At 42.7% G+C, this 144,179-nt stretch overlaps 1 protein-coding gene, 1 long non-coding RNA gene and 1 other non-coding gene across 3 annotated transcripts; 2 read left to right on the forward strand and 1 right to left on the reverse strand.

Annotated features, from left to right (window-relative positions):
• Positions 1-4,958: 4,958 nt before the first annotated feature.
• On the reverse strand, positions 4,959-8,993 carry LOC135111188 (mucin-6-like). Its single transcript, XM_064024270.1, has 14 exons — positions 8,893-8,993; positions 8,708-8,762; positions 8,445-8,621; positions 7,997-8,110; positions 7,669-7,904; positions 7,323-7,457; positions 6,953-7,123; positions 6,745-6,801; positions 6,554-6,662; positions 6,307-6,432; positions 6,034-6,174; positions 5,715-5,828; positions 5,375-5,611; positions 4,959-5,242 (listed from the first exon to the last, which is right to left on the reverse strand). The coding sequence occupies exons 1-13, from the start codon at positions 8,893-8,895 to the stop codon at positions 5,376-5,378; spliced, it is 1,674 nt and encodes a 557-aa protein (XP_063880340.1). The 5' UTR covers positions 8,896-8,993; the 3' UTR covers positions 4,959-5,242; position 5,375.
• Positions 8,994-9,883: 890 nt separating this feature from the next.
• On the forward strand, positions 9,884-78,143 carry LOC135111328 (uncharacterized). Its single transcript, XR_010273704.1, has 3 exons — positions 9,884-10,222; positions 53,283-53,422; positions 77,609-78,143. It is a non-coding gene; the product is annotated as an uncharacterized LOC135111328 (long non-coding RNA).
• Trnaw-cca (transfer RNA tryptophan (anticodon CCA)) lies at positions 23,799-23,870 on the forward strand. The gene has a single exon. It is a non-coding gene; the product is annotated as a tRNA-Trp (tRNA).
• Positions 78,144-144,179: the final 66,036 nt, after the last annotated feature.

Below are 144,179 nucleotides of genomic sequence, written 5' to 3' on the forward strand. Positions count from 1 at the left end.
GTTTCTTGATCAAAGAAACTTGAAATAAAGATAAAGCAAAGGTTTGTGAGACTCAGTGACTACATAATGAATTAGGAGATTAGTAAACGAACAGAAAAAAGTATAGCTGACTCACGAAAAAAAAAAAGAGATAGAAAGAGTAAAATAATCAAGGAGTTATTACTTAACGTTCCGACCAACTGACCAAATGACAGTCTAGCAAACGAACAAACAAGTCAACGAACGAACACACGTACTAGCCAGCCAACCAACCAACAAGCAAACAATCTGTCAACTGTTATTATCTAGAATACCGAATAATAGAAGAAATAACGTCAAAACTAAACAAAGAATGAACAGACAGCAAAGAATGGAGTATAGAAAACCAAAATGAAAACCGGCAAACAAAAACTCTTTTGTCCATTTTTCATTTGATTCATATCCAATCACACTTCCTCTTCCCACATAAAAAGTACTGCTGTAGTGAAAACCCGTAACAATATTTCCTTTATATATAAGAGTTTAGAAAAAATTACAAAACAGTAAAAGTCGTGTATCGCCATGAACATGAACACTCCTTTAAAATCTTTAGGTCGACTGTGGATTCCTTCTTTGGACCATTATTAAGAGTACGTGTGAAAAGCCTGAGAGAGATGGCACATGGAGCTTCAGAGAGAGAGAGAGAGAGAGAGAGAGAGAGAGAGGTGGTGGAAGGGAGAAGTAATTCTAGGCTCAGTCACTACGCAGGTGCCCATCGCTCGCTTGGGTCAATACCGCTTTCAGGTGAAGCCAAGCATAAAGTTTAGGAGTCGCCCCGGGAGTTAATGCCTTCATTTGAGTTGAAACAGCTTTGATTACTGCTGGACGCGAGACAGCCCATTTGATGCTCCTTGACGCGCTCACGGAACTTCGGGGAACACCGGATTTTGAACGAATCACATTTTTTGAGATCACACACAATTCTACAGCAAAAGGTATCTGTGACAAATCTGAAGGCCTCACACAAAGTTGCTGCAATCGGGTGAAGTAACTTATAGTAAAGTATTGTTTTCAATAAGGGCTTTCACACGTAACAATTGCATTTGCCTGGGCGAGTAACTCTCTCTGACAGTTGCTCGTTGGCGCAACCAGTTGCTACAACTCGGAGTTGCCTCCACACGAGGAGGGCATTGTTTCAGATACGAACTTTCACAGTGTGCCGCTACCTGGCGCCACTGTCCACAACTGCTCATTGTCACGCTGGGGTGATAACTGCTGCTCAAGGATTTGTAAAGGAAGGCTAGATTATTCTACGAGGGAAATATGAGAGGTGACACACGAAAAGAGAAAAGAAAATATTGCCATGAACCTACTGGATGATCAAGTGACCATTGCACTTTTGACATGCAAACCTTGTCTCTTTAATGGAATACGATGCATATGAATGTTCCTTTTTGCAATGCGTCTGTTCTTTGTGTCGCTATTACACAACTCAATTGCCGCTACGGTAACTGATGTACGCTTCGACTAGCTGTCACCAGTGAAAGTATTCGAACCCCACTTAATAACATGAATTGTTAACCTCCCACTCTGCGCGAAGATACAACTTATCAGAAGCCATGAGATTAATTTAGATCTGCCTTTTACTCTTCAGGATCTTCAGGTCAGCCTTTGTATTTGTTCATTTTAAGATACGATGCACATATTCACTCCGATGTACCACCACCACTGCCACCGCTACACTCCTCAGTCGCAAGTGTCATTACTAGCACACTGGCAATACTCGCAACTATTGGCACCTTTTCATAGACAGGCAGGCAAATAGTGGTAGCGAATGGGTGAGTGCAGGCATTCAAATTGATGGGTGATATGAGAGTCTGTACCGAGCAGCGACCTCGTTACCTGTTATACTAACCGGTAGAGTATTTTAAACAGGGCCGCGTGATGGCAATAGAGAACGACCTCCTGTATAATTGTGCCCCGCTAAGTCCATTATTGTGTCCATTTATAGGAGATGTGTAGGTCTCTCTTTCTCTCTCTCTCTCTCTCTCTCTCTCTCTCTCTCTCTCTCTCTCTCAGTGCTTGGCTCATTTATGAAAGTCGATAGGGAGGTTTAAAAGCTTATTAGACAATATTTTGGGGGGATCCGAGGATGATAGGTGGAAAAATATAAAACTTTCTTCTTCAAGGGACTCGCGTGTAGACCTGATGACTTCTTGCAGTTTCCTTTACTATTTTTTTTTACGTTTATGTACGAGTGAGACGGGCACGAGTCTGTTAATTCACCAAGTTACCCTAGCTGTCAAGTTATCGTGCGCACTCGTCAACGTACCCAAGAAAAAAGAGAGAATAAGTCACCAAAATAAATCCATTTAGTACACTCAACCAGTCTGTTAAATAATAAGAGAGAGAACAACACCAAAAATACTGAAGCCAAACTGAATAAACAAACACTGAAAGGTATTGGTTGGCAGCCTCCCTCGAAGTATACGGTAGAGAGCCAATCAGCAGCGTTGCCTGTATTTCTTGTTTTATTTGGCAAGTATTTCCCACCGCCATGGAATTGAGGCCCTTGCTGCTGGAGGTTCCTACACAGGCCGGCCAGAGGGCAGCACGTACACAGATGAAAAAATAGCACAGGGAAAAGGAAATTATATAAATGACATAATAACACATAGAATTCGAGTGAGAGAGAGAGAGAGAGAGAGAGAGAGAGAGAGAGAGAGAGAGAGAGAGAGAGAGAGAGAGAGAGAGAGAGAGAGAGAGAGAGAATTACATTATCTACAGAAAATATGATAATCTGGTATCAAAACACCCACATTCTCTCTCTCTCTCTCTCTCTCTCTCTCTCCGGATGATAAACAGACAGTGAGGGGAAGTGCAGATAAACAGACGATGCTCACACAAAAATAAAGAGACGCGCGCGTAGAGAAGGGTATACAAGTAAGAAAGAGGTCTAAATTATCTGACTCCCCTTACACAGAGAGAGAGAGAGAGAGAGAGAGAGAGAGAGAGAGAGAGAGAGAGAGAGAGAGGGAGGGGGGGGAAGAGGGAGGGCGCATGCAGGAAACACACAACTTGAACAAATCACTACCCTTCAAATGACTTAATTCCGTCGCTACACGTGAGCTCCCCTTTCCAGCACACACACACACACACACACACACACACACATTGTTGGTTAGTGAATAAAAAGCGAGTTTTCGTAGAGATGCAAAATATAAAATACAGAATGCAAGAAACGCACTATTAAAAGGGGGGAAAAAAAAACATATACACACATAAAGGAAGAGACGAAACATTATTTTTTTTTTCATTTTCCTTTTCTTTCACTTTTTTTTTTTTTTTCCATCTGGTGTATACATCCATTACTGGGCCCGCGCACCTCCCTTCCATGCTATTCCGGAGCCGAAAGCCTCTGCCCGAAGCGTCCAAGTCCATGGCCTTCCATCATAACCCGCGCCCCAGAGGGATCGAGGCAGACTGCACCGGCTCCACTCCATCCAGATATCATGACTTTTTTTGTGTCCTTTTCTTTCCCTTCTCTTCCGTCCCTCACTCTCGCAGTTCTATCGATGGACGGAATAGGAGACTGGAAAATATATACATTACATGAGTTGATGTTGGTAGGTGTACTCGTATGTATAGCAGAGGAGAGAGGGGGGGAGGGAAGACAGACAGACAAACAGACAGACACGGATAGGCAGATAGAAAAACCGACGGGTAGGCAGATAGATATATAACCATACAAACAGGAAAACAGACAGGTAACCTCCAAACAGGCAGACAAACAGTTAGATACGAAGGCAGAGAGTCAGGAGGAGAGAAAGGTAAACAAACAGACAAGGATCCGGGATGAGGAAAGAGCGAAATATAGCGAAGCCTCTCACATGACTTCTTAACCGTACGAGTCCACTCTGTTGGGCCGCGATCTGTTCCTGTTGTCATGAATATACAACTGTGGCCGAACCTCCCCAGTTAATTTTAATTTAATAAATAATATTCAATCCCGCAGGAAAAATCGTGGTATATATATATATATATATATATATATATATATATATATATATATATATATATATATATATATATATATATATATATATATATATATATAATTTTTTTTCAGTTTATAATGTTCTGGGCGGGTTCTGTTTTTACTTCAAATTGAATTATTAATGAGTTTAGGGCAAGTTTCCAACTCTGCACGGCTTCAAGGCAGTTATTTAATCTAATCAATGAGTTCGGGCCCTCGCGCATCAGAGCCTCCCCGGCGCTCCCTCACCCTCGCACGGCCAACCCAGGCAAAATAGCTTAAAGGATTGAAGGCTGAAGGTGGCGGCGGTCACATGATGGTTTCAAGCTTATAGGCATCCTCTTTGGCTTTTCCATGCAAGCAAGAACCGTACCCTTGGAATCCCCCCGCGCCACGTCATTGTGCTGTGGAAGACGTGCAGGAAATGGCCACTTCTTAAGGTACTAAGTGCCAAGCAACAAAAGACAAAGGTATGAAGAGAATGCCTATCCCGTCTGGTCCTAGCCAGCCTTTGAACCCATGACCTCTCAGTTGTGGGCCCCGCGCGTTAACCATTGCGCTGAAGGACACCAATGGTTGAGATCACGTTAAATACTGAAGCTCATCATCGTAAGTGTTAAGGTACTACTTTACCGGAGTTTGAAGAACATTTACTGAATTAATGAGACCAGTTCACATAGGAGGAAGTACATAACCTGAATGTCAAAAGTGTATCGGGTGACCAGAGGCAGGATAATAAGGGAACTGGTTTTGCAAAGGGATAGTTTATACGGTCTTTGTACCAGGAATGTTAATATTATTCGCCAAGGTAAATCTATGGAAAGTGAAGGAAGAGTCACCCAGCCTCATGTTACCCCAGCACCTAGCAACAACCAGTTCCCCGAAAATGTCATCGATTGGATTGGAAGCTTCAAAAGAGAACCATGAATTCGAATATATTCACTGGTAAAGTAAATTAATTAAATCCACTACTATTTTTATTAACAAACAATTGCTGAATATATGGCTGTTTACAGTATTTTCTCTATTTTCTGGAGGGAAAATCATAGTTTCACGTAGTTTATTTAATTTTGCATTCCTCGTAACTACCCGAAAGTCATCATGATCTCCAGTAAGGAGCACAAAAGTGGGTACGCTTAAAGCTTGCCGGTGGGTGCAATACCATTGGCTCTGTGTCATCTCGATACCTCTTGTCCTCTAGCTGGCCAACTCCCATAACGTCACAGAGGAGCCGAATGGAAGTCAAGGCTGCAGGAGACGTTTTTTGTATACAGTTAACACGCTCCAATATCTTTATTTTAATCGTAATGTAAAGGGCAGTATAAAACATCACGGCAAGTTCGTTTTCTAGTGTTGGACAAAATTTTGACTATCACTTACTTTACTGGATTGACTTGCAGATCTTCTCACACTCTTGCAAGGTTTGGAAGTTATTCTGGTTTCCTCCACAACCGCCATAGATGAAGTACTCGCACCGTCTCGTGGCGGCGTTAAAGTAATACCGCGGGAAGAACCCGTAGCAGTTGCCAGGCTCCATGGGCTGCAGGCACAGCGGAAGGGAAGTAGGGAATGTTGGCAAGGCGGTGATGGTAGGAGGCGGAGGGATCGTGGCAGGACCTGTTGGCGTTTTCTAGTAAATATATGTCCATAGAAAGGCTTCAGAAAATATCGTCATTAGCACACAAAGGCTGATGGTCAAGAAATTAACGCGCCCACTCACCACAGGGGTTGCGGCTGCATACGAATCCTCCCCTCACACAGTTGCACCAATTGCAGTCCACCTTCCACCGGGAACCGTCTTTGCACGCCTCTTGTTCCAGCGGATGAATGTGCCCTACAAGAAAGATTTGAAACTTTAAATTTTCATCCCAAGATTTACGATAAATATTAACAAAAAATATTTTCATTCAAAGTTCATAACCGTATGGAATTTTTTTTTTTTCTGTTCGGTATCATTTCCACTGAGTTTAGCAACTTTACCAACTGCAGTACAGATAGCTTTGTAAATCACATCACTCTCGCAACCACATGGTACTCGCCTTCAACACAGCCTATGCGAGTGCAGCGAGCAAACTGTCCATTATCTGCGCAATCACACCAGTTACACTCTTGCATCCATCGAGAGCCTGGCACACATATGCCCTGGGAGGGAGGCACGTCAGGCAGAGGCTTCCACTCTCCTGCGTTGAGAAAAATAAAATAAATAAATAAAAATACTTCGATAAAAATTAAACAAATTTCATTAACACCACCACATACTTTTATCCAAAAAAATTAAACAACGATTATCAAAATGACCCTCAGAGGCTCACCTGAAGTTTTGGCGAGAATGATCTTAGCATCCTGAGCTAAAATCTCCAACTCTCGCAGCCAGTTGTCTTGCGCCTCCTTCGTGGCTCCCCTCTGGCGCAGCTGGCACAAGTCAAACTGACACGCATCTAGGGATGAAATTAGGATCACTTATGTATGACGTAAAGCTGTGCATATAAAACTGTAACACTTGTGTCCTGTCAAGTCTCTGGTTTGGAAATTCTCGTTCTGGCCGCCTCGCCGCCTTACCGACGTAATGCCCCAGCTCCTCATCGGTTGCCAAAATCAAGTGCAGACGTCTGCTACAAATCGCCCGGAGTTCTTGTCGCTGTGCGGCATCTAGAGTGCACGGGTCTCCCTGTAGCAAGCAGAAGGATTAATGCTGGCAGCCACGCCAGCCAAAGATCTAACGTTAATTCAAATAACAAAGTTTTACTTACTGTCGTTTCCCTGTCGCAGCCACGGCAAATCTGGCAGTCGCGGCCTTGATCCGGAGTCTGGAAAGAGATTAGTGAAGTGACCGAACTGTTTATCGCCTCGTTCTTTTACTGCACTAAATAAATTTACACCACAAGTGAATTGTATAACTTTGAACTGAACTTAGTAACTCAAAAAAAGTTAATCTTCCTGACAAGGATTTTCGCTCACCCGCCATGACTCCGCGAAGGCCACGGGCCAGGGGTGCAGCGGGTGTTGCGTCAGGTCGCGCGACGTGAAGTCATCTTCCTTGTGGAAGTTGAAGCATCCACACAGACCATACAGAACGTTCACGTGTGACGGGTGTGCCCACACGTCCAAGCGGTGGCGGCAGTGCTGGATCTGGAGGAGGGAAAGAGGGGGAGGAGGGAAAGAGGGAGCGGTAACTGGCAGAATGGAGGGAGGAATTGCAGGTAACGGCGGGCGTACATTAAAGAAGGATGTAATTATTTTATTTAAGTCTTGGAAAAAAAATGCATTATACATAACCGATCTGTAGTAGAGACAACCATCATTATATTATTGTAATTTCGAAGTTTACCATAATCTTTGAGGAGCCAACCAGGAAGATACAGTCCCCGTCCCGCCAGACCAGGACCGGGTGCTTGCCGTGAGAGGAGAGCGCCTCGGTCACGCCCGTTGTCGGCACCACGAATTCATCGTTATTCACTAGAATCTGCAGTGACAGTCACTCATGATGGCGCATTATAGGATTACGCTCGAGTCACTTTGACAGACGAACTTTCTAGTTAACATAGTATACTCCTGTTCTTCAGTCCATTATGCTTCTTTAATTTTACTATTCAATGTCAAAGTAATACAATGTGGTAACTTGATGTTAAACTTCAGAAATACAAGACCTTCTACGAAACAAGGCTGGTACTCACCGTGAACGGGTTGTTGTGGCGCAAAGTGATTGCTGTGTATCGGTCATTCTTGAAGGTGGACACGTGCAGGCAGGAGGCACTGTTGTAACAATGGCGGAAGTCACTGAAGACACCGTAGTCAGGATAAAGACTATTTCCAGGCTGCGTCACGGTGTAATTACAAATACCGTGCCAGTCGTAGTAGTGACCATCAAGGGTGTGGATATGAGGGTCGTTGAACAGGTAGCAGTGCTTACCTGGTGGAGAAACATGGTAATTACAATTGTTCTATATGAAAAAGCGGCCCATCTCTAAATGAAGGAAATAGGAAAGCAGCAGCAGCACTCACAACACTCTGCAATCTCCTGAGAGGCAACCCACACTCCTCGCCTGCAGATTAGCGCCGCACAATGGGAAGTTAGTTCGGCTCCGTTAGGGTAGATCAACCCGTCAAACTCGCAGCCTGGAAGAGAAAGACTTTCACACACCACCATTACGTTGGCCCCACCGACAGCCTCGATATCAGGTGTTTGTTACTCGTCCCATATTGTCCTAAACACCAGGAGAATCTCATTTACAATACTTCAAGCGTGTTACTTTTAAACATCTGAAAAACAAAACGAAAATTAAGTTACGACAATAATAAAAATGAAATGAAATACTACCTAAACATCTTGGTTCCCTAATGGCTACTAGGGCGCTGCACGTGTAAGCACTATTATAATTAGGGCACCAGAGATTCACCGTCTATGCCCATCACCACCACCCCACCCAATTAAAGTACCCGGCTTACTCACAGCCTCTGTCACCAGGCTTGCCAATGTACCGCTCTCGGATGTCACCATCGTGGCAGGTCAAATAGAGGCAGCACGATGGTAAGGAGGCGACAGTCTGGCCGTGGTTAAAGCTAGACTTCCCATAACAGCAGCCTTCACGAGGGCGCTGCGCTACAACTGTTGTCGCCACCACTGCTCCTGTGGATACACGCCAAATTAAGTGGTGTGGAAGCTCTTCGTTCTTCAGATTATGTAATATTCCAGTTTCCCACGGCTCATCTCACCAATCGCCACAAGTAGACATGCGGTGCTGCTGTACATCCACGGCGCCTTTTGTTCCTGAGGATACAAAGCACATATTTCTAACACGTAGTTTGCTTCAATTACGTAGGTCATCAGTCAACAACCCAAACACTTCACGATGAATATAAAGCGAGTAATTTCCTCGTGACAAGACCCACTCCCTCACCATGACGTAGCCCCGTCCTGCTGACAATACTACGGTCCTCTTGCCTCAGCTCACCTCTGCTGGCTGGCGTTCTATCACCACAGCGACTCTAATATCAACTCGGTTTCGCTCATTCACTCATTCGCTGCCGTTCAGGGTCGTTCAGTCACACCCACATCGAGTCAGAATGCTGCCAGTGTTTTTTTTTTTTTTTTTTTTTTTTCAAAGTTAGTGCATCCTCTGCAATGTTTGCGTGCTACCTGCAAGTGACCAGTGAGAAATATTACATTCTGCAAGGAACACCGTATAATCTAGTCTGTCCTCGTCTTGCTAATTGCAATTTCCATTCTGAGTTAATAAACTGACGTCTACTTCAGAAAACTCAGAGGGTTTCTTTTTTCGTTTTGTTCCCTAAGCTTCGTCATTAACAAATATTTTCATTCGGTACAGAGTACGACGTAAAACTAGCACAAACGGTGGATTATGAAATAATGGTATATATGTTTTAGTACGGTTGAAGTGCATACGTATCCTTTCATAACTGAATGATCATGTAGAAGGTGAAGTACGAAGTGCGTCGCATACTCAAGACGTGGAGGAACATCTTTTGTTGAGGAGGTAGAAGTGAAACATGCACTATTTTCGTGTTCGTTGTAGTGTGAGAGGGACTGACGTTTAAAGTAAGAGCAAGTTGCTATTAGAAAGGAAGGAAGCGTATTCCTTTGTATTCGTTTTAAGTGGGAAGAGCAATAGGTGGGTGGGGCGACAGGGGGGAGGGGAGGGACGGGGGATGGTGGTCAAGTAGTGCCATGGCCATGATTTTCACTTCATCAATCGTGTCATTACAGCTCTTTGCACTTCACCACTAATGCTTGGAAATCTTACTTAGGGATACACAGATTTGTAATTATAATGAGAGTTAAATTAATATAACGCGGGAATAATTGAACGTATTCCTCCGCCATCAGAAAACGTGATGTCATGAGTGGCCCGCGCGGAGTGACGGGTGTGAGAAGGCCTCAAACTGTCAGAAGGCAAACTGTCAGTGCAGTTTACAATTTAAAAAGACAAGGCTCGTGTGCGTGTCGTGCGTGATGCGGCATTCCTGGAAATGGTGTTTGTGTGTGACCTTAGTAATGCAAGTGTAATCCGTGAACTTTGAGTGCAAGAGAACATACCCAGACAGAATATGAACTACGAGATGGTCATGTCACTCATGTGTTGGTAAAAGTGTATCAACTTGTCGTTCGCCCTGTCAGGGGTGTTTTCCTGGAGTGACGGTGTAGCCTAACGAAGAATGGAACATCGAAGCGAAAGGCAAACTACTGATGTAGTCCACCACAATCCACAGGTATGCAGGGGGTGTTGTGGAAGAGCCAATATATTTCATGTTACCAGAAACAATTAGAGGTTAGTTTTCTCGTGAAATTACTTGCCAGGAGTGTGTCAGTGATGCCCCTCACCACAGATCAGTTATTATTGACTCAGTTCTATTTACTAGCGATGAAATACTGTGCTTTCATAACGGAATTTTTATAAAAGATAATGAACATTACATACTTTGAATAATATTCCATGTTCCAAAGCAAACAAGCTCATTTCTCCTTTCCTGCTCCTGGCCGGTGTGCGTCCAACTCGGCCCATTGCAACTCTGCCATTCCCTATTACCAACACGGCCCACTTGATGAACCAACTCGTGCCATTTTGGAATACCAAGTCGGATTATCAGTTCGATTTAACAAACACCGATCACAACCAACCTATTCAGCTCATCTAAGGTATTATGCAACACACGCACTAGCATATTCATTCTATTCCACCTCCCTCCATCCTTCACCGCATCATTTCCGGTCTCTCCAACTTCCACTTTTACCTTCACCACCTCAAAGGCTTCATGCTTACACCAGCTCACAGCATAAACACGAAAATTGTATATGAATATGTCTTCATGATATTTTCAAATCTGAATAAGGCATTTTACCTCTAAGAATGAGACACAATTCCTGTTAAATTACCAAATTATACAGACATTTCCACATGTGAAGCTTTACATATTTTTCATAGATACAAATTTAAACGTTTAAAATTCATTTAAAGGTCGTGATTACCACTGATTAGATTGAGAGTCGAGGACAAAGTATATGGGAAGCACATGGTTCACATTAACACTGAAAGTTTGCGGGACAGTTCAGTGATGTGCGTCATAATTCCAGACAGCTTTTATATGTGACACGTTTTACACACACACACACACACACACACACACACACACACACACACACAGTGAGCCATGGGTTCGGTAATTATAAGGCAGACAGATAATGGTGTTTATATTATCAGTAATGAGAAGTGCCTGGCAACAAGCAAACAATTAGTGACTGCTGTAATACCAGTGGGAATGGCACGCCTGTCCAATAACCAACGCATTACCGTACATATTACCTCAATAAGCACCATGCAATAATTTTCCCGACTAGCATCGACGTCACGAAGCATGTTAGCCGCTTGCCCAACACCACGAGCAGTGCACCGCCGCGCCGGACGACACAGCACACCCCTCGAGGCACATCTGGGACGTTAAGTGATACCAGTGAAAGGAGAGTCTCAGAAGTCTCAAGAAATGTCTGTTATAATGTGACAAGGTCCAATATTCTGAAACAGTTCCATCCAGCACCTCCACTACTTTCAAAAGGCTTTAGGTTAAGTGACACTAGTTTTTAGGGATATTTTTACTATTCTAGTGACATATTAATCATGTTTTTTACATCATTAACTAGATAAAGATTCTTGAGAATTCTTGAGGCTAATCATCTCTGTGGCCTAGGAAAATAGTCGTGGTGAGAGAGCGAAGCCTTCCCTTATACTGGCGAAGGGACGAGGACGTAGAACCCTCCACAGGGAATATACCACTATGGAAAGTAGAGAAAAGACTGCCCTCGCGTCCTTTTGGTAATCTGTTTAAGGAGAACATACAGAAGTAAGTCGTTCAGTATATATTTTTACGACTGCCCGCCAGAGACTCCCTTGCCGTATTATTTTGATGTTTGATCGTGACTCGTGACAACAACGGCCTTTTATTATTGTGCTTACGTAAAGGGAGCGGACAAGGAGCCTAATGTCCCTCTAATATACATATTTATGCTCCTATGTCCATTAGTCATCCAAGTCCACAGAGTTGTCTATTCATCTCTTTAAAAGCTTCCCTCTTGACTCATCACTAACAACCTGAGTCTATTCCAGTCATCTGCCATCTTATCCATTAGTCAGTTTCTTCATACCTTGTAGAGTATGAGAGATGCCACGCTCGAGATGAACCAGTTAGGACACTAATTTCCAACTCTTCAGCCTCTCCTCCGTTCTAGTTTCTCGTATCCCGCGCGCGGTAACCGAGACTCCTCCTCCTCCTCCTCCCATCCCCTCTAACGCTGGTATTATATCACCACGCCGACTCTGGCAAGGTAACTTTACCAGCTGACGACACACGAACTCTGTATCACTAACACTGACCGATGTTCCCGCCTGTCGATTGGCTCAAACATTGGTGGTTTCTTTTCACACGTGTGGCAAGTTGGCTATATATGAATACCTACCAAAATCATCTGTTAGTTATAAGATACCGGGTTATTTGTACGCATACATCGGTACCTTATATACGATTATAGGTTTAGGTAAACATGAAACCAGTCTGCCGCACCATATGGAAAAGAAAACGAGAATACTTGGCGCCAATCAGCAGATGAAAGCATCAGTCAGTGGCAGTGTTACTAAGTTCGCGTCTCCTCAGTTAAATTGCGTTACCAGACTAAGCTTTTGTGTATAGCTCACCTGCTTCCCTACCTTTCCTCTCTGGCCCTCGACACCAGCCCACGTAGATACACAGTGGCTTGTTTGATAAATTTACCAACAGAAGAGTCACTGAAGTTGAGATGCGGGAGTTAGGATCAGAGTTGTCTAGGTGGCCATTAGGCATCAGGTGTGTGTGGGAAGCCCTTAGGGTTTGTAGTAAAGCTGTCGTCAGTGTCATTTATCGTGGGGTGGGTGGATGCTCGTTCCCACACGCTCACCTGTTGCTGTGCCCTGCTGTGACTGGTGGAGGCAGGAGCGTGGGTGGGATAATAGTAGTGATAGTAGTGAGGATGCTGTAGTGGCGGTGATTGTGAAAGATTATGATTATGGTTAAGTACCGATGTTAATTCTCTCTCTCTCTCTCTCTCTCTCTCTCTCTCTCTCTCTCTCTCTCTCTCTCTGCCTCGCATCTTGCAAATATGGAATTGGCCTTCGAACAGCAACAAGCTCTTAACTTTTCCAGCCAGCAAATTGTCGGTACATTTCACTAGAGTCGAGTTTTTTTGGTGAATCATTACAGATAATTTGCGCATTAGGCACGTTTAGAAAACTGTGAGGGCTAGGTTTTACAGCGGCGCGTTTTTTAATTAATCAGTGAATGGTGGTGTTATCACCCGCCAGTTAGTTGATCCGGATAAGCTGAGGCAGGTCCTGTTTGGCTATTTCCTGGCATATAAAGCCTTTCATTTGTCAGGGGATGAATGTTATCAAAACTGCTGTGCTCCCTCGTATTGAAAGTCTCGCTCTACTGTGCTTTGTTGTGCAGTGATGCTCTGTGCTACACTTCCCCAATTACGACAGCCGACACAGCCGCTCTCTGCCATATCCTGGACGTTGGTTATGTGAGTTTGACAATATTCTCTAGGTTTTTAAGAGGATTTCAGAGAGATTGCTACGTGTAGGCCTGATGGCGTCTTGCACCTTACCTTATTTTCTTCTCACTAAGTTTTAATTACGAGTTTGGTCCTGGCATTCTTTTCCAAACATTACCCGGTAGTGTATGACCTAGTTGTTGAGGCACCGAGCTCATCAATGTCCTCGAACGCTCATCTGTATGGTTTTTATATCTGCAAACGTTATATACAGTATCTTTACCGTCTCTAACCTTTATTTTCAGTAGGGGGTTTTATATTAGCGTTTTATATCCACTGTCCTTACCATCTCGAACTCCTTTTTTTTCTAGGGTTTTTATATATACAAGTGTTTTGAATTGGAAGTTTGTGTTTTGAATTGGAAGGTTGTGAGCCCTCGGCTCACAACCAAGAAGGCCCGGGTTCGAATCCCGGGCGCGACGAGGCAAATGGGCGAGCCTCTTAATGTGTAGCCACTGTTCACCTAGCAGCAAGTAGGTACGGGATGTAACCCGAGGGGTTGTGACCTTTCTGTCCCGGTGTACGGTGTGTCAGTGGTCTCAGTCCTACTTAAAGATCGGTCACTATGAGCTCTGAGCTCTTTCCGTAGGGGAACTGCTGGTGGGTGACCAGCAGACGACCGTTGGTGAATCACACACACACACACACACACACACTCATTAGTATGGATATTAGCGGGGGGAAGAAGATATTAAAGGGTCAGAAGTAGATAATTCATCTCTCCTAGCCCTCGTAGTACTCGTTCCTTAATATACGATTAGCTCACTGCATTTATGATTCGGGGAAGATTTCTTTATTTCCGGACTGTAATAGCAGCTGCAGATGGGGATACAGGATTAATAAACTAAAGTGCAAGTGAAACAATGTGAAATAAGGAACTAAGATGACTCGTTCAGTAATTGTCACCCAAAAAAAAACAGACTGAATTTTGGCTGCTATGACTTCTTAAGCTAATGAAGTGATCAAGTGTAACTTTAGACTACGATATCAAAATGCATCGAGTGCCGTAAATATTTCAGTGCCAGGAGCTGTATTTTTGTTCAGTAAATCCGTGTTGGGTTAAAATAAAGAAACGGGTGTCGTTAACAGTGAAGGAGGTAAAGAGAAACACGAGAATGACCGGAAAACCTTTGAGCACTGGTGACCTGACGTACGTAACACAGTGCCTTAAAACTTGTTGAAATTGAGTCCCTAACGATCATCACATTGACGCATAACAAACCCTGCTGTTCTTTGGCCTTGTAGTGGCTCAACATGATATCACGACAGGTTACAGATTTCTTCAGTGACTTTATCAATAAAAATAGATAATAGTCAACAATGGTTACGTGTACCGGGATGATCTTGTAATATATACCTGTGTATTTGATAGAGGAAAATTTATTATCGAATTACTGCATTGAATTACTACATTTCTGAGAGAGAGAGAGAGAGAGAGAGAGAGAGAGAGAGAGAGAGAGAGAGAGAGAGAGAGAGAGAGAGAGAGAGAGAGAGAGAGAGAGAGAGAGAGAGAGATGATAGACTGGCCATATGTTTGTGGAGATGCACACTTTGTTTATAGATGTACAGAATGGTATAAGCTGGTTTAAAATGTCCAGATATATATGGCAAAAACCAAATCTTTTCATGCATGACCCCTCGTAAAACAGACTTTGCTGTTAATCTAACCCGAGTCCTCCCAACAATTTAGTCAGATTAGCGAGGATTTGCTATATTTATGTTTGTCTGTCTGTCTGTACCTATCTATCTATCTGTTTCCGTCTCTCTCTCTCTCTCTCTCTCTCTCTCTCTCTCTCTCTCTCTCTCTCTCTCTCTCTCTCTCTCTCTCTCTCTCTCTCTCTCTCTCTCTCTCTCGTTATCTAAGTAACTACTTGAAAATAAGATATAAAATATAAGACGAGTATTGAGAGAGAGAGAGAGAGAGAGAGAGAGAGAGAGAGAGAGAGAGAGAGAGAGAGAGAGAGAGAGAGAGAGAGAGAGAGAGAGAGAAAGAGACATGCACACACAAGCACCGAGATCTGTCACTGAATTCTTACATTCCAACAAACAACAGAAACAAGATGAAAGTTACATTGCTACATGTACGTTCTGGACAGTTACACGAGAGATACGAGGTCACGCTGCTTGGTAACGTGCATGACCGTTGGCTACTGACGGTTCTTTCGCCTCCCATTAATAGTTGCAGCAACAGATCACGTCTTCCTACTCTGTCTTCTTGTCAGTGAGAACGGGTGTCGAGTGCTAAATAGACTTACTCTAGCCTAGCGATATAAAAAAAAAAAAAAAATGTAGAAAGTGGTGGCAGTGGTGGGATCTACTCTTCTAATGAATGAATCATCTTCGTCTTCACCTTCAGTCTGTTTCTATATGTGGTCGTAATTCTTAGCTAACCTTTTCTTGCATATCCTCTTTCCTCGGTCCCTTTTCCGGCATGTATTTTGCAATGTTTTTGTTCTGCTGGAACTTCTTCAAAACAATGAGTAACGGTTATAAAAGTGACATAACCACAATAGTGAAAAAAATGTTCTCTCCGCGTGGTGGTGAAGAACAAACTTACTTTAACCAGCTTATGTATCTCAGAAATTTATCATAACACGTATCTTGTGTCCTCTTATGTTATAATCATGTCTACCTTCTCTAAATCCATGAACCTTCTCTTCTCTCTCATTGAATGGGGATACGTTCATTTCCAGCGTTTGTTTCCCATGTACTCTATGTTTCCTCAGCAAATAGCCAAAGCAATCTCATTTCCCTACCTTTGTCCCCAAATAGGTGTGTCCCCCAAATTGAGGTCTGCGCATGATTGGCACGTGTTTGCTCTCTGTCAGATTAACATTTCTATGTGGCAGTGTATTATTCCCTGCCACAGAGAAATATTTTATGTAGCAGTTTATTATCTATTTTTTTTTATTTCATATTTTTTGGAAGAATCTACTCAGATATTAGAAACCGAGGAGCGTTGCTATGAATAATTGATTTCGGAATTCATTTGATAAATCTGTTTGGGTTTCATTTAACTTTCTCTCTCTCTCTCTCTCTCTCTCTCTCTCTCTCTCTCTCTCTCTCTCTCTCTCTCTCTCTCTCTCTCTCTCTCTCTCTCTCTCTCTCTCTCTCTCTCTCTCTCTCTCTCTCTCTCTCTCTCTCTCTCTCTCTCTCTCTCTCTCTCTCTCTCGTGTGTGTCTGTGTGCGTGTGTTTACCTATTAGGTTTTGTTTCTTGAGTTTTTACTTATTTGTATTTTTGCAGGATTAAATTGAGCTCGTTATGTGTGTGTGTGTGTGTGTGTGTGTGTGTGTGTGTGTGTGTTTGAATATGTAGTTGTATATATGAATACGCCTGCACATTAATAACTACACTATATTATGAAAAAAAAAACAGGAAATAAGTAAAATGTTGCAAATTTACTACAATGGAATATCAGCTAAAGTCCATAAAATGTGCTGGAAATGTGTAAATGTAAATGGATGCGACAGGTGAGCGCACGTGTGTTGGCTGCTGTTTTTATCCAGGTACGAGTATATGATTAGTTCTTTTTGGGGTGTGACTTTTTACTGTTGCGCTCGACGGCTTTGTTCAGCCACTCTGGCACGCGCGGGAAAACTGCCATTTGGATGAAGAGTAGATGAAATTATTGTTATTATCATTAGTGGTGGGAGTTGTAGTAGTAGTGGGGAGCCGACGATATTCCTTCAGTGTCCCCTCTCACTCAATGTAATCAAGTCAGTAAAGGCATCTAGGTCACCTCCCTCAGCTCCGAGTAAGTAATTAGACATTAATGAAGAGGAAAGTGAACGTGTAAGTCACTTTTTTTTTTGTATTTTCTTTTTTTGCGGTGGTAATTTTCTTCACCGTAAAGAGACATTTTTTTTTTTTTTTTTACTTTTTTGCCGTCCTCATTCTTGATTCTTATAATGGCGAGGTGCAGCACGCAGACTCTTTCACGTATTTCAGTATAATGTGGTAGAAGTTGTATATTGCATATGTAGGTCATTGTTGTTATTATATTGGAGTAATGATGTGTTAGAAGCCCCATTCCTCTCTCTCTCTCTCTCTCTCTCTCTCTCTCTCTCTCTCTCTCTCTCTCTCTCTCTCTCTCTCTCTCTCTCTCTCTCTCTCTCTCTCTCTCTCTCTCTCTCTCTCATATATTTCTATCCTTTTCTGTCTTCCTCTTATATTCTTCCATTGATCACATTCCTCCTCCTCCTCCTCCTCCTCCTCCTCCTCCTCCTCCTCCTCCTCCTCCTCCTCCTCCTCCTCCTCCGTGCTGATCTTGTGACGCGTGGCATGAGTGGTGTCCTCTTCCTCGCCATTCATTCGCTGCCTCAGAGGGAACGAGTCAAGGATTTATTTAATCAAAGGAAGTCATCAAGTGACGGTCCGAACTGACATTTTTGAGACGCACTCCTTTGATGTGGATTCTTCAGAAGTAAACCGGATTACTCCTTGAAATTTACGTGATATTCAGTAAAACTTGGTAATAACAGAACGGATATACTGCTGATTTTCCTGTGATCTGTCTCTTGGTTTGAATGACAACGTCCCCCTAAGTTTGGCTCCATTGCGTGCGGTGCCTTCGCTCTAATCCTAAAGTCATGATATAGAAAACGTACTTTACCTTCGTGACTGTTCTTTCCACCCTGAGCTACTTTATTCTCTACTGGACCTCGTCGTGTGCCCCGCTGATTCACATTCCAACGTAAGCACCCACGACTAGTATTTTCCATTATTAGTTCGGGTGGTGATGGTATTCTCTTACTTGTGTTCTTTATGTTATCTTGTCACGCGAGTACTTGAGCGTTATGAGTGACCTGCCTTCGTCGTGCTGTTATTTAGTTGCCTAATGATGTCTTCACTCCCTACTTACCGATATCAGTCTGCACGAGTTACTGTAATTCATGTATTAGAGCTTAGGTATTTTCTCCAGCGTAAAAATGAAAAAATGTACGTAATGTTTCACGTAACTTTAATGGCTAGCAGACCAAGAGGAATTGTAGTCAGGATAGCAGCTATTGTTAATTTTTTTTTCAGTTTCAGTCCTTGTTAGTTGTAATGTCGGCAAATCTCCAGCGGATCAAATCGTAGCATTGTTATAACTTTAAAATGCGTGGCACAAGTTGAGGTGAGCATGAACACAGGCAGGTCCTAATGATTAAAAGTTACTTCAGCTCTGTAAAGCTCCCTGATACGAGGCTGGAATCTGAACACAGGAGCGCCGGTGCACTGCGTCACGCGCGGCTCACACACTTTATAATGTGCGCGCAGTTACAGGTGTATTACGGGGATTCCATAGCGAGGAATGTCGAAATCATTGTTCAGTGGAAATGAGGTGGTTTGTCCTTGTGATATGTAGATATGCAGGTAAATGTGCAAGTAAATTTAGAATTGGACTCATCGCCTTCTGGTGGTCAAAACGTGTTTTCTCTCGTAAATGAAATCACGCACTTCATTTCTATATACGTACATAGTTATCGTGCCTTTTTTTTTTTTTTTAATATATTCTAACAAACTAGCAGCCCGTGACAATCTTCAAACTTATTCCCAAAGAAAATATAACAGGAACATAATCCACGTGATGCCTTTCAGTACGGTACACCAGAACACGAGTGAGTCTTGCAAGGAGGTTATCGACTCGCTGCACACAAACTGACGTCGTTCCTAACCTGTAGTATTTAGCGCTTTGTCCTCCCTCATCAGGACTATTTTCAAAGACCACAGAGGTGATTAGACGTATTTTCATGGGTATTTTCCCTATTGATGATGCAGAATCCTTATTAAATTCATGTAATCATGAAAACAACATTGAAAACCCCAATAACTTTCACTACAGCCTGTGAAAAGTAGTCGAGATAAGACGTCCAAGTGTTTGAGACCACAGACTCTTATTGCTGATAAAGAGAAAGGCTATTCAGTTCGAGACAGTAGAGTGCACCAGCCAGTAGCAGTACCAAGCTCTGGAAACCTCCTTAGGATCTCAGTGCCATCGAGATACGTAAAGCTTTTGTCAGGTGTATCTGTTCTTTTCACCAGGAAGTATTCTCACAATATAGACTTTGGTTTTACCCGACGCGACCATAAAACTTGGCCTCTTTGTGTGCCGCCACCGTTCCCTTCAGGAGTAAGTGTCTCTGCAATGATTACGGCGGCATTTGCAGGGGGTGTATCGGTGACATTAACATTGGCGGCAGATGCAAGGCGATAACTCGTCGTGGTAAGACTGTTCAGCTGACCCAGATCCTTGACTTCCTAGATCCTTAAAAATTCTATGCTATCAGATTATATTCAAGTATTTGAGTTATGATTATTGAAGCTTCAAGTTATTGTTTTCCGTTACGCACATTTCGGCCTCCGCTCAGACTCAGGCATCTGTCGAGGCTCCAGACGTGTGTCGCTTTCCAGACACTGTGGGTTTTTAAGGCATATTATGTTTCATTTAGCAGAGAGGAGTATCAACTTGCTATTCAGTCTCTCTCTCTCTCTCTCTCTCTCTCTCTCTCTCTCTCTCTCTCTCTCTCTCTCTCTCTCTCTCTCTCTCTCTCTCTCTCTCTCTTCTGCACTTCGAAATTCATTTTTTTTATTTAAATTAGCAAAGAAGACAGTATTCTTCCATTCACCTTTATAAATATTTCTTTGATTCCATCGTATCTCTTCTTTTATCGTCAAGTTTTCACGTCCATGCACATCTTCCATTATTCCAGTATTTTTCTATTTCATTTGGCACGAGAGCATGAGACTTGCCGACACTCCTGGCCATCATATTTCCTCCTCCCTCCGTTCAGCGTCATTGCCTTCACGCGCCTTTGAAATAAATAAATCTCTCTTTTTTAAGGAGGAGGAGCGTCAAGCGGATTCATGTCTTGCATCATTTTATATCCCGTTTCTCCCCGCTGATGATATTCTTTGTCGCGTCAATCATCGATATTATTACTTTTTCTTTCCCGCTCCCTTCAAATTAATGACTCTTCTTCATTTAATTTCGTTACAAGACATTTTTTTTTTTCCTCACTCCTCTCTTTCTTTCTCTCCCTTCAGTGCTTCTTTCTTTATCACTTACCCATCGTCTTCATTATTTCTCTTCTTTCTTTCTTCCTTTCTTCCTATTCGTCCCTCCCTCACTCCATCCATCCATCCTTTCTGCCTTCCCTCCTTCCTTCCTTCCTTCTCCCTCCACCACTCCCGTCCGTTCTCTTATCTCCATCATTATTCTTCTCCCTCTACTTTCTATTTTTCTCCCTCCTTTCCGACATTTTCCGCACGCACACACACACACACACACACACACACAAACACACACACACACAAACACACACACACACAGGAATTTGTAAGAAACAAATAACTTTGCTGGTGTGATGTTAAATGAGAATAAATCTATCAAGCTGTGTGTGTGTGTGTGTGTGTGTGTGTGTGTGTGTGTGTGTGACTATAAATCTATTCCTTAGCGTCTTAATGACATTTTTCTTTTTCTTATGTTTTCTTGTTATATTCTTTCCTCCTCCTCCTCCTCCTCCTCCTCCTCTTCCTCCTCCTCCTCCTCCTCTTTGTCTCTTTTCCTCCCCAACTTCCCGTACTGACAGCGCGCCCGCCTTTGTTCAAACCAATGTTTCACCAAAAATTTTCTTGCGCCCTCTCTCTCTCTCTCTCTCTCTCTCTCTCTCTCTCTCTCTCTCTCTCTCTCTCTCTCTCTCTCTCTCTCTCTCTCGACATTTTTAATTCCACATCTTCAACTTGTTTTCCTTCCTTCTTCACTTATAAATTTTCGTTTCTATTTTTGTCTTTCTTTTTTCTCTTCCTCCTCTTCCTCCTCCTTCTCATTATCGTCACCATTATCACCGACACCACCATCACCATTACTGACACGGCTATCTGTGACATACAACATAATAGTGTGCATATTCGAGCGAAATAAAAGGTAATATATTTCTCCCAGGGCCTTTATGAGGATCTTAGTTGGGAAAGACCTTTAGAAAATTAGCTGGGGGGGATCTTTCTACCTCCTAAGTTAACGCTTTGAGCTCTACGGCCTCTGAGTCTTAATGGGATGGTCTGTGTGAAGGGCAGGATATCATGATTTCGAAAGACACTCCTGATAGCAAAAGGAGAGAATGATTTCGTCGTTCAAACCTTTTCCTGTCTACAGTTTTATATCTCCATTCGTAGAATCGTCTGGAATCGCTCAAGTGTAGTGACAGATGAGTTTTTTTTAATTATGTATGAGGGACACTGGCTAAGGGCAACAAAAAAGTATCCCCCTCATACTCACACAGAAAACGGGCTACTGAGGTGTCGGTCCCAAAAGAAAGGTCAAAAGAACCATCTAAAAAGTGGAGGATAAGACTTAGTGTCGTCATTACTTAAATTCTTGAAGGGTTACAAAGACCTCGAGTAATAGGGAAGGAGAGTACAGTCATAGTCACTAGTCAAGCTACACGCAACATTCACTTCCACTCCGTTTGATGCTTCCTTTCAACCTGAAGTCCTTGATCTGTTAAGAATTAGCAGTCAGATTTTGTAAGAAGATTGTCAGCGGGGACTTAATCTCTCTCTCTCTCTCTCTCTCTCTGGTGTTATTCTCTCACTCGCTCCAAGTCACTGCCCACGGAAGTCAATTAGTGTAAGATTCAAGAAAATGGCAAAGCACAGTGGCAGTGAATATCAAAGGTTACTCTACTTCTAACCCAGAGTCTCTCCACTTCCACGTTCACCTCTTAGCATTGCCAGCGTGTGATAGTGTGAATCGCCAGCTGTGAACCCCCTGCTTCGACTCTAAACCGAAACAAATCTCGCCAAATCCTCCATCACCTTCCCTCTTCCTCGTACTGACTGGGGTGTGTGTCGGATACGAGTCGAAACAGGCGGGGCGGTTCACGGCAGGCGATTCACACATTGGCAACACTGAGTCATGAACGCGGAAACGGAGGGGACTGTACCTACAACAGCGTTACAAAAACATTTCAGGAAAGACGTGCGTTCATGCGTTTCAGTCTGTATTTTCTAGTAAAGACATTGTTGCTCAGGGGCTTGTTGCAGTAAAGTAGATTTAACGCAACACTCGGAATGCCTTGAACGCACAGCCACCAACACCGCGGCAGGAAGCACCGACATACCAGATGACTTGGGCTGGAATGTTTCTTCAAGGCGCGTTGTCGCTCAGAGGGAAAAAACAGCCTTGCGTGCACATCACTTGCGACAATACTATGATGGTTCATGATTCGCTTAGATGTTTATCGCTCAGTCGCTTACCCTGTGAAGTGGATATTTTGAAATTATGCATAGTTGTTCAAAGCCCAGCCAGCCAGAGATCTATTTCCACCTCTTCACGTTAACGAGAAATCGGTACCTGATATTACGATCATTTTAGTCTCCCCATAGATTTCATCATTTACGTGACTGGAAAACTTTCACTCAGTTAATATTTTACAATTTTACATAGTTGTTCAAAGCCCAGCCAGAGATCCCTTTCCTTCTCCACTTTACCGAGAAATCTTTACTTGATAATACATAACATTTTAGTCTCTCTTTAAGTTACCATATATCTCATTATTTACGCGAAAGAGAAGAAGGAAAGAAAAGAAACCTACTTTATATCCTTAAGACCTTCGATCACTTCGCTTCCGAGTTGCAGCGTCCCGGGTCACGTGTGAAGTCAGTTGTAAGACCTTCACTCTGCGTCGTATGTATTAGTAAGGCTTCCTTTGTGCTGTGGGGACAGTTTTCATTTATATATATATATGTTCTCAATAGATATGATGATGTCGCCACCATATCTGCCGGCAGTGTGCTGGGGGTAGTGGTCTTATAAAGGGCTGGGGAATTTTCTTTTGGAAGTAGAATAGTGCTCAGGTAAAGCTGGATATGTTATTGTAGTAAAAGACCTTATATGCTTTTGTTACGTTGCTCTTCATATTTCTATCGTACTCTTCTTCCTCCTCCTCCTCTTCCTTCTCGTCCTCCTCTTCCTCTTCCTCCTCCTCTTCCATTTTTTACCTCTCCTCTTCAGTCTTTTACTTATCTATCACCTTTTCTCCTCTCTCCTCGTCCACCTCCTGTCTGTTCCACTTCTCTCCTCTTTCCTCATCCTAATTTTTCATCCTCACCTTTCCTCTTGCCTCTTTTCAACGTTCTTTCCTCCTTGCTCTTCCTCACCCTAACCCTTTATCCCTATCTCTCCTCCTCTTGCCTCTTTCCTTCCTTCGCGGCTAATTCTCACACCGGCCCCGTGGCGCAATGGTAGCGCGTCTGACTCCAGATCAGAAGGCTGGGTGTTCGAGTCACTCCGGGGTCACATCGTCGGTGTCATGTTTTTATTTAGTCTTTGATGTCTTTTTAAGTTGAAGCTTGTCCTTTTCTCCCGCGGTTTAGTGCATGTGGCTACTGGAGTGTAGTTAATTGTCCGTTATGATGTATTTTCACAACCTGACTCAATAAACTCGATTCTAGTATAATCAATCATAGGAACAGTTTCCGTCGAAATATTTTTTTAAGTTTACCTGAGGGAGCGTAACGTTATTCGAGACCGTTTTTCATGACCTCCCCCTCTCTCCCCCATCCCCGCCCCTCCCCCAATGCTGCTCACCTCTCGCCTCGCCGCTGAGGTTGTTCTGCTAAAAAAAAGTAGGCAGGTTTGTGTTTTGCGTTTCCAATTTCCTAACCGAGCGTGTGATAAATTTTCTGCCGCTGCCCGGGAATGTTATTGGTTCTCATTTTACTAAACGTCTCCTATAAATTCTGCACGGTGATTCTAAAGTTGTGCCGAGGGTGCGGAGGTTTTTTATTTATTTATTGACGCGCCCTATATTCTCTCTCTCTCTCTCTCTCTCTCTCTCTTAGCGTGTGAAGTAGGTTGGACTAGGACAGAAAAACGGGAGAAAACACTGAAATTGTCACTCATAAAAATATATAACAGGAAAATTTTCTAGACAGTCATTGCGATCGTCACTGTATTGTCTTCACTGTCATAGATGTTTTTACCACGTTGCCGCTGTTGCTTTCCTACAAATAGCACTGATATTTGGGTCTTTTACTGTCAGTAGAAGAAGTGCCATCATTGTTATCGCTGTATATATCTCCATTCCTTGTCACCTCTATGCCATTTTGCCTTTTTATTGATTATCCACAAACGTCAATACTAACACCATCATAGTTTTCACCATCGCAACTTTAAGAATTAGTTACTTCATACGTTGCAGCGCCATCCGCAGCGGAGATTCTCATTTCTCATATATTTCCTTCGCTATGGGCGGTAAAAGCTAAATCTCGTATATATATTCTTACACAATGTCCCATGATAAGAAGGTTCAGCGGACATAAAGTTAAGCCGCAAATTACAAAGCTGATCCGAGCAGCACTTTGGGGTTTAGTCGGTGGAGTGTTGGAGTTGCGTTTATTTTGTTGAAACGGAACACGCAGGTAAGCTTATCATCTTTTCAGCCAATGGAAGGGTAGAGCGTCCTTGATCAGCCTGCAGAATCCAGCCCCAATACGAGACAGATGCAATAAAAAGTTCCAAGCGCACTAAGGTGATAGATATGTGGCTAATGGAGCTGACAGGGTTATTTACATTGGGAGCTTTACTGCAGTGCCTTGCCATTTTATAAATCTTTGACCTAAGAGCATTCCTGGACTGACAGATATTTGTAGTTTTCATTGGAGGAGTGTTTAATAGGAGTAGTAATAGTAGTATTAAGCGGTTCTATTCCTTTTCACTAATCAGTTTATATAATAGTCAAATAGAATTACACTGAAAAAGAATGAGAAGTACAGTTTTCACCAAGAGGGATTTGCATGCACTGGGTGGAGGATGAAGGCAGTTTATCGAGTTAACCTGCACACACTCCCTTCATTTTATTAACTAACGTCCTGTCATTGCGGGGTGGCTGAAGAGCAAAGAGAAAGGCAGGAATAAACTGTGACGGGCTTGATTAAACTGGTTAGAGATGACACACACACACACACACACACACACACACACACACACACACACACACACACACACACACACACACACACACACACACACACACACACACACACACACACACACACGGACAATGAGTAAAGAAGGGAGGAAACAACACTAAATACCCGAAAAATTGCCCTCTGTTCGCTGTTCCCAGTTTGTTTCAAGACAGTCGAGGTCATAGGAAGGAAGGAAGGAGAATAAGTATCGTGTGTGTCATGCAAAAACCGATAAATCTTTGTATTATCCTTTAAACGACTTTCGATAAGCTTGATGTGATACTAACAAACCATACTAACATTTAAGTATTTAGTTAGTTATGCAACATCCGTGGTTAGAGAGAAAAGATAAAAGAAAAGTAGAAAACAAATCTTACCTTCCGTAGATTCTGAGCAACTCCGTCTTAAAGAAATAAATAAATAGATAAATAAAATAAAATCAACTCAGAATAAAGGTCAGTCACTTTCTTATCTTTTTTTTTCATACGAGATATCCCATGAACAGCATTCCCCAGCAAATGAACCACTATAATGCCTAGACGTGTGGGCCTCGTTTGGGAAGAAAGTTATCTCTTATAGTATACAGTTGAAACATAGAGTGCGGATTAGACTTCCTCTTGATTAGCGCTATAAGGAATAACGATATTTCTCCCTCGTGTGTGGCGTGAGACGTGCTTGTTTGCCGGGGAATGGCTGGAGATGGTGGTGGTGGTGTCGCTTGGTGGTGATGGGACTAACTGGGAAGGGCGTGACGTGACAGGGCTGTGGCAAGGCCGTGGCAAAGCTGTGGCCATAGTGTAGAGAAAGTAGTCCAAATAGTTGTAACAGAAGCGAGTGTAGAAATGAGATGGACATAGTCATACGCTTATTTAGTATTGTAGATATCTTATAATATCTTGGTTTGTCATGGTCTTATTGTAAAATTGGGAGGGTTCAGTTTTGTTGATTCAGACCCACTAAGGTCATGCGTTATGGAGGCCTCTCACTCAGCTGTACACGTGACCACTGTTTGTGTCGATCTGTCTATCTGTTTGTTGTTTCGGCGTGTCTTCCTGTCTCGATGTCTCTCAGAACATTCTTTCGTGTTCGAGGAAGTTAGATTACGTTTCAAGTTGGTAAAGCCTCACTCCTTAGAGGAGGCCAATTTTCGTCTGCTCGCTCTAAAAAGTTATTTGGAAATTAGAAACCACTCAGTATAAGGTGGCGAAGTTAATCTTCCTCTGTGCCAAGAAGAAAAGTTACCAAGATGATGAATTTTTTTAGGAGAAACTTCTCTTTATTTTTCCATGTACTCGTACACAAAACACTGTTGATTACCCGCTTCTCCCTCGTCCAGCATTAAGAGCGACGCATGAATGTTTTTGTGCAGACAAACATTGTAAGATTTAGTGTTCTTTCAATTAACCAGTGTCTGCTTCATGTACAACACTGATTACGTTGCAGTGCTTCATACAAAAATTGATATACTCTTGTATAACTTTAAATATTTACTTATATATTTTTTATCTAAGCCAGAGTGTTTACACTTTGATGTGTCATGATCCCAGCCTGGAGCTGAAAAAGAAATTACCGCAATGATTTAGAATAAGAAAACATGTCATTAACTTAAACAGGCCTTAAAACAGCTTGAACCTTTAAGCTACACTAATGGTAATTATGTAACACTCACCGTAAATCCCAGACATACACTGAACCACATAGCTTGTTTCCACTGATAATAATGGCGCGCGAATGCTGGAATGTTCTCAGAATTCAGGGATTGTTATTGTAATAGCATGGTACATCTTTTACAAGCTGGCAAGTCATAACAAACTGATTGGATTCCTAATATGGACTGATGCCAAGTTGAGTCCAGTTGCGATAATTTTTCTAGTTTATTCAGATTGTTCAAGACGCCTCAATGTAATTTTGGCCTTGCTTTGGAAGTTTTCTTAAGGGATTGGCACTTTCAGTAGGTCTTTGTACCAGCTTTGTCATCCTTGACCAAAAGGTACTCTTACATAAATAAAAAGTTGTGTTTTCCTGAGGCCAATCACTTCTCGCAGGGTGGCGGCGCGAACGCCAGCACTCATGGAGGTTCATCACGATGGCTGGTGCTTCCCGTCGCGTCCGCCTGCGTCATCATTTCGCCCTCTCGTATACCTGGCAGCCAGGCGACAACAAGGCTTCTCCTCAGGATGTTTTTTTCATTTAAACTTTTCTCTTAAGGATGGACACAAAAGTTTTCAGGTATTTTCTTTGAAAAATATTTCTTGTTTACAACGACCTCAGCACTTGGGGATACGAGAGGGAAGATTTCACTTTATGTTGATGGCGTTCACCTGTTTAAGGGACACCGTAATGAACACCCCGTCCACTGAATGGCTTCCCAGTGCAGTGTTACTTGTACCCTCTCTGTATCTTGACCCTTGAGCCGCGGAAACTCCCGAGTGATGCTTGAGTGTCTGCATCAACTGAAATTGTTGTCAGTAATTCATTTACAGCATCCACTAACTCAAAATTTTATGAAAGCTAGTGATTGCATCTACTTCTGAATTTAACCATACGAAAATTCGATCTCACATTTTCATTTATTCATTTTGAGATACCATATGTCATTGTAATGTCCAGGAATGAAGAGATATACGGGCGTGCTTGTGCCAGCTTGATAAGTACTGCATGGCCGCTGCGCCCCACACATCTGCTTTGTATGTCGGTGCAAACGTTCGATCGCCTTGGGTCGTTCAGTGGAAAAGTCCCAATAGTTACAGTTATAGAAAGTTGTCTTCCACGAAACACACTTGTAATTAGTAGTGTTTCCGGCCAGCAGCAGCGACCCTCTGCTTTCCATGGCTGTCGGTGCAAGTTTTATAGAAGTGCAACTTTTATGTAAAAAGTTGGTAATGACTTATTCTCTCATGGGTGTCGTTACGTCATATATTCCAAGAACTTCGAGATTATTAGTGAACATATATTGTTTAACTTCTATAAAAGCTTTTTATTATTTATCTTGAAGTAAACAGGAGCTTTTCTCGTACGGGAAGCACTATGAAAGAATTCACGTCGCAGCAACAAACAGCACGAGCGCCAAGGCTGTGCGGGAGTTATGGTCGTGGAGGACACATACGGGTCACGCTCTGAACCTTTACGTAATCGCTTGCAGGACGCCGATGTGATATCTTCGTGGCTTATACGAAGTCACTCATTATATCAGTTGTGCAAGAAGCAACCAAGAAAGTTATTACCAGAGGGAACGAAAACCACTACAAAAATAAATTATGCTACCTAAAAAAAATTGCAGTACTATGAAGAATGAAAGCCACTTGAAAACTTAGTTGCAAAAGCTCAAAAATACTTAAAATAGGAACGGAAACGGTAGAAAATCAATTATGGTCACTTGGGAAATGCGTTGAAAGAAAAAAGAAAAAAAACACACCAGAGAACTCAATTATGACCTACTGGAAATGTTTCACTAAAAAAAGAAAGAAAAAATCACTGGATAGAAAATCAATAAGAACGACTTCAGAAACTTGAAAGAACAAAACTACCGGACAAAAAGATATTCCCTGCCAAGGATAAGAAGAGTGTCTCATCCTCGCTGTCTGCCAAGGAGGGGGAAGGCGGCTGGCAGGCTCCCGTAACAGCTTAATTAACTCAAGCAAAGCGGCGAGAAGAAAATTTCTGGCTCCATGAACTCTTGGCTTTTAGAGTAAAACTGGCGCCTCTTTGCGACAGATAGCAGAGGGAAAAGTTGAAGTGCATAGTTACTTCTGCTTTAGTTGCGCGAAAAGCATTACATAAATTCCATCCAGTGTTTGAAAATACTTCATCGCTCTTAAAATCAGAGGAATGTGGACAGGCAAAGAATATCCACCTTGTGTGAAGCTTTGCCTGGCTGCCCGAGTTTCCCTGGCGCAGGACGGAGGAAAGAAGTGAAAGAGAGAGAGAGAATAGATAGATAGATAGATAGATAAATATAGATAGATGAGTATATATAGAGACAAACAGATAGGTAGATAAGAAGTACAAAAAGTCAGTGTCTCCGCTCTCGCAAGATTTTCCTCGTATCTCTTAATCATTCTACTCTGTCCCCTTTATCCCTTGTCTTTCCACGTATTACCTCCGCTACGCGACCTTCCCCGTGCCAGCAGTATCTTTCAGGTCAAGTCATCCTCGTACAGATAAAGATAATGTAGAGAGAAAAGAACGAGTGGGGAAGAAAGATAGGGAAAGGAGGGAGAGGGAAAGAAAGCAGACAGCGGGGAAGGCCATGTCAGAGATGAAAAAGAAATAAAATAAAAACGAGTAAAGCCCAAGAGAACGCAACATCACAAAGGCGTGCCCCATCCTTCGGCTCCCCTCCCTGGCGGCTTTCAGCGAGCCTTACTGCATTCCCGGAGAGGCGGATCGTGCTGGCGAATGTTGCACGGGTCACCAAGCACAGACACACACACCCACCTACCCACTAGCCAGGAAATTCTACGGAACACACTCAGATACAAATACAAAACCAGCACACACACACAAATGGAAGCTGAAACTCGAAGGGAAAATTTAGCATCGCCAGTTCCAGAAGTAAAAAAAAAAAAGAAAAAAAGGAAAGTGAGTTATGAGTAAAATATCTGCAAAGGGGAAGTACAGGATAAAAAATGACTAGCACCCTTCTCGTACAGGGTCACATCTGCGCCAGAACAGCCGTGCCTCCGCTCAGATGTGGCCACGGTGTCACTCCCGCACCCCACCACGACCACCACGACCACCACTGCTCCGTGCCTCCGCTCAGATGTGGCCACGGTGTTACTCCCGCACCCCACCACGACCACCACTGCTCAGATGTCTACGAGGAAATGAGTGTGCTGTATAAACCATTTTTAAACATATAACGTCTTTTTTTTCTAATGCTTTTTACGACGCACACTGCAAGATTCATGTATGTCACCAAATTACCACATACACACGCGCGTATACATGGCATTAACCCTTTCACTGCTACACGAAACAATTAACAACACCGGAAGCAATGCGTGAAGTTTTATTAAGCACCTACAAGGAAGTTATGGCTGAAAAGAAAACATTAAACAATTTCTCCCCAGCTCAAAGACTGGATTTGGCTGCAGGACAAGTAAAGGTCTCAGAATGATTAGTAACTAGGGAAGGTGTACCAAGTGGCAGTCAGAAGGTTAACACAAACAGGCAATACTTGTAATCCTGCAAGCATCTTTACTCTGACTAAACAAATGGCCACACACTCGTCAATATAGACTGTAAATCCGAAGAAGCAACGTGGAATTTGTTACAGAGAGAAGAGTATAAGGGAGGTGTATTCTTATTACCGCCCCGCCTCCATCCTCAGCCTTCTCTCTCTGTGTATTGGGTCACGGGGAGAGAAAAGCTGAATTTACATGTAAACCTTTCCTCCTCCTGCATGTCCTTTCCGACCCAATATGGATGAGGGAAACGCACTCGGATAAGAAGACAGGCAAAGGAGCAGGAGAAGGAGGAGGAGAAGGAAGAACTCAGAAAAGAAGAAAATGTAAAAGAAAAAGTAAAAAAATAGGATGATGAACAAAAAACAAGACAAAGGAAGAAAAGCAGAAAGAAAAAGAAAAGAACATGGAACAAAAAAAAAAAACAAAGCAAACGTAGTCTACCCTTACAAACCCTAGAGGGAGAAATATAGGTAAAAGTAAGAATAAAAGCAAAACAAGCCCTAAAACAAGCGTCCCTGTCGGTGCGAAGTCCAGCCCTAGCACCGGAGATATAACTCACGGGGCGGGGCAGCTCTCTCGCTCTCTCTCTCTCAGCCACGCCAGGAAAAGTGATGCATCGGAATACGGAAATCTCCTCTCCCCTTTCTCTGAATTTATCGCCGCTAGGTGGTATAGGTATTTGTCGTGGCGTTACATATCTGCTGACACACACACACACACACACACACACACAACACCGTGCAATACTCCGCTTCTTTTTAACTTTTCCACTGCTTTGCTTAAATCTGCTACGGTCTCTCTCTCTCTCTCTCTCTCTCTCTCTCTCTCTCTCTCTCTCTCTCTCTCTCTCTCTCTCTCTCTCCAATCACAGTGTGTGCTTGCAATACTTTCGCCTTGCCTGCTGACTGACTGCCGCTCTTTCACTACAGGTACAGTCCACTGCGATATCTTTAGATGATCTCTACTCTGTGCTACGTATAAACGAGACTACACTATACCAACTGTAACAACGTATTCCTTTCGTCTACTACTACTACTACTACTACTACTACTACTACTACTACTACTACTACTACTACTGCCACCGCTAACTTTCAACTGCCACATCCTTAGCTACAGAAGTTTCCGCAATCAACACTTTCTTTAGAGCCATCGAGAATCTCCTTACGGCGTAATATCACTCTACCTTTCCCCACTGGCGTCTTGGTGGGTTCTTGCCGGTCCCTAGAGAGCAGACTCCATATTGCCATGTTGATCCTCCCATTCCAAGTTCCTCTCGTCTTGAATGCCTCACTAATACCGGCAAAGTGATGGCGGCGTCCCCAGGGGTGATAACTTGGTGGTCAGATGGATGGATGGCTAAGCTAACAATGCACACTCGTTCCTCTCCACACCGGCTCCGGGAAACGAATGGCCGGTTTTTTTTTGTACGTTTCCGGGAAGGGCTTCGCAGAGAGAGAGAGAGAGAGAGAGAGAGAGAGAGAGAGAGAGAGAGAGAGAGAGAGAGAGAGAGAGAGAGAGAGAGAGAGATTTTCAGTGTAGGTTGAAAGGGTGCTAATTAATTCAATCAAAGGTGAGGACTGAATAAAAAAGGTAACATTTGATGACTCAATAGCTCGTTTGCCTTTGTACATAACACTAGTTGGATAAAATGCTTCGGGTACGTTTCTAGAGAGAGAGAGAGAGAGAGAGAGAGAGAGAGAGAGAGAGAGAGAGAGAGAGAGAGAGAGAGAGAGAGAGAGAGAGAGAGAGAGAGAGAGATGGGTGGATAAAAGCATTGAAGTCTGAGCGGGTTAAAACTCACTTTGCACTTCTGTTCTCTTTCCTTTTCTCTTTTTTTTCCTGTCCCAAAGTGAGTTACCTAATGTGTGTTCAGTACAAGGCGTTCATGACTGACAGTACTTAGCAACCCTGACGTGAATAAAGCTGGCAGTCGAAAGTAGAGTTGTAGCAGTTGATTAAAAAGCACATCTCTGCCTTGTATCATGGAATATATTACTGAAACTTTACTGTTTTTTCTTAGCAGTAATAGCAACATCTTTTTTTATTACATTTACACTGCAAGTTGACTCATTATTTATTCATTACTTACGAATAGAGACTCTCCTCGGAACATTGTGTTAGCTACAAAGTGCAAAATCTACTCAGTTTTATCTCATTCTTTTTGTAGATCCTCGTAACAACTCCTTACTTTGATTATAGGGCTGTGAATTGTTGCATATGACAGTGAAAGGGTTAAGTCACTGAAGATTTCAAGTGTTCTTCGTTTCTACTAATAGGTCCTGTTCCTATCAGTTCCTGCCGCATCAGTAGGGTAAAGACGATGATAACCTGGCCAATCATCTCTGTGGCCTTTGAAAATTGCCCCAAAGCTTTTTAGGAAAAGGGTTATAATCATATTTGCGCGTGCACAGAAAACTGGTCTCGGAGATGACGGCTGCGATTCAGAGGTGTCGGCGGCGTGGCAGGGCAATATGCAACTCCTATCCGAGCCTTTAAATCATGACAGGAAGGCAACAGGATTTTTTTTTATTCCTGTAAATTTATGGATGTATCGCTGAAAATGCAGAAAAGGATTAAGAGGAATTTCTCTTTCCAAGTACAATAGTGTTTTCAAAGAGAGAGGCTTTTTTTTTTTTTTTCCTTCCAGATTATAGTTTAATAACTCTGCAATATATATGTTGTGTGTTTGAGTGTGTGTGTGTATGTGTGTGTATTTTGGATTTTTTTTTTCTCATTAGAGCAGTTTTATTTTGACAAGTGTACATTTCAATTATTACGTGCCGTGACATTTAGCACACACCAGCACACTAAACATTACATACCTCGCGCAAGGTTTTTATTACTGCCACCAGCTTGAGACCTTGATCGTGGTGCTTTCTACGGAGTGTCGGAGCGCAGGGAATGTCTACCTTCCCTTTGCCGTGGGTGTGTCGTGTTACATACGTGAAAACGACAAAAACTAATCACAATTCACTCACCTCTCCCCACACATGACCAGCAGCCCAAGCACACGTTGCACAGAAAGACAAACAGAAATATGACCCTCCCCTGAAAACCCCAGACTTGTGATGCCTGTGTGATTCAGACCCGCTTGCCTTCCCTGCATATCCTCCACACTCTCCAGCAGTATCTCGTTGTGCTTCTCCGCCTTTTTCTTGCCGTTAACTTCTCCCTCGGACTCCCCTGCACTACATAGATGGACGATACGATAGAGCGGAATCACTTTTCTAAATCTGAAGAGGGGTCAGGGATCGAGGCCCCCAAAAGTTTTTACACAAATGGAGGCAGACCTTGGGCTGTAAAATAGATGGAGGGAGGGGAAAATAGTCTGCTAAATTTTGCTCCATGAAGACTAAAGGAAGGAAATTCGAAAAATCAAGGGTCTGTTACGTGAGTTTCCCTTATGGCTCCTCCCTTTTCGGCAATTGGATCACGGCTGCGTCACTGGCTGGAAGTGTGCTGGTCCGGATCCTTCTCTTTCCTCCTTTTTTTTATTTTTCATGTTACATTGGACACCCATCACCACCACCGCCTATGGAGAAAATGGAGAAAATCTTGAAAATTCATGTATTTTTCGTAGTAAATCGTCCTAGGAGCGAGGGTACTTGAACCTCTCAAAAGCTCAAGGAAGGCTGGTAAAGGAAGCATCAAGAGCCCAACAGGTCTGCACGTGCCCCTGGGTGAAGCATACGTACTCTACCTTCCTTGAATCCCTATCCTGCATCCCTGTCCTTAAATACATCTAATCATTTAAATCTCCCTATTGACTCAACACTAATACTGAGATTACCAAGTCTAGACCAGTCATCAACCACTCTGTCTGTGAGTCAGTTTGTTCAGGAGATGGATAGAAGTGGTTGACTTGGTAATACTTGACTTGGTAATACTGCTATAAGGAATCACAAGGCGGCCAATCAGGTAATGGACGATTATCAAGGGAAAAATCTTACAACTCGCAACACACAAATCCTATCTGTGTTGTTATTCCTATCCATTTCCCCCCATCGCCCGGCCAGGAACACACCACCTCCTACAGGAAAACATGTATTGTTCTCTAGACACTTGAGTTTTGTTCATTCTGTGGAGTCTCTCTCTCTCTCTCTCTCTCTCTCTCTCTCTCTCTCTCTCTCTCTCTCTCTCTCTCTCTCTCTCTCTCTCTCTCTCTCTCTCTCTCTGCACTATACCTTTCCCGTGGTAATCAAATTAGTTTCTTTGGCTATGCTCTGCTCTCTGCACCCGCCATTGCCAGTTTTTTCTCAATTCCTCTCGTTCTCCGACTTACTAGAACCTTCCTCCTGTTCCTCCTGTATCCTTTCATGCCTTTTTCATTGGCATCGTAGGTCAGTTCTATTCACCACGCTGATTCTGACTAGTTTGTTTTCCTTCCTTCCTTTCTCTTTCATTTCCTTCTTCCTTCCTTCCTTCTCTTCCCTTCCCTTCTTTTTCCTTTCTTTTCATTCTTCCTTCGTTTATATCTCCTGTCCACCTCATTTCTTTTCTCCATCGATTTCTGATAGCAATTGATTTGTTTTCTCTTTATTTCCTTATTTCTTCTTTTTATCCTTTCTTCGTTCGTTTGTTCATTCGTTCCTTCTTTCTTTCTTCCTCACCACACAAGTGATTTCACCTTGTTTCTTGTCTTCCTTCCCTTCTTCCTTCCTTCCTTCCTTTATTCCTTTTCTTCCTTTCTTTGTTTGTTTCCTCCTTCCTTTCTTCTTTCCTCCTCCGTTTCTCTGTTTCTTGGTTTCTTCGCTCCTTCCTTCCTTCATTCCTTCCTTCCTTCCTTCCTTACCACATTGATTATTCCATTTAGTCTGTTTTCCTTTCCTTCTTTCCTTCCTTGCTTTCTTCCTTCCTTCCCTCCATCTTTCCGTCCTTTCTTTTCTCTTCCGTTATGCCTTTCTTCCTTCCCTCCTTTTTCCAGTCCTATTCTTCTACCTCTCTATATTTTCTTCGTTTTCCTTGCTTCTATCTTTAGCTCTATCTTCCACCTCCCTCATCGTCTTCCTGGCTTCCTCTTCTTTCACTGTAGCTCTCGTTTTCTTTATTTCCTGATGGTTCTCTCTCTCTCTCTCTCTCTCTCTCTCTCTCTCTCTCTCTCTCTCTCTCTCTCTCTCTCTCTCTCTCTCTCTCTCTCTCTCTCTCTCTCTCATTTCTTTATATTCTCCGTATTTCCATCTTCCTTAATTCCTTTTTCGTCCAATCTTTCTTGCCGTCGTCTTTTCTTTCTTCCTCTCTCTTTAAAGTAAAGCAAGCACAACCTGGGCGTCAGGAAAGAAAAAGGAAGTGGAAAGAAGGAAAACGAAGGCAGAAGGTGGAAGAGGGAAGGAGCGGAGAGGAAAGTAATATAGGATAATGGAAAATTAAAGAGTTAGGGGAGAGAAGCGCGACTGTGTTTCTGTGAAGTGAGAGACGAGAGAACAAAGTCGAGCAGAATAGAAAAAAAAACAGACAAAGGCAGACCTAATACACACACACACACACACACACACACACACACAAAGCAGTTAGACACACAAACAAACGTACAGATAAGCTTGCAAGGAGACAGGTAGACAGATAAGCATACAGTCAGATGCGTTGAGGCTTTGACATAAAATAAAAAAAAAGTGTACTTGAACAATGGACAAAGAGGAATAAGAACAACGCGAGTAAAGGAGGAAGAAGCAAGGGGCAAGAAAAGACACAGGCATCACAATGTATAATGGGATGGAGACATGAGGCAAATAAAATAAAGCAGAGATACTTAACCGTCCCCTTTAGCAGCAGCGCACCACGGCACCCCTTTCTCCCGGCACCAGACAAGCTAGTAAGCAACAGGGGAAAGGCTAAACAAACCTTCAAAAATCTCCATCATGACAGAGACCTTCAAACATTTTCCTGCGAGATTTCCCTCTTTAAAAAATAACTTGATGGATTATATAAACCTTTCCTTTTAAAATTACAAGCATCCTTTTGGCGTCTTGTCAGCGAGAGAGAAAGATACTTCTAAGATACTTTCCACTACATGTTCCCGCTCTGGTTTTCGGTGAATTGTGGAAAGTAGCCGCTGTTTCATAAGCCCTGTTGGTGCTTGATGCGAATTGTTTGATTTGATGGCAGCGCAGTTGTTCCTGGTAATGGGTACTTAGTGTGATGAGTTCCCCCTGCACAGTGACTTGTGGTGGCCTGGAAGGGAGGAACTAGGGTACTACTGTGTGGGGTGCCTTGTTGTTGTTGTTGTTGTTGTTGTTGTTGTTGTTGTTGTTGTTCGATTTCTTCACCTTCAGCTGTTGTTGTTGTTCGATTTCTTCACCTTCAGCTTTTCCTACAGTCTCTCTCTCTCTCTCTCTCTCTCTCTCTCTCTCTCTCTCTCTCTCTCTCTCTCTCTCTCTCTCTCTCTCTCTCTCTCTCTCTCTCTCTCTCTCCTTTCGTTCACATTCAGACACATCATTCTCTTGCCATATCCTGCTGCTCATCTCTTCCTCATTTAATTCTTTTCTCCTGTATCTTAGACATTGATGCAACTTCGGCTGTTCATCCCACTAAGTCATCTATCTATCTATCCTCGTCACCTCAGCACCGACCCTAGCATCGTTATCTCCTTATCACCCATCTGCTGTGCATCATTCACTGGCCACTTGTCTACATCTTACACCATTACGGATCTCACAGCTGATGTAATCTCCTCCTTGAATGCTTCCACTACTCCTCAGGTCACAGGATGCACGAGTCATTCCCTGGTTCCATATCTCTGCCGGGAGTGGGTACAATGGGTACTTACATAACACCCTGATACTCAACTCGAGGCAGTACCCAGAGCTCTTACGATACGACCTGAAGACTCCTTGATGGTGTGTAGAGGGACACATCTCATCCTCACTGCCTGCCGCCACTCAGCGCAGTACTCACTAACTTTGCATATGTTGCTGGACGGAAAAAATATGCTATCTGCGTTTTCTCACTTTTCTCGGTCCGCTTCCCCTCGGCTAAACGCACTCAGGATTACTCTTATATTTTGCTGCTGAAGAAAAGAAAGAATAATTCCAAGGAGCCTCGTGGAAAAGGTCTTATATTCTTACAGAGATTATGTGATGGAACTGAGATGAGAGAGAGAGAGAGAGAGAGAGAGAGAGAGAGAGAGAGAGAGAGAGAGAGAGAGAGAGAGAGAGAGAGAGAGAGAGAGATGGCGGAGGGGGGAAAAGACTGAAATTACTCAAGGATAATTTTACACACAGTTCACCAGTACTCATGGCCTCGTTTAGCTGTGATGTGCCTCCTCATACGGACATTATCACACGATCACCTCCTCACCCTGCACTTGCAAGGCTGAGGTCTTGCAGTTAGCTCCTCCACCCGAAGGGACTTCTTGATTCATGGTTTTAATGCGGATCTTACTGACAGATGGAAAGATTACAACTAAGGTAATAAACATCTCTACAGTAAATAACTACGAAATATGCACAGATAGTTAGAGATTACTACACGTGCGTCTCCTCTGCAGGATTGTCTTGTAGCGAGGATGTACTGTGTAGCTCTTCTGGGCCTTGTAGGTAAATTCCACTCAGATTTTATCCAAGGAAATTAATGAAACTCACTTACTATAATAATCTCCCCATGATAAACTTCCCCTTCTTAACTTTGTCCAACTTAACGTGATTTGTCGTGTTGGAATTATTTTTAGAAATGTCACTAGAATGAATGAACAGTGACGAACCAGCGTTAATTCAGGGATTGCTGAATTAAATACAGTTGCGCGCGATTAGCATAGTTAGGGGGAACTCGACCAGAGCTGGGCAGGATTTAAATAAATTTGTATATAAGTGCGTATTTAAATACACCTCTGTATTTGGAACTGTGTTTTTAAATACATTGGTTTTATGTATTGGAATATAACATTTGAATATTCTTATAGTATTCAAACGCAATGCATTTAAATATTCATTATAAGAGAAACAAGTAAATATTTTGCTTGTTAATTTTGCTAGCCATCTCGTCTGTCTGGTAGCACTGAACACCAAGCACCGGCTGAGAAGCGCTGCCACTGCATAGGATTTTTCCAAGATCCTGAGGTAGCAATCATTACTTTGTGCCGTTGGGAGTATGTGGTAAATTCCATTGAATGCATGTGTTGTATGTATTTAAAATGTATCACAAATATATTTAAGATTACGCTCACGTTGATGTAAAAGTGGCCTTGAATTAAAAGCTCTGGGTCGCATTTTGAAACTTTTGCGACTCATTGGATTTTTGCAAACAGGAGTATTATTGTTGTGATTTGTCTGGGGCGTAGCTTTCTGTAATGGGTGTGAGTTGGGGCACGGAACGGGGAGCGCTGGCTTTGTCTTGCGAATTATGTAATCTTCATACAGTCTATCTAGAGCTCAGTGGTGTACAAGGCGGCATAACAGAGATCAGCTGTGCGGTGGCTTGGTGGATGACTCGGTCCGGGATGCTTCAAACACTTCATAGTTATAGTTTATGAGAATAATGATGATGTTAGGTCGGTCATAGGTACTTTTATCTTCTTAGTGAGTATCCGTTTTCTTTACTTCTTAGTGAGTATCCGTTTTCTTTACGAATGAAGATTTAACAAGTGTCAGAAGAGTGCAGAAGTTTACAGAGACTTCTCCAGCTTTTACGTGGAAGCAACAAAGGAATACACAGGTTATGGAAAGACAAACAATCATGATCCGGGATGGAGGAGTGACCTGTTGTAATCGCGCCAGTGACTGTGATTCCTCCCCTCGCCAGCATATTTTCCTCCGCTTGTCTCACATCTTAACGAATTTTCCCTCCGCTCATCACTCCATTTAACTGACTCTTTTCTCTGTCTTTCAACCCCCCTCGCACACTCCCTCCGTTTGTCTCTCCACTTGATAGCATGCACCGCCCAGTCCTGCCGCGCGGATCAAAGGCACCAATGTTTTGTGGGTGATGGCGTGTTACGTGTGAAAACCTAACCAGTGCATTTTTATTTGTACAGTTGAGTTGTTTTTTATTTCAACCGTAAAGGAAGGAGATTTTTTTTTTCCACTTGAAATAATCGCCTTGAGTAGTCTGATTGCAGGGAACATCAAATCAACTCTCCAATATAAGTATATAAAGCGTTTAAATAACTTCGTTTATTTGCGTCTTTCCCTTTCCTCTCAGCATTCATGACCTCCATTTTACTGACGACTTTGTTTATTCCTTTCCTTCTCTCTTCCTCTTGCTATCTCTCAATCATTTCGCTTTCCATTACGTTAGCAGCATAGTTCACACACAACACTTCCATTTATTTGTCCCTGTTGACGCAGATCATGTCCAAATCATTGTGCCATGACATTATACTGTGATGAGAACGAAGCAAAATAAACAGAAAATAATTACAAAGCTTAAATTCTGCATTATAATTTCATTTGGTGGAATTATCATGTTTTAATATGGAAATATGTAAAATGCGTTAGTACCATATTTTATGTCTTTTGAACTCACAAAAAGCAAAACAAAAATGCGTCATTTATGCACCCCTTTGAACCCGCACATACCGGTGACATCTAAATAAGGCCAGTACTCTGAAACGTTTTGCTCTCTCATCACGACTACTTTCAAAGGCCATAGGGATGATGAACTCTTTTCTGTTAGCAATGTAGAAATATTGTTACTCTATCACTAGACCCCTCCACAAAAAAAAAAAAAAAAAAACTCTTACAAACCTGTGTATCTTCAGGTTTTTCAAAATAGTGAGATGCGGTGCAGAAGTGTTTCTGAACAGTCTTAAGTGAGAGGCAGCAGGCCTCTTTTTCTTCTTCTTCATCTTCTTTTTTCTTTCCTTCTTTCTTTCTTTCTTTCTTTCTTTCTTTCTTTCCCTTCATCCCAGCGATAGTGTTTTATGTATGCAAGTCAGCGTCAGTTAAACTTTTAAATATCAAGTTAATTTGTAAAAGTGAGAACGGAAGAAACGAAGCCAGTGGAGTCCAAGTGATAGAGTTAGCGTGGTGCAGGAGGACTGCATCCTTTACGAAGTGGCGCACCTGCTGTCTGCAAGGACGGACAATTCTCCTCTAGAATCAGGCAGAGACGAAAGTTACCGTTTTCTCCACCAGTGTGGGAGAGGAAACCCTATTTAGCATCTCATTTACCTAAAATCAGAGCCGGTATCTTCACCCCATGATACACTCGTGCTAATTCCGACCGCGGAACACCCATAAGAGACACCACAGCCAAGGAAACCACGGAAAACAATCCTTTAATTATCTTATTGATGAAAATATATTACACAAAAAAATAAGATTAGAGATCCTGAGTTCATACTCGTCTACGGTTCTTTCTCGAGTCTGTTACGGAAAAAAAAAACATACATTATGATCATTCCTTTTTTTTCCATGATGACCTGTATAAATATACTTTTTGATCATCGTTATTATTTTCTTTAATATCGAACAAACAGCAGCCTATAATTTTATACCACAACTGTTTGATCTCTTACTTACTCTTGCCGTCAAGTCTGAGCTGGAGTACATTACCCCACTGCACGGCTTCCAGCTCTCACTACCTGCGAGGAAGAGGAGAAGGAGAATGAAGGAGAAGACGGAGGAGAAGGAGGAGTAAGAAAAAGGAGGAGGAGGAGGAAGAGAAAATATATTGTGCAGAAAAGAAGGAAGGAAGGAAGGAAGGATGAATGGATTGCAATTGAGAAGAGAAAAAAGGCAGTTCGGGTCTGCAGCGTGATTCAGTGTGCAAGTTTCAAATTACCTCCTCTCCGGGCACCAGTTAGAGGCGGGACAGCCATCAACCTGTCGATAGGCGGCAATACACTGAGTAGCCTTCGTACAACCGCAGGGTACTTCAGTCTCACTCCTCCGGCAAAGCAAAACTACCATCAACAGGGTTGGGTGTGACTGGTTCTTTATTTCATGTTCATACAGAGGCTTTCTTTCATCGTTCATGTGTCTGTCACTGAAGGTCTCAGTAAATCAACGTTGTCAGCAAGGTGCCTCGTTTTGTAACCATTTCCTATCAGTTCTATCCCATTTTCATTCTCATTGTCATTGTTCTTGTCCTCATCTTCATCGTCGTTCTCCTCCTCCTCATCTTCCTCCATCTTTTCCCCTTCGCCATTATCACCGCCATCATCATTACCACCAATTTTTCCCCATCTTTTCTCCCTCCTTGTACTCTTTCTTCTTCCTGCTCCTTCTCTTCCATCTTCCCGTAGTTGAAGACAAGCCTCTGATAGCGGAGGGGATTCATTACTGAGATGTGAGGTTCATGGAGAAAGCAGTTTTTCATCATACGAGGCGTGCGATGCAGTGGCCAAAGCTTCCATGAGTTTAGAAGCGTAAAAGGTTCCTGCATGATTACGTTTGTACTGAAATCCTGGACTGATATTGGGTAGGAAAGCCGGGATGTTATTTTCGTTAGTGATATAGATATAGGTGACTCAAGAGACGTTAAATAACCTTCAGCTAAGCATGGTAAAGTGTAAATGAATGTATAGACACAAAACAAGACGAGAGCGTACATTGCCAATCCCTAAATAAGAAAGTCAGGTTTTCTCTCAGTGTCTCAGTCCGTCGAAGAGAATTTTACGGTAAACCAGAAATGTGATGGTGTCTTTGGAACAGTAATCCCTCCCGAGAATCTGCAGTGATGAGCATTCATTGATGAGATCTCTGGCCTGGAATTCTGGTGCACGTCGGAAAGATGCGACAGTAGAAAATGACAAAGTAACTTACATACAGTGAAAAGGGGATCAGAATTTAAGATAATGGTCGAATGAGGATGCATTAATTGATTTTTTTGGAGTGCTAATGACAATATGGCGCTTGTTACTTCGTCTGAATATTTCTTGTCATAGACCATTGTAACTAATTTGTGTCCAACATGAATTTATTTAGCAGAAAGCGTTACCTTGAGGTGCCAGACTCCGGAAGAAGTAATGTGTTTTTAGTTCAGAAGAGCCGCAAACAAAAATCACCTACAAATTGTTTTCGTGAACCCATCAACAATTAGAATGATTACCAAGTGACCGACCTCGGTGAAAACAGCAAACAGGTAAATTAGTGAGGAACGCTCGTCTTCCTCCTCCTCCTCCTCCTCCTCCTCCTCCTCCTCCTCCTCCTCCTCAACACCATCATAAACCTCACTATCATCATCATATCCCTATCCCTCTTCCTCCTCCTCCTTGGAAGATAGCAACGTACTAATAATTTCAGGTAAGCAGGACGGGTTCAGTAATAAGAATTACCGTCCCAGTAGAGCACCTCTTAGCTTCCTTAACAACTACGGCCCACACACATACTCGTTATCAGACTTTCCCGGCCTTGTTTCAACGTGTACTTTTCCTCCCAGCGCGTCTTTACACGGGTGGTTGTGTAACTAGTAGTGTTCTTCATCATTTCACGATCCCCCGGACTTTGAGGTAAATTGTGCAAATGTGTACCGTGTGATTTTTATGAAAGTTCTGGTAATGTCGGCTGTCTGTCTGCCCATTATAGGTCGTTGCTTGCAGAGGCAGGGGATGTCACCGCCCTTTTTACGAATCTCGGTATGATTCCTGTTGTGAGAGTTGTATTTCATTGGAGGGTGCTTTTATTGGTTGTAGGGACAGCTTAGTGTTTACCAGGTCTTGCTTCATATTGCTGTCACATCACAAGCTCTGCTCTCTTCTGTCAAAGAACTTTTATCGTTATTACAATTGCTGGTGTGATAATCCCTACGTCCATAGAAATCCTTACTGGAATTGCCGGGATGGAAGTTGCTTCATTCATCTATTGTGAGTGGAGTTATTAGAATGAGATCACTCTTGTCTTTCAGTAAATTTTTGAACTAGTGTGAGGATTGCACTGTCATCTGGTGGCGAACTTCTGAACTAAGCTTAAGGAATATCCATTTTGTGGCTGAATACCACACTATTTTTTTTTTTTGTTCATTGCAACTGAATACGAATATGTTTCACCGAGAAATGTATTGCATCACTTTAATTTAATTCGAAATTTTATTGTGGTCATTTTGAGGAACTTTTTCCATTATACTGTGGCAGCTAAAAATTCTAACGCTGTGAGGAAATTGCAAAACGTGATCTTATCTAAGGTTGCCATGACGTAGCTGCCACACGAATGCCGATCAATCCAGTCACTTGCGCAGACACTTGATAGGCTGCATAAACAGTTGATAGACAGGTATATGATGAGATAGATATTAACCAGAAAGCATATTTACAGATACACCATTTTACTTCCCTGAAGAGAGCACACGTATGGCTGTAGTGTCTCCCTCAGGTCTTAAAAACAAGTCGTCCTATCTACAAAGGTGATTCCACGTAGCAATACATATTCTGTAATCTTTGAGTGGCTTCCACATTGATAAATTATTGGAACTGCAATCCAGAGAGAAAGAGAAAAGAGTCTGTGTAAAGAATAATAGTAAGAGGAATAATAACAATAACAACAAAACCAAACAATAACCAAACAACCATCCAAACAAACAAAACAAACAAACAAACAACAAACAAGCAGAGAACGTAAGGTTTCCTCTACCTGTTGTTATCATTTAAGCCTTTCTGTTCGTAAAAGAGATCAATATTTTTTTTTCTTCCTCTGTCGGTCCATAGTAATCCCGTGATGCAGGGTTCCCTCTCCACAACGGGGCGTCTTGATTCCTGATTCCCTGAAGATCACTCCGCCACTCGAGTCAATTTCCTTTATTTGAGACTCGTTTTTTGTTCTTCTCTTTTTGTCCAAGTTGTTAATTTCCGTTACTAAACCGTTCACATACAGACCCTTTATTCTTTCTTTTTTCTTTTTTTTTCTTTTCTTTTATTTTTACAGAAGATATATCAAAACTGAACAACGTCAACAGGCAAAGACAAGAAATAAACAAGGAATAATTTAAGCCTTTTTTCTGCTATACTCATCCCCTCGTTAACCTTCCTAGCACCGGAAAAATCATTGGCGTGGAGGAACACGAGAGAAAAGAGAGGAGACAGAAGATTAACCTTGTCTTTCTTTACGCTGCAGGAACTTTTTATGAGAACTTATCCCAAAAGTAGTGTGTTAACCCTTTCAATGTGATATGAAACACTTAACAGCAACGGGAGTAACGCATGGAATCTTTATAAGCATCTACAAGAAAGAAGGACATCAAAAAGAATAGATTTTACAATATCTACTCAGTTTAATGACTAGAAGTGGCTGTAGAACAAGTAAAGATGTCTCAGAATGATTAGTATTTAGGGAAAGATGTACCAAATAACAGCCAAAGGGTTAAAAAGTTACACGTATTCAAAGGGGGAAGATTTGCGTGGCAATGAAAAGCCTAACAAAGTGTGGAGAGGTTGAATTGGTCGTAGCCACACCCGAGGGTCCTATCGAGTCTTAGTTACATATTCCGATTACCTGGTGTTCTGAAGCCAAGAATACGCCAACTTGTAGCCACACGTTAAGGAAAATGGGAAAACTTTAGCAAGCTCCCCAAAAGATAGTGGGAAGCAAGATATACGAGACCAATAGAAAGTTGAAGAAGACAAGAGTAAAAGAAAAAAAAAACGAGAGAGAGAGAGAGAGAGAGAGAGAGAGAGAGAGAGAGAGAGAGAGAGAGAGAGAGAGAGAGAGAGAGAGAGAGAGAGAGAGAGAGAGAGAGAGAGAGAGAGAGAGAGAGAGAGATTAACTAAAAGATTGATGGAGGAGGAGGAGAAATTAATAATGTTTAAACGAATAAAAATGATGGAATACAAGTAGTTTTGCTTTGCCAAGATTATGGATGAAGAATGATGAGAGAGAGAGAGAGAGAGAGAGAGAGAGAGAGAGAGAGAGAGAGAGAGAGGAGGGGGCCGTAAAATAAGACACAAGCAGGGAAAAGAAAGAAAGAAAGAGAAAGGTGACAAAGAAAATGCGCCCCCGGTGTTTCCTTGGAGAACGAGACACCGGCGTGCACAGACCACCACCACCACCACCACCTTCACAATCACCACACAAGCACGCACACACACACACATCTGTTGCTCAAATATAAAATGCCGTGAGTCTTTCTGCTACAAACATTAATACCCTCCACATTTTCTTATTGCATTATTTCCTTCGTTCTTAAGAATTGGAAGGAGAGTGTGAATATTCGGTGAGAAATATAAAAAAAAAAACAATAATGGAAGGAGACTAAAGAACACGTCGTCAGCTGTGTACGTTCGTTAACTCTGGTTCAGTATCAGTACCACACATCAAACGGTTGCTAACGAGTGAGGTTATTTTATTATGGTCCTTTGTTTCACTGCCACGTATTGCATCGCGTAACGGAGGCAAACTGAAGTCTTGTTCCATTTTTCCATTACTCCGTTCGGAAATATAGAATTGCTTGTTGCTCTTAATTTCATTCGATGCTTTTGTTATATCCCCACATTTCTCGTTGGGACATTTTTGTTATTCGTGCAGTGAAAAATGTATCATTGTCAGGTGTTAGGATTTTGTTAGGTATTGCTTCTTAATCGACCTGAGTAAGTGAAAGGATTATGTAAAGGTCTTAGTACTTGGTTCATAAAGATAATTAAATTTGCATTGGCGCTCTGTAATTATTTAGAGAAGGTGAGGGGAGTTTTTTTTTTTTTTTGTCTTCTATTGAAATCTTAAAAGCTACGAGTATCTAGATTTTTCCATCTATCCTTCTCAGTAATTTTAATTAAACATTGACACACATTATTTTCTCTGCCTGTACCAAACGACAAGAATAATTTCATTGTTATCTCGTAGGTTTGGTGTGGCTGCCTGTAGTAAGTCTGTCTCGCTTTTCCACATCAATGAAGCCAGTATTCAGTAATCAAACCAACATTATGATAACTATTTATATTTGTTTAAGGGCAAACAGCTACATAAAAGAGATATCATATTCGATTGTTTCTTCGCCTTAATTTCCTCCGTTTAAACTCAGTTAAGTTTGTCTTAGAAGGTGAAAACAACCTCAGTGTACTGCAAGGATTCCAACCTGACACACTACTACGTTATTTCTGCGGCAAACACTACGTTCCTTTGCCTTCATGTCCCCATTTCATACTCAGTTAAGGAATTGCTGTCTTTGTATTGTGTCCTTATAGAAAAACAAGTTCTCAAGTCATCGCAAAGGTGCACATGGATTCCAACTTGACGTAATGCCAGGAAAATCAACGTTTCTTTGTCTTGGTTTCTCCAGTTTAAGTCCAAGAGAAGGACTTCGATGCTGCCTTGTTATATCGAGTAATCAGCAAAGTGCTTGGATCCCGACTGTGATAGGTAGAGCACCGGCTTGATGTCACACACACGCCTCATTGCCTCGGGGAGAGAGAGAGAGAGAGAGAGAGAGAGAGAGAGAGAGAGAGAGAGAGAGAGAGAGAGAGAGAGAGAGAGAGAGAGAGAGAGAGAGAGAGAGAGAGAGAATAACAGAGGGTAGCGAGATTATAGTTATTTTTTCTTGACAGTGCCGATCGGAGAAGAAAGAGTAAGTTAATTTTCTCTGGTATCACTCGACCACCATCACTGGGATCCGCTCTGGCCAGCTGGATATCACTTGACGTGCTCTCCTCTGCACCTTGATCAACGGGAAGAATATCCTTGTGTTTTGGTTGCGGTGAGAGTCCCAATCAACGAGGTGTGTTTTTAAAGGCAACAGAGACGAGACACCGCCCCTGTTCCTGCCTGTCCTCCTTTTTTTGAGAGAGAGAGAGAGAGAGAGAGAGAGAGAGAGAGAGAGAGAGAGAGAGAGAGAGAGAGAGAGAGAGAGAGAGAGAGAGAGAGAGAGAGAGAGAGAGAGAGAGAGAGAGAGAGAGAGAGAGAGAGAGTAAAATGTTGATAAAGGAGTGAGTCAGAACAATACATAAAACTTTGAGGCGATAGGTAATTTAAAACCGTAAAAATAAATAAATAAATGATTATAATAACTAAAAAGAAAAAAAAGAACTAAAGAAATAAAGAACAAAACCAAACTAGTGAATCGATAACCTAGAAGCTAAATAAAAGAAGGAAAATAAATAAGTAAATTAATATAAAAAAGAAAAATAGACCGGTGGGAGCTGAAGAAAAAAAAAAAAATAAATAAGCAGGAGAAATAAAGGTAGATAAATGCATCGAGAACTTTGAAAATTAAACAAACGAATTGGAAGCAGACACAGGTGTCGTAAACTCCTTTGAAACGAATAACAACTTTCAGGTCTTCCATCACCCAGAAAAAAAAAAGAAATATATAAAAAAAGAAAAAAAGAAAAAAAAAAAAATGAAATCTGAGGACACCGAAGCAAAACCATGACATCCCAGCCGTTACCATTCAAGGAGGTTCTAATTATTCTCCTCTTCCTCGTCTTGATCATCTTCCTACTCTTCTTTTTTTGTTTCTCAGTATTCTTCTGGTGTACCCATCAGGACTCCTTCTCTTCTCTAGCAGCCTGTGACGAGCCCCGCCCCCTCCCACCGCCAGTCAGATGGACGGACGGGAGAGAGAACGGGGAGGGGCGGTAAAGGATGAACCAGGGTGTTTATGGCGAGGAGGAAGAGGAGGAGGAGGAGGAGGAAGAAAAAGGGTTAGATTAAGTACAAATGGAGATGGAGGAAAGGGAGAATGGAGCGGACATTTTAGAGGAAGGTATAACAAAAAGATGGGCACAAAGGAACACAAGGGAAGAGCAAACATCGGCAGACTTGTTGGTCCTCACAGGGCTGTTTGTGGGGACTACACTGTCTAGCATACAGTAAGAGAAAAAGAAGGGAAAAGGTTGAATAAGTAAGGAATGAAAGCTAGAAAAGGAAGATGATGTTGAAAAAGGGAAGAAAGAGGAGGAGGATTAGGTGATGGTGGTGATGGTGATGGTTATGGTGGTGGTGATGGTGCAAGTGCATACAGTGTGCACACAAATTAGTTGGTACAAGTTCCCCCATTTATCTCATGAGAGGTTGTTTCCTGACGCCGCCCCTCCGCTTCCCCTGGCTGTGCTCCATTCATCACCTTCACCTGGGCTTGCATTTCCACTCCAGCACACACTTGCATATTTCATTCCCTACCTCCACCACCACTACCAGCACCAGCACTCTCCCAATCCATCTATATCGCCTCGCCCTGCCAAGTTACATCACAGCCACTCACCACTAACGCCACCTCATCCTTCCCATGCACTTCATGCTCTGCCTTAATTAATCATTCTTCTTGTGCCTTTCTCTAAGTAAAGTTGTGTTCTTTTATCGTTTTCTTTCCATTTTCCTTCGTGCTTCCTTCCCTTCCAATAACTGCTTGGCTGGCAGGGAAGCTTGCAAGACAGATTGGGCGAGTAGTATGAGGGTCTTGACTAATTAACTGCCTGACCAACTGACTGATTGACTAACTGAATGGTTAAGTGATTAGTTGACTGACTGACTGACTGATTGACTGACTGACTGACTGATTAACTGATTTACTGACTGACTGATTAACTGGCTGACTGACTAACTGACTGAGTGATTAACTGGCTGATTGACTAACTGGCTGACTGACTAACTGGCTGATTGACTAACTGGCTGACTGACTAACTGGCTGACTGACTAACTGGCTGACTGATTAACTGACAAACTTGCTGAGTGACTGACTGGTTGATTAACTGTCTGACTGATTAACTGAATGACTAACTCCCTGACTGATTGATTAACTGACTGACTGACTGACTGACTGACTGACTGACTAACTGAGCAACAACAAGACTTAAAAATCAATGTAGGTAATATATGAAGAGAACTGATAACAAGAACTGGTATATTTTTAGGATGGGAGTGCGAGTGTGAGAGTATTATCATGACACGTCAGGTAACATACTGTAGGTGACGCGCGTATAGGAGAGAGAGAACACAACACCGTGGGAATGATCACGCGGGTCTGGAAGGGAGAATAAAAGACAAAGGCAGGGAATACTCCTTCCTTGGTGGAGAAATTCAGACCAGCGGAAGAAAAATGAAGACAACGCTCGTTAGACTTGCGGCCGAGAACGTGAGGTGTGGAGGGAGGCAGGTGGTGATGGTGGTGGTGATGATGGTGATGGTGGTGGTGATAAGAAAATACTCGTTACATCATACAATTTTTTTTTTTTCTTCTTTCTTCGGCTTTGTTCATCTCTGTATTAAGTCGCTGTTCGCTATCAACCTCCTCCACTTTCGCCTGCCCTGTACACGAACAATAAGGGATAAGAAACCAGTAGGCCTAAAAGTGGTAGTCTGTTTATAAGATGTGCATTACCCTCCCATTATTCCATCCACTCCTCTCATCATCTTTGACTTCCTTCCAATTCTCTTTTGACGCTCCCTTTTGACTCATAACTGACAACAAGATTAAAGAGTCTTTTTCAAAACAGTCATTTATACCTTTGTTTGGCGACCGACTTCTTTCTGTCTCATTTCAAATCTAACTGTATTTTTCCAATTTTCTTTTGACACTCCCTTTTGACTCGGCACTAACACCATGATTAAAGAACCTATTCGTCATTTACCTTTGTGTTTGGGAACCGACTTCTTTCTGTCTCATTTCAAAGTCTATCAAACTTCATTCCGTTGCTTCTAGTGTAATACTGATTTTTCTGCTTCAGGGATTTGTTATATCACCTTTTGTTATGTATCTTATAATAGTGATAATGATGGGAATGGTGGTAATGATGATGGTGATTCGCCCAGGTATGGAATTTTATAAGAGATTCCAAGAAAGTCAATAGGAGGTGGACAGGAAATTAACAACAAGCTTTAAATTATTAGATAAATGTATGGTTCTGTTTACTGGTGGTGATAATTCTCTCTCTCTCTCTCTCTCTCTCTCTCTCTCTCTCTCTCTCTCTCTCTCTCTCTCTCTCTCTCTCTCTCTCTCTCTCTCTCCACATCATTACTATTAAGACAAAGATTATTATTTTTCTTCTCTTTGTCTTTCAATTATTTCCATGTATGAATTTTACAGGACTCCAGTGTGACGCAGTTCTTTCCTTATCCTCATCTTCCAGCTAAGAAAAAGATCTGACTTTTCCTTCATTCAACTTTAATTAAAGGAATAATATCTTCCCTTATTATTTTCCAACTTTTTTTTTTATCTGAGCCTGCAATTGTTTTTTTTCTCCCTTTGTGGTCTTTTCGGGTTTGTGATATTTTAAATTTTGTTCTAATTTTCGTCGTTATCTTCCTCCTTGCTGGCCACTGGTGTATGCCGTCACAGTGATGAATAATGTGGATTTAACTTTCATCTAGTCTTTCCTTCCTCCATCCAGCCTCCGGTATTAGGAACGTGTTATTTTATTTTCCCGCAAAGCGTTCCTTCCTCCTCCTCTTCCCTCCACCCGAGCCGTCCCTTGCCACCCTGAGCACCTGAGTCTTCAAAACATTTTCACAGCGTCCCCCTTCACCTTCCCGCCGCGACTTAAGGTTGTCAGAATCCCCCACTAGTAATTTTCGTCTACAGAAGTTAGGTGGCCATACGTGTAATGTTTCCCCAATTTTTGTTAGTTTTGCTTGCAGTTTTATTTATTTTTTCATTAATTTTTAATATTTGGAAAATGTCAGAATTTTTGGATAAGGGAAACTGGAATAAAATTTTCATGCTTTTCTTTACAAATTTTGTCCTTTAACATTTGATTCTCTGACAACTCTGTGGTCATGCATCTTTTTTTCCTTTTGGCATAAGTTTTTTTTTTTTTTTTTGGCAAATAAAAAAATAAATAAGAAAAGTATTTATTCTTTCCTTAGACTTACTTTTTTCATTACACAGATTGCTATTTCTCAACCACAGTTCTTTGCATTATAAGTTTCTCTTTCCAGAAGAAAAACAATCAAAATGAAAATCGGTTACTAACTCTGGGAGGACATACGAAGATAATTTGAGATACGAGCTGTTAAAGATTTGTGTCACCACTCCCATTTTGCAGTTGTTAATGACCTCCTGCACTGTAACTATCATCTCTGTCCTCCCTCCACCTTCCTCTTCTATCTTGAGGTGAGTTTGTTTGCAAAAAATGCTTCTTTTGTTCAGTTCCTCCTGGTGGTGCAGTACATCAACAGTGTGCTGTGAAACGCAGAAACCAGAAGTTGACAGGAAGTGGATATCACCTTTCTTGAAATTGTACACTGACCTATTGTCAGTGACAGGTACTGTATATCCATAGTAAACATACAAAATACACAGTTGCATAATGGAAACGTGAACAGCTGACATGATGGGGGATTTAAATTTCCCCGAACAAGCCCTTGTTTTCCTTTTAAATTTTTGGGAAAAATAATACAAAAGTTACATCATTCGATTCGGGGAACCACACGTTTTCTATGACGCTCAAAGCATAGAAGACTAAAATTTTCACGCATACTCCGAAATTGTGGTCTCCTCAAGGGTGGTGGCACTTACTAACTTTTAAGCGCACGCATTACGCGAGGTCTTGCAGATTTTACTCTGCATTAAGAACTTTGCGACGGTGTTGCCAGTGCCCAAAGAGGAAATTAATGGGTTTGCAGCTTATTTCTCCCATGTTCTTATTTATTTGCTTTGGAAATTTTTATTTCTTAGTCCTTTGTGTCCTTTATTGTCTCTATGATGAAAGTCTCTAAGGTTTCCTGCGTCTCTGCAGAAACTGAACATAAAATTTATTTGGAAAGGAGACTAATATTTTTCTTGGCCATCAGATCAGCGATGACTTTTACACGTGCTCTTCATCTCACCTTGAAAATGCAAGAATCCCAGAGCGAAGAACCGGTGACGACGTGGTGCTTTCTTCAGTTTTCACACTTGCACATTGCAGTGAGAGAAGACGTGCTAGTAACTGCTGTGACTAAGGAAGACACAGAAGACCAAGATGTAGAAGGTTGATCCGCAGCCGAAAGAAGACTAATGAAGCCAAGAGGTATTAATAGAGTATGTTCTTTGTTTAGCTTCATCTTGTCGCCTCTCCCGCTTATCTCATTCATGTTTAGAAGGATTTACCCGCACGTGGGCTTTGTGAGGCTTTTGGATATGCACTTCCTGATTTTTTATACCCCCTCATTAAATATCAGATATTATAATGCCCACAAGTATGAAATCTTCGCCTAAATAACATGTATCTTATATTCAAGGATTTATTACTGGCATACCTATTGATCAGATTTCCATATTTTCAATTAGCGCCTTTGACACATTACTGAATATGACGTATTTCAAAACACTCGACCAAATTATATAGTCAGAAGAAATGTTTAATTACCAGCATACACTCAAAACCAAGGGAGTACAGTTAATTAACGACGTAAAATTTAATGTAACTCAAGCCAAGTATACTTTTTTTTTTCTTTTTTGCTATAGACAAGTTTCCATTTTCACTATATACACTCAGCTAAGCAAACCTTCACCTTGTACATATTCAGAAAACCAGACGCTGTACAAGATCATTACGTCCATGCAAACTAAAGACCACTCACTGGAACCTCTCTGCATTATTCCTTTCACTCCGCCTCCTCTTACACTCCCAGATTTTCTTTTCCTCTGCCTACTTTTGCGCTGGCGAGGTGACGAGATGGCGCCGCGAGTGAGTGCCTGGCTGCCTTAGAATTCTTGAGTCGGAAGCCCTAGTGACCAGCGGGACTGAAGGTGCATCCTTTCACCTGCAGGCACGGTGACGAAGGTGCTGCCGGATAGGAGGGAGGCAGTGAGAAGAGGTCCTTTGAGCACGTTTGTATAGCCAGGGTCCCGAAGAACTGCCCGGGGGAGACACACATGTGAAGACACCAAATGGACCGAGCAGGGTGAGGTGAGGACACTACATAGATTTCTCTCTCTCTCTCTCTCTCTCTCTCTCTCTCTCTCTCTCTCTCTCTCTCTCTCTCTGCTTTAATTTTTTTTGTATTGTTATTTATTGTTATGTTATTGCTAGTTTTATTTATTCATCTCTTTATTCATGTACGATTATACTCGTATACGTAAACACACACCACACACACACACACACACACACACACACACACACACACACACACACACACACACACACACACATGAAGGAAGTCAGGATGGACCGTAAGTGACTAGCTTCAAGGAATTCATGGTTGATTGTACCTTTTAATACCACTACCGTCTCAAAAGTATGGCATTTCCTGCTTCACGCGGCATCAGAAGTGAGGAAGAAAAACCGTGCCCTCATTAAAAACCTCCACATCTTACAGTTTTAATCTGCTGCTTCTCCAACCCGTGAACTGAGAATAAGACCAACAACGAGTATAATCTGCCGGAGCGTACTCATATGTTAAGTCCTTGTATTTCAAAGTGTTAGGCGGCTTTTACACGGAAGCTACGCTATTCCTTCAAGGAGCTGCAAGAGTCAGCCCTTCCAACCATCCTTTGAAGGTAATGCTTAGGGAAGAGATCTGGCTTGTTAGTGTGAGGGGAACAGCTAATCTCTACAGATCTCTTATTTGGTGAGAGAGAGAGAGAGAGAGAGAGAGAGAGAGAGAGAGAGAGAGAGAGAGAGAGAGAGAGAGAGAGAGAGAGAGAGAGAGAGAGAGAGAGAGAGAGAGAGAGAGAGAGAGAGAGAGAGAGAGAGAGACAGAGAGAGAGAGAGAGTCTAGTATCCTCTCATCCCCATATGAATCTCGATGTGACGACCTTGTAAACGGATAGGTAAGAAAATGAAAACATGTAATAGAGATGGACGTTTTAAAAAATAGAAAGGGGAGAAATAGAGAAATGCAATGTGAGAAAGGAATGAAAATAAGGAAATCAAGGTAGAGAGGAGTTGATAAGGCCAGTTGGGAATTAAAAGCGAGAGGGAGAGGGAGAAATCAGGGAAGGGAAAGTACATAGAGGAAGGAGAGATGGACTGACAAGGTAGCACAGTAAACATGAGCGAGTAATGAAGCACGGTGATGTATGGGAGAGGAGGGAACTGAATGATGGAAACGAAGCATGTACTGCCCTCAAATTAAGGAATCGATTTTCCCCCCCTGAGGATTCCATGGAAATCTAACCTTTATTGCCACACACACACACACACACACACACACACACACACACACACACACACACCACACACACACACACACACACACACACACACACACACACACACACACACACACACACACACACACACACACACACACACACACACACACACACACACACACACACACTACACCTTGAAGGCTACACTCTTTTTCTCTCCCTCCCTTGTACCTAACTTGACTAACTTTTCCTCTAAATTGTCTCCGTAACGAAAAGTAATCATGCCAAAAGAGGGTACAGCGAGGAGAAGGAGGAGGAGGAGGAGGAGGAGGAGGACAAAACAGGTGGAAGAGGAGAGAAGAGAAAGAAAAAATGAGGTAAGGTCAATAAAGTGAGCGCAGGGACACACACACACACACACACACACACACACACACACACACACACACACACACACACACACACACACACACACACACACACACACACACACACACACACACACACACACACACACACACACACACAACACACACACACACACACACACACACACACACACACACACAGAGGGAGGGAGAGAGGGAGAGGTACACGTACTCCATATCCAGGATAATAATAACTTTTCACAATTAAGGCAACTTGTATTTTTCATCCTCACCTGACACACATCCACAGGTGAGTGAAAAAAAAAAGGTACCTGCAGTTTTCCTTTTAAACCCTTCTACCTTTTATTGCCTCTTCTCTTTTTTTTTTTTTTTTTTTTACTTTGCACCCTTGCGTCACTTACGTGTTTATTTTTCTTCATTTATATACGCTCCCTCTCGTTCTCTTTCTTCCTTTTTTGTCCTTGTTTCTCCTCCTCCTCCTCCTCCTCGAGTCTCCCTTTCTTCACGTCCCCGTTCACTCACTTTAGAAACTCGAATTAAAGAGTCAGCAACGCGCCACTAATTTATCAAACCTGCCTTAATTAACACACCTTCAGAAAATAGGGCGAGAAAAAATAGTAGCAGCACCCAAGTTTTGACCCTCTCTCTCTCTCTCTCTCTCCCTCTCTCTCTCTCTCTCTCTCTCTCTCTCTCTCTCTCTCTCTCTCTCTCTCTCTCTCTCTAAATTGGTGTAAATTACGGTGCCCTTTTTGTGGGAAATATGTCAATTAAAAAACCTTACGAAAAGAGAGAGAGAGAGAGAGAGAGAGAGAGAGAGAGAGAGAGAGATGAGACGGAGAGAGAGGAGAGAGAGAGAGGAGAGAGCGACTTTTGTATCACACACTCCGTAGCCCCACCATTCTGCTGAGATTTATGACCCATCAGAGCAGTATTCCTCGTGCTCCTTTGCGAGGCGCAAATTGCTGGCAAAGAATGGGGAGGAAAAAATCTGAAAAGCCCGGCACAAAGGGACTCGTCTTGCCCGGCATCTCACGAGCCGCCGGGGAAGGGTTGGTGGCACCGTGCCGAGGAAGGAAGTATTTTGTTTCCTTCTCCGATGGTAATGGTGCCACTTGTGTATATCAGGGAATTTATTCGTCCACTGTTTAGTTGTTCATTTGTCGTCCGCTCGGTAATGGTATTCTTGTGTAGTTTGAGTGGGAGGTTTCAGCATCCATTTGAAATCTCCGGTATATTCATTCACGTGTTGCGGGACGTACCCAACCTAACCTACGAGTAACCTATTACACTGACCAGGGAGTTTCGTTCTTCACACAGCGATGTTATGACGTCACTCATCGTTTGACCACTGTGATTAGTTTCCATAAGTACTTATCTCCAGAGTACTGACGCAGTCGTCCACGCGGGTCTTCAAATAGACCATGAGAGCACTAAAAGGTATCAAAGCTTACACAACACCCCAGGGAGCCGCCCGCCACCATTACTCCACCGCGGCAATTATTGACAGGTTCCCAGCGGGTTCCCTCACAACTGTGATCATGCTCACTGTCAGTCGCCACTCATCCAACAGTTAACAAGCAGCGGGGTAGCACGAGCTGGCTGACACAAGTTAGGGCGGAATGTTTGATTAATTACGTCCATGCCAAACTGTCTTGTTGTTTAGTTTGGTGGGCGTATTAACTTTACTGCACATCTTTTACCTTTATCCCACATCAATGCTTTTATGAATGATCTAATTACTGACAGTCAAAGATATGCACATGTAAGTGACAGGACTTGATTCTGAAACACATTCACGCCGCACCTCCACTGCTTTTCTAAAGCCTATAGCTGAAGTTACACGGGCTTTTAAGGGTTTTAGTGACATTAAAAAAAAAAATCTAACATTATTAACAGGGGAAACAGTCTTGATAAACCGGCCAATCATCTCTGTGGCCTTTGAAAATAATCGTAATGAAAAAATAGTGTTCCGAACATAACAAGAAGTGCAGAGAGTGTTAGCTACCAGACTCCCCGCTACCTCTATGTAGGAATGTCAGGTGCCGCCAGAACCTCGCCAGGCCGCTCGTCCATCTAAGTGCAGCTGGCTGGGGATATGAAGCGAAGCGAGGCGGAACATTGAGGACCGTAGTTAGTGGACGTCTGGCGGGAGGGTATCAAGTGTACATGTAAGCCTTTAAGAGAACATTACTGGCCGTCGTGCACGTCCTGCCCTCGCTCAGTCTTGTCACTCATAACAACGTCTGGCTAAGTGTTCGGATAGGTTCTGTTGTGATGATGCGACATACAACTATTAGATTTAGGAGAACAACTGTATTACTTATATTTAGAAAGAAAAAAAAAAACTATTCCTTTGATTTGGAAAGCTGAAATAACACTGGACTTATGATGAGAGCACAGATGCAGCTTTCTATAATGGATGTCTGTAGCTCATGTGTTCATAATATTTGCTACTGGTTCACTAGACTTTATGAAAATATAGTTGTAAATTATGAGTGTCTTTACATATCAACTCTCCATGGCAGGAACTCGTTCAGTTGTATAAATGTTCCTTATCTTTCTACATACGGTAGCGAGTTTTGAAATAGTTAGTGTCCATAGCCTGCTGGAGGAACAAAGGGGGAGACAGTCACAGGGACTCCATGTAATAGTAAACAACCATTAGTGAGGTCTCGCTTGGCTAGGAAGGATTAGACAAGCTACAACAGCAATGGTACCGCGTTTCAGGTAGAGGAAGAGCACAAAGAAACACAAAGGAAGATGAGACCGCACTGGACCTGTTGACCCCTACGTGACTTCTTGTTTCATGAGGAGGAGGAGGAGGAGGAGAAGGAGGAGGAGGAGGAGGACGAGGAGGAATTGCACCGGGATGGATGGTAGTGTGTGTGTGTGTGTGTGTGTGTGTGTGTGTGTGTGTGTGTGTGTGTGTGTGTGTGTGTGTGTGTGTGAGTGTGTGCGTGCGCGCGCACACACCAAATGTGTTTGTTAACTTGCCGTGAGGGACAGGAGAGAGAGAGAGAGAGAGAGAGAGAGAGAGAGAGAGAGAGAGAGAGAGAGAGAGATGCCCCACTTTGTTCTCTCATCAGTCGCCCTAATCTTTCTAATCTCGCAAGAATCCACGCGACCCAACAACATTCCTACATTCATCTCCTATATTAATCTCCTTTTCTCCTCCTCCTCCTCCTCCTCCTCCTCCTCCTCCTCCTCCTCCTCCTTTTATATTTTTGTTCCTTTCGCCACTCATTATTTTCCTTCTTCTTTATTCCTTTTCCTGCATTCAACTCAAACATTAAGTCTTTGTGTTTCTCTATTTTCTCGCCTCTCCATTCGTAGTTCTCTTTTTTTCTTTTCCTTTTCGTTCTCCATCACTTCTTTCTTCTTTTTCTTCCTCCTCCTCCTCCTCCTCCTCCTCCTAATATTGCTTTTCCTTTTTTTTTTTTTTAAGGGGGGCGTTCGTTCATTCTCTCTCTCTCTCTCTCTCTCTCTCTCTCTCTCTCTCTCTCTCTCTCTCTCTCTCTCTCTCTCTCTCTCTCTCTCTCTCTCTCACTCTCTCTCCTTTGCCTTGGTTGTTTTATAATACTATATTATTCTATTCCCTCTCCTCCCTCTTCTTATTTTTGCCTCTCCCTCTCACTTCGCGTTTCCTGACCGTGCTAGTAATTTTTGTACCTCTCCCTTCACCCCTCCTGTCGTCATTTTCCTCTCTCTCTCTCTCTCTCTCTCTCTCTCTCTCTCTCTCTCTCTCTCTCTCTCTCTCTTTTATATTTTTTTCACTTATCTTTCTATTTTCCATTTTTCTTAATATTTTTACTCGTTCCCCTATTATCATTCTTTCTTTTCACACTATTCTCGACCAATTTCTTTTATTTATGATGCTTTTTTTTCTAGTTGGTATCCTACTGTGAATTAATTCTTGTAGTTATATATTATCTATCTATCTATCTATCTGTATGTCTCCCCCATTCTCTCTCTCTCTCTCTCTCTGCAAGCACAACATCCCCCTTGCATGAGCCAGCTCGCCCCTCGCACCTCACGCCTCTTTGCATCTCGGTCTCCAGTCGCCGGAAAAATGAAAATCGTCTCAGATGAGGACGATGAGATTACGTCGCGGGGGAGTCGCTCGCTCGCGGGGCTGCTGATAAGGGAAGAAGGAAAAGGCGGAGGAAAAGTGGAGAAAACTGGAAGGACGAAAAGGAGCAGGAGGGAGGGCAAAAACTGAAGGAAGGACAGTAAGAGAGAATAAAAAAATAATATAAATAACAGATAGAGGAAGAAAAAAGAAAAGGAATAGTAGGAAGAGAGAGAGAGAGAGAGAGAGAGAGAGAGAGAGAGAGAGAGAGAGAGAGAGAGAGAGAGGACTAGGATGAAGAGGAGCACAAAGAAGGAAGTAACAGTAGCATATTTGTTGACCCGTACAAGACAATTATTGATAAGCTACGCTCTCTAATTTAAAGAAAAAGATGTATTAGTAAGTAGAGGAGGAGGAGGAGGAGGAGGAGGAATAATAAGACGAAGAAAAGTGGAGAGAACCCTAGAAAAAACAAGAATATTTAAGAATGAGTCATTTCCATGTTTCGTTTTTTTTTTTTTTTTTTTTTATAGGGCGAAAGAAATTTGAAGAAAAATAGACAAGAAAATAAGAGAGGCGGAACAGGAGGAGGAGATGGAGGAGGTGGAGGAGAAGGAGAAGGAGAAACAGAAGGAGGAGTAAGACGAAAAGGAGGAGGAGGATGGAGATAAAAAAAAAATGAGTATAAATTAGAGAAAGAAAACGGACAAAGAATATTAAGTTTTAGGATGAAAGAAAGAAGAAAAGAGCAAGACATTATTTTGAGGGAGAAGGAAATAAGAAAGAAGGTAAAAGTGTGAGATGGCAGGAAAGAAGAAAGAAAGAGGAAACGCAAGACTACTTCCAGAACATAGAGACGAATAAATATAGACGCAAGAGAAGGCTGTCATGAGAGGGGAGTGAAGGAAGGGTTATCTATCTATCTATCTATCTATCTATCTAAGTGAATAGAAAGAGAATGAAGAGATAGAAGAAGAAGACCTTTGGATAAAGAAAAGTTCAACCGACAGGAACGAGAGGAAAGGGAGAGAGAGAGAGAGAGAGAGAGAGAGAGAGAGAGAGAGAGAGAGAGAGAGAGAGAGAGAGAGAGAGAGAGAGAGAGAGACGTGGCTTGGAGTGAAGATTATCTCTACATATAGTTTGCTTACCGTTGAGAGAACGCGCTATTAAGCCCAAAAAATGACTGTGGCTGTCAATTAATTATTTATTTTTTTTATTAAGTACGTCTCGATAGCTTATTCAGGATTCCAGGATATTTTGCTCCGAGTTTGAAGCTCAGAGGTAATTCTATGTGAGTTTTCCTTCCTTCCTTTTTATTTTTTTCTTTCTTTTTCGTTCGTTCGCCCCTTATGCTCATTTGTTCGTTGATCGTTCGTTGTTTTCTGCCTGTCTTCCCTTCCTCTTTATCAGTCTTTCGTCTTTCTTTTCCGTCGTTCATTTTTTCCTTCCTCCCATGTTTTGCTTATTTCCTTTCCTTCGACATTCACTTATTCATTCATTCATGCATTGATTTCTCCCTCTCTTCTTTCTTCCTTTCTTTATCTGCCTTCTTTCTTTCATCTCTTTCCTCTTTTCCTCATCCTTTTCTTCCTTCCTTTCTCCCTTCTTCTGTTCCTCCTTCCTTCCCTCCCTTTATTCCTTTCTTCCTTTTCCTTCAGTCTTCCTCTCTCCCCTTGTACCTTCCATTCGTCCTATGTATTCTCCCATCTTTCTACGATCTCTCCTCCTTTCCATTATTCTATCCTTGTGTTCTTCCTCTCTTCCTCCATCCATTCATCCTATCATCCTCTCCTTCTCGTACCGTCTTTCTTCTTTCCTTCCTTCCTTCCCTTCTTGTTTTTTCCTCTCAGTCTTACCATCTTGTTTTCCTTTTCCTCCTCCTCTTCCTCCTCCTCCTCCTCCTGACCTACCTTCCATCTTTCCTTCATATCCAGCCTCCTTATTTTACACACAGCATAATTTCTCTCCAGCATTGAGCCTTCTCTTTTCACACATGACCATCACTCAATCTGGATTCAATTTCTCGCACTACAAAATGCGTGGCATTATCACCACCACCACCACCACCACCAGCACCGCCACCGCCTTCCCCACTACCATCACCACCACCACCACTACCAGCATGTCATCACCACAGGAATTCAAGCATTCTAGTGTGGTTCACTCAAAAGAACCATTATTAACGCTCAGAGCTTTCTTATCAATGTATAAAAGGCAGCTTGGGGATTTATGATAAGTGGAGATGGAAGGGGTATTGTCCTGTGTGTGTGTGTGTGTGTGTGTGTGTGTGTGTGTGTGTGTGTGTGCGTGCGTGCAAACTCTTGATACATTTAAGGTCAACTTTTCGTTGTCATATTTACTTATTTACTGTTCAGCTTTCTTTGATTATAGCGATTTTTTTTGTTGATTAGCAAAATAATGCGGCGCTAGACTACCAGTAACAAAGGAGGCGGGGTCAAAGAGCGAGGAACAAAAAGGGGCGGGGCTAGACAATCAGGAACAAAAAGGGGCGGGGCCAGAGAACGCGGGGCAAAAGGGGGAAGAGTAGACAGCACAAGACAAAAGAGGCGGGGCTAGAGAGCGCGGGACAAAAGAGGCGGGGCTAGAGAACCCGGGACAAAAGAGACGGGACTAGAGAACGCGGGACAAAAGGGGCGGGGCTAGAGAACGCGGGACAAAAGGGGCGGAGCTATAGAACGCGGGAACAAAAGGGGCGGGGCTAGAGAGCGCGGGACAAAAGCACCGTGGCTGAAGTGCAAGCTATTCAGACAGGCAAACGGACAAGCGAAGAGATATAGACAGATAACCCAGCAACAAATATACAGACAGACAAACAGAAACATGTCATGATACAAATGTACACAGATTCATATTTCAAAGACACACACACGCAGCTATACATGAATATTCGACATTCAAACAAAATCGTATCGAAAAATGGAGAGACATGTAGGTGAGATCTGCGGCTCAGTGATGGTCGGCGTGCGGTGACTTTCCGAAGAGATACACAAGCCAAGCCTCTCCAACCAACATTGCGTCTTTAAGTTCGCCTATCGATTAAATAAAAAGGAAACTGTTCAAACAAGTGCTAGTGGAAGGCAAGAGAGGGTGATAGCAACAGCCGCCTCTTATATCGGTAAGAAATACTTCTGTACATGTCGAGTTGCGCTTTTTACGAACGGCGTCTAGGCTTTAGAGGCAACATTGCGTTTTGAAGTGTTCCGGGCGGCAAAATGAGCGGGAAAATGTGGTAATGAGCAGTAATAAGAGAAGAAAGAAAGCTCATGGCGCCAAATACATGTAATTTCGCACTCGTTCGTTTAAGTATGAGAGTCTTAGTCGTTCTGCGAATTGCGATTTAATGGAAAATAAGCGAAATGAGCAAGCGAAGTGTGTGTCTTGGAAGTGCTCGTGCCGCTAACGGGATTGGGAACTTATCGCTGTGAGTTACCTTTGGGTTTTCTTCTCTAATGTACTTGTAATTGATGAGATATAAGTGTTGTGATGCGGTCCGCTTATGATAGAACGGGCAAGTCAACAGAGTAAGTACGTATAATGTATACTTTTTTCTTATTTTTATTTATTTTTTTTCTAATTGGTATAGGTGTTGCTCGAGTCCAGCCCTGCACAGTTCAGTCTCCGTCAAATCAGTGGTCAGTGCATGACTTGCCTTTACAAAGCCTCCCACGGTTTTGTTGGTAAATTGTTAATGCTGCCGCGACTCTTGATGTTTGTCGATGCACACACAGGCGTCCATCCAGCGCCCCACGTCTCTGTTGCAGCACACTCCGGTGCAAGCAACACCCACATACACACACACGCACGTGGCTTTTATTCGCACACTGCAGGATTTCTGTAAATGGTCGTGAAACACTAAACCAACAAAAGTTTAGCAGAACTGACCGTTTCAGGGAGATGTAAAGCTTACATTGAAATAAAACGAGACACATTCACGAAGCCATCCCACAGTGTGCCATGTAGTCCTCAAATTTCTATAAAAACCGCGGCACAGGATGGTCTGTTAGTACACCTACAGTGCTAATCCCTGTGAACTGTATAATAACGCAACATCATAAAATACACAACACATGCACGTGCAAATCGGGTCGTAATACCTGTCGGGCAATTACTTCAAAGTACTGTGGTATTTACGTACTGTTATGACCCCATTGCATGTAAATTGGATTAGGAACGCTTTTTAACGGATTTAATAAATATGATTGATAATTCCCATAATGCTGAATAACATAATACAAATATTATGATTTAAATATTTTTATACAACCATTCCGTCCACTGCATACAGAGATGTCAATTATTGTTTTTATAAGTAGATTACCAGAATTCTCAAACAAATGTGATTCATAAGGCCATTAATATTGACAATCACAGTAAGATATTATTGCGATATTTTTCAAACAAACATATTTCTTTATTCAAATCCACACTGAGATAGCAATAATCCTTTTAGCTACAAGATCCTAACTTTTCTTTCTCTAACGTGATATTACAAACAACTGCGCAAAAGCCAACAAGTCTGATGCTCTTTGTTCTTCCTTTGTGTAAATACAGCCAAAGTAAAGTTAAGGACAAGCAGAATCTCCGCACTGCTTCATCAATGACTCCTCCACCTTCCTGCGCAGAAACTCAGTGACGTAGTGGGCATGTATCTCATGGTTCACGGTGGGTCGCATCTAAATAGCGATGGAGGGATGCCTTGACTCAGCCTAGCGCCGCTCATATCTCATACAGAGTACGTATAGTTACCCAGCATCCTTAGCGTCGGGAGGTTAAGAGGCGCTGCTCAGGCCACGTCCAAACACCGCTGACTTAGCTGCAGTGTTGCTCCTTTTTTGTCAAAATAGATACAACGTAGAAAGTTTGGAAGGGAATCTCCAGCTTGTCAAGAATTTTTGTAAGAGGAAACAGAAAGGAGGAGGAGAATGATGATGACGAGGAAGCGAAGAACGATGAGAAGGGAGCGGGGAAGAAGGAGGAGGAGGAGGAGGAGAAGTGGTTGAGGAGGAGGAGCAGGAACACTTTACAATTTCCACTCTTTCTTCACTACTGAAATACCACATTCTTCTTCTTAACCCTTTCTTGCCCCCCCTCATATCCCTCACTTCATTGATACTTTACCTTCCACCAGCACCTTAGTTCCTCCCACACCACCACCACCACCACCACCGTCCTTCATTTTAGTCCCTCCCCTCCCTTCCACCGTCATCCCTCGCTTCAGCCCCTTGCCGCATGATGATGTCTTCTTTAGCAGCCATCATGAAGAGGGATTTTTTCGACGAGTTTGTAATTAATGCTCCTGACCATTATCGACCATGGTGTCTTGGCATTTGAGGGATTGAAGAAGGAGTAGCTGAAGGGGAAGGAGTGAAAGGAGTGAAAAAATAGCATAGAAAAGGTGAAAGATGAGGGAAACAAAGAAGGGTGAAAGCGTTCCGGGAATAGGAAGGATAGAAGAGACGGCATATAGGAAATGAAGAAGGAAGGAAAGGGGGAACAACACAGAGGAGTGGGAAAGGGTGAAAAAACAACGTAAAAAGGTGAAAGATGAAAGAAGAGATGAAAGCTTTCCAGGAAGAGGAAGGAAACGAGAGGAAGAAAAGGAAGAAGGAAAGGAGGAACAACAGAAGGGGTTTGTGGAAAGATGAAGGAAAATTGCGTAGAGGTGGAGGTCAAGGAGGGAAAGAATGAGGAAACGCGGCCCAGAGGAGGAAAAGGAGGAGGAGGAAGAGGAAAATAAATCAAGTGAGCGCTCTCTTTGCCACCACAAGGGCAACAGCTGGAAAACGAAAGTGAGATAAACACGCGATATTTGTTATGAGGAAAAGTTCTGGAAGTGTTTTTACGACAGGAAGATTAAAAGAAAAAAATAGATGGAAAATTTCAGGATTAAAAAACATTTGCTGCGAGGAATTAGTTTGACGAAACTTAACAGCTTAAAAAAAAAAGAAAGAAAAAAAAATAAAAGGAAGACTGATGTTAAACTGCACTAAGCCTATAGCAAACCATGAAAAGGAACTAAGGTACTAGACACAGGGAACGCTCTTGAGGAATCTTGACCTCCAACATAAAATAAAAGACGTGATCACTGAAGATACGTTATGTTTACTGTGAACACGCCTGAAAATATAAGATGGTGTTATAATTCAAATTTTCATTATTCTTTGCCTGTTGAATTCATAACCACCTCTAGTCGGCATGAAAACAAACTCCATACTAAGGCTGATAACTCGTTTCAACACACTCCTTCCTCTGCTAGTTTGTTTTGGATAAGCAATGATACGATTCAGTTGTAACAAAAAAAAAAAAAAAAATACAATTAAGTGCTGCTTCACCTACTTGTGATAATATGCCCTTTATTTACGTATCTTCTTCCAGCACATAGATGAAGAAGCGAAGAGAAGGACGAATGAACGGAGTCACGAAGGTAAGCCCCTTTATTTATTACAATTCATTATTTATTACTTCTCTTCATCTTCCAGCGCATAGAACTTATTAGCGTACAGAAGAGGAGGACGAATGAACGGAGACGTGGAGGTAGGAGGGGGAGGAGACAGAGGATAGGAAGGAGTCTATAAAACGTTTTAAAGATCCGCTAAATTGTCGCTTCCCTAAAGAAATCCTGCAGGAGTCTCTGAGCTTTTTTGTCTTGTGTACCGTTCATCACGCAGCATTTGTCTATAAGATCGTAAAGACGTGTTTCTCTCTCTCTCTCTCTCTCTCTCTCTCTCTCTCTCTCTCTCTCTCTCTCTCTCTCTCTCTCTCTCTCTCTCTCTCTCTCTCTCTCTCTCTCATCCATGTCATGTTCTTCCTGTACTTGTTTCAGAACATCATGGCGGCTCCTGTCTCTTCAACACAAGTCCAGCCCTGTATCCATTAAAGCCCCCGCAAGCAATAAATAAGGAGGAGGAGGAGGAGGAGGAGGAGGAGGAGGAGGTCTTAGAGAGAGAGAGAGAGAGAGAGAGAGAGAGAGAGAGAGAGAGAGAGAGAGAGAGAGAGAGAGAGAGAGAGAGAGAGAGAGAGAGAGAGAGGCAGACAAAAAGTTAGTGGGATAATCTCGTAATAGCAGAAAGAGTTGAATGGCTGGACGAAAACACTTGACGAAAAAAACATTCTGCAATCAGAGGAAATGAATGGACAGCGAGGGGAGGGAAGGCGAGGCGAGCTTCCCTCCATTATGTTCCCCACACATACACAAACAGGCCGATTACCGCAGCTTAAACGTAATGATTAAAAAAAAAAAAAAAAAAAAAAAAAAAAGTCGGGGAATTGGGGCCGCCTGACGAAGTGTCTAATTTTCCAAGTGAAGTAATACACTGGTTCTATGTATTTCCGTATTTTAGAGACCTACAACTAAAGATCATGAGGGTTATCGTATATGTTCTTGTATTTTATGACACAAATGGATATACATCAGGGTAAGGAAGAATCCGAGTTGATGACTAAGAGAGTATAAAGGAAGAACTCTTACGGGAAACTGTAAGAGAGGGAAGCGAGAGCATGTGAGACTGAAAGCTTACGTATATAATTCCGTGCATGTTTAGTCCGTCTCTGATTTTCAAGTCCATGATGTTTCAAATTCATGAGGTTCTGCAGTCAAAGTCAAAAGTCGGAAGATACCACGTTCATTTCCTGTGTTAAGCGCTTTCCCTCAGTCTCAAGTCCCGTGATCTGCTAAGTTTCCAGCAATTATCAGGTTTGGTATGGAGACGATCAGATGCGAGAGCTTGGTATTGAGGGGAAACATAGAACACAGTGGCCTTGAGTGCAGAGAGTTACTACTAGTCTTCTGACCGCGATTGTATCTTATGTCCAAAACTAATATATTTGTGCAGTCTGTTCGATTTTGAATCACACGTTGCCAGTAAGTACCGATGGTGTGATTGGCTCTACTGACGGCGACGAGGCAGCAGGAACGCCCGAAGCTTTACAGGTTGTGCTCACTATGGGTTATGGAAGACGGCGAAGATTATGACAAAGCTTGAATGTCACTGGTACAAAGTTTGTTCAGTCTAATCTGTGAAGCTACAAGGACAGGAATTCCCATTGTTCCTTGCTCTCTGAAGATGGCCTCGCTTATGTTGTTAGCAACGCTCAGCTGTCCGCCAGGAGGGAGTGAACCAGTAAACAATGGATCGTGCAAACACACCTTGATGGATCCGTGAGTCGTCATTTGGTGGCGTGATATGAGATGAATGATTCCACCTGCCTGTCTCTCAGAAAGCTAGAAATAACAATGAGTGTCTTGATTGGGCATTGCGAACATTGCTTCTAGGAAACTTCAAGAATGTATAACATCAACTATATTGATGTGTAAGTACATGTACGCGTGTGTGTGTATGTGCGAAGTTGGCTTTTGTCCCCGTCGTCAAGCCTTGTCATCTCTTGTGTAAATATAAAAACTGTTTAATTAGATAACAAAAAGTACACACAGGGGAGCAGTTAGGTCGCCGGCTTGCTTCACCCTCGCGTCCTCATTCAATCTCCCCCACTCATCCAGGCCTCATTACCGTGTTCCTAGCTAATTCGTTTTGTGCTGAAGATCAGGGAATTATTCTTCTTCAGTAGCTGCCTCTGGCCGTCAAGTGGGCACTGATGGGGATAATCACATTTCACGTTTCCCAAAATGAACGCACCTATGTCCCCAGGCTCCCTCCCACCATTCCAACACAGCTCCTCCACGCCTCACCGAACAGGCGGGTACTCATGCCGCGCCTCGCTCAAGAATGAGTTAGTCTTCAGTTTGCTTCTCTTATAGTAAAAGTCCATATGTTGTGGACTAAATTTGTTATCCATAATATTTTTTTTCTGCCATCTGAGTTACAAGTCGCTTATCTTGATTGATTAACTAAACTGAATTCTACGTGACACCACCAGAACCAGAATAATGTTGGTAAAGTAGCGTCCGTTTGCTGGATGAGCAAAGGGACAAAATTCCTTTTCCTAATCTGTCTCGACGGGACCCGGAGCCCGGGCTGTCCGAGGAGAGGCAGAGGCGGAGCGGCTCGTTAACGGGATAAAAACACTCTTCCCCTCTTGGAAAACAAGGTAGCCTGAGCTTTCCCGAGGGGCGCCCCAAGACCGAGGCGGAGAGGGTCGCTTTAAATAAAGGTACGCGGCACAATACTTTCAGCATAATAAACTTACTTCACTACGTCTACCTTTTGTTTTAGTTTAAAGTGAATTTTACGTTTTTGTTTTATTCATTAGATATTCATGTATTCATTGCATACCGGTCATTTATTTTCATGGAGTTGTTTTCCGTCACCCTTCACCTGTGCGGCAGGGCGAAACACACCTGCCGCCACCTGCTTCTTCTACCTGTACAGCAAGCAGGTGAGTGCTTATATGTCTGCTGAGTGACTTGGATTTTAATTATTTTCTCCCATTTTCTTTTCACCACCACCACCACCACCGTCCTCCCCATCACCTTCATTTCACCTTCACGTTCATCATGAGTGTGCTTGTTTACAGGAGTGCCTTGGTCGTTCCTCACACCACTTGCAACTGTTTGGATTTAAGGCCTCGCTTCTCAGTGGCCAAGTTAGAATTCCATAATAAATTGTCCCTCTGACTCTTTTTTGTCTCTTTCATGAGGGGAGAAACAGAGAGAGAGAGAGAGAGAGAGAGAGAGAGAGAGAGAGAGAGAGAGAGAGAGAGAGAGAGAGAGAGAGAGAGAGAATTACCTATGACCTTCTCCCATCCGTTTGAAATTTCTATTTGCTTTTCTCTCCTTTTTTTTTCATTCTTTTTATCTTCTGAATTCTTATTACGTTCACTTTCACAGTTTTCTTCTTTCTACTATTTTTTTTTCGCTCGTATTTTACACTTCCTCAATTTCGCTTTGCTTTCCCTATTGGTTTATTTCTTTCCTTCTGTCTCTCTCTCTCTCTCTCTCTCTCTCTCTCTCTCTCTCTCTCTCTCTCTCTCTCTCTCTCTCTCTCTCTCTCTCTCTCTCTCTCTCTCTCTCTCTCTCTCTCTCTCTTTTTCCTTACGTTTACTGTTACCTGCTTGCTCTCCCTTACCTCTTTGCTCTATTCCTTTCTCTCTTTTTTATCTCTCTCTTTCTTCCTCTTTTATGTACAACTTTTAATACCTCCGCAGGAAAACAAAGAAAGAATGACCACCAGCAGATCATTTTGTCCCTCAGGAGGTGTTTGTGATAAGCTAAACTACACCAACTAAATTAAAAACTGCAGGACATTATGTTGTTGTGTAGTAAGGAGACAGAAGGAAATTACTCACACACCCACAGGCAAACACACAGACAAACACACACACAGACAAACACGCACCGTCCCTTGCTCAATTCTTGTTCCTGAGCGACTCAAACGACCCCTGACACACACACACACACACACACACACACACACGTCCAGGGTACACTCGAGAGAAGCCAATCATACCCAAGGACAGAAGAGCCAGGCCAGCAGATTCCCAGCAGCATCTCAGGGGGACTAATGATGCCAGACCAGAAGACCACAAGATCAGGTGCCAAGACACTTCAAAATGCAATGGGTCAAATAATTGTCTGCCCATCCAACAATGTATAAGGTAGACTAATTAATTGATTAACTGATTCACTTGCCGTCTAACTGGTTGACTGTCTGGCTAGCTGGCTGACTGATACTGATAAAATAACTAACGCTTACTCAAAGGCAGTTCAGCTTATTTTGGTTGGCTGACTGACTACTGAGTGATTTACTTGACTAATTTACCAAGATTTGGCTTATAAATTGGCTTAGATAAGTTGATAGATAGATAGATAGATAGATAGATAGATAGATAGATAGATGCATACGTTCATAAATGCACAGACACTAATTTATAGCTAGATGAATAAATAGACACATGCAACTTTACTTTTCTGCATAAGCGGCTTAGCATCCAGAGAAAATGGGAAACTAATTAAATAACCTACGGAAAAAAATACGCGTAAAAATGCATTCTGCTCTTTCTTATTTTATGCGGAATACATTTTGCTGCAGTGTTGGTACGTACGTAACAAAGTATTTCGCTTGGCAGTCTTGCTGTATTTTGCATTGATTGTTGAAGGAATGACGTGAAAGGTGGTTAATTCAGAAACTACGTGAATATTTAAAAAACTATGGATGAAAGTCTCTCTCTCTCTCTCTCTCTCTCTCTCTCTCTCTCTCTCTCTCTCTCTCTCTCTCTCTCTCTCTCTCTCTCTCTCTCTCTCTCTCTCTCTCTCTCTCTCCCCGATACAGGCAATTCACAAGCACCAAACATAGATAGATGTGATGTGCATATGGCAGAGGGTCGCTGTTTGTCACCCCGGGTCTTGGAGGCTATGAAGGCTTGGTAATTTACACACAAGGGGTCCCCTCAGCACTCCCCTGCAACCTTGATCAATGTTCCGTGTCGGGTTGCTCCGTGGGTCTCTGGTAGCGATCCGTCAGGCGGGCAGCCAGCATGAACCGGCGCCGAGGCCTTTAGATCTCTCTCTCCCCGCCTTGGTGCATTCTGGCATTTGCTCTTCATTTCGTGCCTTGTCTTGCTTGTTTGGTCTTCTTGGTCTTGTCGTCGTCGTTTTCGTCATCTTACCATCGCGTTCTAGTCCTCCTCCTCTTCCTCCTTCTCCTCCTTCTCCTCCTCCTCCTCCTCCTCCTCCTCCTCCTCCTCCTCCTCCTCCTCCTCCTCCTCCTCCTCCTCCTCCTCCTCCTCCTCAGCTGTGCTATCTTATCTCTTTATCAAGTACAGAGTAGTTAATCATAATTAGTTCCCAAGCAGCCCTACAATGAACTGAAGCTTTTGTATGTTGGTGTTTGATCATCCAATGTAATCCTCCTCCTCCTCCTCCTCCTCCTCCTCCTCCTCCTCCCAAACAGCCTTACAAGGACCTAAAGGTCTGTTGCTGTTTGGCTGTCCATTGTAATCCTTCGTAATTCTCTCCTCCTCCTCCTCCTCCTCCTCCTCCTCCTCCTCCTCCTCCTCAGCCCTCCTTCTCCTCCTGTTCCTCCTCCTCGCCTCTCCGTCCTACCCTGATAGCAGCAATGAATATCTGTGGAACAAAGCGGTCCTTCCAAGCAGCTTCGTCATTAGGGTGCCGACCTCTTGTTTCCTGCCATTTGAGTTTGTTTACCATATATATGTTCCTGTATAGCCTTCCTTGCTTTCTCTTTCACTCTCCATTTTTTTTTTAGGGAATGGTGATCGTGGCACAGACCTCATGACTCAGTTCTCCTGCGTGTCCTTGACGTGGAAAGACGTCACGTAAAGAGATTTTTGTGTTCAAAATAAATAGGGTGTTAGGAAAAGACGGTGTGAATGTTGAGTCCACCCAATGCGTCAGGCTTGTTGAAGAAGCTTTTCAGACCTGCAGCCACTCAAGAAGATTTTCAAAGTTATTTTCGTATGTCGAATATTACACTTGAAAAATTGTGAGCGAAATGAAAAAGTTAATGCCAAAGTGACAATACAGTTATGAAATCATGTTCCTCTTTCTGGAGCTCTTACTTTGATTGTCAGGTGTATATATATATATATATATATATATATATATATATATATATATATATATATATATATATATATATATATATATATATATATATATATATATATATATATATATATATATATATATATATATATATATATATATATATATATATATATATATTATATTTATTTATTTATTTATTTATTTATAAATGCCTTCTGTCATAAAATGTGAGAAAATGGATAAAAGATTGGAAAAATTATAACTGCACCATGTCAAACTGCCAGACTGCTGCCACACCGCGCGGGGAAAAAAAAAAAAAAAAAAAATCGTGTCTCAAGTGACCTGAGGACTCTTGCAGTTTTCTATGGTGCTTGGTGACAGACGGAAGTGTATGAGGAGGATGAATCTCTTCCGGACGATAATCTGACAGCACGAGGACCTGAACAGCCGCATCAAACTTGACTGATTTCTATTCCGTACGGTCTTTCCAAGCTAAAAGATAAATATACATAAGAACATGAGAAATAAGGGAAGCTGCAAGAAGCGACCAAGCTTACACGTGACAGTCCTTGTATGAAATATTCTTAATAAATAAATGAATGCTGGTATGAAGGGAGCCTAATAAGAAGTACTGGACATAAATCTTTTCATCCAGAACGCATCAGAACTCTCTTCACGTCTTGTAAAGATTTCGGGACGTGTCTTCCTAACTGATTTTTCCTCCAGCCATCAGTGTGTCAGGGTGGAATGCCTGGAGGGAGGGAGTTTGCTTTTTTGCTGGTACTAAAAGACACCGTGGAATGCTAAAACAGATAACCTCATTACGGGCCAGAGGGGCTTTTCTTACCTGCTAGTCCCTTGTCTAATTTTTCTTTCTTTTTTTCTTTTCCTCCTCCTCCTTCATCACCACTACCACCACCACCACCACCACCTTACAACTCACGGCTTCCAGTTAGGGTCAGACAGTTGCAAATGGTTTCGTTGACGACAAATGATCGACTGTTTATCATTCTGCAGTGATGAGAGACGCCAGCATGGGATCGGGGAGGGACTTAGGAAATTTGTAAAGGGAGGAAATTTTTCTTGTTCAGGAGGACAAGAAAGCAAGTATGAAAGAAAAGAAGGAAAAGAAGGGAAAGGAAGCGAGTAAATTTCACTGAAGAGTGAAGAAAATCTTTTCACGGCCTGACGTGTGAGAGTTTTCTCATCTTTTTATGAGTGGCTTGAAGGAAAAACTTACTCGTTGTGTGGGTGTTGGTGTATTGCACACACGCGCTGGTGTAGGTGTTGCCTACGTGCCCAACACACTGTTGTATATGTATATGGTGAGATGATTCAGGGAAATCGAAAGGTGATATACATACCATGCTGTCACGATACATCTAAGGCAGCGTTCTTGCAAAGAGGAAAGATAGATGGAAAGAAAGATTTCACCAACGCATTTGAAGAAATTGGAAATGATTTAATTTTTGCTTTGGGTACCAATAATGTTTGTACTTTTTAGAAGATCATAACATACACGTCCTTCCGGAAATACCATGAAGTAAAAGTTAAGATTTCAGTAAACTTGCAATAATGGAATCTCCCTTCCCTTCTCTCCGTTATCTCTTCCCCCTCCCTTCCTCCCAATAACCTCATCCTTCTCCCTCCCCATTCCCCCTTCTTCGCTCGCCGTGCACAGATTTTTTCGTGTTTGCATGGAAAATTAGAAGGCAAGTAAGGTGGTAAAGAGGAGAAAACTGGAGAGAAGGGAGGGGGGAAGGCAGGAGGGAATGAGGAAGTGGAGGAGATAAGTTGAGGCTGTGTTGTGTGAAGTTTTGTTGTGCGAGTTTAGGGAAGGAAACGAGGACGAGACACACACACACACACACACACGCAAAGAGATAGAGTAGTAGTAGTAGTAGTAGTGGTAGTAATAGTAGTAGTAGAAGTAGTAGGAGTAGTGTAGCAGTAGTAGTAGTAGTAGTAGTAAAAGATCGTCTAGTTTATTTGTCACTCACTCGATGATAACAGTCTAAAGGAAGGAAGCCCCATTTAAGTATATCACGTGTCCGAAACAGCGCCCTTGACCTTCCGCACTCTTAATGAAGGGTTGTGATACGTGACAAGGGCGACATGAAGGTGAGAGGTAAGAGGGTCGCTCTGAAATACTCCCAAGATTTTTTGGGGCGATCCTTGAAACATTCAGTGTCCCGAGGATGTCTGATCACTTGTTTCTTCTGCACTTCTACGTCACGCTACTAAAATAGAGACTGAAATATGTTCCTCACACCTTATAAAAATAAATAAAAGGCTTTGAAACCAGTTTTATAGTAGTCTTCGATCATGCAGTTTTTCTCTTTCACGCACCATGGAACAACTCATTGCTAAAAACATTAAGGTTATTGAGGCGAGTTTATGCCTGTAATCGAGCTAATTACCTTTTTGTCACGGCTGATTACCTTTTTGTCACGGCTGATTACCTTTTTGTCACGGCTGATTACCTTTGACATACTGAATCTGGATTCACTCGTATTAGGTTTCAGCAGTAATGTGGCAACAGCAGAGGATCTAACGCCTTTGCCAAATTGTTGTATTTGCTTTTTTTTTATGACGACAAAATATATTATTAGAACACCTGTCTTGCTATTTTTAATGGACATTTGAAAGAAGGTAGTTTTATGACGTTCGGAGGATCACCTGCAACAGTCATGTCACTTGTGTTATCAAAGTTTTAATGTCAAAGAATTAATTATAGAAAACGTAATTTTTCATGATTGTTCTTATGTAACATTCAACAAACATTACTTTCTTTTTCTTACTGATATTTCCACCGGATATTTTGTAGATTATTTTAGACATGAATCTCTTTATCATAAATATTTTTATCTGTTATATGCTGTTCACGCTTGTGTGCTCTCACCAGTAAACTACCTGTCACTGCAGACAGATCAGCTTATAAATATCTTGTCAAAAGTCGAAGGTTCGTCTGTCTTTTATATGTTGCGGATGAAAGTGGCCCAAACGATGCTGAATGCAAGAGTGTTAATGTAATAAATTGTGTATTTCACCTCCCACATGTTTGACCTGTTTATCGTCAGCTCAAGAAGAAAAAGACATTATTCTGTATATATTTTCCGAAATGTGCAACTCCCTTTGTGCTTCAACACATATGCAACAACAGGGGAGTTTTTTCCCTTCCCCTTCGTTAATTTTCAGAAAGGAGGGCGGGACTTTTCGTCAGTGGGGTGGGGAGCACTGTCCTCATATTTGCCACGCCGGAAGGACAACATGAACGTAACGAGTCTTTACATTTTCAACTCCACCGGGCGTTTCTGTGTTGCCGCCCACGAGGGGTGACTGCTGGTTCCTGCGCTGTGGCAGGCATTAATCCCTGTGGCGGGTCTTTGGCAAGTCGAAAAATATGTGGCATTATTGTACTATATTTTCCTCTTCTGCAGAATATTGCCTTAGAAGGTTTAATAATGTTATGAATTTAAGAGAAGCCTTGTAGAAATATGATTAATTTTTGCAGTGGATTAGGAAATTACTTCCAAACCGACCTTGAAAGTTATACTAATTATAGTTTTGCTGAGTACACACAGGACAGAAACCAGGCCGTTAAAATTCACCGCTCCCGTGTGTTACTATGTTCTGCTGACCTGTTTGTTAGTTTCTGTAGACACTAATAGGAACAAGGTGGACAAAAGAAAGGCATACTTTTCCTCTCCTCAGGAAGTGCTGAAAAACGTGATGAAAAATGTTGTCGCTCTAATCTGTTCGTTTTTGTGGCGGGAAGAGGACCGCGTGCTATTGAAACAGACAGACAGACAGACAGAACAGACAGACAGACAGACACAGACACACACACACAGACACACACACACACACACACACACACACACACACACACACACACACACACACACACACACACACACACACACACACACACACACACACACACACACACACACACACACACACACACACACACACACACACACACACTCTGACTGATTTATTGACTAACTGACTTACTCCCTGACGCAGAAAAATGAACTGGCAGCTGAAAAGTGCATTTTCGGAAAAAAAAAGACTGACCACAAATAGATTACGGTAGAAATTGTATTTGTTCCCACTTCTCTGCAATTGCAACCTTGCCAAATGTAGCACCGCTGTTATAGTTCACCAGCAAAGAGATTAGAAGCATCTCCCAGGAAATTTATGATACCGAAGGAGGTTGCAAAATAACATTCAAGTGTTCTCAAATAGAGTGGCAGATGAATGGAAAGGATTCATTAATCAGATTGTTAGTGCCGAGTCATTAAGGAGCTTTAAAAGATTAGACAAATTTATGGATGGGGATTGGGTGGAAATATACAAGTTTATTTCGTACAGGGACTGCCACTTGTAGGCCTTGATGGCTTCTTGCAGCTTAAATTATTTTTTTATGTTCTTAGTGCGAGCCCTAAAGTAGAGTGAAGGGCAGGAGAGGTGACTAATCTGCACTAACAGGTACGTGCACAATATAGGGAGCGAATTTTTATGTAACTTAGATCGAACTGAGCGGAAGTTGCATTATCCAATTGTAGATACTGGACGGTGCAGCTCACCTCCCATTACACACTCCCTCCGGCAGAAGGTCGAGGCAGGGTGTTGTATAATGTTAGACAACGTGTGCTGTCCCCTTAGTTCCTATATAAACGCACACGCTACAGCAATATTGACTGTAGGAGAAGATAAATGTGGCAGTTACTGTGTGTGTGTGTGTGTGTGTGTGTGTGTGTGTGTGTGTGTGTGTGTGTGTGGTATACAGTATTTTGATGATAACTTTTGAGAGATGCAAAATTGTTAAGATCTTGTTCTATTTGTATATCATCAAGACTGATCGACTGTTACGGGATGGTTGTTATTAATTTTATCAGCAGATTTTGTCTATTTAGAACATAGGAAGAAAGTAAGAAAATAAAGGAAGTTGCAAGAAGCCATCAGACATACTCGTAGCAGTCCTTGTATGAAACGACCTGCTTATCTCCTCTTATCCTTCCCATTCACAAATTTGTCTAATCTTTTCAAGCTCCGTAATGACTCGGAAAAAAAACATGAGAAACTAAGGGAACATAAGAAAATAAAGATTAGCAATAAGAAAATTAAACAGATAGACATTCAGGCAAATAGACAGACAGACAGATCGACAGATAGACAGAGGATTCAGTATATATATATATATATATATATATATATATATATATATATATATATATATATATATATATATATATATATATATATATATATATATATATATATGTGATATACAAGAAAATTCTGTACAGTTCATGCAAAACCTTTCTCATTGATCCATGCTCCAGTAGCTTTCACAATTTATCTCTATCACTGGCTTTATTAAACATCCCCTTTGTGAAGCACCGCAGTCATCTCCGTTTTCACTTGTTATACTGTTAGATATTTCCCGCAAATACTACGTCGCTTCCATGAAAAAAAGAAAAAAAAATGGAACAAAGAAAATCCGATCGCTGAATAAAACAAATGACTAATTTGAAATACCCAGTGCGAAATGTTGCTTGTTGAAATATACCCGTATTTCGCTTGATGTTTTTATTTATTTATTTTTTTTTCTATCTAAATGTTTCAGTATTCATGGACAGTTCCCCAAAGTAGTGGTGTCATATTTGATTCAAACAACAACAGCAACAGCAACAACAACAACAACAACAACAACAACAACAACAACATAAACAAATCAATAGAGAAATCCGTATTTAGCCACTGCTTCCTCTTTCGTTCCTTGTCTTTGGATTGCTCTGAGCATCAAACAGCTCATTAGCTAACTATAATAACTTCTGTTCCGCTCAAAGATATAAAAGTTACCACGTAGACTGTGACTTCCTTCCTTTGTGGCAACTTATATACCTCTGATATCGGAGTATTGAAAAAACAAAATCGTCCCAAGAATGATCACTTTCATATTCTGTCCTTACCACATTCGATGATGATGATGTTACAATTGTCGATGCAGTCTTTGGTGATTACTCCCCTTTCTCTCTTCAGACTGCCATCCTACCCAGCCTTCACTCTCGGCAAGCCCTTCGCCACGCCGCCCTCTCCTGTGATAGCGGCACGCGGCCGGAGGAGCCTGGCCGCTTTGATCCCCGCCTAGCAACTCTGGGCAGGAAAACAACGTCGAGGCAAGCATTATTGAAATTTCCCCTAACGTGAGCGATCCTTTGAGAGGGAAAAAGCTGATTATGGTAAGGACGCGCTCCACAATATTTTTTGTAACATTGTTTCGGCGACACGCTACACTCTTCAAAGCAATGGGAGGTGTGGCCGTAATGGGATTAGTAAGGTGATGTTGAAAATTCAGTTTGTGCTTCTCTTCTAAACATGACGTAATTTCTTGCTGCTGTTTCTTTTTTATTAGAGTTTCGGTGATGTGGTTCCTTCAAAGAAATGGCAGGTGAGGGTCCAGGGGAATAAATGAGGTATTATCGAGGATCAAACTTGGATTTCCCTGAAAGATACGCCCCAAGTTATCGTTTATTTAATCAGAACATGCTGGTGCACAAATTTTGCACTGCTGTAATCAAAGTCTCCATGTTTTGTTTATTAATTAATTTATATATATATATATATATATATATATATATATATATATATATATATATATATATATATATATATATATATATATATATATATATATATATATTAGAAAGTGGCTGAACAAAACAAACTCCACCACCGTTAGATTTTAACCAAGAATATCTATCGACTACAAGAGTAATAAATGAGCTTGAAACTAAATTTGAGATGAAGAGACATAAAGAAATAAAGAAATAATATCTGCAGAGGGACGGTTATTATTTTAGATATTTATGCATGAGTATAATCGCGAAAAGTTATAAATAACATCACAGATTATTACATTCTCCTAAAATAAGACTAACTAGTGTGTCAGTAAATAACCACAAGAAAATAAGTAACAGCATAATGCAGTCTGCGCCTTTAAAGTCCTGCAACAAGGCAGCAGCAGAGGGTGATGCATTAGTGGATATTTTAAGAGACGCAGGAATGGCGTTTCATGGCAGATTAGCTTGTTTTTAATGCATACACGAGGGGAGACTCTGAATTTTTGAGCGTTGCAATATTAATACTGCTACAAAAGAAGAGTAAGTGGAACTAGATTATCATCTTTTGGAAGGGAAGGCAAGAGGGTTAACCAGCGCTTGCCAGACTTACAAGATGCGTTACTGGATGAACAGGAGTTTATGGCTGGGTCCAAGTGATTAAGAAGGGAAAAATATCGTACTTGTACACTATAATTATAAGGATTTTCTTTGCTCAAGTTTACTACACGCTGCTTCATAGCGAAGATTCATTAATATCAGAGCGTCTGTGAAGAAATTTCAGGAGCAACAACATCAATAACGAAAACAAAAGGCCATTCCCACCACTGCAAGAAATTAAACCCGGTCTCTCTCTCTCTCTCTCTCTCTCTCTCTCTCTCTCTCTCTCTCTCTCTCTCTCTCTCTCTCTCTCTCTGCTCGTTCTTATTGGATCGAAACACTCGTCAGGAAACTGTATGACTTATTTTCCTCTTGAGACGAACAGAAGCGGGTTGACTTTCTTGACTCGAATATATTTTTCTCCTCTGGTTGCAGGGTACGCAAATATTTCAAGAAAGTAAATGGATTAAGGATCTGAAAACTTAATTTACTAAGTGGCACCACGCGGTAGGGACGGCCCGCGAGGATTTGAAACAGGAGGAGGAAGAGGTGGAGAAGACGAAGAAGACGAAAATGAAAGAAGAGGAGTAGGAATTGAAGGAGGAGGAGGGGGGGGAGGAGGAGGAGAAGGAAAAGGAGGACAATGACAAGGAAACAACAGCAATAGCAACTACAACAACAACAACAACCACGAAGATGAAATTAACTAGAAAAAAAAAGTGTACAGAACATGAAAAGACTCCGGAAAGAAGGAACAAACACATCTAGACGAAGCAGAGATCCCATATCCCCTGGTGGTGTTTCGTCCTCTGGTCGTTCTCGCTGGCAAGTCAAGCGGGACAGGAGCGACTGCCTCTTCGCAACTTAAGTTTATTTTCCTCCTCCGTAACTTAAGCAGATTCATTCAATCCTCAGGTATCATTCCATCCATATTATAGTCTCATCACCTGTGTCTTTGGCTGGTATACGTAAATTTGCTAGAGAAAACGGAAGCAGGGAGGGAGTAATGATGTGATTTAGGGATGCTTTGGAGTTGAGAGCAGGGTGTAGACGGCTGGCGAATGCTCGTATGCTGAAGTCAGATTTGTAAGAACCAGTCAGGCATGTTCATGATACCAAACACTTGATACAGTCGTGTCTAACAGTTTAATAGTTTGCCTCTCTCACTCTCCTATTACGTTTTCCTTTAATCATCAACTGTCTGATCTGCTGACAGTCCCCTTAAAAGACCTGACAGTTGATAGGTTATTTATAGAGAATTTAATGTTAAAGGAGAGAGCTGAGGACAGTGGAGGCGAGTGTGACAGGTTAGTAATCAATGCGCACACCTGACTTGTTGATGCGTATGTTGACATTTTGCAATAAAAAAAGTATGTGTGTGCGTGGAGGTTGTGTCATCTTGTGAAGGTCAAGGACAAAACAAAAAGATCAAAAGAAGAAAGCACAAACATCAATCATCGTGGAGACCTTTCCGAGGCGTTACCGCAGCGACTTGTCCCACAAAACTGGCACACGTTTCCCTTATTACCCCACACGCCAGCATGTATCACTTTTCCCTCCCGTCCTCGCGTCAAGGCTCTGCTGATGCCATTCACCTCTCAGCAGCCCACGCTCCCCTGCCTCACGGTGGGCCAGGCAGGGCATTAGGGACTGCTGCATCGTCTTGCTTTTTATCACCCAAATGGTCGAAGAGCCTCAGTGACCCCGTCCATGTCTGGGGTTCATTGTGTTTATGCAGACAAGTGTGACTACTGGAATGGCTGTCTGGGATTGTGAGGGGAACGGGTGCAGGACAGTAGAGGGTGAGGGTTGCACATGTCTCTACGGAAATCTGAGGTTGTGAGTGCCTCTGGTTATGTAATAATCAGCCCGCTCCTGTCACCCCCCGTGCTGTGCTGGGTATGGTGTGGTTTTTCTTGCGTGTGTGAACGAAGATGGACGTGCTACAAAAATATACTGGAAAAAAAAATCTATTTACTACTCCATCATCCTTAAAAAAAAAAAAATAAATAAATATATAAATAAATAAATAAAAGTTACAAATATTATGCAGAAACAAGACCAATGATCTCATTACCTTGTGGGAGAGTACGTATGTTGAAACTTACTTCTTTATCTATTTGAGAGAGAGAGAGAGAGAGAGAGAGAGAGAGAGAGAGAGAGAGAGAGAGAGAGAGAGAGAGAGAGAGAGAGAGAGAGAGAGAGAGAGAGCATATGTGTCTCACGTCGAATATGATAAACGCGCGAGATCTAGAATAAAAATAGATAAATAAATAAATAAATAAATTCGTGAACATAAGTACGTAGTGTAATAGAACAATTATTGCAGTTATTGTTTTGATGATGTAGCCACTGTTGTTGTTTATGTAGCAACTCTAAAACACATTATTAGTGGAAAGGCCGTCACGATAACAGCATTAGTGTCGCAAAAGCCAGACGTTCCATGTTCCTCCCTGTGAGTGTTGCCAGCAGTACAGGACCCACCGAGCGCCATGACCGCCTCTGGTGACTGTGTAGAGAGATCGTGCTCGTCTCTCAGTGGAATGGGCTGCTGGGTGTCAGTGATGTAGACACTGAAGTAACAGTTAATAATGATACTTAGGATAATAGTGATCGAATTTTAATACTTGACAACTAGATAACAAATGGGTGATGAATACCGGTGGGCGTTTGCGAGTACTGTGCATCATACAAGAATTTTCACTACCCATGATAATAAAAATGCATATTTCACTCGTATAGCAAATGAGTGATGCAAGTTTCGAACAATTTACTGATAATCACCGTTCTTTTTTCATTTTTTCCATTTGTATTTGACGAAAACCCAGAACAAGCCATACTGAAACTACTATAATGGACTTACCATATATTAAACTTAGTGACAAAGTAGTGAGGAGATGAACTGTTACCATATTTATGAAGCTCTCACAGGTAACTGGAAAGGGGATGAATTAAAATCGTTCAGGGGAGTGAAATTCACAACAAAATACATAGATTCTCGAGACTCCGTTCCCTTTGAAGTAATTTTTGAAATATTGAAACGTATATCCAGTTTGCCGCAGAGAGAGAGAGAGAGAGAGAGAGAGAGAGAGGAGAGAGAGAGGAGAGAGACAGAGAGAGAGAGAGAGAGAGAGAGAGAGAGAGAGAGAGAGAGAGAGAGAGAGATGGGGGCGAATCAAAATAAGGTCAGGTTCATGGGTCTTTGCATAGAAAACTTTAAATATCTTAAATAACTTTCTGTAATTTATGAAGTAGTAATTTTAGGATCGTTATAATATAACGATCCTAAAATTACTACTTCATAACTAAGACACTCCACACAGTTATATTATAACTGTGTGGAGTGTCTTAGTTACATCATTGAGGAGCTGTGGTTTATTGTACCACTCACTCACTCATTCAGACATCCACTTACTCATTCACTCACTCTGTATGTTTGCCCCCCCCACCCCACCCCACTCTCTCTCTCTCTCTCTCTCTCTCTCTCTCTCTCTCTCTCTCTCTCTCTCTCTCTCTCTCTCTCTCTCTCAACTCAAACACACACACACACACACTTTATCACACAAATGTCATTACAACAACATACTCGTACAAATAACTATTTTTATGGCTGTATGGCTGTAAAGAATGGATACTATCTCGCACAGCAATTATAAAGTTTGCTCTATTGTACCTGATGAATCACCAAAAAATGCTCCACGACAAGATATTTGTTGATTTATTTATTTATTATCTATTTTCCTTTCTCGTATGCGTTACACCACAGTACTCATGCCTGCGGGAACTAGCGGATGGCGAAGCACTTTTTTTTTTTTTTATCGTCAGTAGGGGAGGAAACGTTTGAAATGCGGTCAGGTGTTGGAATATCCGGGGTGGGAATCCGTGGAGTAGCTGCCTGTCCCTGTATGGGCCCTCGTGACGCCAGGCGGGACGACTAACACACCCGCCAGTATTTTTTTCCTCTATTTTGCCTTCGAACACGGTGAAAATTTATCGCTAACTATTTTTTTCATTGATTTTAAAAGATAACATTTTGTACTAGTAAGTCTCTCTCTCTCTCTCTCTCTCTCTCTCTCTCTCTCTCTCTCTCTCTCTCTCTCTCTCTCTCTCTCTCTCTCTCTCTCTCTCTCTCTCTCTCTCTCTCTCTCTCTCTCTCTCTCTCTCTCTCTCTCTCTCTCTCTTCTTTCCTTTTGTACTGGCTGAACTTTGTCCACTGCCAGAAATGAACGTGCGTACGGCATTCTCAAGCACACTAGGTCGTTTGAAAGGTTGTGAGTTCGATCCAGATTCACAGCAACAAGTAAGGAGAGAGCGGCGCTCTTTTCCTAATGGTCTGTAGGTTAGGGCGGGGATTACATGCACCTCGCCATTTCCTGAATTAAACTTTTTGATATTTTCTCGCTCCTCATGAGTTTAAGATCACAAAAATGGGAATTAAAAGGATGTTTTTAGCGTTATATAGTCTAATCCTTGTGCCTCAACTTTTTAACTGATAACGGTGTCTTTTGCTAACATTAAGACCTCTGTAATGACTCGTTTGTATCGATATGAAGAAAGAATATGGGGTTAATTTCATCATTACGAAGTTACACAGTTAAAGACATTTGTATTTAAAGAGACTAGTAAGAGAGATAACTCCTTTAAAAGATGCAGATGATTGTGGGAAAGACTGATTAGTAATAAGAGGGTTAAACTTAATTGATACACAGTCAGAATACAGCACATGAACAGAAGAGAGTAAGCCCATTGTTTCTATATTTGCCTTCGAGATTGATTCGGTCCCCTATGTACAGTAAGATGGATGATTGATAGTGTTGAACGGGACGCTAAGATTGGACCTATTATCACCATTAATAACATCTTTACCACTCTTAATGCCACAAAGGTCCATCGAATAAAAGCCCACTGGACCTCAATTCCGCAGCTTCTCCTCTCTTTCCAGGTTTCTTTCACCCTCTCGCTGCTTCCTTTGTATGCTCTTCTCTTTTTCGCTTCTTCCAACCCTTCACTCCACCTCCCACCCTTCCGCAAGATTTTTTTTTTTTTTAACGTTAATTCTTCTATTTCCTTTCACCTTGCCTTTCTTTTTCTCTTCTAACACTCTTTCTCTCTCTTCCCCCAAAAACAGGAAAAAATTAGCAACGCACGAAAGAAAGATATAAAAGTGAAGGACGGTGCAGGAAAAGTTGAGGAAAAGTAAGAAAAGTAAAAGAGGGAAAGAGGGACTCCAGCAGGAAAGAGAGAGAGAGAGAGAGAGAGAGAGAGAGAGAGAGAGAGAGAGAGAGAGAGAGAGAGAGAGAGAGAGAGAGAGAGAGAGAGAGAGAGAGAGAGAGAGAGAGAGAGAGGGGGGGGGGCTGAAGGGAAGGGAAGGGGAGGGGAAGGTGAAGTCTGCCGCGGTTGCACGAAGTTCAAGTTCTCATCAGCGCAAATCCGGACGCGTCCACTTCACCTGTGTGTGTGTGTGTGTGTGTGTGTGTGTGTGTGTGTGTGTGTGTGTGTTTCTTGTTTGTCTGTCAGTCGGTTAGTTAGGCATTCAGTTTGTCTCTCAGTCAGTATGTCTCTGTCTTTTCTTTCTCTCTCTCTCTCTCTCTCTCTCCTTCTCTCTCTCTCCTCTCTCTCTCTCTCTCTCTCTCTCTCTCTTCTCTCTCCTCTCTCTCCTCTCTCTCTCTCAGTATCGCCACCAGCACCACCCGTACATACAGAGCGTAGGTGTTATCTGATAGCGTGACAACTCAGGCGAGGTGTTATGGGTAATGCCTTAATCAGTAACGAGTAATTAATCCGATGAATTAGTGTCAAATTCTTCATTTACATAATAGAGTGATCAGCGTTGAAAATAAATAAGCCCTGGGATGTTCGCAGTCGTTAATTTGCGGCATTGAAATGATGATGATGATCATCATTCATTGAAATCCTTTCTTGTCAGTCCGCCATTCATTCCTCTGTTCTTTACTGGTGTCTCCCTTCCTTGTATTTTGCATATTTCTTGTTTCCTTTCTCTTCTAACGCATTGCTTTGTTCGTCTCATTTGTGGCTTTTCTTGTCTCGGCTCCCCCTTCTTCCCCTGGCGACGCTTGTGAGGGTGAAATCTCGGTCGGGCAAGTGAAAGGAGGGAGGGCTCCGTTTTCTTCAGTTATGCGAGGAATATTAGGTTTCTTCTACGTCAGTGAATGTAAGATGCTAGTTTCACTTCAGCGGTTGTGGAAAAAACGATGGTTTTTATAGTACCTCCTGCATATACTTTGTACTTGTGACGCGGGCATCGCTGAGCATCATTGCAAAGCTGCTTGAGGTGCTTTGCCGCCCACGCCTGGCCAATGTTATGACTAACGAACCGAATGTGACTTGATTTTATTCATCTCGCGTAGTTTGCGTTTTGAAGGTTCACCAGTTATGAATTATGATTGTAAACACGACTTCTGATTTCATTGGTAATACTAAAATAATTTCTTTATCTCTGCTCATACATATCTTGCCAATTTCGAGTCAATTTCTTAGCATTCAGAAAGATTTATTGCCTTTTCCGACTATAGAAGAGCTTTACCAACCATTGGGATTATGATACTAATAATTGTTACTATGGCCATTCTTCACCTTCAGACACAACGACACAGTCATACTGGATGCCAAAAACAATGGACCTCTTTTGGATGGTTATAGACGTGCATAACCTTACTGGACGCCTACATAGAAAACCATACTGCGTGCCTACATCCATGGCCATTATAGGTGGCCCTACACACATGGCCGTGTTGGATTATCTATATATATCCATGTTGGGTCATAGGAAGATGGACGAGCTAGGCAATGTCGCATCTCAGGCTCCCCCAAATTTTCCCTTTCCCTTAATGGTAGCCGCCTTCCACACGCCGGGTCCTTTCCATATCTGTCTGGCAGCGAGGACGGGATATATTGGACATATGAGGAGCCAAATTGCCATGAGCCTGCGCGATCTAGTTTCACTTTGGTGTGAAAGGACGTCGCCGGGAAATGGTTCGTGCTTGTAATCCATATTGGCCTGACTGTCTCCTATCTCGAAATATATACGAGTATCTGTTTCTCTCTCTGTCTGTCTGTCTGTCTGTCTGTCTGTCTATCTGTCTGTGTCTGCACACACACTCTTACACACACATCCTCCCACACACTCAGGTGAATGAATTTAATCTCCAATTTTTAACATTATATGCTTCGTTAATGAGTGGAAGTTTGTTATCATAGTTTATTTTGATATTAATTTTTACTACACCCCACTCCCCAGACACACACACACACATACGCACACCATTTTAGCAGCCTCCCTAATCATTCCATCAAACATAACAAGCTGAGTGTTCAGCGGCGCGTGGCCACCACCATCCCAGCTGCCTCCATCCTTACATAGCCTACAACTGTGCTCACTTGTCAGGTCTCTGCTATTCAACGCCTCTATAAAAACCACCTTTGTCTTTCTGCTGCTTCCTCTAGACCAGAAGTTTTCAAGCTTTTTCTCTCCATTTCCACCTTTAGGAATTTTCAATATCCTAGTGACCTTCATTCTCTTCCTCCCAGCAGCTCCCCAGTAAGGCCTTGATGCTAATGCTGGAGAGTAAAATGCAGATGAGATTACAATTCTTCATTCTCAAGTTTCACAATCATCATGATCATATGTTTTGTTTGACTTGCAAAACTTACATAACTGATGTCTCTAGGCTTGAGTAAATATTAGACAATGACTGGCCTCGCAGCAGACTTGAATTTGCCACATAATATACCCTCGTAAATTCACCGTCTTTAATTTTCTTCCAGATTTAGTGTAATTCTCACAACATCCCTCTGGCGACACAGAAAAACCATTCATTACCTGTTGAAAGCGGCTAATGTAATCAAGGGAACTGTCGCCCGCGGAGATGTGGTGGAGGTGCGGAGAGGTGGAGTAACCCTGACGGGGGAAGGAGCGGAAAGGAAGCTTTTATGGTCCAAGAAAAGACACTGAGGACGGTATTTCTTAAGGTAGTGTTTGATCCTCCTCGCGCTGAGTGTGTGGACGTGTCTTGCCTGGCCCTTGAAGATGAAGGGCAACTCTAAGATCGCTAGGACGTGAGTTGCTTGAAGAGAGTGCATACACACACACACACACACACACACACACACACATCATGAAGTAAGTGGATCTCACGCGCCACTACTCACTTTCAACTCATTAGCTCATATCGCCTCGTTCCCTGTGGGCTGACGTGCAGATCAATCGCTCGCTAAGTGCAAAAACTTGGCCATAAACTCCAACCTTAACTGGGACATTACCCTGAATACGCTCTGGGATGTTTATGAGACTTCCTCTTTACTGTCTCCCACCTACCACTGCTCCACTGCTCGCTCGCCCCCAAGGATGTGTGTGTGTGTGTCTGTGGGTGTGGACCGTGGGTGTATGTCTTGAAATTCAGTGATAATTAATGAACGTAGTGATGATTAGAATGATGGACGTGGCAACTGGTTAACTTATAATGGATTGTTGTTGTTGTTGTAGCTGCTGCTTCTGCTGCTGTCATTGTCGTTTTAGTATATGATAAGCAGAATCAAAGCTGCACCAATTGCAATAACGTACATTGTTTTTCGTTATAACTTTTGCCATTGGAGAAGAAGAAGAAGAAGAAGAAGAAGAAGAGAAGCAGGAAACGTAGGAATGTGAAGTTAGATTGATGTAAAAGGAAGAATTGGAGGACGAGGATCGCGAGGAAAAAGATGAATGATAATGAAGAGGAGAACAAGTGCAGGAAGGGAGGACGGGGCAGATGGAAAGACGCAGTGCAGATGCCGCAGATTAACCATGACGGCTGCAAAGTTGGTAAAGAGAACGTGTTATTAAGTTTTACTCACCTCCCCAAGACCAATATCATTCCTGTATACCAAGCAGGATGTGGATGTAGATCTGGATGTGATAGATGGAAAGTTCAGAGGCTTTCTGGCCCTTTATTGAAAAAGACAAAAGTGTTCCTTGATAAAATATGAAAGCCCACAAGTTTTGACCTTAACCACAAATGAACTCCTGGCCTCTGTACAGCTGAGATGCCAAAGTTTAACGTGGCTTCTACCTTTTCGAGTTTCATCATTCCCTCTATAGTTCTTACCGCCACGCTGAAATCAAGCGTTGGAATGACTCTTGACTGGAAATTACAGTAAGACGAGAACTATTTAACTAGAGTAACCCTAGACAATCTGATGCAACGAAACTTAAAATCTAATAGATATGTTTGTTGAACTATTTATTCCCTCCATCCCTTCTTCCCTCCCGTCTCTACACAAATGTGACGTTATTTCTTCCCTTCCCTGCATCTCGGAATTATAAACTAGACTCTCCATGGCTGCCACTGAAACACAGGCAGGACATGTTACACAAAGGCTTATCGTGCTGCCCTCCCTTGCTCTTCCAGGACGATAGAAGCTCCACCGCAGCATATCAAGCAGGACAACAGCATAAGAGGGGATGCACTACAGCCACGCGGGGGTTCTGGAAAAAGGAAGAAACAGATGATCCAGTCAGTATTCATGAGGTGACGCATAAAGGTTCATCTTAATGGAAGACAATCCCAAAGATCACCGTAAGTTAAGAATTTCTTTTTCGATAATTTAATGATCGCGTTGTCATCCTCCATCTCTGAGAAAGCCTGACCTAGATAATACCGAGGTGTTTGATCAGGGCGAGGCTTCCGAGTAGAAAGTTGGCGGCAAGCAAAGTCATAACATTTTATTTCTGGAAGCGAAAATATGTTTCCCCTTTTTTTTTCGTTGTAATTGTTGAGGTGCCACTGAAATGATAAGTGTGCAGGTCAAACGGCTTGCTTGCGTTACCTGGGCAGTGTTGGGTGCAAACTTGTGCCATGCCACCAATGCCCCTCTATGGATGCGACACACACACACACACACACACACACACACACACACACACACACACACACACACACACACACACACACACACACACTATACAGAAAACGAAACAAAGACTTGGAGAAACCCCTCGCTGCGTTTTCTATCAGTGTGGTTTGTTGAGCCAGAATTCTAGGTGTGCGTTGCCAGAGCGATCGTTAGACACTTGGGACTCCCTTTATCATCCTCCTTCTGGACCATAAAAATGTTCCCACTGAAACATGTCGCCATTACTCTCCTCTGTGTTCTGTAATCCGTGTCGCAGGTAACCAGGGAACCTTCTGCTGGCGGACGAAAGAAAGCCATCAAAGCAAAAGAGAAGTCAAGCGTCAGACAAGAGGGTTGAGGAAGGTTATGCAGCAAATCACCAACCACACGCAGCGTTAGAACCAAAATGTGGCGCTGCTCTGCAAACTTGTGGCTCGCTGGTGCATCATTAGGTGGAACGAAGGAGAGTCGTGTGTCTGCTGGATGGAGAGCGTCCGTGGCGAGACTCAGAGGGGCAGCGGAGCATTGGGGTAAGTAATGAGACTGTGGCATGAGCGACTGGGAAGTGAATGAGAGGAGCATGAAGTGTGAATAGGGAAGTGAAGCAGGAAAGCTCGAACACAATACAGAACGACGTAGGTAGCGTGAATGAATGGTGGGAGAGGAGCGTGAGAGTTAGGGATGGTTAATAAGTGCGAGTAGCGCCGTGAGTGTGTGAGCATGAGGGTGAGTAAGCATGAGCGGCGAGGGAACATAGTAGTAGCACTTGGGGGAAGAGTTAACATCCACTTCGGGAGGTGAGGGAGTGTAGCGCGGTGCAGGAACAAAGTGACACTGCAGGACGAAGATGTAAATGTTGCAGGATGTTAAATGGAAAGTCTTTTAATTCGGTGATAAGCAGGGACCGGATTCTCAAACGATTTCACCTCCGATCGCAACTACTATTAAAAGCCACTTATGGAAATCTGTTCTTGTGTGATGTCTTAAGTCTTCTAGAACTGCTGATACACTCTTTTCCTCAGTCTTTCATTAGTAGCCCTTTGTATGCGCCGTTGGGTTACATAAATATTACTCTGAAGGTGTACTTATTCAGCAATTTACATAGATTACGGTGGTATCTATTGTAGTGAGTGTTGTGGTACTTTATTCCTGGAGGTCCATCTTTTGTACTGGATATGTAGTAGAAGGTGGCTTGGTATCACATCAGGATATCCTTAAACAGACAAGTGTAATTCGGCTCTGGATAAGTATACTGATTAACGGGGACTGCTGGAAGGGAATAATACAGGTTATGCATGGATGTACTTACGAGTAAGTGTGATCAACGAACCTCAACATGCAGGAACCTACACATCGCCTCTGCTGACTTACAATGTTGAAGGCTAAACTTTTATGTTGAAATGTTATGTGCCGTAAACGTCAAACACGAAACATGGAGCTGATTTAATCATAAGGTCACTGGGGATGTATGTTGTTACTGCTGCTGCTGTGGGCGTTTGGCTAATGTTATTCTGCGGTTGTCCTAGATTAGGACTGTGACGATTACTGTCGGCCAAGTCAAAACTGTCAATACTGATAGGTAGAATTACGATATTAACACCCAGTTCGCTTGCCTCTCTGTGTATATACATCTTGCTTGCCTCTCTGTTTATACGTCTCAGACCGCTCCCGTGGCAATGCTGTGTTGTTTGTGTGTTATGTTACTATCTCTAGGGGGGGGGGGTGATCTTCCGCGAAAAGTGCGTAAAGCTAATGAAAGGACGGCCCTGCTGCAGGTATTGAGAACGCTCTTTCCCAGCTATGGCCTTTTCGTTTTACTACTACTACTACTACTACTACTACTACTACTACTACTACTACTACTACTACTACTACTACTACTACTACTACTACTACTACTACACACACGACTTATCGGAGCTAAAGTAGAAGCATAAGGCGCCCATAGAAAACTTTTGGTGCACTGAAGATGTGAAGGTTACTATGAAAGGAACATTCCCAAGCCCAACCCGCGTCTGGTCAGATTTCGGTCCTTTGTCCTGAAGTATAATATTGTTACAGCTACTGAGAGAGAGGGAGAGGGAGAGGGAGAGGGAGAGGGAGAGAGATCCTTATCTATCGTGGTTTTGCTGGAATCTGACAGTGGAAATTGAAGTGGAACTATACATCAGCTTAGTTTCTCTCACACGGACTCCTGGTTTGGGTTCATCTGCTTCTGAATGCCTTTCACTTACACCACCTGTACTCTTATGTCCCTTACTCCTTCTCATCTCTTCTCTCCTCCATGACTCGTTCAGTGTAGTTGAGGTGAGTATTTCCCATATTGGGACTGCCACGTGTAAGCCTGGTCGCTTCTTGCAGCTTCCCTTATTTCTTATGTTCTTATGTTCTTATATTCATCAACAATTTCTCCTTTATAATTGTGTAAAGGAATCACGGGTTTGAATTGTAGTGGTGGACCAAGCGAGGTGATGTGGAAGCAGGGTCACTCTTGAGAAACTGTGATTGATTGTCACTTGTACCTCGGCAAACAAGATCAGAGCATGTTATATCTCACTGGTCACAAAGATAAGCGCTTGAAGGTGTTCTTTATCACTGGTGTTTGGGTGGTGATGTAGTGATAGTCGTGATAGGGAATGTTTTTATTATTACTATTTTTTTTTTCATTCTTGTCGTATTCATACATTATCTTATACCGGGAATCGGAATTCTGTCACAGTTCACCCACCCACACACACACACACACACACACACACACACACAAGAAAACCAAATGTGTAGGTTGCTGGAGGTTAAATTCTAGGCAAGACCAGATTTCCGGCAGGTGAGCCGTGAAGTGTTACATTATTAAGTTTAGATAAGAAGGGAATGCTGCCACTGGAAGACGGAAAGACGAACCACACAGAGAAAGTGATCTCACGTGTTCTCGTACATTAGAGAGGAGGTCGAGCATCACACCATAATGTAGTGGCGACATTTTCTGAGAGTATAGAACAGTGATGTTACCGTAAGAGGAGGAGAAACACTTGATTGTGAATGAGATGGAGTTTTTGATACGGTAAAGATATTGTACTAGTCTCTCTCTCTTTCTCTCTCTCTCTCTCTCTCTCTCTCTCTCTCCTCTCGTCTCTCTCTCTCTCTCTCTCTCTTCTCTCCTCTCCTCTCTCTCTCTCCTCTCTCTCTCTCTCTCTCCCCATTTATTAAGGCTAACGTAATGCTGTGGGTAGAGTAAACACAGTAAATGAAGAGCAGTTAAATCAGTCTACCATAATGTAGCAAGTCACTGGTGCGTGCCAAAGTCTCGGTGGCGGTGAAATGCCCCACCTTTGTTTTTGCACGAGCTCTCTCACCCACAACCTTGACTGGCGTCCCTTTACCTTCCTTCAGTCTGCGTCTACTTTTAGGGAAACAACCGGATAAGCAGCGTCATGTTTTAGTCCACGTGCCACAGACTGACCTTAGACTGATTCCTGCATCTTTTCGCTCTTTGAAGTTATGTGCATGTCCTAGGGTTAAGAAAATAAAACAGCACACACACACACACACACACACACACACACATCTGCTCCGGTATGATCAATTGTATATAAGATGATTAAATTATGCTCTCCTTTTCCCTCAACGTCGGTGCTGGAAAGACCTGTCGGAGTTTTTCACATGTGTGCTCCGTTGCAGGTCGCACAGTACACACGTAAGTTATCTGTGTCCGAGCCTCGCCTGCCGCTTGAGTCACGGCGTCTCAACTTGGTGCCTCGAGCCGGAAAGACGCTGATTCCACATCCTCATGCTTAGTTATGTTTGTGATAGATCTTGCGCAGGGTACCAGAGACTCGACTAAATTCTGCTCTAAATGTATCAGGAAATGTAATACCTGTGGTTTGTGAAATGTGTAATCTATATTATTTATTTATTTTTTTTTCATTTTCATATGGGTATAAATAAATGGTAAGTTCATTGTAAATAGATAATTACACATATTTAATTCTTAATCATATTCATAGAATTCCTACTTTTTTTTTTTATTCTGAATCGGGAAGTATAAATTTCAAAACAGGGCATTTTGTAAAGAACGGCATTAGACAAGACCAGAAGCAGATGTATGGCTTGTATGTCTACACAATTTAAGGCTCATTTCATCGCTGACAGTAACATCTGAGTGTAGTAGTTCCCTAACCACCCACAAAAACATGGAGAGGCAGCGGCTTTCCGTCTCATTACGTTTTCTTGTTAATGTAAGACTAAACCTGTGTCATTCTCCAAAACATGTGCACCTGTGAATTGATTAAGTGACAACCGCTTATTGATAGTTTGAAGATGTTTTCCATTCAATTCATCATGTACTTATTTTTACCAATAGACTTCAGCACCTGCGATTATAGTCGACAATAACTAGTTTATTCCTTATCTCAGTGTCAAGGTGTTCACTTCCTGGCCATGTACAGACCCACAACCCAAGCCTGCCTCTCCCCACACTCATCTTCATCATCTCCACCTGAGTCTGTTTGTCCTTCCGCGCACTGTTTGCACTGGGGAAGACGTTCTACTTTTGGGACGTTGCATTACCACCTAGTGTTTCCTGAAGCAATCACTGGGTTTCTGCAGCCATCCTGTTGGTCGTGAAGCAAACATTGATGCAGATTCTTCGCTCTTAGAGATATATATAGATATACCTAAATAGACAGATGGATTAATCGATAGATGAATATGTGAATAATAGACGTTTAGGGCAGATGGATGGATAAATAGATAGATAGATAGATAGATAGATAAACAGAGATAGTTAAATAAATACCTGAATAGTAAATAAGTCCAGTCAAATAAATGTGTAAATACATAAGTAGATATTGATAATAGATGCATATTAAATAGATGAACAGACAATACATATTCCGTCTACAGCCTACCACCTAGTAAGAGTATTAGGGATATAACCACTCTGAAATCAAACTCCACTATGAAATCAATCTCTAATGTGACACATAATAATTAAACAAGATGGAAGTGTGAGAGAGAGAGAGAGAGAGAGGTGAAGAGAGAGAGAGAGAGAGAGAGAAGAGAGAGGAAGAGAGAGAGAGAGAGAGAGAGAGAGAGAGAGAGAGAGAGAGAGAGAGAGAGAGAGAGAGAGAGAGAGAAAGCGAGCTGTTCACAAAGACAGTAAATATTAAAAAAAACCAACATCTGATCTTATGAAAGAAGAAGGAATATGCTAATTAGAGTTAAGAGATGAAATTGAAAGGGAGAAAATGAACAAACTTCATTAATACAAGGAAGAGGGAAGGAAAGAGAAAGGCGAACATGGCGAATAGAATAAATCATTAGAAGATTAATGAATGGTGAAATAATTTGCCTTGAAAAATTAAAATGGTCGAGGTTGAATGCAGAACAAGTTAAAATTGCAACATAAACGGGGCGGACTGAAGCAGGAACGTAACTGAAAGCTATCACTTGATTCACTTGAGGGATTGCTGTATATAACTTGGGTTCAGGCAGTAGTGCATCAGATCCAAACATATCTGCGCCTGATGCATCACTCAACATCAGCAGCGACTGTGGTAAGCATGGTAACGTTTGCCTGCTTAGGGATGATGCCCTTACTGGGAACTAGAACGTTTTCTGGTTTGAGGCACCAGTCTCTTAGAAGGCGTGGGTTCAAATGCCACCGCTGCCACTACTTCAGAAAAAAAAAAAATCAAAGAAAACAGTGAAGGTACGTAGACTGAATGAACAAAGGACAACTTCCGTGATGTTTAACAAAGGATTTCACTTCTACATATCCCTAGCTACTTATGGTCACATCCCTCACATGTCACGACTCGGATGCTTCGCGGCTTCGAACGTTCGCATTTTCAGTTCCTATATCCCTAGCTTCTATTTGGCGCAGTATGTATTTCGCAGTTACATGAATGTAGAAACTGTGTGCATATGTGTTTCTTTGCCAGATATTGGCGGAAAATATGGAAGAGGCTCCTACAATACGTAAATGGATTGTGTAAGTAGAGAGTTTCCTATTTCTGGAATTCGCAAGTTAGTTTGTAGTATAATACGGCATGGGTTATATTGGAAACTGAACATACGCTACTACTACTACTACTACTATTAACTCCTTTAATTTCTATTGGTAAAGGTATAAATTGTGGTTTATCATTTGGGTAATTTTGAGTGTGTTTGTAGAAGTATTACGTAAAGGTGTGGTTATGTTAGATTACTTGTACAAAGATTGATAGATGCATAGATTGATAAGCTGATGAATGGATAGATAGACTAACAAAGGATGCAGATAAATAGAATAGGTAGATAGATAGATGGCTATGTATAGATAAATTAATACTACTCCTAATACTACATTTGGTCTGTGACATCCACATTTCGTCTGTCCCTCTTCTTGTTTCTGCGTAACGTTAATAAAGTTTATCCATTCCTCCCCTTCAACTTCATCTCCCAACTTTAATTAGTGTATTCCTTCTTCTCATAAGATTAGGTGGTGGCTTCTATATCTCCTGCCTCTGAGACGCTCTTTTTTCTGTGTCTCTTTAATTTGCATCATTTATTCTTGTTAAAAATTTGATTCCGTTGTTACCGTCATTAACACGTGCACTCCCAGTTCCATATGCATAGTTTATGTAATGCTATGATATTTAGAGAATAGATGTAGGGTCTTGAGATGCAAGTGTTTGGTGAAGGGAACACTAACTGTAACCAATGTTTACCGGAAGAGTTCTATCATAATACCGTTTATGGTGTCACTTCAGGAAGATGCGACGAAGACGAACACAACTGAGGAGAGTTCTCTGGGGCGGCAGCTGGTCATGTAGGAAGTGATGTAGCGGAGTACCCAGCAGGCTTCTTCTTCGATGTATCTATGTTTCTGTTCCCCTGTCGTTTGTATGTATTGGGTTGATGGATGGATGGATGTAAATTGTATATGAATGTATGTGAGAGTCATTTATCTATCTATCTATCTGAATACCGACCTTTGTCTCATCCCTCCTCAGTTAATAACCACTCTAATACCTTTCTTCTTGTTCTACAGCCACCTCCAAACTTTGTACGGACTAGAAACTGCAATTTCATTTATTTTATTTATCTTTTTTATATCCTCTTCTTTGTACGTCCTTGTAAATATCTCATAGTTTGTCTTTAGTTTTGTGAATTGTTCCTTAATGGCAGTGAAGGCTTAGTGTGTGTTATGATAAACGGTGAAATACGGGCTTGAGATCTCCCTGACCACGAGATTCATGTTCTATTGGAAGATGAGTGAGGTGCTTTATATTCACTAACATACTCATCTACTGGACCAAAGCGATCGGACGCACATCACTAATTAACGTACTATTTAACACAACTCATTCGGGAGACGCAGGCGCTAGCATTGAAAATAGCTGGGTGGCGCGCGGGACAGGGGCAGGAGGCGGGTGGCGTGTGGGAGGAAGATGGGGGAGGCGGCGGGAGTAGAGCAGCAGCTGGCCGCCACCCGCCAGTGTTACCGCCATCCCGGGTCGGTGAGGAGTGAAGCCTACGTGCGTCTGTCTGCCTTCCGACCTCCACTTGAATGAGCCGAGTTCCTTGGGCGGTGCACGGACAACAGTGAACGCTCTTGAAACGTGCTTACATGAAAAATTTAGAAACATGTTTTAGCGCTTGTGTTTATTTGCATAGTGGTGTTTTAAACAATTATAAAATACTGCAGCGAAGTGTCAGAGATTTGCAGTTTTGTACGGAAACTTTTTAGTGGAAACCTACCGTGTTGCGTGTAAGGAAAAACGCAGGAAGCTGTATAATTTCACGCATCCTCATTCTGTCGTTATATTCTTTAGTGAACAAACAAGTGCACCCTTGAAGACTCATTAGCGAGACCAGGGAGAGCGGTGAGACCCTTCCTCGATCCACCTTGGCCCTTCTGGGAGACCGGGAGACCGCGAGCATTGACCACCATCGCGGCGGCCGGCAGGACCAGGATGCAGGGGAGAGGGTGGGCACGGAGGCAGGCTGGTGGGCGTGGTGGCCCTCTTCACCTTCACCATCTCCCTCCACGCTGGATGCTCTCAAGGTTGGGAAGGAAACCACTTCATCGTCAGGCTGTTACGAGGCACCCATTATTCCTCTCACATGACCCCACTTACCTGCTTTTTTTCCCCTCTGCTTTACGGAATTATCGTTAATATTGAATGAATACCCAGCGGTTTATTTTTTATTCTGTAGGGAAGACGTGTGAATTATTATATACTGGATAGTTATTTAATATTTGTTGTACCTGCACTATGTTCGTGTGGAAAATGTTTTCTTATAATATATTTATGTATTGCACGTCTATTTATGCCCTTGGAACCAGAGGAGATAAAAAGTATCGTATATCTTCATAATACTGGCACAAATAAATTGGCTTGGTTGTAAATTCAAATAAAAACATGTTAACCCGAGTGCTGAAGCTCTGAGTGAGTCAACTGTTTTACATTATTGTCACCTTGTTTAACACGCCACGTTTCCCCGTCTGTACACCGTCCCTCTTATCCACTTCTGCCTCATTTATACTCTTTTTCCCCTTTCCCTCCTAATCAGCTCATTCGCTGCGGTTCGCTTCGAGGAAGAGAGTTACCCCTTTACCCTTCCGCCATCCCCACTCGGCCCTTCTTTCTCTTTATCCATTCTTCCTTCCTCCTCGCAAGATATACATGGTCGCGAGCTAGTTTCTGACACACAAGAATCGATTCAAGGGTGAGGGATGTGTTGTTCCTTTCTGGACAGACACCCGCACTGACAATAACGAAGCGCTACTCGTTCGAACCTCTGGTCATGAAGCCTCGATCCTTCACAACTGTTCGCCTGCGTTCTCTATTTATGGTCTTACTTGGTATTGCACTGGATTTACAGCATTGTTTGTGGAAGAGCCTTGTGTAGTGAACATTGTGTTGTGTAGTGAACAGTTGTAACTGAAGAAGGATAAAAATGTGGTGCTCAGCTTGGAGGATGTACTGTGGCATTGCGTGGAGAATACTTCCCGAACCTTTTGAAGCATACGCGAACAGACGGGTTCATAAAAGGGCTTAGTATGGGTGAATCTCTCACTCTCTCTCTCTCTCTCTCTCTCTCTCTCTCTCTCTCAACACTACCTATGGTATTAATGCACTTCAGAATTGGCACTATGTAGATTGGTGATATTTTCGGTGTCTTTGATATAATTTAAAAGGACAGAAAAAAAGGAGTATTGTTTATGACAAAGAAGCCATAAAACTATGTGTTTTCCTGAATTTTTGGAATGACTCGTGCTTCGTTACTGTCACTGCGTGTGGCGGTCTGTTCTAACACCAATTTTCGCCTAAGTTTGAATTTTATTGACTATAAATTATGTTCCATTAAAAACAAATATGATAATATTTAGCCATTGTTTATTATGCTCATCGTGAAAATGACTGATATCATTGTAGAATATTGCCTGGTTGACACTCCTGGGCGTGTGCCGATGACTGAGTGCTGATACACTGAAAGCATTCTAATTAGTAGTATCTTCACAGTAAACGTTGTTTGTGATGCCTTTCATGAAATGAAACACAGGATGGTAAAAGCTCCTGCAATAACCTAATGGACTTAATTTAAGAAACAGAGCTTTTGGTTTGTCAAAGTGTGCGTGAAAGCAACAGCAGCAGCAGCAGGAATAGTAGCAACGGCAGCAACGCTAAATAAGGTTTCAGTACATGTTCCGCTGCTTTTATTGTGACTGCTACATTTTGGGATTAATGTAAAACTCTATAAACCTGTTACGTGATCATCCACTCAGCACAGTTCTTATTTTGTATTTGTTCTTAAATGTCAGGCACGTAAAACTCTTAATAATCTAATATTATAAACTAAAACAAGGATAATTTGGACGTGTGCTGTATTATAAGGGAAAGATGAGGTACTCGTCAGACTAACCACTATAAAATTCGACGTTTTGTTTTATTAACTTATTACAAAATATGCGTCTGATAAGAGTGGTGATTACCTTTAGATTTGCATGGGAGAAACTATACTATAAACATTTCCGATAATTCTTGTTTTATTTCTGAAACTGTCTTAACGCCGCTGCCGAGAGTATCCATCACTGCCGTGCCTCAAGATGACCGCCAGCAGCCAGCAGCCAGCAGCATGCACAAGTTTGGCAGTATGATGTCAAACCTATCAGTTGTGTACGAGTAGATCACGTGTCTTATTCCTGATACGTAAATGTTACGATGATGATTTTTTTTTCGGATTTTACGTTCAGTTCCCCTAATCTACCAGGTCCAGGACTTCAGAGTTCTTATTTTGTATTTGTCCTTAAATGTCAGGCACGTAAAACTCTTAATAATCTAATATTATAAACTAAAACAAGGATAAGTTGAGCAAACTGCATATTTTCTGAACGAACTGCAACGAAGAAGGATTTCCTGTGAAACATTTGTTGCTGCATTTTGTTATATTTCCTGCAGCAGGCGGCACATTGTTTGCCGAACTGCGCCCTTGAGAGAGAGAGAGAGAGAGAGAGAGAGAGAGAGAGAGAGAGAGAGAGAGAGAGAGAGAGAGAGAGAGAGAGAGAGAGAGAGAAACCTAATCTAACCTAACGTCTAAGAAAGAAAGTTCTTCATAATTCTACAAGCTATTAAAGCACAGAAGTGTTGTGAGTTTATCACCAAAAAGGGATGAAACTATTTCACTCGTAAAGAAGAGAAAGGAACTGAGAGAACAGAGCCTAAAAGAACATTGCCTTGTTTTGTTTTTGTTCTTTCAATATTGAATTCTCGCACTTGTTCATTCTCTCTCTCTCTCTCTCTCTCTCTCTCTCTCTCTCTCTCTCTCTCTCTCTCTCTCTCTCTCTCTCTCTCTCTCTCTCTCTCCTTCTCACTCTCTTTTCCTCCCTTACCTATTCACTTATCGACATGCTAACCTACTCACCTACCTACTACCAACACACATACATACACACACACACACACACCACACACACACACTCAAAATAATTGCATATACTTCGCTTTCTGCATCCAGCGGTTCCTACTTACAGCAAGGAAGGGAAGGGAGGATGTGCTGAAGATAAGGTGGAAGGGAAGACATGTAAGGTATGCTGGTAATTCAAGGATGACGCAGTGTTTCATGTTTTTTGATGAGCTGAGAGGAGAAGCTTCATGTGGTGTGAGGAAGACCTTAGGAGGCGTTCGTGTGCCAGCCACCAGCATAATACAATTTAGCCCGAGTGCATGTAACGCAGTGGAAACCATCAAATTTACTGAAATGGGAGAAAAGCAGCGCGGCGAGATGAACCAGGACGGCGGGAAGGACAGTGGAAATCGATGACAATGGGACGATTTGGATTGAAAACCTTTAGCCTGAACGAGGTGGAAACGTCAGAAATATCCCGTGTCCTCAGTTCTGGCACGTTGGTTACTCGGAGTCAGGGTGGGTGGCGGGGCGAAAGTGGCTGTGAAAAGGGAAGGGGCAAATGATTTATCGGATTCCGTGGGTAATCTTTAATCTATGAACCACGGATACGCTCCACTTCGTATATAATAAGTCCTATTTATCTCCCTTCGTACATAAATGTAGCATATAAATCCAACTTCTTCATACTACATCGATACCAAGTAATACATTAAATGAAGTCTAGTCAGAGCAAAGGAGTAGGAAAAAGAATTATGTGCCAGACTTACAGTAATGGACGGTGGAAGGTTCAGGAGGGAGTTTGTGATGCACCACACGAAACTGCTGCTAATGTATGGATTCCTCCCAGGCCCGCAGACCAGCTCATGGCGGAGTGGAATTTGAGAAAGACGTTGCTTGTACGAGAGACGCTTTATTGAGGCTTATTCTGTGTGTCACTTGAGATATAAATGTCCTGAACTTGTGGGTAACTATAATGTTTTGCCGTGAAGCACGTAGAGTGGGGAAGCAGTGAATGGTTTTATAGGGATGCAGGAAGACGTGTGTCGTGGGAATGAGATACGTTGTGCATGGCGTAGGAATACATAGGTAACTGGTGTAAGGTAATGTTATATGCACCGTATCGTGAATGCAATAAAGTAACCTTATTTCAAGAGAGTTTTTCGTTTAATGTAGTGAAGTGACGTTATCTAAGACTTGATTATCAGGGTATTAGTGTAGATAAGATTTACAGATTAGGTTGACTTATTTGTGGATATTCATAAATCACACGTACTTCCCTTATCGTCCCTGTGTTGTTATAATTATTAGTTTCTGTGTGTGTGTGTGTGTGTGTGTGTGTGTGTGTGATGTGTGTGTGTGTGTTCCTTGGAGTATAGCAATATAGTCTCCTGTACTAATTACGTAATAAGTCACCAAGACAGCACAAATTAGTACTCAGGCGGCGTTCTGGATTTCTCGTTGTTGTTGATGTTGTTGTTGTTGTTGTTGTTCTTTTTATTTCTTGTTCTTGTTATTATTGTTGACGGTACAGTTACGAGCACGTTCTGTTAAATGGATATGCTCCGTGAACAATGACGTAACTGAAGCTTAACTACAATACATTTTTTTTTTTTTAACTCTTTGTGCAATATCTCGTTTGTTATTTTTCATGTCTTTAGGGTTTTATAACATTTCCTTTATTTATGTGACCTCATTAACCTTTGCTGTGGAAAAGTGTGCATGCAGTCATAGAAAATGTAAAAATCATCTCATATATTTTCGCTCAACCGTGCAACAAATTATAATTTTTGCACTGTAAAAGGTAATTCATCATCACCACCACAGCAACCACCACCACCACCACCACCACCACCACCATCATCATCATCATCATCATCATCATCTCCATTTATGATTCCACTCTCTCTCAAGGCTAGATCCTGGTTTGCAGTTAGGTACATTACGTAAAATATCAACAAACGAGGGTAGATTAGAAGCACTATTAGGTTTTATTTATAGTACCAATGGATATATAGTGTTTTACAATCTCTCTCTCTCTCTCTCTCTCTCTCTCTCTCTCTCTCTCTCTCTCTCCTCTCTCTCTCTCTCTCTCTCTCTCTCTCTCTCTCTCTCTCTCTCTCTCTCTCTCTCTCTCTCTCTCTCTCTCTCTCTCTCTACTCTCTCTCTCTCTCTCTCTCTCTCTCTCTCTCTCCTCTCTCTCTCTCTCTCTCTCTCCTCTCTCTTCTCTCTCTCTCTCTCTCATGTAAGTAGGCCAGCTATTATTAGAAGCTCACAAATGTATTCTCCGCGTGTTAAGCGTTGCACATCGAATGCTAGTAATTGGAATGTGGGACAATTCCACGCGACAACGATTCAATTGCTCTCTGAATAAAGTTAGTGGCTCGTACAAGTAAAAAAAAAAAAAATGAAGCTAAACTCAGATGGACAAGCTCAAAATTTGATATGTCATTTATTCCAGACAACGAGCACACACACACGCACACACACACACACACACACACACACACACACACACACACACACACACACACACACACACACACCCGTGAGAGAGAGAGAGAGAGGAGAGAGAGAGAGAGAGAGAGAGAGAGAGAGAGAGAGAGAGAGAGAGAGAGAGAGAGAGAGAGAGAGAGAGAGAGAATTTTTAGTCAATAGTTCGAGCACTCGTTACAACTGAGTACTCCGCACGTTCACTGACAAAATGCAGAGTAATGAAATAGCAGAAATTAAAACAAGGGATAGAGGTGAAACAACACAACAATAAAAACATTAAGGTAAATGGAATTCCTGTCGTTGTTTAATCAGTGTTGGTGTTCTGCAGGAAGCAAGGAAAGTGGGTGGATGTTGTACCAATGTGATTTGCGACACTTTTGTGATGTGCAGTGTTACGTCTTGCACTCAGAGGCAATACAGAAGTGACATTTCCTTCACAGACGCATGCAGTGTTGGTGAGGGAACAATTGCAGCAAGAGAATAGAAAGGAAAGAGATAAAAAAGAATCACTTAACTGGAACTTTTGTTTGACAGAGAGGTTTGTGTGTATTGGAAAAGACATTCTGCCATGGAGATATTACAAAGTGAATATAGTTTTCGGAATATATACGAGTATATATATAAAAAAAAGAAATTGTACCTGTGTTAAAGAAAAGTATTGGCACACTTCTTGTAATTGGTAATTCGTATTGAGTTGCTGTAATTTTGAGTGTGTGAAGAAAATGAAACAATGTATTTTTTTTGCTCGTATGTGTAAAAAGTATGCCATTGCTTTGTTCCTCCTCACACACACATATACAAAAAAAAAAAAAATAAATAAAATAAAAATAAATAAATAAAAAAAATAAAGAAAAAAAAACTTAGGGAATGAAAGGAAAGCGTATAATGGATTGACAATAGTAATGGTAATAATAATGATGATGATGATAACAGAACAACAACAATAAATAAATAAATAAAGCAATAAAAAATAACGGATTCCTGTTCTTGTGCTGTATTGTATGTTTACATTTATTGCACTCATTAATCACGGGGGGACATTAGTTGCAGCCTCAGTAGGGTCGAGTCCACTGCTAAAATGAATAAATGAGTACTCCCTTATGACCACGTGTCAATATGTAGTGTGGGTGGAGCTGGACTTGGATTTGTGGTACTGGCTGTCATGTTTATTACTGCCAGTGTTTGTGAGTACCGCGACTGTTGTTCTTTTTCACCGAATCACGAATCGACCAGCCATTCGTTCCCCGTGACAACTTTGTGGATCGACTCCGGCCGGTGATGAAAAATTCGTGTTTATAATTATGTATGTTCTGTGTTAATCATTTGTTTATCGACACACACACACACACACACACACAACACACACACACACACACACACACACACACACACACACACACACACACACACACACACACACCACATATTCCCTTACTTTTTTTTTGTTTCCAGTTTATTTCTCTCTTTCCTTACTCCTTCCTTCTTTTCGCCAATCCTCATCTCGCCAGTGCTTTTCCCTCATTCTCAAAATAACTGCAACATTTTGTGAATACATGCACTATTTCATCTACATCCGTTTTAATCTTGGGGGTAGCATTCCTTTGTTTTGTTCCGGGATGCCTCAAGGGATGTAAAGGGAAAGCACTAGACAGGTGAAAACAAAACATGAAACAAAAGTATTACATGAAAGTGTTGTATAGTGCACTTGTTTACCCCTCTGGTTTACGTAGTGTATGAACAGCGCAGTGGTCTTGAATGGGTACTGTGACTTGTGTCTACGAAAGCTGCGAACGACGTCTTAAATATTAATCATACGTGGCTATAAGTTTCATGTTTGTTTTGCAGTGAGTGAAGTATTTGTCTGTGGTATTTCAAGATATCGGGACAGTATCATTTGCTGTGTAATCTCCAGTTCCACTCTTAATTAATCTGCAAGGAGAAAGAACCAGCCTTATGAGAGTACGTAATGAATGCTGCTGTCCACTCACGCTTTCATAATCTGAACAAAAGTGAACGACATCGACTAGAATCTAAGATGACCTTGATTCTTGGGCTGTCTGGCTGGTTAGTGGGCTGTCCGTGCTACATTTAAGCCCAACAGGTGTGGCGTTGGCTGTCCCACGCCTAACTCGCCTTTCATGAAGGGGATGGAGCAGGACAGGTTGAGTAGGGTGTGCGTGGGGAAGGGAATGTGCAGCTGTGTTTCGTGATAGGAAGAAAATAAACAAAGGTTCTTTCACATGACTGTTCGCATTTCGATTTGTACAGTAGGTTTATGTATTTCTCTTCGTCTTTTCCTTCCTCCTCCTCCTCCTCCTCCTCCTCCTCCTCCTCCTCCTCCTCCTCCTGGCTCCATTCCCAGGGTTTTACTTTATTTTTATTTCCTCCCAGTCTGTTTGTAAAAGTTGGTTGCTGTTGTTAGCGCTTGTCTCTCTCTTTTTTTCCATTCATCTTGCATATATGTTGGTCTTGCTTGTTTTTTTTTTCTTTTTCCCTCTCTCTCTCCTCTCTCTCTCTCGTCTCTCTCTCTCTCTCTCTCTCTCTCTCTCTCTCTCTCTCTCTCTCTCTCTCTCTCTCTCTCTCTCTCTCTCTCTCTCTCTCTCTCTCTCTTTTGTCCATTCAAGTGATCTGCTTTTTTTCCAGAATTCTTTGGGCCGGTTTTGAAAGACACCAGTACCTCCTTTTACTTCTCCTTCTCCTCCTCCTCCTCCTCCTTCTCCTCTTCTTCTTCATCCATCTTCTATTCATTTTCTTCTTCCTGCTTCTTCTCTTCTGTTATTCCTCCTACTCTGCATATCTCAGACTTAACGTCGTCGACTTTGGTTTGATAACGATTGACCTCAGAGAGAGAGAGAGAGAGAGAGAGAGAGAGAGAGAGAGAGAGAGAGAGAGAGAGAGAGAGAGAGAGAGAGAGAGAGAGAGAAAATGTATCCACAATCTGTTTCAATTCATGAGAGAGTATCATTTTCTAAATTTTGAAGGACACGTCAGTTGTGCTTCGTGTGAAATGCATGACAGGACTTGAGGCAAAGTGGAAACTGTCGGTGTAGTTAGGTTATCTTTTTCATCATCTTTCACTATAAAGCCGCGACTGGTATTAAAGATCGTCAGAAACTTTGTATGTATATGTTTGGGCTTAAAATATTTGTTAATTGTTTGCTCATGATGATAATGTTGTTAGTATGTGATATAGTGTGGTAGATCCTTGCTCTCGATTCTAATGTTATTCACTAATATTTAAGATCTTATTTTCATAACACGCCCACAAGGATGATGCTATTTCTTTTTTCTTTTTCTTTTTTTTTGGGGTAGATTCAGATTAGGATGTCGTAAAAACTACCGATTATTTAGGGACTCTTATTAATATAACCAAAGATTTTTAGTTGTTCCTGTTGTGTCACACCTTCGACAAGCTATACATTACTTGAAATGGCAGTGCCCTTGTCTCGAAATGCAGAAACAACGGTAAAGAAAATAGAGATTAAATCAAGGACGTACTTCTCACGGTCGTCTTTCACCAGTTACCATTGTGACCATCGAGCAGTGTTGGTAATGGTGTGTGCCGTGTTAGTGGACATGCGCACTACCACTATCACCTCTCATGCTGGTAATTTTTTTGATCTGTAACAGGTTGCTATCACGCGCTCGTCGAACATGACGGAGAGATTAACTGCTCTGTGATGGAAAGCTACGCACACGTGTTTATGTGCGAGATTTATGGAGTGCGAGTGTGTGTGTGTGTGAAGGGATAGGGTGGGCGTTATATGATACTGCTTTCACACGCACACACAAACATACACACACACAGCACAGACTAAAGGGACCCCCACTTCCTCTAATAAAAATTTAACAAAAAACCCAAGCAACCCAAGCAACTCATACCACCACCATCACCACCCGCCACTCTGCGTCCCCTTGGCTGGTGGGGCGCCAGGAGACTCTGATTTGTTGACACAAGTGTGAGACCACCACCACCACCAACACCGCCGCCGCCACCACCACCACCACCACCACCACCACCACCACCACCACCACCACCACCACCAGTTAACCTACCCTTTTTCCATCTGCTAAAAATGTTCACAAGCTTGGTACTTGATAGTGAGATATTATGGTAGGGTTACGGCTGAATATTACACACACACACACACACACACACACACACACACACACACACACAAGGGGAGCATTCTTAAACGCTTTGTTCTCTCAAGAATTTTTTTCAAAGGCCACAGAGTTAGCCAGTCCTGTTCTTATAGGTGTTTTTATCATGTGAATGAAGGATACTTGCTAAACTATCGCCAGACGCATGAAAGCACTTGAAAATCTCAATAACTTCCACTGCAACCTGTCAAAAGCAGTCGAGATAAAACGCCAAAACGTTTCAGAATACGTTTACTGGCATAAAGATATATGTACACGTGTTGCGCCGGGACAGATCACAGGATAAAATGCAACACAGAATCATGAAGTGCTCGCTGCAACAGGACAAACACGACTGCTGGCTATCTTGTTATTAAATGTTATAATAGTATGGCTGACTGACACACGATCCTGAGTGCTACATGAGTGGTGGGATGAGGGAGTTAGTGAATGTCATGTCACGCTCCTTGTTACAAATCACGGAATTAAGGTATAGATAGAATGATTCTTCAGATTCTTCCTACTCCTATATCGCTGTACTGTCCTGATTCTGTAAGAAAATGTACCTACTTACCACAAAGATTTGTAAAGTGTGACAGATGTGCTTTTATTTATTTTGCTTTTGTGTCATTTTGTATACTTCCTCTACTTGTATCGTTATTTATTTATTTTTTATTCCTATATAAAGTAAGAAAAGCCTCAGGAAATTCGTCTATTTTGGAAGTTTGACCCGACTCACGCACCGCTGGCCTCCCGCTCCCCTGCCGCCAACCTTCCTCCGCGACACTCCGGCGATGATTTAGTGCGTCGTGTGCTGAAAACGAAATGGTAGCAATATTGCCGTGCGTGTGGCAGTAATCGTTTGAACTCTTGGTAACCTCACGTCAGGCTATGCTGGAGGAACATACCGTCAAGTTTTCACCAAATAAATTTTAGCTCATGAATATTCCATCTTTGAAAACTTCCTTCAGTATTATCCTTTTGATAGGTTAGGTTAGGTTTGGTTGAATTATGTTTAGTTTGGTTTGCTGTGGTTTGATTGGGTTGGGTTAGTTTTGGTTTGGTTGGGTTAGGTTTGATTTGATTTTGGTTACGTTAGGTTAGGTTGGGTTAGGTTAAGTTTGGTTAAGTTAGGTTAAATTGGGTTTGTTTGGGTTTGGTTATGTTTAGTTTGGTTTGGTTAGGTTAGGTTAGATTAGGTTAGGTTAGGTTAGGTTAGATTAGGGTAGTTTTCGTTAGGTTAGGTTAGGTTAGGTTAGGGTTAGATTAGATTAGGGTAGTTTTCGTTAGGTTAGGTTAGGTTAGGTTAGGGTAGTTTTCGTTAGGTTAGGTTAGGTTAGGATAGGTTAGATTAGGGTAGTTTCCGTTAGGTTAGGTTAGGTTAGGTTAGGTTAGGTTAGGTTAGGTTAGATCAGGGTAGTTTTTGTTAGGTGGGGTGGGGTTTGGGAATGCATCATGGAGAGAGAAATATTTAAGCTAATATTTTCATGGCCGATTATTGGTGGGTGGAATTTTCTAGTTGGAATTTACATAGAAATTGCTAGAGATATTGATGATTGTATTACATAGGAATACTCTCTCTCTCTCTCTCTCTCTCTCTCTCTCTCTCTCTCTCTCTCTCTCTCTCTCTCTCTCTCTCTCTCTCTCTCTCTCTCTCTCTCTCTCTCTCTCTCTCTCTCTCTCTCTCTCTCTCTCTCTCTCTCTCCCTACCCTTCTTATTTTTTTCTCTCTCTCTCCCTACCCTTCTCATTTCTCTCACTCCATTATCACCCACTCCTTTCTCCCTCATTTTGTAAACCGAAACTGATCTTCTTGTTGAAATGCATCTCCTCCTCCTCCTCCTCCTCCTCCTCCTCCTCCTCCTCCATCACCCCCTCTGTTACTCATCTTCCTGTGTCCCCGCACTCCACAATTCCCAGGGAGGAACCTAAATCTCTTCCCTGACCGTACATAAGGAACTGATCGCGAAGGTTCTTGTGCTGCTGAGAAAAGTTTTGCTGAATAATGAGACTCGAACGGCGCTCAAGAATTCCTTGTGGGAGTTAAGAGTCCGTGGCGAGAGAGAGAGAGAGAGAGAGAGAGAGAGAGAGAGAGAGAGAGAGAGAGAGAGAGAGAGAGAGAGAGAGAGAGATGTGCAGTGTGTAAGGAACGCATGCATGACTCGTCTTGATAGGTTGATCGTAAAATCCAAAAGTTACTTCTTTGAGATGCTCATGAAAACCTCCCTAATATCAAGAAGTTTACTCCTAAATGATAATTACCACTAATGCTACCTCTCTTTCTTCCGTGTAGTGTGTATATGCAATGGGAGTGACGAGTGGGATAGCGTGCAAGACTCAGATAAGGATGAAATGCTCTTTGCTCCTCCTCCCCCACGCCAGGTAACACGTTAACAAGTGGAGGAGTTGAGGCCAGATCCCTTCCCCTCGCTCCTGGTTGAAACATACATTTGGTCACTGAGGGAAATGATACGAGAGAAATCTAACCAGTAGATGGGAATGGATTTGTATTGGAAAGGAATAGTGAAGCGTGTTCATGAGTATTTGATCACGGGTTTAGTGTGGTATGTAGTTTTTCTCTTTTTCTCTATTTTTTTTTTCTCTGTTAACTAAAGGCGATGGTATGTGAGTGGGTGATGCGGACACGGTACGGAATTGTGTACGGTGTTGTGGAGTCTGATCATGGGCACAAAAAAATTTAGGAGAGAGAAAGAAAACGAAAAAGCCAACTCATTAATAATAAAGGAAATTCTTAAGTCCCCCCCACACACTCATTTATTTTCATTTACAGTATTTACAGAAGTGTCTTATTCTCCTTCTGAAATATTGCAACTTATAATGTGTGTGTGTGTGTGTGTGTGTGTGTGTGTGTGTCCATCCATCCATTGCATCGTCACGTGCACCCATTAGACTATGAAGCTGGAGACTTCTCACCTGCTCCTCTTTCTCTCTCTCTCTCTCCCCCTTAATAACTCTGTGGCTTTTCATCCCCTTCCCTCGCCCACACCAAGCCTTACCCTCGACGTGAGCGTGTTAGTGAGGGAGGAAGAGAGGGAGAGAGAGGGAGAGGTCGCGGCTGGGAAAAAAATGGTTGCTGTACATTTTCAACCATAATTAAATCTGTGCCCGAACTGGTTGGAGCTTCTGTAATATCTGCCTGAAAATGTGAAGTTTACTCGACTTATTGCAGCATAAATGTACATCGTTTTTATTTGTTGGTAATTGTTGGAGCTTTGCAGGTGGTGCGTTCGGAAGGATGTGTGGTGGTGTAGGGTGACCGACGACTTGTGTGTGTTGAGGATGTGGTGTTGTGGTGGATGATGTGGCTCTAGTGATGAATTGATGCTCTGGTGTTGTGTGATGTGGTGGTGATTATAATAGTAGTGGTGGTGAAGGTATGAGAGAGAGAGAGAGAGAGAGAGAGAGAGAGAGAGAGAGAGAGAGAGAGAGAGAGAGAGAGAGAGAGAGAGAGAGAGAGAGAGAGAGAGAATTACACTGAAAAAAAAATCCGGAGTTTGACTAATATACACTACTGCATTACATAATGGTTAGTATTCTCTCACATCACACCTACATTCACCAGGTTGTAGTAAAAGTCAAGGTTGTTTTCACGGCTATAGTATTATTGGGAAAAACACGCACGAAAATCTAATTAATCACTTATGTAACCTCAGACAAATAGTACTTATGAGAGGAGAAAGAGGAGAACAATACACGGCTATCCAGTGCCACTTATTATTCATGCACTTAAGACAGCGTGCAGGCCAATGAGAAGTTGTGATGCTGGGTGAATAATGACGCTAAAATTATAGTGGTGGTGATGAGTGACGAGTGGTGCGTCAAGCGGATGGCGCGGGATAGGAAGGGGACGAAGGAAAGGCGCGGGAGGCAGCAGTTAAGTGAGTCATTTTTGGTTGGTGTCATATTTCGCGCCAGCCAACACAGTAACCGTCTCCACGTGCTTCAAGATCGTCAGCACTGAACTTGTACTCTCTGCGAAGTTGACATGCATTACTGATACGTGCATTGTCAGCCATAAAGGAGAAGAATATGATTTGTTTATATATTTCCCCCTACTTCACAACACGACATAGCCATCACCATTCCCCTCTCGGATTACAGGCAACAGCTGGTGTGGGCGCCTCGCTCAGACCCAGCCAACCAGGCAGCCCCTTGCATATATTAAACCTTGGGTCACCCTGAGACATTTCCCTGATCGGTGACAAGACTGCTTTCTGGTGTTTTCTCGAAGAGGAATGCATGACGTATAGATGCTGCATACATTATCGGAGCGTGTGTTATACCAGGGTTAGCTGTCACGGGGCGAGGGGAGGGGAGGCAAGTGCACGATATTGGGTTAGTAAAAGAGAGTATTTTATTTTTATTTGCTTCATTGTATTAATTGTTTTTTTTTTTTTATATAAATCATGTCATTGCCGTAAGGGTGAAAGCTACGGTACGTTCTCGTGTTTATGACTTCATTAAACAGTTTTGATTAATAGATCAAAACATGTTCTCGTCCGTTCTCCGTCAGTGACGTGCCTCACTGCCATTACGTTTGGCCGCATAAATCCACCCGCCTCTCGCCAGAGATCCTGCCGTGTTCAGCCGCGCCAGGTGGACGCCTGCCTCCAAATTTCGATAAGCACTCACACGCTTTGGATGAAACGTTGAATTTAGAATTGTTGTCAGATAAAATAGGATATAGTGACTGGCTTGCTTATATATATATATATATATATATATATATATATATATATATATATATATATATATATATATATATATATATATATATATATATATATATATATATATATATATATATATATATATATATATATATATATATATATATTATGTAGTTACTATAGCATACAATGAACTCGCTGCCCTTTCAACAAATAGTTGATAAATGTGTATGGTAATAAATAAATATTTGCGATGGAGTGTTGAGTGCCAGGGGTTCACTGTGTAAGTGTGAGGTGAGTGGCAGCAGTGTGGGGGCGTGGAGCACCTCCTGCCACCCTGGCGGGCTGACGGGAGGGGAGCAGCCCGTGCCTCGGTCCCGGAAATAGCTCTCAGATTACTTCAGTTCATTTTTCTTCATTTTCATCCCTTCACGCACCACCGAACTATTCTTAATTAAGGCAAAAGTTGTGATGTACGTGGAGCACCTCAGCCTTGCATGGCGAAGAAGAAAGGCTCGGGACTGAGTGGTGAGTGCATGACGAGACTCCCCCTCGGGTCTTGGCGGCGTATTAATGAATGAATAACCTTCACTCCGCTTGAACTTTTGACCGAGGCGTGCAATAAATTCAGCGTTTTCAAGTAATAAATTTCATCGGGTTTCTTGTCCGATACTCAGGCGGTGTGTGCTGGCGGTTGTTCCTAGACGCAGTGCATCACTTTTGGCAGAACGCGTTTGTCATAGTAAAAATAAAGCAATATTTCTGAAAAAGCGTACACCAGAATTTTCCTGTGACGTTATGACTAGTTCACACACACCAAAACAAGACAAGCGTCTGAGTGGCTTGATCACCTCCATCCTCTGTTCTGTCTACTGTTACTCACTTCTCTCTCTCTCTCTCTCTCTCTCTCTCTCTAGGAAATTCCACATGAGATTAAGTAATTACTAATTTAGCACCACAATTGTATTTACTGCTGTTCCTTATTATTTTTGGCATAAAACAGTTTACATATACGCTCACCTTACTCACTCACCCACTCAGCCTTTCACACACACACACACACACACACACACAGTTCCTCTTATCTCTTTAAACAGTACAGCTCCTGCACACGGTAATGTTACAAAACCTGCTCATGTACTTGGCATTTCCTGCTTTAACATGTGTGTAACTTACGCTCAGATAAAATCTCTGGTGTTTAACATATTCCAAGTGGTTCCTGGAGAAGAAAATAATATTAAATTGGTAAAATGAAAACGGAGGAAGTGTAGGAGGAGGTGGAGGAGGGAGGCTACTTACCTCCCCCCTCCTTCACCTTTTTCCCTCTTAGTGGTGGTTATGACTGCGGCGGCTGGGGCGCGGTATCACTCAGCGCGCCCGTTGTGCTCCTTTCTTAGAATTTTACGTCCATTCTGTGCCCTTAGTGTGTGTGTGTGCGTGTGTGTGTGTGTGTGTGTGTGCTGCCGGGTATTTCTTTGTAACGATCATGAAATCATTACTTTACTTAAGGTTCCTTGACTATCATTCATTTTCATTCAAGCGTTCTCATTCCTTCCTTCATTCCTTCTTTCTTTTTTCTTTACTTTCTTTCTTCATTGTCTGCTTCCTTTCATCGTGTAGACGTGAAGATGGGAGACATGGGCGCGGCTTCGACAAGGTTTGGGAGGCAGAGCAACCACCAGGTTACGTCAGGAGCGCAGGGAAGAAATGCATAACCAAACAAATGACGTTGAGCCGTTGTAAAGCATGGTCGCAATGAACCTGAATTTGATCCATATAACCTTTCGCATTTCTTGACGTCCAGCCGTGCGATGCGAGCCGCGCCTGCTTGATAACCCATAATTTTATCTAATGACGCGCGTGAAGACGATTACAGGCCGCGTGGGGGAAATAAAGGGTCTCACGTGCAATGCATGACTGTGACGGAACATTAGTGCGAAGGCCATGGGACAGTTCTTTTTATTCGGAAATACATTCTCGAGAAAACTGTGCATTATTTTTGATACTCGATGTGAATTCCCAGTTCGTGGTCCGACATTCGTGCACGCATAGTAATTTCAATTATTGACAACACGTGCCGAATTCAAGGTCGGTTTCCCGGAGCAGCCAGAAGTTCAGAACACTGTCCACACTGAGGGTTTGAAGCGTTGGTCGCCTGCTGGTTGTTGAGCAATGGTGGGTGGTCGGCGAGACCCGCCATCCGTCTCAAGGACACGCGCGTTGTCCTTCACTGTAGCCACGCAGATTATTTGTTTCTACATTTTTTCTTAAAGCGAGATTACTTCTACCAAGAGATAGTGTTGTTCATGTCTGTCAGTTCAGTTGGCATTCATGCGTGATTGATATTGTTTAGTCGACGATTCAAAGCTTCGAGGAGGGCAAAACGTATCTGTTCCTCTAACTAGGGCTTTTGAAATCATTTGATAGTACTACTGTTATTGCCAGTGTTTGGTATTTCACGCCGCATCTGGAGACGATAACATTTCCTTACGTATGTATTCAAGTTACACTCATCTCTCATTTTGACTGAGAAACTCCAGGCAATGCTATTTCTAACATGATATCACTGACTGCAAGTGTATCCTCTCGTAGAATTCTGCATAAGAACCACATTAATAGGAACCTTCCAGAAAAAAAAAAAATGTGTTTACCCATCTCAGGCAGCATCTATTCACTGTCTTTCCCTCTCCCCATGGACGCGTGTAATTGACCATCATCAGGGTGCATCTCGTCAGGGTGTGGCTGGCATAGGTCAGGAGACTTTATGGCCGCCTGTTAACGTGGCATTCAGTGTGAGCACCCTCTAGCTGTCAGTAAAAACTCGCACAACTGACACTCTCTCTGTTACAGTTTCTTTTTTCCTTTTCTATGTTTTCTTTTCCCCCTCTCCTCAAAACACACACACACACACACACACACACACACACACACACACACACACACACACACACGCAAACCACTTCCTTTGTTTGCCTGTAGACCGTATTTTTCACGTCTATTTTTTTCCTTTTTCCATATATTTTTATTTTTTATTTGCCTCTCTCTCTCTCTCTCTCTCTCTCTCTCTCTCTCTCTCTCTCTCTCTCTCTCTCTCTCTCTCTCTCTCTCTCTCTCTCTCTCTCTCTCTCTCTCTCTCCACTAAAAGAATAACTTAGCACACACACACACACACACACACACACACACACACACACACACACACACACACACACACGAAACCAAAAAGAAACTCAGCGAAACAACTCGAGCTGACTGATTCTTTCAATAACATTAAGAAAAGAAAGAACGAAAAAAAAAAAAAAGTGTTGCCAAATGAACACAAACATTTTTCGTATTCAAGCATGCATCCGTTCTTTCACAGATGTCGAGGATATCTAGAAATGCTGAGAAAGAAGAAACCTTGCCATTCTTTAGGTATTTCCAGCGAGGAGGCGGTGGAGGGAGGGTTGGAAGGCGAGAAGTGGGTAAGGTCGAGGGCAATGAGAGGTGGGAAGCACGAGATGACACCTTTAATGTCTCCATGAAACTTGAGCGGTGGTGTGTTTCTCTCTCTCTCTCTCTCTGTGAGGTGTTTACATCCACCCTTGGCCAAGACTCGTTTTTCTAAGGCGGCAATTAAGCAATACCTGAGCCATCTTGGGAGTGGGCGTCGCAAGAAGGAGGCAAGGCAAGACAAACAGAGACGGGGAGAGGGAAAGAGAACAAGTTGATAACGTGTTTTTCATTGTCGCAAAAGATAAAAACAGGTTAAGCTTAAAAAAGGTGAAAGGTAAATGTTTTTCGAGCCTTAATCTAGTGTCATGCATACGGGAGTAGAGAAGACGGCAGGATGACACGTAGGAGTTTATAAGATTTACGCACTTTGCATAATTCCTTGTTTAAGAGAGACTTTGGTGCACGTGTCCGTACCTGATGGAATTGTAATGCTTTCAATAGCGAAGGTAACATGTTGCTTTGTACTCAGTCACTCTGTCGTCACGGGTCTCCTCTGTGGGATTTCCTTGGCATCCTCACACAGCTGCCTCGCTCCCACACCGTCCTTCCCCAGCTGGCAGGGCTGTGGTGAGGGTGGTGTGGGGTGCTGTGCCTTCTACAGATTGGCAGGCGGTGATGCGAGGTGTGGACAGGTGGCGCGGGTCTCACCGTGGCGGGGTGGAGAGAAATCCGATCAAGTTCTGTTAAGGCGATAGATGAGGATTGGGAGGTTAGAGCAGTCCGGTGTTTCTACTAATTAACCATGTTGTGGTGTGAATTATTCTGTGTAGAGCATGGGATTAGTGTCTCTCTCTCTCTCTCTCTCTCTCTCTCTCTCTCTCTCTCTCTCTCTCTCTCTCTCTCTCTCTCTCTCTCTCTCTCTCTGCTCCATGTCTGTGGGTGCGCGAATTTACAGTATATACTAAAAGCTTCCCCTGCGTGCGTACTTTCCATCGCTGGGTTTGAGCAAAAATTAGACAGCGCACGTTGATCCTCGATGGCAGACTGACTCCCCTGGAAATTATGCCAAATTGGAGGGACGAGGAGGAGTTCGGGTTGTGACGAGTGAAAGAAATGGCGGGGCGTGTCAGGGTAAGGTGGGGTGTGGTGAGGGAAAGCGTGAAGTAATGATCAGGTGTATCGGGGAATGCGAGCTAGGTGAGGCGATGTTGAGGGGTGGAATAAAGTGAAAATGTGAGTCCAGCCTTCCTTGTGCCCAGGTGAGGAAGGGATTAGGGTGAGGCAGCATGTAAGGGCAAGATAGAATATTTGATAGGCTGAGATGTCTGTGAGGTTCGGCCCAAGTCTTTTTCCACGAATTTTGTTGCCTCTGAAAGGTCAGTTGATTTCTTGCGTCGTTTGATCAGAGTGTGAACTTGTGCTGCTTGTGACGTTTGGTTAATTTAGTGAATCCATAATAGCTTAAAGGTGAAGTGCACGTTGTTAGCGTTATCTTATTCATATAAGAGTGGAAGCATTCATCCTTATCCCATGACTTGTACACAGGTGAGAATTTTCTTTACTTTCAGTGTCTCAAGGAGGAAATCGTATGCTTCATTATATAAAAACATGCAATTTTCATTTTTCTTTTTCTTTCTTTCTTTTTTTATTTGTTTATTTATCTATTTTTTTTTGCATAGTTTTATCGATTAAATGTGTGACTTCTATAAGGCGTAATGCATCTGAAATACACCGAGGGGTGGTGATATATGATAATTAAAAGATGAGCACTCGTGGAGCAGCAGCACCTTGGGAGCTACAGGTGACTGAATAGAAGACAGGTGGCTACGGTGACGTTAACCTCATGCCTGAGAGCAGGTGTTGTCTGAACAGAAATGGATTCCTTATTTGATATTGTTAAATGCAATAATATCTGCCTTCTGAAAATATTATCGTCTCACAGGTTAATAAAGAAGGTGGCTAGTAGTTTCAGCACACCTTGGAATATTACGGTACATGTTTTGTCTTCAAAAGAAAAGGAAGAGGAAATACGAGTTTCATATTTAGAAATACATTGATAGTGATGAAATCCAGTTGAAATGGATTACAAAACCATTATCCAGTATTGTAAGATTATAAAACAATTTTGATACGAATCCATACATGATAATATTTCGAAGCTTACTCACGCTGCCAGTAAAAATATATGAATCTTGCAGAGGCAACATCGGCAGCAGAGGAGGAAGGTTGGGGCGAAGTACAGAGACTAGACATTCTTTGGGTTGAAAGTCTCCATCGCATGAGTTAGGAAACAGTAGAGGTCAGAGTCCATGGAGTAAGTACGGTTCATATTTCACGAGCCAGTGTGTTGTTTGGTACACCTTCCCTGACTTACCGCCATGGTTGTCACACGGGCCAGCGGAATGCGCATTATGTGGCACGTCAAAGTGGGTATGGTGGATAAGGTGCAAAATACAACAATGGTTTACTTTTTTTTCTCTCTACCTTCATGACTTGGCGAAAGGGAAGTAAAGATGAGTTATGTGATATGTGAACGCACGCCAATGTTGGATAAGGTACAAAATATAGCAATCACAATTCTTTTCCCTCCCGCTTTGGACATAAAAGGAAGACAAAGTGACATGTAAAGAAATCACGAGAGGAAAACGTCTGGATCTAAGAAGAAAAAAGTAATCTGGAACTTTGAGAAAATTAATACAAAACTCTGAAAGTGAAAAATGGGAATCATAAGCCTCTTTCACTGTTATTCAATACCTCTCTAGCAGCTGACATCTTTAGAATGGAAATTGGAGTTTGAAGCGAGGCAGTTATCAACCAATCAGTCTGGCGTCTGTCGCGCGCATAATTAAAACTATTGCACTACTACTACTACTACTACTACTACTACTACTACTACTACTACTACTACTACTACTACTACTACTACTACTACTACTACTACTACTACTGATGTATGTAGGTAAGAGTGCAAAATTCTAACGCAGGTTGTTTGAATGAGGCCGTAAATGATTGTGAAGTCGTTGCATTGCGACTTTACTGTATGTTTTATGCTTTGTATAATATAAAACATTGCTGCGAGTGGCCTTCGATATTTATTTATCAGGATTTTCGCGTTTTATAAATGGCTGCTCATAATTCAAGAACTGGGTTTTACACACACACACACACACACACACACACACACACACACACACACACACACACACACACACACACACACACACACACGATTAAAATATGAATAAGGGCAGAATTGTAACGATGCACGATACATAAGCCTGTGTTTGAGGGGAACTAGTCTAGGCCGGCTGTGGAGGAAAGAATAGAGGAGGAGGAGGAGGAGGAGGAGGGCACAGGGAGGCAATCTGACGATCCGAGAGAAATTCAAGTGGGAGGAGGTTTTCGGGCGGTGGAGCAGCAGGCGGCGGTGACGGTGGTGCCAAGATATGAGGGAGGAGCCGCAGGCGATGTGTGGCACCGGTGCTCTTAATGTTACGCAGGTGTTCCCTTGTGCCGCTCTGGTCTGCTGCTCTCATGGTAACGTATGAAATTGATATCTTGTTTCTATTGTCTTTTGGATAGTCAGCCGATTCTCCCTCGCGGAATGGAAAGTGTCTGAATGGCAGGACACAAGAATGTATCTCAGCTGAAAAACAAACAAACATATGTATAGGTAAATAAATATGAAAATAGTGATTGTTAAAAGAATGTAATTTAATGTTTTGAACTGAGATTTTTTTCATAAGTGACGTTCCTTGAAACTACTGCTTTTCCGAGTGTTGGTGCGCTGCTGCTGACAGTATTGATGTTCAAGACGTGATTGTTGGCATTGTGCTTTGAAGTTTAAACCTCAACGACAGACCATTAGTTTGATCTGACAGCTGTCTCATGCTTTCCACTCTTGCCTCGGCGCTCCCAAGTTCACCAGGACGAAACTAGTTGTTTGTTGCATATTTTATCAGTCACTGGGTGTGCGTTACGAACATCTCTGTCTCGTGAAAGGGAAAGTTGAAATCTGAGCATCGAAAGCTTTCTCAATACCTCAGCTTTGAAGTTTTCATGTGTAGGTCGAAGGAAGGAGCGTCGCCAGAGTGCCTGACGATGGCAGTAAATCGAAGTTGGTTTCTTTAATCAGGAACCCATAATAACTATCTCCTCCACATCTGTTGGTGCAGGTTAGTGTTGAATTTGTTACTTATAAACGGCAAAATCTTACTTTGTTTATGAAATCTTTCCCATTTATTACGAGAAATTTCAAGCCGTTGATACCAATAGTTTTGTTTGGCGCGTGGCTGTGTAGAGGGTCTGGCAACACTGGCGCCGCTTGCCTGAGTGGCTCGTGTAGCACCACTCTTACCGCCGAGACCTCGGACTGCAAACATTTCCTCTCAGCCTCTGAGCCGATTGGTGTGGGCTTATATATCTTTTAAACAATAGTTCAAGGTATTTCCTCGTATTTGTTTCCTCTTTCATACTCAATAATGGATTCCCCAGGATATCGAAGATGTTTTACGTAAAGCCATGATAAATGTGGCATTCTCACATAATTATATTGCTGTAGCAAATTTAAAACGCGTACCTTTAGTTTCGTACACTTATTACTTAGCGTAACGTATCCTGACTGTATCATCATCAAAACGACAGGATCTTTGTAACTTTAAACATACATTCTCGTATCACATTCTATAATCTACGTAGTTTTCCTCCACACTTACCCCGAGCACCAAGGCGGGCCAGGAAACGTGCCACCCTCAGCCCTCCCAGACTATTCTCATTAACATTTTGTCTCCCATTGTGGTATAGGTGCTGCAAAGTTTGCCACATTTGTTTTTACCCCGAGCATCCTCGCGTGCCAGCAGCAGCAGGAGTTTGGTGTGGTGACCCGAGTGGTGTGCAATATTGTGGTCGCCTCAACAGGGATTTTGACCTTGTCCCGAGATGATATTGCTCTTATGGCTTCCGGGGCTTTTGTGTTAGGCGATAAATGTGTTGTGGTGACCTGAGGCTTTGTTTATTCTTTTCCGATCAAATATTTCCTTTTTCAGTGTGTTCATCCCTGTTCACATTGGACACTGTTATTGGTATTTGTTTACGTGTGATGAAAGCTCATACTGTCGCAGAGAAAAACGCCCCCCAAAAAAAAAAAAAATCCTTATAAACTTAAACTGTTCACCTCGGAATTTGTATTTTCATTTCCTTTCGAACAATGTTGATTTTGCATGATGGGTTTCCTTCATTAGCGTCAATAGTTTATCATGTTTCCTTTTTAATACAGTGAAACTTTATCCACTTCAGTAACAATGATGGAGTGTATTACATCTGAAGACTGGCCAAAGCGTGTGATGTCTTACTTTCTACATGCACTCAAACAACATTCCCTGGTCAAATATTCACCTACTGCAACATTCCCACTTCAAATATTCATCTACTTTACAGAGAGAGAGACGTGAGCTTCCTAGGCATCGGTAAAGAATTGGGTGCTTTTTGGTGTTTTATCCTCAGCCTCAGACTTGCGTTCTTGCTTTTAATATCGCAGCATCTTGAGTGTATGATTTTTATTATCGTTGCCCTGAGGAAGTAGACAGGAAAGTGTGGCGCTGTGAAATTGCTTAGAATTTTTATCTTATTCATTATCTCCTTAAATCAGACACCTGGTGGGATGCCAACTGTACATTCGTTGCTTAATTTGCTCCACCTCTCTCTCTCTCTCTCTCTCTCTCTCTCTCTCTCTCTCTCTCTCTCTCTCTTACGGTAAATACAAGTAGCAGAAGGATAAATTTGACTTCATTCTCGCCTTGCTTTCCCCTCAGCCTTCCTCACTCATGCCTGAATCTAATATTGCACTCAGGCCGCTGCTGACGCCACGAAGGTTAAGAAGAATGACTCTCTCTTTGCCAGTCTCTCATTTCTCATTCGTCTCCCAGCTTGTGTTATCTTGTGTCCAATCCCATCTTACATTCAGATTTCTTTTTTGGTATGATTTTCTGTGTTTGTCTGGTGGATTCTCCCTTGATAATCTTCGTCAGTTTTTTTTTTTTTTTTTCATTATTATAGTACGGTATTTGATGTGGCCTTATTATTTTTTCTTTCTTTCATGTTAACATATATTTTATTTTTTGACAAGTCTCTTCACTCTGAAGGACTCGTTAAAGACTCCAAGGCCTCGGAAGAATTTAATGGCGAATAGAAGCTGTACCTGAGAAAATCTGTATATCATAATCAGGCAAATTTTTTACCTCGCATGTGTTTAAGAAAAAAAAAAAAATCACACACACACACACACACACACACACACACACACACACACACACACACACACACACACAAACAATAAAAGAAGTGATGACAATATATCAATCTCTACATACCAAGTTGAGGCTCTCTTGAAAGGATTCGATGGCCAAGACAAGCTGTGACGGCTCCCTCCATCACAGGAATAGAAAAAGAGAGACGATTTCTATCCTCTCCGTTCCTTTCTGACATATTTTACCGTGCGCGAGAAATACGGTGGCACTATTTCTGAAAACCTCACTGCAAAGAACTGACGATGACTATAGGCAACGTAAAAATAATAATGATAATATTAACTTTTACCTTCTTGCTGGAAATGTGCAGCGCGGAACATTAGCAAGAGGAACCTGCTTTATTTAGTCATCGCAAGTCCCTTCCTTCCTGCACCGCCTCAAATGTCCCTCGTAATTTTACAACTCGCTTCCCTTGGATTCTTGGATGCGTCCTGTGCGTCGTAAAAGAAGAGAGAGAGGAATGGAGGAAAAGAGGAAGGCGGATAGAGAGACGATCCCCAGTGTCTCCTTCCTCTCCTCCCCTCCCTGCAACATATCTTTAGCGATAGTTGGTATCTTTGAACCCGACCTGGCCGTCTGTCCTCCGGCGCCAGGAGACTCGCGTATCAAGCTCCAAGGGCCATTGAGCAGCGCGGGGAGGGTGTCTGACGCGGCTCTGAACTAAGGCAAATACTAGAAGGCCGATGGACGGAGGCTTTCATCGATTCCTCTTTCTTGAAGGGTCTTGTGAGAGAAAATTACCCACTTCGGGCTAGAAAAGAAGGTGCGGGAGGAGTCGAAAGGAGAATCGCTGTGGTTCAAGAGTGGCGGAGAGACGCAGACGAGAGGATATTTTCAGACGCAAATGTGTACACGAGGTGGATCGCTGGAGGAACACGTGTGCAGAATGACCGTGGCCTTGTTTAGCGGCATTTTAGTGGCGATTTTATTGCAATTTAGTATTTATCACCGTGGAAAATAAAAGAAAGAAAAAAAGTAAAAGGTGTTCTGTAAATTCAGTTACCTTTAGTTAATATTTTTGTTTAGTTTGCTTGTTTAGTTTTGTTATTTATTCCCTTCCTGGCAAAAAAAAAAAAAAAGTGTGGAATAGCGAAAGTTACCTGTACAGACGGAAGGAAAAAGAATCTAAGTAATGGAATTTTAGGAGTGTAAGCCATTCACCAAAGGGATGTATTAAGTCGTGAATTCTGCTTTAAAGGAGGCAGGGAAAAGTTGCAAAGCGTCCTTAAAGATGAATGTGAACGAATGAGAATCACGCATTTCAGATATTTCCAATCGGCTTAAAAAAGAAAAAAAAATGTTGAAAACCGATGAAACTGGAAAGGCTTAGAACCCGCAAGAGCAAAGACGTGTCATGATGGGATGTGCTGGTGGCGTTGCGTGGGTGGCTTGCTGCAAATGTCAGTGTGTTTAGCTTGGGGTGACAGGGACAGGGACAGGGACAGGGTAGGGACAGGGTAGAGGCAGGGGAGGCAACACCATGCGGACCGAAGTAGTGACGCAATGATTGTCTGTTCAGTTTCTAGTGTATCCTGTAGTTACGAACAGGCGAAAGGATCACTGAGCGAATCATTAAAAAAAAAAAAAGGTAGTTAAGAAAAGTCAGAAATGAGTAAAAATGACGAGAGATAGAAGGAATTGAAGGAAAATGATGGAAAAGTGAAGATCGGTTTTGCGCTAGTTTCCTCGTCATGGCGGAGGATAGAGGGTGTGTTGAGTGAGGGCAGAGGGGCCACCGGCTTTCCTTCATCCTTCAGCCCTGAGTGACGGGACGGATCCCTCGCCAGAGCCCCGGATTGTTAGGGTGTGGCCCTGACACTTAGGGTGGCCCTTCCTCCTCCTTCTCTTCTTCCTTTTCCTTCTTCTCCTCCTGCTGTTGCTTTTTCTCCTCTTCTTCATAATTTTCTTTATCCTTTTTCCTTATCTTCCACGTTCTCCTCTTCCTTCTCCTTATCATTTTTCCTCTTCTTTTTCCTTTTATCTCCTTTCTCTTTTCTTCCTCTTCCTCCTCCTCCTCCTCCTCCTCCGCCTCCTGAAAACAACAAATCATTGGGTCTCTAATTGGTAATCTGGAAGAGAATAACTATATTAAGCAATGTAAACGTAGCTCGTAATAGGCATGAGTGTACACGTAATGGATGGACTTCTCATTACCAACTGCATCACTCAGGTTCTCGTTCGGCAGAGGGGGTCGATGTGCTGTCGGGCCCGTATAGGGTTGGACCGCGTCTCCTAAATCTCTCTTGAAACCTAATCCAGAACTGACTCACTCATGCAAACGAACGTGAAGGGAAGATGTCGGGAGGCTTGACAGGAGATCCAGTTATGCTAATAATTACATTGAAAGTTCACGTAAGGATATCAAGGAAAAGATTGAACATTTTTTTTTTTTTTGCCAATTATTTCAAGTTCCGGATCTGAAAAAAAAACTTTATCTCTAAACTACAGAATTTTAAATCATGAATGAAAAGTAGAGGAAGAATATTGGTGTACAAGGTTTGTATCATTCAGTAAAGTGCGTGTGACTTTTTTTTTTTTGTAATCTTTGTTTAAAAGTGAAATATGTTTAAAGCTTTTTCTTTCTTGTTCTTGTTCTTGCTCTTGTTCTTGTTGTTCTTGTTGTTCTTGTTCTTGTTCTTGTTCTTGTTGTTCTTGTTGTTCTTGTTCTTGTTCTTGTTCTTGTTCTCCTTCTCCTTCTTCTTCTTCAATGTGTTGAAGTGTTTTCTTTCCTTTCCAGGTAAGCAGCCTCCACTGGTGTTTGCACAGCGGGTAACAGACACATCAGTAAGGGGGAAGAAGTGAAGGCTTTCATCCTTCTTAACAGACGCTTGTGTTCCTCCTCCTCCCGGTGAGTAATGCCACAGTGAATAGATGCTGGTATTATTATTGTTATTATTATTATTATTATTATTTTATTATTATTATTATTATTATTGTTATTATTATTATGATAAATTCTCTCCTTGATGATATATAAAAATTCATGTTTGAACTACGAACAATTTTAATTTAGTTTTGAGAAATGTTTGTAGCGTGTCAGAGAGAGAGAGAGAGAGAGAGAGAGAGAGAGAGAGAGAGAGAGCGGTGGTCTTGTCTAGCTGTGACCTTTGTTGAGATGTCACACTTGCTAGATTATAATGAACTGTGATTACTACTTTGATCAGCTTTATCTTTCTACATAATGGCAGGACACACTGCTAATGCTCCTATGGCTTTGTTATTTGTTGAGCACTAATCTGATTCACTGACTTGCTTACTGAACCCGTAATCTCCCGCTTTTTTGACGTAGATAAGTTGACAACATAAGGGCATATCATTGGTGAAAATCTCTCTCTCTCTCTCTCATATTCTTGTATATACACATTTTTTACGGAATTAAAACGCAGATCTAATTCTGTTTCACGCATCACTGAGTTCTCTGCAGTAGTCATGTTTGTTCCGTTTTTTTATTAAATACGAATCCTCTAATACGTCATCACTATTCTCGAGACTACATATTTCTTGGGTGCTGCGGGAGAGAGAGAGAGAGAGAGAGAGAGAGAGAGAGAGAGAGAGAGAGAGAGAGAGAGAGAGAGAGGAAGCTCGTTAGCGGGAATTTCTCAACCTAATCCGGGTGTGATGGATGGCCGCACCGAGTTTCTCCCGCCCTTACCCAAGTATGTATGTTTAATGTACGTCTTGCGCGGTTCTCTCTCTCTCTCTCTCTCTCTCTCTCTCTCTCTCTCTCTCTCTGTCGGCGTTCGGTTTGCAGTGTGTGGGCGTGCAGCAGGTGCCTGGAATGTGAGTAATGGCGTGGGATTCGGTCAGGCATCTCAGGTATGTTTTTTGTGATGTTTTATCAATTTTTTAATATTTTTTTTGTGTGTGTGTGTGGCTTATCCTCTCTCTCTCTCTCTCTCTCTCTCTCTCTCTCTCTCTCTCTCTCTCTCTCTCTCTCTCTCTCTCTCTCATAATTTAGAGGAAAGCTTCCTTCACGTGAGGATGAAAGGAGAAATGAAATCCGTCACTTCCGTTCTGTCGTTTAACTTGAGCTCATAATTTAAATAAACGAAGAAATTTGCACAGAACACTGGTCACATTGTACGTGGTCTAAACTGCTCTGTCTTAGGCCTACACCCACTGCACCTTTACACACCCCCTCCCGCCCTTGCCTGCTGCCGACTCCTGGTGGTTAGAATAGAATGAGCAGACGGTGAAACGAGGCAGTAAGAATAACAGTCCGTGGATAATTGTGTGAGGTGAGGCGTTGTTACACCCTGGGACTAAGGAATACTGTGTTCAGCTGACCTTGGCCTCCCCTGCCGAGGGTCGTGTTCTTTACACATCGTGCACACAGAACGGTCTCAGCAGCAGCAGTGGCAAGTAATGGCGCCACTGTTTCTCATGCCTGGAGGTGACATCTGGCAAATAAGAGAATGGAGATGGGAAACTATTTTGTGATTCAGTAACAACACACAGATGAGGAACTCCAGGGAAGGTGCGCACTGGAGAAACTGTTCTACATCACCCGAACGAAATTTGTGGTCTAACCTCGATAAGTCTTGATGTTCTAGCTGCCAACATTGCTCTTCGTCCTGGTGCTGCCCTGACCCAGCTGTTCATCATTTATTCGCAGATTGACTATTACCAGAAAAAGTGAAATCCACGTGTCACCGTCACTTTGATGTTTCAAGACAAGTGTTCGTGTGCATCACAGTTTACACACCATGTCCGCAGATCTCAGCCACAAGGCAAAGTTCAGATCTTCCTTATACTCGTAAGTGTTATCGCTGGCCAAGCAAGATGAAAGTAATATTGCCGGGAAGAAATAAGAAAGATCATGCTCATGAAGTAAATGGCGATAATTCTATAAAATAAGAAGGTAATCAAATATGCATTAGTCTGAAATTTCATGGCTCTCTGTATGCAACGAAAAAAACTATTCTATTTTATTTCATGCATAGCTTCGGATCTCTTACTTTAAACAGGAAAAGAAAAAAAAAAACCGATAAAAGGAGAACTGTTTTCATCTTTTTTTTTTCATATATATTTTTTACTTCGAATTCCAGTCAGGGGTGCGTGGGAGGTTAGTGGGTGGCAAGGGAGGCGGGTGGCGGGGGGAGGAGGTGACAGTAGGCGTGGGTAATGGGATTGCCCGACTGTTTTTCGCTTCAAAAAATACCATCCTCTCATGCTGCAGAATTCCATGTCGCTGCACTCAAGGCTGTAGGTCGAGCGGGTGACAGCTGTGTGTGTGTGTGTGTGTGTGTGTGTGTGTGTGTGTGTGTGTGTGTGTGTGTGTGTGTGTATTCGTCTCTCCTGTGATTACGACAAATGACAAAACTTTATCTCTTTATTCATCCTTTGTCTCTTCCAGTTTGTCTCTTGGTATTCACTGAGATGATAGTCCTTATCTTTCTGTGACTCTGGATGCGTTATTTGTCCTCAGCTCCTCATCTTTTATCTTTACAGCCTGTCAGTTTGTTGCAGTATCTTCCTCGAGCGTGATAAGAAAACATTCACCTTACTTTCATGTCAATGGTACACACAATATTGCTGAATCGAGTTATTTTTTTTATAAGCGACAAATGCCAAGTGCCATAAAAAAAAGTTTAAAACCACCACATTTTATCCCACATTATTGTAAACGTTTGTTGAACACTCACTCTTGAATCTAACTCCCATTCAAATAAAAAACATCCAGTTCCTTACTGTTCTTGTGGCTCGTGAAGTTATCATCTTTTTTTTTATATATATACATATATATTTACGGTTTTAGTCTGTTTTTACGTCCAGTCCAGCTTGTGATTTGAAGTTCTCCATCGAACATAGAGCACAGCCACTATTTCCTGCTATTTCTCGTGCTTTTAAGGTCTCTGTTATGTTTCTCAGGTGCTGTGTTAATGGCAGCAGTAACGGGGGTAACGTGGAGGTGGTTTTTTCAGCACTCGATGTGTGAATGATGGGCTGCCTTTGGTGAGTCGTGAACCTGAGGCCAGCGAATATCACGTCACCTCGACTTGTATCCACCACTCTCTCTCTCTCTCTCTCTCTCTCTCTCTCTCTCTCTCTCTCTCTCTCTCTCTCTCTCTCTCTCTCTCTCTCTCTCTCTCTCTCTCAGTCAATCAATACCATTAGCAAGATATGATATTCAGTAGCATTGTTCACTATTATATGACAGTCAGAATATGAATAGTTATTAGAAATTATGTAGCATTTATTGCGTGCGCTTTCTTTCATTCCTCACTCCCTGTGTACATATTGGGGATGTCGGGGTGCACGAACCGCCCGCCTCACTGTTGTATTTGGAATTGTTGTGAAAACATGATGTAACGTTTGCTGACATTCAGTCTTAAATGGGATTTGGAATAAATGTAGCTGTTGTTAAGTTGAGAGTAGTCGACGGCGCGCATCAAGGTTGTCTTTTGTTATTCCCCACTCACTGTGAACATGGTCGGCCCAGCAAGGCGCAAAGCAGGGCCTTCATTGTCTTTTTGAACTGTCGTGAAGGTACACCTCCCATCCAATCTGGGTGATAATTGATTTACGTAGTGCTGACTGTTGCTGACGACTCTGCTGTGCTGTTGGTGTTCCAGGTGCCGCGGCGGGGACACTAAAGTAAGTACACAATGCACGTATAGACAGCATTACTCTGATATTATCATTTTGTCGTCTGCTCCATCAGGATCAACATTTGCTGATAATTGATGGTATATTTACAGTACAATAGTACCTTGGATTACAAGTAACGATGTGTACGAGCAGATAATAAGACTAGTATAAATATCGAGCAAAAATGTTTTAACCTACGAGCATAACTTTAAAAGCGAGCAAAAAAGAGCCGGTGGTTCTTCTTTACCGCGCGCGGTGTGCGTCGTCGCAGCCTTTCTTGTGACCTTCTTATGACTTTTGAGACTCTGTGTGTGTGTGTGTGTGTGTGTGTGTGTGTGTGTGTTTTGTTCTCACCGTCTTTTACCTACCAAACATCAATGCGTCTCTCATTTTTTTTCTTCTTATCTTTTTGCTCCGCCGTCATCCTTCACCGCCCGCTGTTTTATGTCCGCACGTTATTCCTTGAAATCATCGACTGAATCCGATAAACTTCTCACCCTTCGTCTCCCTCACTGCAGGAACTTTATCTTCTCCATTCCCACAATTTAAGGCAACTTGCTCATGCTTCCTGCATTTGTCATGGTCATTTCTTTAACCTTCGCAATATTTTCAGTTTATCCATTTCTTCTTGACTTGACGACCGCACCATAGTTGATATTATAGGGTAGAACATGTCTTAGTTATTATAAGGTTTCTTAAAACTTCATTCATATATGCTGAGAGAAATTTCATGTTTATCAATAATATACAAGTCCCTCCATTGATTATACAAATAGTTTTTTTCCTCAGGAACAAAATTTCCAGATAACTTTTTCCATGCACTCTCATTTTTCCGCTTGCCACTTTGCTTGCCCTCCCAGTTATCTTTTTTACTCGTCCGTCTCCAGAATACAAATTTGCTTAGCACTGGATTTCTTTTTCCAATACAGTTTTCACCTTTACTCCTTACCCGCTCCTTTCTCAAGTTCTTTACAGTTGAGTTTAACAATTTGTTTCATATTTTACTATTATCTTAAATATTTATTCATGTGCTCATCTGCTCAGACCTTTTGGCAGATCATTTACATAAACCCTAAACATAATTATGCTTCAGACTTGTGTATGACTTCCTTTTGCCCCATGGGACTCTAACTGAATTTCCCAACATTCACCTCCCATTTGAACAAGTATTCGTGTTCACTTTGAGGAACTTTCCGTTTCCATAGAAGTCTCCACAATTTCATCACATTTCCTATAAAACCATTCCGTTAAGTGTTTCCTCAAAGTTCAGGTCAATAAGAAACTTACTCGTGCTTCTCATGAGTTGCATCAAACGTTGTGCTTCTGAATTTCAACACGATAGTAAATACATTTCTATCCTCCACAAATCCGATTGGTCTTCCTGCTATTCCCTGATTTTTTCGACAGACAGCGATGCCATTATTCGCTAACTTTCCCTGTGACTCAAAAATGCTTACAAACTCCACCAGTAATGCAGGATGCTCTCTCTGTCCCCTTCATAGACATTAACTTTATTAGCTTTTATCAGGAACTATCTCGGATTTCCATCAAGTGTCGCATATTGAATGAAACCACCGCCGTCCTTCGTCACCTTAATAGACACTCAGCAACTCACTCTGCTCCCGTGGACTTTTCTCAGCCAGCTCCTCCATAACTTCCAACATCTCATTTTCATTAGCTTGTAACTCCCCTGGTTTGAGTGGGTGTCGCTTTTCACTCGCTCGCCGCAAATATCGCACTACGTCTGCCACCAGTCCTTCATTTCCTTGCATATTGTCTCCACTCCCATTCACGCTACACTACATATCAAGATCGTTACTATGGACTAATTTTTTTTTTTCCCCGTACTCTCATTTTCATGCATATGTTTTCGTGTGGGGATTTTGTGTGCCTCGCTGCAGCCGATGAAATATTATTTTCGTTATGTTAATATTTGTCACAATTTTTACATTCTCATATCTTGACTTCTTGTGCACTTTCAAAAGTTTTTGATTAAATATTCTGTGTGTGTGTGTGTGTGTGTGTGTGTGTGTGTGTGTGTGTGTGTGTGTTGCATGAAGGAGTGCTTGAACGTAATTTTCGCAGCTGACAATATAAATGGTTTTCCCGCTAGGCTTTATTTCGATACACGAGACAAGGAGAAACGAAACAGGGCCTCGATAAAACGTTTTGAAGTCGCGTGTTGCATCTGTCGAGGCGAGACTTGAAGGGACGGAGTGAGAGGAGCAGAGGCGTCATCCATAAGGTAGAATTGTATATATGAAGGAAAACAGTGTCATGGAGCGAGGTCGTGAGCCAGGAGGCCGTTCAGATATATTGTTTCTTTCGTCCCCTGTATTGTTGCGAGGGTCGAGGGCTGCGGTGGCTGGCCTGGTCGATAGGGACATGGCACGTACGTCTTGTTTATCCTTTAAAGTATAGTGCCTTGCATGTGAATGGAGAGCTGTCTGGGAAAACTGAACTTACTGGCGTGCCCTGGCCAAGCGAGATGGAGGGACGGCGAAAGGGAGAGTTAATGTAGCGTCTCTCTCTCACTCCTGTCTTTCCGTCTTGCATCTCTGACAGTTGGTAGTGGCATAGAGGAAAGGAAACACCTGCAAACACCTACACAGCTTGAGTGGGATGGGTTCTCACGATGATAGATGCTTCAATATACTCGAGCAGCTTGTTTTGGTTGTGGGTGGAGGGGTGAAAGTGACGCCTACACCTTGCTTGCCCTGCGCCTTTGTCTGCACCGCCGGGAACAGGTGGTCTGTCGCGCCACCCAGGCTCCTCAGCTTCCATTAACACTCCCTCACTCACCCGGCTATAAATCGAAGCTTTCATTTCAGGAGGCTCGAGTGTCAAGGGCTTCATTGCGTTCATCTGGTGTCTTGAATGTGTGTGTGTGTGTGTGTGTGTGTGTGTGGTTGAGTGGATGGTCAGCACAGTTTTCGCGGTTAAACTCAGCCACTTAAAAGGGTAATTAGAAATGCATGAGGCACATAACTTTTCCTTTTATCTCCGCCGTGTCGGTATTTTGTCTTGGCCGCGACGGAAACAAGTGTTCTTGAGGTTGCGGTGTCCTTATTCTCCTCCCGGCGAGACGTGGATTTTTCTCGAAGCGGTGGAAATGACTTAGTTCTGAAGATTCTCAGTCGGCGCCACATTAGCAACTTTGCATCAACAATTTTTTTTTTCAAGCTTCTCTGCTTCTGCTTCTCGCTGATTAACGAATCTTCAGAAACGAAACCTCTTATCTTATCGTTTATTATACAATTATCTATATTATTTTTCCCTTACACGATAAATAATAAAAACGCAAAATCCTCTTTTTAAACCGGGGAATTTCTACTTTGAGCGCGCGATGCCCTCAGTGTCTCCATTCTGGCGTTCGCGGTAATCTGGGAATTTATTCTTCCTCATTTAATATTGGTCCTGCCCAGCCTCGCCTCTCATTACCAAGGTCTAAAATGATGACTGTGGCGGCTGGTGATTATGGAACTTGGAAGGGGCGGTGGCAGGGTGTGGGAGTCAAGGGGGGGGGGCTTCCTTCATTAAGGCGACCAAGATTATGAGTCCGATTTAAATACTGGCAGCGACTTGTGGTGTTCTTGGTGACGCTTCTCCCGGCGGCGACCCGAGCTGAGGGGACTTGCTTTCACACTTGCTGCGTCAGAGAGAGAGAGAGAGAGAGAGAGAGAGAGAGAGAGAGAGAGAGAATTTCATAAAGTATCTCAATTTCTAAATTCGCAAACTACAGATAAACTACATAAATTGGAAGCTTGTAGATTTATCACAAAACTACGTAAGCAAAATTTTTCTTTTCTTTCCATTCTTTTTTCCTTTTGCCTTTGGGTTCCTAGGTGTGGTCAATTAATTACTTGTATCAGTCTTCCTATTTGAACTACCTGTCTATCTACCTACCCACTACATCTATCTCTACTTATATACTTATTAGTCATTTTATCTACGAGTATCTATGTATCTATCTGTGTCTCAGTCCATCCATCCATGTCTGTCTATCTGTCTATCTTTCCTACAGTTCATCCATCCATCCACCTGTCTGTCTATCCTTAAGAAAGTCTATCTATCTACATCTATTTATGTCCGTACCCAAGACGATAGACACTTTCAAACTAATTACAAGGCGGCGTGGTGCTGAGTGCTGGGTGGCTGGCAAATTGAGGGCTCTTGTGTCACTCCTTAATGAGGCGCCACCGGTAAACAAATATTTGGTGGAATCAACTTAACTCATAATTCTGTACTGAACGAGGAAGGTTTAATCGACTCAGTATCTGTTGATTATTTTGGGGTTTTCAGACAGTGTAAGCAGTTAACTTTTCCGAGGTTTTCTTACTGTTTGTTATAGAGACTACAATTTTCCTTATTGTTTCGTCTGCACACGTATAGATTTAGTTTAGAAGTGAATAAGCTGTGTGTGTGTGTGTGTGTGTGTGTGTGTGTGTGTGTGTGTGTGTGTGTGTGTGTGTGTGTGTGTGTGTGTGTGTGTGTGTGTTCCTTCGTTCGTCTCTCTCTCTCTCTCTCTCTCTCTCTCTCTCTCTCTCTCTCTCTCTCTCTCTCTCTCTCTCTCTCTGTCACCAGTGGTCGCGCGCCTGGTCAGGGTCACGGCAAAGGCCAGGTCACTGTTCACATCAAAGTCACAGCCTAACTCAATAGTAGCTGCACGCTGGTGTGGGACCTCCGCCTCCCAACTCGCGGCTCCTGCACTTCCCTCAGGAGCGTCTGGCAAACGGTGCTTTAACTTAATGTGTTTTAGGTATTTCCTTGAATTCGAATAACGTTTGGTGTGTGTGTGTACTCGTTTTGCTAAGTATCGTATGTATTTTGGTCCAGTGAGTGTGAAATTCAGTTACTACTTTAACCCTGGTTGGCTCGCCGCCCGTGCTGGAGCAGCGGCCGGCGTGAGCAAATAGAGGAGGGAGAAAAGGTCAATATTTCACACGGGCAAACGCTGAAAAAAAAAGGACCTTGCATGAAACTACTAATTTTACATGACTCCTGCAAATTTACTTCCTTTCCTATAATGACTTGCTTCACCAGCTCAGAAAACTTCAAGATAAATAGTCACCAAATTGCTCAGTAAAGCAACGTTTCAAGATGCAATTTATGATTTCCTTCACCAGACGCATCTTGACTATGTAGCAGAGTGACTACCCCACTGAGGGCGCTGATGAGCCGCGCGCCAAGGCCTCGAGGGGCGTAGGCAGCAGCTTGCCATATGTTTACCCTCAAACATTTGCTGCTTCCTTATCAAGTCCCACGCTGTCAGGTTCTTGGCGCTTCTTCCACCCTTGTTACCCTCGCCTGGGCTGCTCAAGACGGAGGGGATGCACACGGCTGTCTCTCCGCCTTGCATTGAAACACTTCATAGCAACACGTCTTATTATTCTCGAGAGTCCGTCACAAACTCACTAGGCCGAGTCGGGTTGAAGGAGGTGCTAACGATGCTATCTGTGTGTGTGTGTGTGTGTGTGTGTGTGTGTGTGTGTGTGTGTGTGTGTGTGTGTGTGTGTGTGTGTGTGTGTGTGTGTGTGTGTGTATGTGTGTGTGTGATTTGCTTTCCGACACTAAAGTTCACCAATCATCTCTGGGAAAAGAAAGGCGCGGCGTCGGTGGTGCAGACTCAGAAGGGAGTGAGTCTCGCTGGACACTGACAAGCACCATTTTATTGGAGGCATCCTGCCGCGAGAAAGGCAGGAAGGCGAGGTTATACCTTGCCTAGAGAGAGAGAGAGAGAGATGTATTGCACAAAAGATAAATAAGAAACAGATCTGTCCTAGCGGCTCGATCAGAGAATATTTTAGATAAAGACACGAGGAATACTGGACTCAAGTTTCAGAACAACCATAATATGAAATGACGATTAATCACACTTGGCCAACAAACACTGCAACATATGAGAGACGGGTCGGGGCGCCAAGTTCAGGAAGTATATAAGTTTTCTGTGACAGCCCTTGCCTTCCCCCCCTCCTACCAGCCAGGCGGCCCCTAAAAGCTGGCAAAGAGGTCATCGATCGTCGGCAAACAAGGCGTGGAGGAATAGTCTTCTGTCACCCCCCACCGGCCAGTCGCTGGTGGGGAGTGAGACGTAAAAATACTACGAGTCTGTATTGAGCGATTGTTTGTCTGATTCAGAGTGAGAGAGAGGGAGAGGGATAGAGTGAGTTAATGAATTGTTGACGAATAAGTGAGTAATTTTTGATTCCAGTGGTTTTCATGTTGTTCGTACGCTTGATGGTCACGCTGGCACAGGACGCAGGATGGATTACTGATGCGTCGCTAATCTGTCAGTAGTACTTAATTGGTTCTGTTTATTTATTTAAACAATGTTTTATTCAGTTGTGCGTATTCACTTTACTTTGACATGTACTGGTGACCCTGCGTCGCTGCTACGTCCATTAAAATATAGAAGAGGCAGGTGTACTGTTATTTTTTATTTTATTTTATTTTTTTTGGTGGTGCTGACGACTAATCCATAAAACATTATATTGCAAACACAAAGGATCACACCACAGCCACCACTGCCATCACGTCCACTATCACATACGAATTCATCACTACAGCATTGCATCACACAACGCCACCACCGCCATTCCCTCATCAAAGAGCACCAGCACCACCACACTTATATCGATATTCGGTCCTCACCACCACTATCATGAACAATAAGAAGTCTTAACAGTAACTCTACACAATACTACACCGCAGCAAATCATTATTTACTTGTAGAATTGTAGTTTTAAGGTTTTAGTACATTATATCAGCTAGCACCACGTCACACCGCTCAGACCACCATCACCACCACTACCACCACCGCCACCACCATCACCACCACTACCACTACCGCATCTCACCAAGTGAATCATTCAGGCAAAGTCGCCACACAAAACTCTTAGTTCTTTGTTATGGAGTGATTAATCATCCTTTGAGGGAACGTTGCGATGAACAAACAAATGCAACGTATCGGAAAATTGAACCTTGGTGAGAGACACAGGAAGACTCCCTCCTTGGCGTCTTCCCGAGCACGAGCCTTGAGCGAAAGGAACGCAGGCGAGGCTGAAGCAGGCATCTGGTGGAGCGGCACACAAGGGAGCCTCGTGGATCCCCGTAATCCCTTACCTCGACACCATAATCAAGAAAAGCTCTTCCCCCGCCAGCCAGGGAGCAATGAAGGCTGCAGCGCGGCGGCCACACACCAGACAGGTATCGTGGTTGTGGTTATTCTCATGCCAAGAGACTGCTGGAAGGGTTTGCGGCGCGGTAGTACTAACACTTCATATCGGTTTTCAATAGTTTATCCTGTACGTTTGTTTCCGCGAAAAGCTCTGAGCAGCGCTTCTTACGGGTGGTGCCTCTGTCTGGTGTGGCTGCAAAGAACGTAGAGGTGCAGGGTGTCATAAGAACATAAGAACATAAGAAATAAGGGAAGCTGCAAGAAGCGACCAGGCTTACGCGTGGCAGTCCCTGTATGAAACACTCCTACCTATTTCCATCTGTTATCCCCATCCATAAACTTGTCTAATCTTCTCTTAAAGCTCTCTAGTGTCCTGGCACTAACTACATGATTACTGAGTCCGTTCCACTCATCTACCACTCTATTTGAGAACCAATTTTTTCCTATCTCCTTCCTAAACCTAAATTTTTCAAGCTTGAACCCGTTATTTCTTGTTCTACCTTGGTTGCTGATCCTAAGAATTTTGCTTACATCTCCCTTGTTATAACCCCTATACCACTTAAAGACTTCTATCAGGTCCCCTCTTAACCTACGTCTCTCTAGAGAATGTAAATTTAACCGCTTCAACCTCGCTTCGTAAGGAATACTCCTCATCCCCTGGATCCTTTTAGTCATTCTCCTCTGTACTGATTCTAATAGACCTATATCTTTCCTGTAATGTGGGGACCAGAACTGCACAGCGTAGTCTAGATGAGGTCTGACCAGCGCCAAGTATAACTTTAATATTACTTCCGGCCTTCTACTTTTAACACTCCTAAAAATGAATCCTAGTACCCTATTTGCCTTGTTTCTGGCTTCTATGCATTGTTTCCCTAGACGGAGTTCAGAGCTAACTATAACTCCTAAATCTTTCTCGTACCCTGTACCTACCAGAGTTTGGGTGTTTAATGTGTACCTATTGTGTGGGTTTCCTCTACCTACGCTAAGCACTTTGCATTTATTGATATTAAATTGCATTTGCCATCTATCCGTCCATTCATTCATTCTATCTAAGTCTGTCTGCAAGGCGATGGCATCCGCTTCTGACCTAATTAATCTACCTATCTTTGTGTCATCCGCAAATTTACTAACATCGCTACTAATTCCACTATCCAAGTCATTGATATATATTAGAAATAATAATGGCCCTAATACTGATCCCTGTGGCACCCCACTAATGACATGACCCCACTCGGATTTCGTGCCGTTTATTAGCACTCTCTGTCGCCTGTTACCAAGCCATGACCCTATCCAACCTAACACCTTCCCATCTATCCCGTGCGCCCTAACCTTTCTCAGGAGCCTTTGATGGGGCACCTTGTCGAATGCTTTACTAAAGTCCAGATATAAGATATCATAACTATCACCATTATCTACTGCCTCGTACACCTTACTGTAAAAACTTAACAAGTTTGTCAGGCAAGACTTCCCCTTCGTGAAGCCATGCTGTGACTGATTTATCAAGTTATGTTTGTCTAAATGTTCCCTAATGTTCCTGGCTATTATTGACTCTAACATTTTACCTACAACTGAAGTTAAGCTGACAGGTCTATAATTAGACGCTAAAGTTTTATCCCCTTTCTTAAAGATGGGTACTACATTAGCCTGCCTCCACATTACTGGTACCTCACCCGACTCCAGTGATTTCCTAAAGACAGAAACTAACGGCTCACTAATAATCTTTTTACATTCCTTCAGTACTCTGGGATATATTTCATCAGGTCCTGGTGACTTGAACTTTTTTAGCCTATCTATCTCCTGCTCCACTATCTCCCTAGTTATGGAAATATCCGTCAGCTTCTCATACTCATCTGCTCTAAACACCTGTTCACTATCTGGCATATCCTGCATGTTTTCCTGAGTGAAGACAGTTAAAAAATAATCATTTAGAAGTTTACTAATCTCCTCCCCAGAACTAACCAGCTCCCCATCTGCTGCCTTTAATGGACCTACAGTATCCTTATTTTTCGTCCTGTATACCTGATAAAATCCCTTGGGGTCCGTCTTCGCCTGGCTGGCTACCTTTAATTCATAATTGTCCTTAGCTTTCCTCGTTAACTTCCTGACTGTTCTAACTAATTCATTATACTGTGTCCTTAAAACTTCCTCACCTGCCTTTAATCTCTTATATACACTTCTCTTACGCCCTATATAATGCTTTAACCTAGCAGTCATCCATTTAGGGTCATTTTTTTGTGATCTTATTGTTTTATATGGGATATTTGCTAATTGACCTGTATGAACTTTATCTACGAAATATTTATACAATTCATCTACATTTACTTCACCTAAACCCCTCATCTCGTTCCCTACCATCCTCTCCCCTCCCTCATCAACTCGCCTCGACCTTACCTCTCTCATTTCACCATGACCTGACATTCCAAGATACTCACACCTATCTCCCCCCTTCCTCTTTCCTCCTCCCTTCTGGAGCCTCACCTCACCTCCCTCATCCTGCCTTATCTCTCTGAACTCCGTCCCTGACCTGACCTCACCCTGCATCCTTTGCCAGTCCACTCCTTGGAGGTACCTTTTTAATTCTTCAAAATCTGCTCTCCTAAAGTCAGGTATTTTACAAGTGTTTTTATTTCTAACAGTTTCTTCCCATTCTAGATTGTACCTAATTTCCCTATGGTCACTGTTACCTAGCTGTCCTCCAACCTCTACCTGCGTGACTGCTTCCTCCCTGTTAGTAAGAATTAAATCTAGAATATTATTCCCCCTTGTGGGTTCTACGACTACCTGTTTTAAAAAATTATCCTGAATTACCTTAAGGAATTCCTCTGCTTCCTTGTTACCCACAATCAGACTCCAGTCGATATTCCTAAAATTAAAATCTCCTACCACACATACCTGACTGTACCTGCCTGCTCTATTTAATTCCTGCCACAGTGAGGTGTTATTTTCCTCTGTACTGGTCGGTGGTCTGTAAACTACCCCTAGTACTACTGACTGCGATCCTTCCTTAATATCTACCCATATCGACTCTGCTTTGTTATCTGTTTTAATTCTATTGTTCATACAGCACTGTAATGTGTCCCTAACGTATAACGCGACACCTCCTCCTCTCCTGTTTTCTCTATCTTTATAGAACATTGTATACCCATCTATCTTAACCTCTGGATTAAATACTTTTCCTGACATATCTAACCAAGTTTCAGTTAAAGCGATGATATCAAATTTCTCTACACTCGCTATTCCTCTAAGCAAGTCTATTTTATTCAGAATACTTCTACAATTTGTGTAGTAAACACTTAAGCTATTTCTCACCATCCCTAAGCTAGCTTCCTTTCTAGATTTAACTAATTTGCCCCTTGCCTTCTCCTCACTACCCCTTCTTCCCTCCCGACTAACGAAAAAAGTGCTGGAGTGCAGTTACCTCCCGCTCGAGTGTTTCGGCCAAAACACGAACACCCTGGCGTGACAAATGCACTCCATCCCTGGCGTACAAGGTGTCCCTGCCATAGAAAAGGTCCCAGTTGTCGATGAACGTCCATCCATTACTCCTACAATGATTCGCGAGCCTGCGATTCACTGTAATAGCCCTGGACAGCCACTCAGCACCAACTCCCCTCCTCGGCAAGACACCACATACCACGGGGATCCCTCCCTTCTCCCTAATCCTGTCCAAAGCCTGTCGAAACCTCCTGATAAGCTCCTCACTCCTGACCTTGCCAAGGTCATTCCCTCCCGCACTGAGAAAAACAATGGGCTTGGTCCCATCTTTTTCCAAGCACGTGTCTAGCCTATCAGCTACCTTCCCTATCCCGGCCCCCGGCAAACACACCCTCGACCTACGCTTCCTATCCCTAGCACAGAACGCACTATCTAAGTGCCTAACCTGACTATCACCAAACACAAGCACTCTACCTTGGGGCAGGGTAACTGCATCTGCCCCCTCCTTCTTGCCTCCTCCAGCCCTGTCCACCTCCTTCTTCTTCCCCTCCTCCAGCACATTGAAGGGATTCTTCGTCTCCACGGAAGGTGCCCTGAGCACCTTCACCCTCTTGGCTCCCCTGCACACAACCGACCACTGCTCCTCCGTCGCCTTACTAGGTAAGGTGACGGTGGGGCACGACCCTCCCACAGGTGCTGAGATCCTCTCACAGAACTCAGCCTGCAGGTCTGAGATCCTCTCACGAAACTCAGCCTGCACCTCCGAGATCCTTCGATGGAACTCAGCCTCCACCTCTGAGACCTTCGCAACGAAGGCCTCGAGAACAGGAGAACTAACACAACCTGTCGACTCAGCAACACAAGGCGCCATGTCTACACTAGCCAGCTATATTAGCGTCAGGTCACTGCTCACTAATCACGTCCGTTCACTAGGAACCCTGACCTGAGATGTCGTGATGAATGGCTGCCCACGACTACACTCCGCGGACTGGAAGGTATGTGTTATGTATCTAGTACACCCTGCTGAATGAAGAGATTAGGTATTAGACCCTGGACCCAAGTAATGACGCGAACACACACACACACACACACTCTCTCTCTCTCTCTCTCTCTCTCTCTCTCTCTCTCTCTCTCTCTCTCTCTCTCTCTCTCTCTCTCTCTCTCTCCCCTGCAGAATTACTCACGGCTTACAATTCCTTTCACTCCTCCCAAACTGACTCTTGCCCACTAACAGCAGCGTGCATCATCACACTGACAAAGACAGCGTCAGGAATACATACAAAAAAGAAAAGGGTGGTCAAAATTGTTCACCGTACACAACTTTTATAGATGATCCTCCCCTCATCCTGAACACTTGTCGACCATACACGACCTACACCAAAAATCTCTCCTATTGTTTAGCCAGAAGCTGCTGCCATCACCTCCACCACCACCACCACCACTTGTTTCCTCCCTACGCCACTCCACTGCTGCAATTCCTCGCCTGAAACACGCGTACTCATCTCTAGAGCGACACACACACACACACACACACACACACACACACACACACACACACACACACACACACACACACACACACACACACACACACACACACACACACACACACACACACACACACACACACACACACACACACACACACACACACTCCATCTACCAATACAAGTCACCATGTTAAACAGTTGCCTGACAGCTGGTTGTGTACGTTACGGCGGCAGGTGATTGAGTTTTTGAATATTTGTTTTATTGGTTTATTCTTGTGTGTCTCTAAAGGTAGTGGCCGTGAATTGCCTGCGATGTCATTTCTGTATCTGTCCGCTGGTTTTGTTCGCGAGGTCTCGGTTCACAGTTAAGAGATTCTGGGTTCGATTTCTGGTTAGAGATAAAATGATTTTGTCTCGTTGTAATATCTGTTCACTCAGCGGTGGACACGACAGCCATGTACCGGAAATAACGTGAGTTGTAATTTTAAATTATTTAGTAGTAGTGAAAGGCTAGAAATCCTCCCTTCCTGTGTGTGTGGATGCTGTGAATGTGAAAGTGGATATATGTGTGTGTGCCTTTTCTCCTCAGCGGGATCACATATAGTCTGCTTCACACCCGAGGACAAATAAAGCAAGGTAGAATCATTATTGTTGTTGCACACACACACACACACACACACACACACACACACACACACACACTTTCCAGTCCACTCTGTTGATATTTTTACTCGTACGTGCTTACCCTTGATTGATTAGCCCACTCATAATGTCTCTGCTAACTTTATTTGTAATCTCGTTGAGGCTATGGATGGTTAACTAGATGGATGCACACACACACACACACACACACACACACACACACACACACACACACACACACACACACACACAAGCTACCTTCACTCTGAAATTTGCGCCACAACACTTAAGACCTACAGTCAGCTGATAATTCAATTAACATGCTAACTGGTGGAGCGTCAACCCCTGTTAAGCTGCGACATCACCAGCCTCACCTGCTTCTGTGTTGCTGTGTTCGGTAATTCCCTGCTGCAGCGTCCTGGCGGGTAAGACAACCGTTGCTTTAACCCTCGGATGCTTATGGTGGTGGTGGTGGTGGTGGTGGTGGTGGAAAGATAACTCGATAAGCTAGTGGCAAGGCAAGCTGGTCAGAGAGAGAGAGAGAGAGAGAGAGAGAGAGAGAGAGAGAGAGAGAGAGAGAGAGAGAGAGAGAGAGAGAGAGAGAGAGAGAGAGAGAGAGAGAGAGAGAGAGAGAGAGAGAGAGAGAGAGAGAGAGAGAGAGAGAGAGAGAGAGCAAGCCGTTACATTTCAAGAAAGGTGAAATATTTTAGGATAAACTGCTAAGTGGTATGGAGTGTTATTTCTCGTTGGCATGAATTTTTTATTTTCGTTTTCCTTGTTTCTTTTTCTGTGGGTGAGTCTTTGGCGAGGGAGAGAGGGTCAGGCATACGCTGGAAAAAAATCCTGAGCGCATTACGTCCATCTAGAAGCAATCTCCTGTGCTCGTGTGGTGAACATATAGCGGTCAGTGAGCTTTTGATTGTTATTAACCGCTGCCGTAAGGAGACCAGGAGAACATAAGAGAAGGAGCAAACAGGTTAAGAATGGACTTCAGGAAATAAGAAGTGGAAAAAATGAAACGATAAAACTGTGAACAAAAACCCCAGGCTCTCCCGCCAGTCTCGGAGCAAAGTGCACTGTTGGTGTATCTCGACTTTAGAGATTTGTGAGTTTTGCGTCCGCCTCGTTGAGCCAAATCTGTAAAATCGGATGCCACTATTTTCAGTTGCTTTCCTAAGGGGGAGAGTTAAAAGGTGGAGAAACAACCGCTCCAGCATGAGGGGAGAGTAGCGTAACTGAGTACTTCCCGTCCTACAGAAGTACTTTTAGAAGGTCGGAAGCCATTCGTTTATTTTTTGTAATACCTTCGGTCTCTGGCTCCCACACCAGAATCGCCAGACCGCCCCTCCGAGCGAAGGCAGCCCTCATGTAGCTGGGCACCTGGGGAGCAATGTACAAGTGGTGTAGCTCCTCCACTCTGACTGAGGAATGCTGGCTTGTCTGGCATTCAGTTCAGCTCTATTCAATTGGTGTTTTGGCAATTAAATGTTACCTAAATGTTTGTTTTGTATACTGTGTTACAATTTAAACTTTTATCCGCCTTCTCTTGTCTTAACACTTGCGACTTTCTCTAAAAGCCTGTAACTCATCAAGCGTAATCTTTAAGTCATAGTCATTTCAGATAACAGTGTAAATGTGCTGCATATGAACTTAAAGAGCAAGCAAGGCCTGAGCCACAAAAGAATCTGTCTCACTCGTACTTAGTGTCACCTGTGTTCTTTAATAATTGTAGGCGTGAAATTTTCAATGCCTGGAATACGCGGAAGGAAAAGTCTTGCAGTTGAGGGCTTTGAGGCTGCCCTTGGAGGAAAATGTGATGTATATACCTGGGAGGAAAGACTCCCTGCACACAAGGATCGTGTGTGCAACAGCAGAACTTCTCTTTGTTCATCCCGAGAGAGTGGAAGGCACCTGGCGTGAGGAAGGGTAAGGCAGAGGGTGGGGAGCGGACCCCGCCTCTTCCTGCATGTCGCTGAAATTGGATAAGTCTGTGTGCAACAAACAACAAGTGTGGAACGGAAGGGAGAAGGTGTGCATATGTATATATCAAGCTTTCTTCTCTTACAAGTATCTGACAGTACTGTGCCATCATTGTCACAGCTTGAACTTCATCAGGGTCACTGCCACCGTCACCACCAATTGGTGTAGCTATTTTGCTGTTAAAGAATTATTGTTATGCGTACAATAGATTCAGTGCACCACAGCTTTCAGAAAGAGAAGAATGCCTGATGCCAAAATTAGTGATAATACTGTAGGCGTGTTTTCAGTGTTCATGGTCAAAGGCTTTACCCGCTTCATCCTATCGCTATGGATAATAGGTCTTTAAAACAGTCATATTTTTTCATTTTCATAAATCTATGGATATTCCTGATGCCGTGAGGCGTGGGAAGGTCGCGGCGAGGTGTGGGCTGGCGCGCTGCTCCCTCAAAGCGGCACCTTCGCCCAGCCAAGAGTGCCTTCCGGTCCCCAGCTACTAAAAGGCAACGCCTCTCCCTCTTCCTCTCTTCCTGCCCTTTTCTTCCCAGCCTTGCTCAGAGGTACAATTTACTAGGATAAAGGGAGGAGTAGGAAGGATGGTAGGATGGCTGGCTGGCTGGCTGGCTGGCTGGCTGGCTGGCTGACTGACTGACTGACTGGCTTGCTGGCTGGCTGACTTTGAGCGTGTACAGCGTGCGTGGCGGTGCAGCTTATCCGCAAAGTTCATCATTCAGTCACATTCGTTCGGAGTAAACATGGCCATAACTCCACCGTTAACTGATGGGCGCATACACCACAGTGGCCCCTTGACCGGCCACCCTCTCCCCCTTGCCACCCGTAAACACACACACACACACACACACACACACACACACACACACACACTATCTTCGTCCCGTGCCAGCCCACCACAAACGCAGCCGGCTACCTCCTTGTGGACCCAGCTGCCGCCATCGCCGCCGCCGGGAGCTGTGTCCTCAAAGTGTGCTTTACGAGCCTTGCCACAGTCGTTCCTCTCTGTCTTCAAATATTTAATGGACTGGGACGATGTTTAAGCTGAGCACGTTAAGTTGTGGGTTACCTCGGCGGCACATAAATGAAGGCGATGGTGGCTCGTGCCTCATGCAGCCTGAGACTCGAGGGTGGGCGGGCCAAGCTTAGGAGGAGTTGCTTTGCGGATGAGAAATGGCTTAGGGAAGAGTTTGCGAGTTTATACTACAGCCGGAGGTACTGCCAGATGGTGGAGGCGGAGGCGGCGGATGAAAGTGAAAGCAAGTGGCGAAGGGCAAAGGTGGTGATGACTGGTGTAAGACCGAGATGGTGGTGGAGGTAGTGTAGAGAGTGGAGCGTAGAGGGAGGTGAGTGTTAAGTGATATTGCGGGTAGAGAGCAGTGAATGACAGGAATGAGGAATGGGTGAAAGAAGCAGCTCAAGATGGAGATAGGAGTGAGTGGCGATGCGTTCTTGTGGGTGATGGAGGCGAGGATGCAGGTGAGCGTGACAAGCTGGCGGCAGGTGCAGGTGTCTGACTTGAAGCGGAAGTAGGGTTAGGTTTTCTTCTTTCACGCTGTCATTAATCCCAGCAAGTGTCGTGGTGTCTGGCGTACGTGCCCCAATGGAAGAGGCCTTTGTCTTGCTGTGACTAGTGCAGGCTTATGATGATGGTGATGAGGAGTGGGTGGAGAAAGAGTTGGACTTCCTGGCTTTAGGTGGAGGTGGACGTTCAGCGCGTCACTCCTGAAACCATTACTTGTTAACAGACTCACTCACGAAGATACGCACAGCTGCATGAAATCAGCGAGATTCATTAAAAGAACATAAGTTTATAACGTGCTTGATAATCTTACGGTTAATTTCTGACCGGGATGGAATATTGCATGCGGTCTTGTGGTTACCTGTACGTGGTTTTCATAAGACAGAAACTCGACATACCTTTTAGTCCAGATTTTTCCCCCTCCCGCTGTTGCAAAAGCATTTACCGTGTTATTCTTTTTTCGTGTCGCCAAACTCTGCTGCTGGGAGAAGCTGTTAAGGGCGCGGCCTGCCCATTCCACTCGTTTTGTCACAAAGCTGCACTAAGAGCAGCGGCGTTATGGACAATACAGGGGCAGTTTTAACGCAATTTGGAACCACTCTTGGGGCTGAACACGGAAGGGAACGCGGGACTTGAAACACAGCCGCTCATATCACAGCATCACTGGGCACTGAGGATTATTAAACCCAAAGGCAAC

Source organism: Scylla paramamosain, chromosome 21, assembly GCF_035594125.1.
Source record: "Scylla paramamosain isolate STU-SP2022 chromosome 21, ASM3559412v1, whole genome shotgun sequence".
Taxonomy (NCBI): domain Eukaryota; kingdom Metazoa; phylum Arthropoda; class Malacostraca; order Decapoda; family Portunidae; genus Scylla; species Scylla paramamosain.

Bases quoted from the DNA above. Each gene is read 5' to 3' on its own strand.
- LOC135111188 (XM_064024270.1), bottom strand. The intron at 7,905-7,996 runs GTGAGTGCTGCT...TTTCTCCACCAG, and splicing joins TCAGGAGATTGCAGAGTGTT to GTAAGCACTGCTACCTGTTC. The intron at 6,433-6,553 runs GTAAGGCGGCGA...TTTCATCCCTAG, and splicing joins GGAGCTGGGGCATTACGTCG to ATGCGTGTCAGTTTGACTTG.